The 113,324-nt window shown below is 40.9% G+C and overlaps 2 protein-coding genes across 8 annotated transcripts in view; both read left to right on the forward strand.

Annotated features, from left to right (window-relative positions):
- Window positions 1-1,116: 1,116 nt before the first annotated feature.
- Window positions 1,117-62,645, forward strand: slc4a4a (solute carrier family 4 member 4a). Of its 7 annotated transcripts, XM_026186482.1 has the most exons (27): window positions 1,117-1,310; window positions 1,818-1,906; window positions 7,383-7,456; window positions 15,636-15,809; window positions 26,971-27,106; window positions 29,251-29,411; window positions 31,963-32,142; window positions 34,760-34,855; window positions 35,782-35,858; window positions 41,080-41,237; window positions 42,178-42,265; window positions 43,346-43,500; window positions 44,174-44,281; window positions 44,489-44,663; window positions 44,753-44,886; window positions 45,428-45,702; window positions 46,889-46,959; window positions 47,285-47,470; window positions 47,592-47,705; window positions 48,078-48,239; window positions 49,790-49,968; window positions 51,595-51,667; window positions 53,449-53,517; window positions 54,242-54,415; window positions 55,600-55,761; window positions 57,612-57,691; window positions 61,840-62,645. In XM_026186482.1, exons 2-27 carry the CDS (start codon window positions 1,890-1,892, stop codon window positions 61,946-61,948), a joined length of 3,387 nt encoding a protein of 1,128 aa, XP_026042267.1. In that variant the 5' UTR covers window positions 1,117-1,310; window positions 1,818-1,889; the 3' UTR covers window positions 61,949-62,645. The 7 variants fall into 7 exon arrangements, with proteins under 7 accessions (XP_026042267.1, XP_026042265.1, XP_026042264.1 ...); XM_026186480.1 differs by lacking the exons at window positions 1,117-1,310; window positions 1,818-1,906 and adding an exon at window positions 56,649-56,742 and having other exon boundaries at window positions 6,742-7,456; window positions 61,840-61,900; XM_026186479.1 differs by lacking the exons at window positions 1,117-1,310; window positions 1,818-1,906 and having other exon boundaries at window positions 6,743-7,456.
- A 32,047-nt stretch (window positions 62,646-94,692) lies between these two features.
- Window positions 94,693-113,324, forward strand: part of npffr2a (neuropeptide FF receptor 2a) — a 33,005-nt gene continuing 14,373 nt past the window's right edge. Inside the window, exons 1-3 of the mRNA XM_026188006.1 lie at window positions 94,693-94,924; window positions 102,279-102,613; window positions 110,389-110,488. Of these exons, the coding sequence (XP_026043791.1) occupies window positions 102,286-102,613; window positions 110,389-110,488 (428 nt within the window). The 5' untranslated portion in view covers window positions 94,693-94,924; window positions 102,279-102,285. The remainder of the gene's footprint in view (window positions 94,925-102,278; window positions 102,614-110,388; window positions 110,489-113,324) is intronic.

A 113,324-nucleotide genomic window follows, 5' to 3' on the forward strand; every position in this document is an offset into this window, starting at 1 on the left:
ACAAACAACTATTATTTTTATAACAGGGTAAGCTATAATTAATAATTTCATAGTGTGAGGAAGACTCAGGTAAAAAAGAACCTTCAGCAAAAATAACAAAAACCCTTTTTTTTCAGCCATGGCATGAAACTTACTTTCCATTTAGTCAAAGGAGCTTGCAAAGAAAAGCGTCTGGTGATGATAATGCTGATATTACAGCCAAGTAAGAAGGTCGACTCAGCCAATCTTGCAATATTTCTTCCAACAGATGGCGCTCTATAGCTGCAGAACTAAGCAGCTTCAGCAGGTGTCCTCTTTAGAAGCTGCAGCTATGCTGAACATTACCGGCATCTAATGAAAGCCAGGGCCGTGCAGAGATGTTTGAAGGGGCGGGGGGGTCAAAGCTAAAGTGATTTCATTATCCACAGTTAACAACCTTGCACTTAATCCATAATAAAGTAATGATAGAAATGTTATAAAATATTGCGTTTACAATTGTTTTTATACTTGAGTAATAACTTTAAAAAATCTATACACATAAAACACGCACAGACACATGCACATACAGTGACATTTTATAGTATATACTGTACGTACTATGGTCAAAAGTTTGCATGATGTTGCTGATCCAGAATCCTTCCCATAGGATTTATTCCTAGTGCTATAATAATAAAGTAATAAGGACAAAATAAATAAATAAATATAAAAGAATGCATTTATGAGGATCCAGTTTGTTTGACTATCCACTCTGTGCAAACCCTAAAAAAAACAAACAAACTTGGGGCACCCATCAGGAAAGGGGCAGGTGCTCTGCTACCCCCCTCTGCAAGTGCCTGATGAAAGCATCCACAGATTGTTATGTGAGCCAAAAGTATGTCCAATAGTAATAAGTTAAACGTGATTTCAGAAAGTACAGATTACCAGATTTTGAAGTATTTACTAATTTCGGAGTATCTAATTGAATGATTTAAATCCAATGTCGCTCTTTTTGTGCGTGATTTTAGTTCGGACAGACTTTACTGCGAATATCCGCGTGCGTTCCAACATCGTGCCCGCGCGGTCAAACCGCGCAATGGTTCAGCTGGAGCAAAAACAAAGCTGAGGGAAAAACAGGACGGTGCAGCGGAGGGGCAGTTTGACCTCCCACCGGAGGAGTGGCGTTGAAGGAAGGATGGTCCAGGAGATAGAGGCTGCACGCTGAGCGCAGCTGCTGTCACAATGCCACATTCAAACTTACTCTAAGAAGTGGGAGCAGTACCTCTTATCTGCATGCCAGCGAAGGAGGGACAATAAGAACCAAAGACACAAAGCCAAAGATCAATAACACAGAGGTAAGTCCGCAGCTCCAGTTTCACTTTAGACAGCGGAACGTGTTCCGGCCTCGTGTACATGCGTAAAAAGACGCCTTGGTACGAAATCAGCTTTGTTTTCTTTTCATTTTTCTGCAGGTGTCTTCAGGAGCCGGTAGACTTTTTCTTGCTTTTTGTGACTTTATATGCTCAACTTGGTAAATTATCACAATACTCAAGAGTGGGCTGCGCGTAAAATGCACAGCTGTTGTTTTGGTCAGGCCGTTTGCTCGTTCAACTTGATTTGATGGTGTTTTCTGGGAGCCAAAGGGTCTGCACACAAGTGCAAAGTTAATGAAGTCCGCTTGTTTGATCTTTCGGTGTGAATGTCAGCACCATATGTTGCATTTTTCCTGCGTTGTGATTTTAAGTCTAACCTTTGCTAAACTTTTACAGCGGCAGCAGCACATGTAGCACATTGTTGTGATTCCTGTGTGTAAGACTTGTCCGTGAAAGCAGGGAAATCACCTCTCTGTGTTACTTTGTCAGGTCAAACATCAGCAGCCGCTCGCTCCTCTGATCCGCTCTACTCAGCAGGGAGATTTATCGCACGCTGAAGAGATGAGTGGCACCAAGAAGTAAGTGATCCCGTCAGACGCTTTTTCACAGCATAGTTAAGACATTTTATATATTAAGATTGATTCGAACACACGTGTGTGAAAAAAAGCTGCTGATCCTTGTGAGCAATTACGATGTTTTGATTTAAAAAGTAAAAGCGTAAAAACAGGCGTTTAATTTGTTCTTTTAGTCTCTGCCTTTCAGATTCATTTAAAATAAGAAACCTGTCAGTCAATTTGAGCGTAGCTCCCATAATAAATATCACATGTCGAGGCAGGACAGTCGTCCATTAACAAAGGCCCAGCCCTTTAAGGTCAGTTTAGGTTTAAAGATGTGAAAGTGTAAGCTCTGACACACATGATTCTGTCACCTAACGTGCAATTGTTTGGATGGTGAAGCTACTTTAAACACACCGCCTATATTTCTCTGATAAATATTAATCACAGAATATATTGGATATATTGATCTATCTTTGTATTTTAAAAACATTTGGAAGGTTTTTGAAATAACTGTAGAAACCCAGATCTTGGTGCGGCTTTATGATGGGGTTTTTCAAGGTTGCAATTAGAAACCCAATAAAGAACACAAAGAAGAAAGAAGAACACAGAGACGATAAAAGCAAAGCTTATTACAGTTAATCAATCTGATCAAAAATGAATCACAAAAAGTGTCTGAATATCTTTTGTTTGTTCCATCACAAAGATTGGAGCCATAATTTCAACATCCATCAGCACCTGCGTTTATTTAGACACCACACTTGAATCTTCAGGTGTGATAGCTGCCAAAAAACTATCCTTTTACTGCACAACCACCCTTTTGGCTTTCAGAGTGATGACTTTTACTTCGCCCTAGTTGTTGTTAGTTGTTGTTAGGTGTTGTAGGGAGATTTTCCTTTACAAATCTGACCAGAGGTCAGAGATACTCGATACATGACCTGCATGCATTTTTTCATTTCTCACGTGAGCAGATGCCGTCAGCCACAACACAACGTGGATGCCTTTAGGCTGTTTGATGTTTCCATGGTTTGGAGACACAGACAGAGAGTGCACGCTACATGCAGGTTGTAGTGAAGACAGAGAGACTGATAAGTTATCTGTGAAGGGACAGATTGCACCAATGTAAGTGCAAAGTTACAGCCCTCTAGGTTCTGATTGCTTGTACAGTTTTAATAGGGTTGTTTCAAGGTTTAGTTACTAATCTTTAACATATGCAAAGTGTCAATTATTGATTAATGAAACTTGCATAAGGGTTCATGTGATTTGCATTTTAGGTGCATTTATTCTCCATTTGTTCTAACTGGAGAGCTAGCATAGCATTATTTTAGCAGAACTTCCATTAAAAGCAAAGGTAATGGAAAGCTTTCTATGTTAGCAGCAGACTCGGAGCAGATCAGGTTCAAGGTCAAGTCCTGAACTTTTGTTGTATGAAAGAAGGAACATCTGTTGAAGTGCTGCCCAATAAAAGTTATGTAAAGGTGGACGAAGTGTATCGTCTTCTGCACTTTTTGGTAATATTGTTTTTCCCCCTTTTGGTCTCATAAGCCGCCACACATTCTTTTTACAAAGATGATTTCTTACTATAAACTTGACTGGAATCAGACTCTGCCTGTCACTTTTGGTTTAAATGAGTTCATTATGAACTATAAGTCACTCACTTGTTAAATACAATAAGACTCGTGTTTCTAAATAGCAAAGCATATGACAGAAGATGCAAAGAATGTACCTTTATGAACTCATGAGATCACATGACATGAGACTGGTCTTTAAGTCAACTTGGAAAAGTCTGAAAAGTTAAGACTGTACAGAAAAAAAACAACACATCCTTTCAGCAGAGGAATCAGTGAATGTTTGGATTGCTTGTTTTTCATTATGCACTTTAAATCTGTCAGATTATGTTTAACCCAGTACTAAAAGGTGAGGCTCAAAGGTTTTGGTTTCATATCATGCACACAAAATATGAAGCCAGATATCTATTAAACCTTTACCTCTTAAAACTCTAGAGTTAGGGTAGAAGCAGATACAAGACAGAGTTTTTAGTTTTTTATAACACGAGGTCGTTTCTTCTTCTCTTATGTTAAATTTAGTGCAGGCATGTGTGGGCGGTCAGCCGAGGCCGAATGGAGTTTTGCATGTTATGTCCTTGGTTGTTCCATAGGTGGCAATGAAGGAAGTGGGAACGGCAGCATTAGCAGGAAAACCAGTGAAGTGCAGAGATACAAAACCACAGCTTTAGCTGTGACTGAAACTTAGTGTTATTTTAAAGCTCTTAAGAAGTTGACTCAGGCACATCAAAACTCCAGTTTGTTCTTTAACCGGTAAAACCACAAACCAGGCTGCATGGGCATGGCAAAGGGCACCAATTAAGAAACAGTTTATGCTAAATTAAAGAAATATAGGAAGTTAAATCAACCAGTGTGCATGTGTAGTTAGTGCAGTCAGGAGCAAGCAAACGCTGAAGCAGTGTCTCAGGGAAGAGGGCACCACAGGAACTGAAGTCTGAGGGCTGCTGTGAGGCACAGGTGCACTGCGCCCAGGTGTGCTGGCGTATTGATTGAGAACAAATAACAACTTCTCTGCAATACCTGTGGCGAGACACACAGACAGGCAGAAAAGGATGGCGGGGCGAAGGAGCCCATCACACAGCCTTTATCTGAATATTAGGTAATATCACCAAATCCTGGATAAGAGACTCTGTAACTCAGATCATTTGGTGGATTGTTGCAAACACACACTTCTTCCTGCCCTGGCTTTATAACTTTGCCTAACAAGAGAAAAAGTAAACATGTTATTTTATATGCATGATAATTACACAGCACAACACATTAATGAGTCTCCTGACAGTTCTGTAGCTGACCTTTACCCTCTGAGCCCTCTCATCCCCAAACTGTCAAACCTTCTGTGACCTAAACCCCTCAAAATGTTGAAAACGTCCTTAAAGGTGCTGTTGTTATTTATCTGATATTGCCTAAATACACAGAATAACCAAATGTAGATCATTAATATATTTCCTGTCTTGGGGGCTTCAACGTCCGTTACCTGAGGCTCTGCTGATCATTTTTTAAGATTACTGTTACAGAAAAAGGTGCTTTCATTTCCAATAGCTCAAAATGACGTCTACAGAGCGCCTGTTTTATGTACGCCTGTTTACAACACCTTAAACGTTCGATCTGAAAGTATGCCCCGCTGAAACAATGCTGCTAACTTAAAGAAAATTAGCTTGTTAGTGTTTTCTCATCTTTTAGCGTGTTTGTTCTTTTGGTTGAGTAGAAATAGATTTCTCAAAGAACGCCTCATAATCTTTTCAAATGTCACTCTGACCTTTCGACAACGGAAGACAACATTTCGTTGATGTGCAGAAAAGGCAAGAAATCCTATTTGAAAAGCTGCAAGAAGAGATTTCAGACATTTTCTTTTTTCTTTATAATCAATTAATTAGTGGAAGAAACGGATGTTAAATGAATTCAATATTTTATTGCTTTGCAGGTAACAGTTAGGAGGCTTTTAAATTCTGCAGACAGATTGGAAAAAATTGGACTGTTTCTTTGCAAAACACATGAAACAGTCTGTGTCTGCATTAAAACCTCTAAAACGACTGGTGTTGTTTTCACAGCAGCAGCAGATGTTTTGTTTGAACTTGAAGCTTTTTAAGGGCTTAAAAAGATTCAGAATCTGACTGAACTGATGAGGAAAGATTTGTGTTTAAGGAAAGCATTATGTCATGCTTTTATCATCTGTTTCCATCCTGTTTATCATGCAAAGGCACCAATTCCCAACAATCACAACAAGATGTGTCACACAGCCTGTCCAATGTTAGACAGAAAGCTCCCACAGAGACTTTCCCTTTTGAGCAGCACAAACAACGGCAAAGAAAAGGCCAGTTATAACAGGAAGTGGCCTCCACCTGAAGCAGGTTAAGGGCGGGGCATCCAGAAACTTTTTATTAATTGACAGAATATTTAATTTTTACATGATTTTTACAGTGAACTGACAGTTCTATAGTAGGCAGTGCACTTTCTGGTATTTAATTGTTATCCTACTTTTTTGCTTTGGTATTGGACGGGGAGTCACCATCAAGAAAAACTGTAAAACTTGAAAATACAGGTTTAAAATTCATGTCCTCCTTCATGTTTTCCTAAGCCGCTCAGTGGCCCCAGGTTGGAGTCTTTGGTGGGCCAATTCTGGCCCCTGCACCTGATGTTTGGCACAGGCTTTCTGTCACTTTTCAACTGAAAAAATCATTAAGTGAACCTTGAAGATCTTAGTGATGAAAAGCGAATTTTAATAGACTGTTAAAACGACCGAATTCTGCACCCCTACTTAATTTTATCAGTTCAAAAGTCTTCGATCGGTCGTGTTAACAGACAGAACGACATGCACACAAAAGAATTGTCCTGGAAAAAAAATACTCAGAAATCTTTTGATTAAAACAAACGACATCAAAGTTTTTACCAGGAAGAAAAGCACACTGTAGGACAAACGAGGGTGTGAGGACGCTTGTGAATTATGAGGAAGATCTGGAACTTATAACTGTGAATGTTTTTGTGTGTGTGTAAAAAAACCCCCCCCCAAAAAACAGAGATTTGAGCTTAAAGACAGCAAAGTTTTTATTTCTGCTGTTGCTCGTCTTGCATAACTGGCAGTACATACTGTAAAGATCAGTATAAAATCTAGAAGGCAAAACCTGTTGTTACCTTCAAGGCAAGTCAGCCTGTAGAGACATTTGAATCCTTTTTTATTGTCAATGTTTGTTGGGAAACAGTTCGGCCCATTTGAGGTAACGTTACGTTTGTGAGGTTCTTGGAGAGTGGCGGAGGCGCCGGTACGCCAGCCTCTTACGGGCTTGTGTGAGTGTGATGTCACTTAAGTAAAGCTGGTGTAATCCTGTAAGGGAGGATGAGTATACAGACATGTGATGGCCCACTTGTTTCTTGGGTGGAGGGTGATGGAGGGGGGGCTGGCAGGCATTACCAAACAGATGGAGAGGCTTTGTAATGTGGGGGCGTGTAACTGATTAGACACAACATTTATTGACGCTCCCTTTGATGGTTTTTCACCTTGATTCTGTTTCTAATCAAAGTCAAGTGAAGCCAAAGTCACATCCGGATTTTACCGGGTTTAAGTCTCGGTCAGTCGGACATTTTTTCGCGCATGTCCAGCGCGGACACTCTGGACATCGTACTCAATTAGAGGACTTCCTGTCCTCCCCTCACCCCCCTCTTCTAGATTAAATCCATTACACCACACTTACCGACTGCACACTTTGTCCTCCGGAAGGACGACGCGTGTTCTCTAAGTTAGGATAGTTTGCTTGCTGAAAATTACATCTCAAGGCGCTGTAACTCTGGAGCCTTTGATGGGTGGAGATGAGCGCCACCAGCAGCACCAGACTGAACCCCAGTCCGAACTTACTGCAAGTGAACGAGCCCAAGCGCTATGGCTCCACGCTGTCGCTGGAGGAAAAGTGTGAACAGTCTTTCTTCCTTTTTTACTACTACAGGATGGAGGATGAGGCGGTGCTGGACCGCGGGGCATCCTTACTCAAGCACCTTTGTGATGAAGAGGAAGTAGAAGGTAAGTTTTACCTGTTGCTCTTTAGTTCTTCTATGTAGCTGCCTAAAAAAAAGAGAAATAAAATAGATTTTTCCCAGTTTTTAAAACTTCTGAGAGGTTCCTCAGGTTCTGAAGTAAAAAACAATCCCAATTTGCCTAGAAACAATAGTTAACCAAGAAAACAGAATTTTATATATATATGTATATAATTCTTTTTAAGAAGTCCCAAAACACAGGGAGGTCGTTTAGCCTTTTCAAAACTGCCAGTTTCTACTTCCTGCATGTACAACCTGATGCTCAGCTATTCAGCGAGCTGGCAGGAGAAAGATGTGGACCACAGAGCGCGTGACGCTGTGTTTACCTCACTAATCCTGACCTACAGGACAGCGGACAGGAACAGGAAAACCTTTCAGCATTGCCGTCTTTAACATGCGCCAGTTAACAGCTTTAAAACTTTAGAATGAGCTGCATTCTGCTCTCTGCGCTCATTTAGGATTACAGGCAGCCAAGGCCTTTTGTTTTTGTTACATTTTAGATTGTGTCTGTAACAGACGAACTGAAACATTTTTTATACATGAAAGCTGATTTTAAATTCGAAATGAAGTAAATCTTAAATACTTTAAATCGAGGAACTTCAAAGTATGGCATGCGATCCACCTTGCTATTGTTTTGTGTTGCCCAGGGCCACTAATGAGACATTGGGGTATATTTACGTAATTTAAGTTCATGCCATGAACTAGCTGCACAAAGGAAGACCAATCTTCCCAACACTGACAAATACACCTGGAGTCAAGGAATGTAAGAGCCACCTAACCCGTGGTTAAAAAACTATAAACCTGTTCAATAATGAAAGCTGTCAACATTATAATAATAATAATAATAATAATAATAATAATAATGATGATGCAGGGCTCTAGAGTGCGACCAATTTGGTCGCAAATGAGACCAAATTTTTCAGTGGTGCGACTAAAAAAAATATTTGGTTGCACCAGTGCGACCAACTGTTCGGGTAACAAAAAACAAAAAAAAATCTCTGCAATTCTCCGTGTGGTCAACAACAGACACACATTATGCCCCTATAGTGGACTAAACCAATCAGAGATAGTCAGGGGCGGGACCTCTGTGATTGTCCGTGGTCCAGTTGAAAGTGCAGCGTGGATAGAGGGAGGTGAGTAGTTTGAATAAAGCGATATCGATTCATTAAATCCTGAATCGACTTTTAAATATAACTGTGTTTTGTCAGAAACGCCAGATTCTCAGATTAAAGCTCACAAAACTATTTCAACAACAACCAAACAGTAAATGAGAGCAGGTACACGGACTCCACACAAAGACGTAAACACAGACCCGACGCATCAGAATCAGCTTTGTCTTTCTCGGCTTTCTCACCCGACGGCCCGTAGACGGACACGCCATCGGAGCTCAGCGATTCTGATGCGTCGGGTCCGCTCTGTGTTTACGTCTTTTTGCAGGTTTTGTCTCTCTCCAACCAAAATTCACCGAGCCAGCAGCAAAAGAAGCAGCAAACTGCGCTTCACATGTGATCAATGTCGTCATGAATTCCCTCTGACTTTTGCTGCTTTGCTTCCACCACGATAAAAATCACACTTCATGCACAGCTCTCTCTCTCTCTCTCTCTCTGTACTTCAAGAACAGTTTCTCGTCTCAAATCTCTGTTTTCTGCATTATTCATTCTCTTATTACCCACCAGTCTACTGTTGTTTACAGCGCTGTCGGCCGCTTTTTATTTTATTTTATTTTTTTTCACTTAAATGACCTCGGACAAAAAAAGCCTCATTTCTGTTGTTCAATACTGAAGAAATTTAAACTTAAAATAAAATAGCTTTTATGCAAAATTACAGAATATTGCAGAATATTTTCTGCAATATTCAGAATATTTTTAGCCTGCTCTGACACGGTGCCATCAACCTCTGAATGCTGAAAAAACACCAGTGTATCCAGAAAACACATTATATGCTGCAATAAAGGCCCAAGTGTCCCCTCTCCCCACTGCCTGTCAGCAGCATGCAACAGCAAACAGGCCGTCAGAGGAGCCGAGATGATGATTATGTTTAACATTTTCTACAATATTGACAAAGCACTTTAAGCACAAGTTTGTTAGTTAATAATTTAGAAATGAATATTGTCTGTATGGACTGCAACTTCCTCCCAAAAAATGTGCACATGTAAAACTGCGGTGTTAAGCGATGCTAACAAGTTAGGCGCACCGGTGCGCCCATGGCAAAAAGTTAGTGTAGAGCCCTGTAATGATAATAATAATCTCATGAGTTTTATGTATATTATCAATACACACAGAAGACTTTTCACTTGAAGCTGGAATTGGGAGCAATGTTATTAAAGTGAAGTGAAATTAGGAGTGAAACAAAATAGTGAAAGAAAAATGAAAAACAGCTTCAGCAGTGATTAAATGAAGGAGTGACCGACGGCCTGTCATGGCATCGAAATACATCGAGCGATTGTCCAAACATTTATGGACCTGACTGCATGAACAAGTCATTTTTGAGATCCAAAAGGTCAGTTTCTACATATCCCACTTATTGGACTCTTTGGGGACAGAAGCTCCGCCCACCTGCTATTCAAACCTTCTGTCTGTGAGTGGCATCCAATGAGAAGAAACCTGGCTCATTAAGGTGAGGAGCTCAAACAACCAAGACCCAGAATAAACAACAGAATAATCTACTTTAAAGATGCGTATTTGTTACTGTGAAATCAGTGCTGGAGTTTACACGTCAGTCTCGGATCTGATGGCTACGTTTTGTTTTCCCCCTCTGTGCTGCTCTCTCAGAGGAGCCAAACGGACATACAGCCGGACATATAGTCTCTCCTGCTGCTGAGTCAGCAAAACCAAATCTGTATTCTTTCTGACAAAGAAGCCCAACAATCAACAACACGTTTAAAGGCTGGAGTATTAGTATGCTGTCAGTGCTGTGTGGTGTGCTGCCACTCCCCCCACCACTGGTCTGGCAATGTCCCAGCAGTGCTGTTACTGGGGAAACTGGCTGTAGCCTTGCCTCTCCTCAGAAATCTGGCGAGCTAAACAAACCTCCTGGCAAACACAAGATTTCATTCACTTTGTGCTCATGGGCGACCCCAAAAGAAGTTCTTCTTCCACCCTCCAAAAAAGAACAGGAAGTTGTTTCACAAAGCCGCTCTGGCTCCCTGCAAATCTTCCCTTCCAGCTCCTTGACTTGACTATTTTTTTATTCCTTCGCCTTCATCGCTGTCCTCTCATTCAGCCGCCTCCTTTCTTGTTCTGCTTCGGCCTATGCAAGCGTCTCGTTTTTATCGCTCGTCTCTCAGCTGTAATGGCTCTGTGTTCTTTATTAGCGCCGTCTGTCTCTTTTAGCTACTGTTCAGCCATCTGTGTCTCAGCTTTTCTGTCATGTTGAGTCACAGCAACAGGAAAATCTCCACATTAGTCTCCAAATCCACCATTGATCCAATTGTTTAATTACATAACTGTCATTTATTGACACTTTGAAGTTGCTCATCAAACACAGGTGTTTGAAATGTGTTTTAGTTTCCCTTGTACCTATTGCACTTGATGTATCCAGGTAGGCTGTGTTTCCACTACATTTTAATTTGACACTGAAGATGGAAGCTCACCTGAATTTAAAGCTTGTTTACGACTGCGTCAGGGTTCAAGCTATCTTCTCCTATGCCACCTGTGTTATGTTAAACTGAGCTACCTTGCTCTGCTACACAACTACCAGCATGCCGGCACAGAAATTCACCTAGAAGCAAGTCTTGCCACCCAGCATCATCCCTGCACCCCTGGGCAGTTATTTCATTTTAACAATTTTCAGTGGTCACCAGCCCAAAATACATGCACCGATTAAAAAGAGATTTAAAAAGTTTGATGACTTTGACTCCATCGCAGGGTTTCCCCCACAGCAGGTCTTATCCTGCTACGTTAGGCTGGAGAGACGCAGACTCGGGCAGCTAAGTGAGTTCCTGTTCAGATGCTGGCATCTCCTCTCCTTTCTTTTGTACATGTTCCATAAGAGAAACAAGCATAAAAACATAAATAAATAACAGATCAATAATTAAAAATAGATTTGAACCATTGTTAGCTCTGCCTCGGATTTGCACCCTGTCTAGAGTGTACCCCACCTCTCACCCTGTGGTACCTCTGCGAGGCTCCAGCCCCTGATACTGATAAAGAAGAGAATTGATGGATGGACATGAACTGTAAGGAGGCAGGGGAAGGGCTGATTTTGTGCACAAAGGATGCAAAAGCTGGAAAAAAAATCTCCAGAAGACTGGAAAGAAGTAACAGCTGTTTTTGCCCGTCTGAAACTAAGGAACAGATCAATAATGATCTGCTGCTACAGTAACTTAAACGTGTTAGTGGGAAGATTTCCCACGATGCACTGAATTCTTCTCTACTCCCTCTTTTCACTCCTGATGCATTTATGTGCCATTACTGCAGGGATGCCATTAACCTTTGTCTTCACTCTCCTGTAGTTTGTGTTGGTCCCTGTCTCTCTGTGTCCCTCTTGTCTCAGTTCTCTTTCCTCCGACCAGTCGTAGTCGATGGCTGTCCCTCCTTGAACATGATTCTCTTAAAAGTCTACTAATTTTAAAATGATGGTCTTCCTCCCCACTGCTGCTGTTCAAACAAGATAAACAAGATACAAAGAGGTATCAACCAAACCACCAGTTTAATAGTTACTTTAGTTTAGCAGTAATTAAATCTAACAACTAACTAAATGCATAACACAAGAATCCAAGGAAGTAAAAACTATATTTAAAGTAAATGACACCAGTCGTCCCTCCATCATATAGCAGGCTTTCTCATTTCTCAACCTGTACTTCCTGTATTTAATAGTTCTGCTTTCAAAGACCCCAAGCACCACGCACAAAACCTTAGGGTGGGCAAAACTTTAGGGTGTCACGAGAGTTTACATTTAGCTGAAGGCTCGTTTCTTAGAGTACAAGAATTCTGTTTGGATGTTTCCCCTCCTTGGCACAGGATCCCAGAGTTGTAGATTAATCTTGTGTTTGCATGTTATCATGTAAACATGGGAGTTGTGCCATCTTTGCTGAACCAAAAGCACAGAGGGCAGGAGGTCAGGTGTGGGTGATGGTGGCTCGGTCTCCAGTTTTGTCTTCCTCTGTCTCCGTTTTTATTTCTGTCATGCTTTTTATTCACCACCTCCCACACTGACTTCAGATATGTGGTCTGATTAAGCACATCAAGTTTTTGAGATACCCAGCATTGACGTTTTTAAATATTAATATAACAACACTCCGTGTGGAATTTTAACCAACCATCCATTCTCTTCCACTTATGCTTGTCAGGGTCACGAGGCTGCTGGAGCCTATCCCAGCTGCATTAGGGCGAGAGCCAGGTTCACCCTTGACAGGTTGCCAGTGTGCCGCAGGGCTCGCATAGAGACAGACAACCATTCGCATTCACATTCACACCTGTGGGTAATTTAGTTACCAATTAACCTGTCCCCACCAACTGCATGTTTTGGACTGTGGGAGGAAGCCAGAGTTTAGTTCTGAGAACAAAACAGAAGACCAGAGATGTGTTGAAGCATATTTCTGTCATTTTAGATGAAAAAAAAAAAAAGAGTTTTAAACAAACCACATCCAGCCGACCCGACGGGCCAAGGAAAGAGCTCAAGCTCTCCTAAAAGTGACGGAGGTAAACGTTGGGGGGCAGCTGTAGATCAGCCCCTGGCTCAGTGTAATATTTGCTCTTCACTCTGTTTGGACGTCATCTGAAAAATGTAATAAATGATCACAGACAGAGGAGCACAACGCCCGACCACCTAAAATAGTCCCCTTGGTTTACAGAAGCCTTCACAGTTGTTGACTTTCTCCGTCCCTGCATCAGCTCGGTGTTGTGAACTGTTGGTGTCACTGAATTTAGATGAATCCCTAAAAATAAAACACAAGGCGTTGTGGTACGAGTGAATAATGAACACTGTTGTGCTTCTAAGAGGTCATTGTTTGTTGTGCTGAGGGGTTCAGCCACTTCCTGGTTGGGTCATGTGCAGTGCTTGGCTCAGCTTCGCCCGACCTGCTCCAAAGGAGACATTTGACACCGATCGCACAGAGCTTTTTGTTCCTGGAGCCCGTTTGATGTTTGCTCTGTGATGTTGCTTTTATTGGGTTTATTGGTGAAAATAATAGATTATATAAAACAGATTGTATTAGCTTAAGTTAAAGGTTTGCAGGTATGAGAGAAGATGATGAGAATTATTCTTATTATTCACATTTTTACTAATTTACTACAAAGAATAAACATCTGAAATGAAAAACAAAAAAAAGTTTTTTGTAAAGTTTTGGTAAACTGGCGTTCATGATTATTTGCTAAGTATTAGTGGCGTTAAACACCAACTAATCTGTTGAAACTGCAAGAAATGAAGCGTGCAGAACTAAATTATTACTCTGTTATCACTAAAGTAGCTTCAGGGGCACTTCCGATGTTTGATGCTATGAAAGAAAGTGTGTCAGGATCAGATTCAAAATTAATAAACTAATTTTATGACCATTTAACTCACAATGTAACACTCAGGTACGTGTGGCTTCAATTCTCACATACCCGCATTAGTAATAAGTTAAAGTTCAGTAAGTTATGTAAAAGTTTCTCGCCTTATTCTGCACACGTGTAGATGTACAGTGAAGCCTGCTGGCATGAACCTCACATCCATGCAAATAATATGTTATTAGCATGCAGTATGGTCTGCTTGTCAGCCTGTATACGAGGGATGTAGCCATGCAGTCGGTGGTGGCTTCACTGCAGAGTGTGACTTGATGGCATACTGCTGCCACTGTTACGCTGCTCTGGTGCCATCGCTCTGCTCTGATCCATGTGAGAAAGCTCGAACTGAGGTGAGAAGTGGTTAAGATCAGATCGAGTCCACAGGTTCCTCGTTCCTCGTCGTTCTTATTGTAGTGATTAAAAACCAGGCTTGGGAAAAATGCTAGAATGCTAAAATGCTATGGTGTGTTGTTAGGGATAAGAGAAATATTTTTAATGTTTATCTGCTCATTATATTGTTTTATGTACTTTAATAAAGGCTTGTAGAGCAAGGCCGCTTTTGACTCCCAAACTAAGTGCTCAGCCAGACTGAAAAACAGGAAGTTTTAGTGCACAACCATATTAATAGATAAGACACTGAAATGAGGAACTTGCCATATAAGCAATGTTTGAGACTGTGTGATGTGTAAAGTACCAAAATCACACCTATATGAAGCACAGTTTATGATTCTAATGTTAGAGAGCTCTTGCAACTGGCGTTTGAGCTGTGCAGGGGTCTCTCTCTTCCGGAAGATGATTGAATAAAAGAAATGTCAATATTTTAACACACTATGAGTCGGTTTTCTCCGTTCTGTCATGGGGACAAAAGCATCGGGTTTAATAGTGTTTAGGAAACAGGAAAATATATAAGAAGTTGATCAGAGATGAAGAATTATGGTTAATAAGTTTTCTGTCAGTGATGTTTGATAGTTTAAAATTGTATTATCTAAAGGTCAGAGGCACATCTGCTCCACTGTTAGGCTATGTGTCCTGAACTTCAGCACTTTTGGGTGCCAATATTTGCTTTATTTATCTCAACATTGCATAAAAATTGTATGAACTTCAAAGTCCTACCTTTAAATCTTGTTTGTATTCTAAGATCTACTCTGCACTTCTGAGAAATATGCCCCTGACATATAATATAAATGAAAAAGATGACTATAAATGTCAATATATAAAACTAAAACTGAGCATTGTTAAATAACAGCTGACATGAAGCGAACAAATCCCCTCAGGAAAGCCACCGAACCACACCTGAATTACAAAAATAAAAACCTAAAATTGAATAACTGGTTTTCACTAACCAATAAAAATGGTGGGATGCTTTAACTTTTATCAGCTCCTGAAATGAGGTGTTTGAAAAGCACTGCTTTAACATCTGTGTATGTAGTGCAGACAGTGCATCTGGTTATTTTAATGCTTTATAACAATGTAACTATTTTCCTCATTTAAATGATTATAACGTGTTGAGCTGAGGGCTGTATTCACAGGGTGACTATGAGCGCACAAGCCTTCATAGATATTCTGGCCTTGTTGTCATTTCTGGAAAGCTCGGACGTTTGTCTTTGCGGTATCATGGCGCTGTGAATTTGTCAGGATGTTGCGTGTCAGAGTTCATCTTCCTTTCTGCTTTATTTACAGGTCACCACACCATTTACATCGGCGTGCACGTGCCCAAGAGCTATCGACGTCGGAGGCGTCACCGCCGGAAAACCGGCCACAAGGACAGAAAGGAGAAGTTGATGGAGAATGTCTTTGACAAGTCGGAGACAGAAAACAACGACGAGGCCAGCAACAGCATCCTCAAACCTCTCAGTAAGTTCTGATGGACTCGGTGTCAGGCCTGATTAGAGTTCACGTCTGTCTTTGCTGAAGGCTGCTCTCTTTTCCAGAGAAAAACGCTTCTGTGACTCTGCGTGACCTGAGCAAAGTTGCTGAGTCCACTTAGTGGCCAGAAATAGCTTTGTATGTCCTGCTAAGTGACAAGTCTGCCTCGACAGAGGACAGTGAATTTCTTAGGAAGTCGTGGTTGTGAAGATGCGAATGCAGTAGTGCTGAATCGTCCCGTGGCTTTGTCATAATTTTAGACAGGAATATGTCTGTTTTGGGTATACGGTAGCATGTATGTTGTATGTGCTGGTGTTTGTTTTTTGGTTGCCTTAACCTTCTTAGAAGTGTAAAGTGCAAAACGCCCTCAGGCTGCTGAGATCAGTGGATGCTCAGACAACCAGTTGTGAGGAAACCAATAGAAGAGGCGGGTTATACTGGGTGACATAAGTATAAGCAAAGCTCTTAATGGTATCAGCATTTTTCTCGGTCATTGCCGTGTTCAAGTTAAAGTTTCAGGTCAAGTAAGACTAAAATCCTTCTGGCACCAGAAACCTTTAGTGATGTATTCAGTCACAAAGAGAAAAGCTCACGACTTAGTCAAGTGAACAAACTGAAAGGAAGCTCAGTGTTTTCGTCGAACTGCATGAACAGTTTGGTGAAGATGGGACTCTCCTGGCAGTTTTTGGAGAAACAGAGCATCATAACGCTGATGAGTCCTCGTGAAAACAGCTTAAGATGTTCTTGTGTTCTGCCAAGTCGTATAATGAGGCAGACCGCTGTCATTTCCAGAGAATGATGCAATTTTACACATGCCTGCATGCGCGTGATGTGACAAGAGGACTAAAGTGTGCCAAAACTGGATTTCACAGTGTGCCCACATCACTCCATGAGAGGGATTTTCATAAATCCAATCACAGAATAGATTACAGCCGGCCCATCTGGTTGGTGCTGGTCACTGTCCACATGCATGTTTAGCAAAAACTGTGTTTTTTTGGTTTCTGGGATATTTTTTAAATTACAGTTAGGAGTATTGAACAGCATGGGGCTGAAGTCAACTGTAACTGGCTTTTATAGTGTATGAATTCATTTTTTTGGTATGTTTGTTTAGTAAGAGCTTTGTGTTTTTATTTGTTTATTGCAAGTAGAGAATGTGTCATGTATTAAAGTCTATGATTATTCATCATCAGTGATAGCTCACCAATCAGTAATACATGTTTCATATGGTAAATGGCCTGTATTTGTATAGCGCTTTACTAGTCCCTAAGGACCCCAAAGTGCTTTACACAACCAGTCATCCACCCATTCACACACTGGTGATGGCAGTTACATTGTAGCCACAGCCACCCTGGGGCGCACTGACAGAGGCGAGGCTGCCGGACACTGGCGCCACCGGGCCCTCTGACCACCACCAGTAGGCAACGGGTGAAGTGTCTCGCCCAAGGACACAACGACCGAGACTGTCCAAGCCGGGGCTCGAACCGGCAACCTTCCGATTACAAGGCGAACTCCCAACTCTTGAGCCACGATCGCCCTCGTATAAGTTCTAATTCGTGAAAGGGAAGGCTGTGTTTTTGTTCCTAAAACTCTCTGGTGCTGTCGGCGCCTCGATGGGGGAACAGATGAAACCTTACGCACTCTGATTTGTTGATTTGACCACTAATAAAATGTCCGTTTTATTAGCGGTCAACACTGTTTGCTGTGTGGAACACCACAAACGCAGAGCATACGGTACAGTTGGTGTTGTTGTTGGTGTTGTTGTACAATCGGCTGTTCTTATGTTTTATTGTACGTAAACAGACTTTTGCACATTGTGTTGATGTGCTCCATTTACTACTACACGCGAAAAGTCTCTCTTTTTAAAGTTATGAGCTGATTACTTCATAGATGAGTGCCAATTGTAACGTCAAGCTTAGCTGCATATATGAGTAACTTTCAGATTTCATTGTCGTCATAGTGAAATAACATGAAATATTCTCTGATCGATAGACTACAGGTAGGGGTGGGCGGTATAAATGGTATACGGTCGAAGCGATATGAATTTGGCCAACTGTAGAGATTTTGACTATACCGCTCTACCGCGATAGCGCATGTTGATGATGTCATCAAGCTGCACCTGTTTTGGTTGAAAGCATTGCCACTGTCACTACCCGATCTGTACCGAAAACCCGATCGGTACCACGCATGTGCAAATCTTACCTCACTTCCTCTCTTTGCCAACACTGCGACATTTAATGTATTGGAATGACACGGTCAGCGCCCAGTTAGCTGCTAGCATTTCTCGACAGCTCTGCCTCCTTTTCGACTGCCCGGGACATTTAAATAATGGATACCTCGTATACAAACAAATTCAGGCTTTTCTCCTCAACAGAGAGTGTCCCCCGATTGAACAACGACGCTGTAAAATAAGAAGAATGGCGCCTAATTACAGACTTAATAGTACAGACTTAGTAATGTGCCACGTGAAGATTCATCAGCCAGATTAAGTGTTTACTGATGACTGACAGTGATAGCGGACATCATCATCATTATTCCAATCAATCCTCTCCACACAGAAAAGCTTAAACACACTCGACTATCACTAAATCAAATTTAACACGCACACACAAACACGATTTGTAATGACGCAAATTGATACGATTGATGCATCTACTTAAAATCTTGTACGAGTTCGAATCTTAGTGATCGCAAGGTTAGAGGTCAAAGGTCAAGTTTTCTGAAAATCTTGTGAATGCGATAACTTGAGAGGTTGGAGATGTAGGAATTTGAAATTCATACTGTATCACCGGCCATCGGCAATATTTTTTAATTGATAAAATAACACAAATTACAGGTAATTTTAAACAAAAGGGCAGAGACGGGACAAAAAAAATTAATTACCTTGAGGGTTGATTTCATTCGACATATAGATTAACTACATTCACCGTCAAGCTTATGATCAGTTCTCCTGCAGTCATTTCAGTTTTTTTTATATAATGTCAAATCACAGCAACAGTTGTTTCAAGGTGCTTTATGAAGTAAAGACTCTGCAATAATACAGAGAAAACCCCCAAATCAAACAACATCTTGGAGCAACCACTTGGTGACAACGGGAAGGAAAAACTCCTTTTTAACAGGAAGAAACCTCCGGCAGAACCAGGCTCAGGTGGGAAAACCGCCTGCTGTGACCAGTAGAGGGTGAGGAGAGGGAGACGGGACAAAGACACTATGCTAAAGAGACCCTAATTTTAAAAAAGAAGACTTTATTAAATTCTTTCCATAAATGAATCCCCATCACCTCATGACATCCACAACATGGGTCCTCCCAAGTGTCATCCTCTACAATTGTAAAACTCAAATCTGCAGGCATTCAAAAACTGACAGGCATGCAGTAATGTCATGCTGTTATTCACTCCATGTTTGTCTCTGTGGAAAACATGGCCGCCCCCAGGGGAGGGCCGTGTTCTTTCTGAACTCAAATCCTCTTGTTTGGTCAGATGGACACTGCAGGGACTGCAAGTGCGTCCTCCCGGCTACGTGCATGTCCACTGCACAGCTTTCTGACCCTGCTCATTTTGATGAGTTTTGGTTTTTCCTTTTAAATCCTAACCTTTTACTCATCTTTTTCTGCTCTGGGGTCAAATGCTCTTTCAAAGTGGATTATAGGGATTACTTAGAAACTTAGCTTGCACACAGATAATAGCTTTAGTTTCTCAAAGTCACCGAGAGCAAGCTGTGATTGCTATAATTGTTTTTTGTATACGGATTCCTAAATGGAAAGAATGGAAACCTTTATGAGCTTTTCCTGTTTGATAAATGCAAAGATTTAGAGAGCAAAGTTTTCTTCTTATTCCTGAAAAGCATAAATGTGTGGCATGTATGCTATCCCAAAAACATTTCTAGGTAACAACTTAACAAAAAAACTATGTTTACACCACAGGATGGTCTGTGGTACTTTAGGATTACCTTAATCCTAAACATATTCCAGCTGTTTGCTTACCTGGTCAACACACAAGAATGATTTTTAAAAAGAAACACTATACAGAACACTTCACTGTACTTTTCTGTGTGTTCACTGTAAAGCCTGAATGATTAAAGTGCTGCAAAAGTATGTTGAAAACTATAGATAGAAACATATCACACTATCATTTTATTTACTTTAGTTATTCTTCTACACTTTTTGACACAAACTACTGAGACATGCATGAGGACATGCAGAGGTTTGGTGTGACAGAGGAGGATGCTGGGGATCAGGTGAGAGGGAGGCAAATTCCCTAAAGGGAGCAAAAGTGCCATTAAACTATCGTGACATAGTAATTTTTCAGGGATCAATGCCATAAACGGCCACTGACGAGCTGAATATTCGAGGGCTTATTTGGATGCTTTTGGTATAATTTTGTTAGAGAACTTGTCTAATGAAGTGAGACAGAGCAGCGAGTACCAACTCATTTATTTTACTTGCAAGGAAGCAAAAGCATAATCTATGTAAATGCTCGCCCACACAATCCCACGAGTTTCATTTATACACTTCTTTGAACGTTATCCTGGTAACAGATATGTGTGCGACACTCTTGCAGAGAAACAGTTCAGTTACACAGTGAACTCGGACATCTGGATAACAGATAGCAGAGGAGCCACAACAAGGCCTGAGACAAGGACAGAGAAAGATTCCTTCAGCTTGCAGTAAAGAGTGTTGCATGGCTTTAATAATTTTTCCATCAGATATCTAATATTAATAACAATAACTCATTATTATCTCATTTTAGCTGTCTTAGTCATTATCTCAGCACTTTTTGCCTAGTTCACTTATAGTGATTAGCTTAGCTATAAGTTAGCAAGCTACTGAAGCTAGCTAAAACATGCACACATGGAGTCACTGGACTTTTTTTTAATGATCCACATTTAACGCAAGCTGCAGTGTTTCAAAAATGTTTGTTTGAAGTATCGTAACCTAACAGTGTTACTGATGGGCCTGCAGGTTTTTAACTGTTTTTGCTGATGCTTGCTTCTCATTGCTGGAATCTGGTTTAATAACTTGTAAAATTATTTAAACACATTTTGTTGTAGTGTGCAGCCTACTTTAAATCTTCCTTTAAATGCACAGGCTCTACTTCATTGCATAGCAGATTGATATCAGCTGCTTCTCTGCCACTCATTTCAGTTTCCTCCACTGTGGCAGCTGCAGCTGGAGCTGCAGGCATCGTTCTCCTCTTACAACCACCCAACACCCAGGCACTCCACATTTCACTCTTACAGACCTATTCTGTTTTTCACCCACAAATTTAAAAGTGATGTGAACATCCAAAGTAAAGAGTAGACAGGAAAATGGGGAAGAGAGCAGCAGCAAAGGATCGCAGGTCAGAGTCCAACCCAGGCCGCTGCATTTCAGCCGTAAGGCTGAATCAACCAGTGAGCTAAACTGACAGCCGTATGGTTAAACAGGTCTCTATTTGAAAAAGTAACAAACAATCTGTTTAGTAATGCGTCTCAGCACCGCCTTCTTATATCAGTTAAACATGACAACAAAGTGGAGCGCGCTCCCAGCTGAGCTGTCGTACGCAGGAGTGAAGGTCCTGCACGAAATCGAGCTTTCTAACTAAGTAACAGCACATTTATTTCATGTGAATTAAACATTACTTGGGATGAATGTGGCTTGGAATCAAACTTACATTTGAGCTCAGTGGAGGCACAGAGAAAATGTTTTTTACATCCAGCACACCTGCAGACAGCACAGTGGTTTCATTTCAGGTTATTTCCCGCAGCTGGAATTTGTTATATTGGCCACCTCAGCTATCACAGCAAAATACCAGAGCTAGATGTTCTTGATATAAATACTGTGTTCTCAATGAATCACCCTCAGGGTGTCACTCTGTATTCAAGCCGGTCCCTGCTCGCTGCCTGTGTGCTAGCTCCTCTGCATACTGAATGTCAGACTTGAAAACATGTCCTGCACTTTTTTTTGCTTTGAATGAGGTGAAATGGAGACACAGATATCATTGCATGTGTGGCCAAAGACAATGAGCATGTTACTACATCCCATGTAGCATTTATACTGCACTGAGATTTTCAGAAAGGTCAGAGTAGATGGAAGGTATTTGTGTAGGATGCATGTCAAGAATGGGACTAAACAGGCCTTTAGTGGCAGTCGCACTAAGCTTTCTGCCGGGCAGCATTCTTCCTCCGTACCCTATCCCATGAGCCTTTGCTGCTGGGACAAAGTCCTCTTTGTGTGCCCATGGCTCTTGGCTAGAGCACACAGAGCTTTGAAATTGTGTTTGAACGATGGGATTTTCATTTCTAGCCCTCCTTTTCGTGCTTGCTCTCACCCCTCTTTGCTTTCACTCTGACTCAACCCGCACCCTCCCCACCAAACCCACCTTTCTCTTAGCAACTGGCCGAGTAGGACGGTATTGCTCTGACACTAGCACTATTTGTGTTACCTCTTCATTTTTATATTGGATCACAGCATCTATTTCTCATGAGAAATTTCAAAAATCCTCGGACACATTTTTGTGTAACAGCAGTTTAGGTTGCGCGCTGAATATTTAGCTGTAAAACTTTGGGGAATTCATTTTTAAAGACGCTTCTAATTTACAGCTACATATTTGCATTCTTTGACTCTGTTATAGTAACTTTGGGTGAATCACAACTCAAAATAATCCAGATTTGAGAACTGGTGCAGCTCGTCAGTCTAGCCTCATCATTTAAGCCACTTTTCTTCTGATTGTCTGCCTCTGATAATCAGGAGGGTTGAACTAAGATGATCATATTAAGTGTATCCCCTCTTGTTGACATCATGCAGAGCCAAGAATAGAAAGAATTGTGTGAAACAGCATTTTATACCAGTCTGAATTCCGAGCTTCCAGCTCACAGCATGTCCTCCTCCCCAAAGGGATTTTTTCCTCCCCACTGTCACCAAATGTGAACATCTACTCAGGGCTACATCACCGTTTGATTCTTGATTCTTCCAAACTGCATGTCAAAGGATCCTTGGGAAAGATGCTGAACACTGAGATGCCCCTGGTGCATTCATTAGAGGGCGAGTGTGTGCATGAATGTTAGACAAGGCGTTTGGAGAATAAAAGCGTTGTATGAATGTGTGTGATTGGGTGAATGAAGCTGGTAGTATAAAGCATTTTGAGTGCTCAATTAGAGTAGAAAGGCCCTATGTAAGTACCGATCCACTTACCATTGTACGAGGAAACGTGTGACAGGAAATAGACCCATTCATAAAAGGCCCTTTAAAATGTGTTCCTGGCCTTATTATGAGGATTGTAGATGCCCCCTCACACCCAAACGTGCTTCTTTCGTTTCCCTTGTGTTAATTTCTTTGCTTGTGCAACATAGTTGATGATAAATGTATATGTAGCTCTTATTAGTAAAACCAAAATGTAAAGGCTGTAACTTGAAAATGCGGATAGGCATAGTAGTGGATTACAGCCGTATACAACTGCTTGCATGTTGGAAAAAATTCCTCTGGAAGCAAGTCTCACCACTAGGCGGCCATCTTGAAACTGCTCCGGGAACTTATTTGTATTAAGGTGAGGTTGGCCGTTATGAATGTCTCTCTTCCACAGCATGTCTTTATCCTGTCTTCCTTCTCTCTCCCCAACCGGTCACAGCAGATGGCCCCGCCCCTCCCTGAGCCTGGTCCTGCTGCAGGTTTCTTCCTGTTAAAAGGGAGTTTTTCCTTCCCACTGTCACCAAAGTGCTGCTCATAGGGGGTCATATTATTGTTTGAGTTTTCTCTGTATGTATTATTTTAGGGTCGACCCTACAATAAAAATTGCCTTGAGGTTACTGTTGTTGTGATTTGGCGCTGTATAAATAAAATTAAATTGAATTGTATGTATTTTTTTATTTATTTTATGTAAGTGGCTTTTCCCCCTAGAAATTGCACTTCTAGCACCATCTTAATTTCCGTTCTGGATTATTTGAGAGCCATGCCTCTCTCTCGACATTTCTCTGCTGTTAGCTTGTCCTAACCCATGCTAAAGCTGATTTCTCCTAACATAATGCTTGGCTTCATCTGGAGTGTCTTTACTTTGAATTCACAGGAAAGAAAATAAATACTTACTGTCCACAGTTTGGTTTGTTACACTTAATGCCACTTTAAAATATTTCACGATGATTTTTGATGAAATATTTTGCACATTTGCTGCTCCTCTATTATTTTTTTTGCCGCTTCTTTTTTTAACCAGAAGTACCTGAAAATTACAGCAGTAGATCCTCGGTGTGTGGCCGCATCACTTGGCTCTTTGCACCCACCTGCCTGCCATTGTTTGCATGTAATTTTGTCCATACAGGTATTTAAAGCTTGTTTTAAATGTTTACTATAATCAGCCTAAATCGCTCTGGATGTGAGTGTCAGCTGAATGTGTGAAACACACGTGTGCTTTACTCCCTCTAAGATGTTATTAAACAGGTTGTGGTGTCTTAAGCTAGTTGCAGCTTGTAGAAATGAGTGAGTGTGTGTATGTGTGTGTATGTCTGTGTGTGCGTGCCAGCAGACAGTTTATCCCCTAACTAGTAATCTTACAGCTGCCTGTCTGGCTCATACCTGCTGCTGTTCCTGTGCCACAGAAAACACAATCGGGAAACTGCAGCCCTTCACCCCCTTTACTATTGGGCCATGAATGAATGAATGAGTCAGTGTGGTGGATGATATGATGTTAATTGTGTTTGCCAACATCTAAATTTGTCCTGCAAAGTAAAATCCAGACTCTTATAGTTAACTTGTAATTGGACCATGGTGGTGGCTTCAGAAGCTCCTACAGACTCAGAAGATTAAGAAACAAAAGCAAATTTTTACTAATTACCTGTTGAGAAATAAAGATGCTCCATGGTAAATATATCCATCACTGTAGTAGCTCTCTGGTGCTACAGTATTAGCAAGCTGTTGTGTAATCTGATCAGCTGGCTTTGCTATCACACAGAGACACACACACATGTGTGAGCAGAGTTATAATTCTGTGCTCTTAAGGCGATTCATTCCTGGATCTTTACCGTAAATCCAAGTCTTAACCCTCAAAAAAGCCACTGAAGGAATGGTCACTGAAAAGACCTGGGACTCAAAGTGATGCTAGTAACAACAGGGATGCAAGAACACCTCATTAGTAATGTCACAGAGTAAACTCGCTGTCCATATTTAACTTTAATCACTGCCTCCTAATATTTACTAGTTTTCTAAGTTTTGCACATAGCTGTACATACACAACTTCATTTTCAAAACCTTAATTCAGTCACGCTGTGATCATTGTTTCTGTTATGTTGTGTTTTGTTGTGACTTCGACGCTGTGGGTGATGTGGTTCCAAGAGTTTGTGTGACGGTTTAGCTAGCAACAGCCTGCAGAGATGAATGTTGAGGGTTAATGTTGCTGAATGTTGATAAATGTTCATAGTTTCTTAACAGGTAATAATTGTGTAGAAACACTTAGCTCGCTATGAAAAACAGGAAATTACTGCAACATTTTCCTGAGTTTACACTTGCAAACTAGGGTAGTATAAAATGCATTTACCTTTAAACTTTGAAGCCATTTACTTTGGTAAACCATTAAGTTCATGCGACTTCTTAAGTGCTTCACATTCAAAGTACAAAATTTAGCATAGATATATTAAATTGAGAGTATTTACTGATTTACGCAGCTTATGTTTTGCAGTGTACAGTATTATCTACTAGTTTTGTGAGCAAATGTTTGCTTTTTTGGCTTTTTTGGGGGATCCGGGCTAAAATCTGAAGTCTCACATGTCAGGTCGCAGGAAAGCCTGGAGAGCCATCAGAACAGATCAATAGAAGCTGTAAAATCAAGCCCCCAACACCACATTAATCGGTTATTGAATAACCACGTTATCTGTCTAACTGCGATGCGTGCTGCCAGCTAATTAAAAGCCAGGGCTATTCATTCTGGATTTAAACATTTAAAAGCTGGAGCCCAAGACAAGCACAAAAAATATCAGCAAATTAGAATTACAGCCCCGCACTATTCACGCCACAACAATACTAGAGATGGCACGATACCACTTTTTTATGTCCGATACCGATACGTAATATCGGATCGGTCCATCTCTAGACAATACTGAAGTAAACGTTAAATTTTAAGATCAGCAAAATGTTAAATGAAGACATGATCTTAAATGTAACATGAGCTTCTGCATTGAGCAGTACAGAGTCTGAATTTCAGTGACATTTGCTTTAAAAAAGTTCAAGGTGTAATTTTGACATGTGATACCAGCCAAAGGACAGAGTTACTAAATAATAGTGATTATTAATGGTAGTTGTGCTCTTTTTATGTCTCACTGTTCAGTTTTAGGCACTCGTGGATACTGTGCAGGTTTCTGGTGTCTGTGTCTATAGTGATGTTGTGTGGGTCCAGTAAAAAGTAGGGTTCAGAAGCAATGTTCAGATATTGTCTGTTTCACTCAGTGAAAGACGCTGTTGTCACGTCGACTGTTTGCACCATGTTTAATACTGAGGAGTATTACACCGTTATTGTTCCTGCTGGAACTGTGCTGGGTTCACTTATGTGTCACTCTCTCAATATTCAAATGAGAAGACAAGAGGAAGGAAAGCCAAGCCTGAGCTGAAGAATGGACCAGTTTGTGAACCATTTCCTAATTGTTAATGAGGGGCTTCAGGACAGCTTGCCAAGGCTGGAGGGCCAATGGCGAAGAACTGTTTGAAAAGTGAAGGGGGGGTTGGGGGGGTGGACTGGGGCTAGCTGTTGGGCCACTGTCACTGAGGGGGACCCTAAACCCAATCAGCCCCCTCCTACCTGCTTCACAAAGTGCTGGAGCAGGCAACTGAGAGTTGCTGTCACTTCCACCGAAGATTTTAATGAGGGTCTAGCTGGTGCTTTGGGACTGTGGTGAGCCTGTGACACTTGCAGACTACAGTCTGTTAAGCAAACGCTGTGTCAGCTGACTTGGAGAGCAAAGGGGGGTCAGATTTTAAAGATGTCCAACAACAACAATAATCAAGAAGAGAAGGAGGAAAAAGAAGAGGACGCTGAAGATAAAAGAGAGGAGGTCACAGTGAACACTGCGCTGCTTCCACCTCCTACTGAGGTCAATGTGAAGAGTCCAGCTGAGGACGAAAAGCCAGTGCCCAAGCCCTTGCCCAACGGGCACCACTGCCAGCCTATGAACCTCAGTATCTTTCCTCTCTCCACAGTCTCACCAGCAGCAGAGAGGATTCGCTTCATCCTAGGTGAGGACGACGATGGCCCGGCACCCCCACAGCTCTTCACTGAGTTGGATGAGCTCCTGTCAGTGGACGGACAGGAGATGGAGTGGAAGGAGACGGCCAGGTAAGATCCTCTTTGTGTGTATCTGCTTTGTTAAAATCATATCCTTTCACGGAGTCACTAAAAATGTGAATAAAAATGATGAAAAACCAGCCTCACGTTAAGTTTTTATCTCAAAAGGAATGAATATTTGTTTTTTTATGGAAAAACAGTGAACAGACATTTGAAAACAGCTCCAAGTTTAAAACTGAGCTCAGAGTTTTACTGGTTTCTTCTGAGTGGCTCTCTAGTGGGACACACTGGGACAGAGATGGGATGATTGTTTATACATAATTAGCAGTGGATGAGTGAAGTTCTTTCAGGAGGAAACAGAGTCTCTGGACCGCTGCTCGAGGCACCCAATCAGCGATTCATTATCCTAAACTCAGACATACTGTAGAAGTTTTGATTCACTGTTGTTTAAACAGTTTGCAGAAGTACTGCTGACATTTTTAGTGCACTTTAAAATTGCTTTTAATTAAACTCAGTGAAGCTTTTAATTGCTAAGTTCTGCTTTAAATCTAGTTGACTGTCGTTTTAAATTTGGCCTTTTTGCCAGCGTTTCTAATGACTGACGATAAAATTGTCCAGCCTCCGCCCCCGTGCCTACTGCACACAGGAAGTTATTATATATGACTGAAGGATCAGATGAGGGGCTGATCCTTCAGTCATATTCGGTCAGCTCTGGAGAAACTTCAGCATAATTTAACCTGCACTGGACCACATGTTTGAAACGCACTATGATAGGTAAGTGTGGCCTCGGGAGTAATGATTCCCATCATTTCATGTCAGCCGTCTGAAAAAATCTAATAAAAAGCAATAAAAAAGCTGATCTACTTGATAGAAGAGGATGCAGCATATTTTTTCAGTCTCTAAAAATAAAAATCTTTAGCATACAGAAACTGTATGGAAAAAAAAAAACAGGCTGAGGACAGCAGTGCAAGAGTTGTAGTTCAAAATTTAAGAACTTGTGCAGCATCTCGCCGAGTACACTCAGAGGACTCAAACTGAATAAAAGCTCTGCGACGTGCTGGGCAGTGCTGACTGCCTGCCAAGTGCGGTTTTGGCAGCCAGATTAAAACCGCAGTAGAGAAACAGCCGCTCAGTAACACCTCTGATTCTCAGGTCTCTCACTCTGAGCTGTCGAAATGAAGAATGGCAGAAAAAATATAACAATGCAGACTCAGAATCCAGTTTTTTTCCCAATAATGAAAAATGAAAAATTGATTGATTTAAAAAATAATGGCTGACCCTCGTCAACAGGTCCACCAAGCGTACATTTGATGGCTCATAATTTGGACTAAAGAGCAAAAAGCATGAAATAATTCTTTAAGTTTGTCATATATTTGACAATATTTACTTTTCCTTTTTTTCCCAAGACAAAGTTTAATTAAATTTTATTCATACAGCGCCAAATCAACACAACAGTTGCCTCAAGGCGCTTTATATTGGATGTTAATGACCCTACAATAACACGTACAGAGAAAAACCCAACGGTCATGTCGCACTTTGGCGACAGTAGGAAGGAAAAACTCCCTTTTAACAGGAAGAAACCTCCGGCAGACCGGATGGGGTGAGAGAAGGGCGAGAGTACAAAGACATATTACAAGTATGATTCAGTGCAGAGAGGTCTATTAAAACATAGTGAGTGAGAAAGGTGACTGAAGAAGAAACACCCAGTGCATCATGGGAATCCCGCAGCAGCCTACACCTATTGCAGCATAACTAAGGGAGGATTCAGGGTCACCTGGTCCAGCCCTAACTATATGCTTTATATGCTTTAGCAAAAAGGAAAGTTTGAAGCCTAATCTTCAAAGTAGTAGAAGTGCAATACATACTTGCATAGATATTTTTAGTGGTGGCATTTTTCACCAGGCTCTTGTTCATTGTGACGCTCTACATTCTGACATTATGAGAATAGCTTGGGCTAAAATTAGACTTGTGATGCCTCGAAGCCACCCATACTTACTCTCTAACACTGATATCTCTCCTCTTGCATCCTGACTGTACAGCCTGTTTTTGGTATGCCTGCTTCCCCCCAAGTTAGCAGGTTACTGCTTAGTACATTTCTATAAAATAAAATAATGTAAATGTTTATCCAAGACTATGATAAAAAGATTTTCATGTTAAATTGTGTGCCTGTCTGAGTCTTTTTTCTTTAAATCCAGGTGGATCAAGTTTGAGGAGAAGGTGGAGAAAGGTGGAGAACGCTGGAGTAAACCTCATGTGGCGACGCTGTCCTTACACAGCCTATTTGAACTGAGGACATGTATAGAAAAAGGCACCATCATGCTGGACCTGGAAGCTTCTACGCTACCCCAGGTTGTTGGTAAGCTCATCTCTTCAAAAATAATTTGTTTGTTTTTTTTCTTTTTAATTCCAGCAGCTACAAATTAATTTAACCCATCGAGTGATTATCGCCATGATGTGTAATCACAGCTGTAACAAATTCATATAAAGCTGCAGTTCATCCTGTGATTGTGAGGTTAAAAGTGCAGTAGAACACCTTTTACTTCAATAATAGATGTGTTGTATCTTTAAAAGGTTATGTTCACATAGTTCAACCACAATGGTTGAGAGAAGGTTAAAGTGGAAGGAGCAGCAGGACCAAAGTGTCTTCATCCCACTTCATATGTAAATTCAAGTGGTCTCACTGCAGAGATACATAAGTGGACAATGTTTCAGCTTCATCTCCTGGTTGGGGCTATGATGAGAACCTCAGACTGCATATAAATGATGGCTATAGCCACGGTGATCTCATCCAGCATGTGAAGCCCTCTTTTAAGTTATTTAATTTAAAGTTATTAGCTGATGGTACTTTACCAAGCCATGACATTTGTCAGATAATTTCATGAAAAATTCAACCTCAACTCTGCTTTTAAAAACTGAGATTAGTGATGCGAACTTTTAACTTCGATAACATTTAAACAAATGTGTTATTTAAAAAAAAAACAGACCCTGAAGAGCTGTTGTGAAGGGCAAAATGGGCTATAGTCCGGTGGCCAAAACAGAACAATGCTCAATAAAACCCCCCAAACAACCCCAAAAGCCCCCAAAACAAACACACAAAACACGATGTAAGTGTTTTTGGGGAGACAATAATGTGACGGACACTTCCACAGCTGGTCCGTCATGTTATTGTGTCCCCAGAAACACTTCCATTATGTTTTGTGTCATTTTGCAGTGTAATTGACCTCTCAGGGCCACCGTACTATAGATACTATGAAGGTTTTTTGTAGCAGGGTGTGTCACTACCCGATCGGTACCGGAAACCCGATCGGTACCGTGCGAAAGGCCACTACTCCGGGTAGCGACATGGGAGTAAATGGGGGTTGACTCACCTTTGCAGCAAGCCTCAAGTGGCCATTCATGGAACTGTAATGGAGCGACCTCTATGGAAATATTTTAAAATTTTTTTGAGGGAATAAGTTTTATTTTTTTATTTTTTACCATTCCATGAACTCTAAACTCCTTTGAATTATCTCTATGATTAGAAGTAAAATTATTTTTGCTGAGTCTGAATATGAAGAAATTGAATTTTTGGGAGATACAATATAAAATGTAAATACGTCTGGATCTCTATCCCTAAAAAATCGTATTACTTAACAAAGTCCAGCACAAAAGTGCTTTAGAGTGTGAAAGAACTGAACTGACAGATTTCTTTGATGTAAGAATATTTTTTTCTGCGGTTTGATCGTTTCGTTTTTTCTCCCTTACACATCACTATTTTTTACTGCTGCGTAACGATACTAAAGGTCAGCATCTTCCTGCTCTGAAACAACAGCCCGTCTGCCAGCTTGATTAAATCAGCTGTGTGATGTGCAGCGTGTGCAGAGCAGGTCGGCAGGTTCACGGATTGATGCGCATCAAAACACTCAGGTTTCTTTTCATTCCCGTCTTTTAAGAGCGAGAAAAGAGCTGAGTTGCAGGCCATGCTGTACTTTACATTACAGCACTAGTTGACTATAGTTTGGACTAAATGGCCACACAAAAACTTCCTAATCTGAGGGCAGCTAACCTTCTCCAGTTGCTCTAAGATGATTATATCTCTGTGTCCTCCTATCTCATGCCACCACCCCAACATTTTTGTCTGCATGAGGGAGCAGGAAGAAGAGTTACCACTTGGAGTGATTAATGTGAAGTAATTGTCTGTGCTGCGTGAGCTGCACTGGGCGGAGTGGAGCTGGGCCTCTTGCTCTGAGGCCTGCTGACTTGACTGATAGGCCATTAACAGCACTACCCTTACACAAGAAGAGGAACTGCCCCGGGCTGCTTTCATTCAGCATTCAGGCTTCTGACCTTCTTTTCAAAAATAGACTAGACCTTTTGATTGAGCCATTTCATGATGCCATAAAGAGGAGCATTAGAGTCTGGGAGGCACTAATTGAGTCCTTAAAGTATGAAGAGACTTTTATGGTGACCTGTTTTGGGTGATAGTGTTGCCAAGTCTACCTTTTTGAGTAAAATGCTGCAGGGTGGGGAAAGAAAGAGACCCCAAATTAAAGTGTCATTTGACAGAACAGCACAATATAATTTTACTCTTTGTGCTCATCTTTTAATTTATAAAACTTGAAACAGGTGGCACCTTTGCAATAAACTTAAAACAATATTTTATTTTTGTTCATGTTGCAAAAAAGTGTTTATTCAATCTAACATGTTAAATTTCATGTTTTGTTTATATATATATATATTTTTTTTTCTTTGGATTCTTCTGAATTCTTCTGCTCCTAATTAAACCTAAAGCTCAAGAAATTAAGCAGTAATTAAAAAATGCATCCACAGTGTCTTTGCTTTAATGCAGAGTATTTAAAGCCTGCATTTAAACTTTAACTCAGCTTTTCACCTTCTCTTCCTCACCTCGTCTCTTTCTGCATTTTCAGAGATGATCACTGACAACCAGATAGAGATCGGCCAGCTGAAGGCCGAACTTAAGGACAAGGTGATGTACACGTTGCTGCGGAAACATCGCCACCAGACCAAGAAGTCCAACCTGCGCTCTCTGGCTGACATCGGGAAGACGGTGTCCAGTGCAAGTAGGCTGTTTTCCACCCCGGAAAATGGTAATACTGATGCCAGTTTGGTGCAGTCTTAGCTTAAATAATTAAAGCTCGATTGCTATTTTATAAGAATAAACTAATTGCAGAATGGAGTCGACATTGAATTTTGTTAGGTGAAGAAAAAGATGTAGAGTGGGTTCTGAGGAATACCACAGTGTGTCATAAGGGGCACACTGCTGCCCTCCTCTGCATGAACCCACTAATGGGGCTTTAAACACAGTTCCAGCTGGAACCAGCAGATGAGGGAAAACACTAAAGAACCAACCTGAATAACTCGACCTGCATTAACACCAAAGCTAAAGAATAATTGAGTAAAATTAGTAAAGTTCAGAAATGTCTTTTGCACTTTAACGCTTTAAGTGGACTCACTGCAGGGTACTGTACTAACTACATAAACAGAGGTAGAGGTTTAAAGGGGACCTATTTATTAGTCATCTACAGTCAAGTATAAAGGAAGTGCACCCTCTGTCAATTCTAGGTTTTTTGTATCAGGACATAATAAAAAAATAATCGTATCCTTAACAGGTTTAAACTCATTCAATACAACATCAGATGGACAACCTTAATTAACCTTAATTCTGATGATCATCAGCAAGTGTCAGTAGCTCTATAGCAGGGGTGGGGAACTCCAGGATTTAAGGGTGTCCTGCAGGTTTTAGATCCTGGAGGTAATTTAGCCATTTAAATCGTCTGTGTTGGATCAAGGACACATCTAAAACCTGCAGGACAGCGGCCCTCGAGGCCTGGAGTTCCCCAACCCTGCTCTACAGAGATATGCATGTGATCAAGGGTACTGTAAAAAAACACAAGACCAGACTCTGTAGGCCTCTGTTAGCTTTTTATGGCAAAGTTCATGATGGTACAAAAAAGTAAAGAAGTAGTGTTTGGAAGGGCAGCCAGGAGAAAGGCTCCGCTCTCTAGAAGGAACATGGCAGGACAGATCAGGTTTAAGTTCAGTCTGACCAAGCAAACTTGTGGAACAATATCCTTTGGACTGAAGTGGATGCATTTGGCCATAATGCACAGTGCCATGTTTGGAGAAAACCAAACAGCTGATACCAGCTGTCAGCACTGGTGGAGGGGTGATGAGCTGGGTTATTTTTCTGAGTCACAGGACCCGGACACCTTGCACTCGACCAGTCGATCAGTCGAAGTATCCTACAGTCCGACGTGAGGTCATCTGTCCTATGACCAAAACATGATATAAATTTGTTCATGCAAACTGGTCATTAAAACAGAAAAAGACAAGTCCAGACCTGAACATGACTGAAGAACTGCAGCGGGACCTAAAGAGAGCTGTGCATCAAAAAAATGCTCACTAATCTCTGTGCACTGAAGCAATGCTGTAAAGACGACTGGCCAACATTCCTCCACGATGATGTGAGACTGATAAAGTCATAAAGAAAGATTATTACTTCGAGTTATTACGTTCTTCCACAAGCTGTTGTTAATTTTAGAGCCTGCTCAGATGATTTTTTATGTCCTCATGCATAAAACCTTAGAACTGAAAGAGGGTTTTTTTCAACCATAGCCGTTGCAGTTGTTCTTACATCTGATAAATAAAGTCACATGAACAAGTCATTTCTGTAAACCTTAACTTTAATATGAGAGAGAACAATGGGTCCTCTTTAACTCTGAAGAAGTGAGCTGGGGCAAGACTTCACGACCCACAGGAGTAATCATAAACCTGAAATCATAGGATTCTGGTGTTTGCTACTTTGGTCACAATCTTCTAGATTTATGATTCATGTTAACAGTAACGTTTCAAATCAATTAACTCTTAGTTTTGATTAAATTCATGGAAATGCATGTTTTATTTACAGAGCTGTCACTTTGTTTTGCTGAAAGTTGTCAGAAAATTAACTTTTTTTAAAAATTCTTCTTTAAAAAATAATCATTAGTTCACTCCCGGGATAAATTTCATTTGTCCCGGGATAAATTTCATTTGTCCCGGGATAAGTTTCATTTGTCCCGGGATAAATGAAATTTCACTCTGGCACAAAATCTTCAGAAATATCTTGATGAAGAACTCAAAGTGACAGCCCCACCACACAGCTCTTACTGATGTTAACAACATGTGGATTAGTAGTCTGTCAAATATTGATTTACTAAATGTTTATTGTGTTGACAGTGGAATGAATCTGTTACTAGTCATGGGCCTTTGGAAAGTGAAGTTATTTATTAGCCACTATCAGATTTCAGGAACTTTGACGATCAAAGAAAAGGCTTTCTGTGTTCATGACCCAGCTCTAGCTGTGCTCGTCCTCTTATCACGGCAAAGATAAGGAGCCACTCTGATAAATATTGCTTGATTACCATCTTTTCAAGGATAAAGTTTATTTTCTGACCATATAAAGTGCAGGTCAAACTTCTGTCCAAAGACCCATGATGTCCTCATTTAATGATGCCCCTCCTCTTTCCTCACTGTATCTCTGCACGGCTTGTCAATTGCAGCAATATCATGTCTTCACATATTTTAACAGCCACTTGATCTTTTGTGCATTTAACAAATCTTCTGCTTTGGCTCAGCGGGCTTTTCTGTCAACTCTGCTTTCCATCTCTCTTTCGTCCTCTTTGCTTCCCTGGATTGGCTTTGATAACCTGCTGCTGCCACTAAAAGCCCGCAGTCCTCTCGAGAACTCTGTGACTTGCCTGTCAGGTCGCATCTCAATGGAGGACTTGCAGACCCAAAGGAGTTCCAGTATGGACTGGCTCAGTAAGTTCACTGAAGTCTACATTCACACTGCAGACCCCTGGTGAGCTTCCATTTGGCGACAAAGAAACGAAGACCAGAGAGTTCAAATTTAGTCTCAAACTGAGGCTTTTTTAAAAATACAGACAGCGGATCGTAAAGTTGTGTCTGAGGGCATCTTTGTGCTGATGACCTGCAGCTTGAATGTAGTCACGACTAGCTTGAAATTTCACTAGATGCTAGTTCTTGATGGTGAATAATCCCTGTCAGCTCAGGTTGTTTTTAAAGAATATTTTCTCTCACCTACACTACACCTATAAAAAAAATTATCTGGCTGCATCATACTGACATGCACGTTATTACCAACAGTGCCAAAGGTGCAGATGCATGAAAGGCTGCAGTGGCACCAGATTGTTGCATTCTTTGAGGTTTTTCTTTCCCTCTGATCTCTGGACTGAAGCCTGTTCTGCTGTCACATTTCAGGATCATCTTCTACTTATTTTGTGTCTGCACCCATTAAGTCCATCCACAGAGTAAGGCTTTAAATGTGACAGTAAGAATGATGACACTAGATCTCATTATTATCAAAGCACAACAAGCTGATTGAACCTCAAGAAAGATGCATTAATAATGGTAATTTTACTCTTCGTTTTTGACCTCCTGCCTTCTTTTATTTGAAATTCAAAGTAAAAAGTTGATATTTGATCTGATCACACATTTTATACCCGACGGGTTAGACCTAAATATCGGCCAGTTACTTTATCACAGACAATAGCTTTTGTCCTACAGCTTGCACGAGTATTTCTGTTGGATTTTTTCTTCTTTTGGCAAAGCATGTAAGGAGCTAATTGTCTGGGCCACTTTGGGTTTCTGCCTCTTTTCCTCTTGAGTCTTAGACCACAGTGGGGGTGAAGCTGGTCTAACTAGTCAATGTTGCCCTGTCTGAACAGATAGTCCCACCACAACTCCCAGGAACCTGACATCCACCAGCCTGAATGACGTCTCTGACAAACCGGAGAAAGACCAGGTAAGTCGCCCTCATGCATCTGCTGTACTGTTTCTGGACACCAACCCTCACCAATCCATCAGACTCAGTGGTGAGAGGTTTATATTTCCTGGAAAATGAAGGGGATGGATCTCTGTATTCCCAAGTTCCCAGTTTAAGGTGGTGTAGTTGTAACAATACGCTTGATTATTTTTATTAATCTGTTTTATTCTGAAACATTTATAATGAACCAGCTTGTCTGATTTCTCGAGCTTGAGGCTAAAAACAAGCTAGTGCATTGGCAGAAGAGATGAGAAAAGCCTGACTAGACTCCATGACAGAGCTGCATGGTGTAGGCTGGATGTAACAGAGCTGAGGAGTATTTCGTGGTTGTTGCTTCACAGCAGAGATAACATTGTCTAAAGTGCATTGTTCCAGCTCCTGGTATTATCACCCAGCCTGCTGTAGCTGCTCTGAACCTTCCCCGCCTTTTCCTTTGATGGTTAAAGTGGAAATTTTTGTAGCAACTTTAGACTGCAGTGAGGATCAGGCTGTGGCTGATAAAGGATGATGTCATCAACAGCAAAGAGAGACTGAATTTCCTCTGCAGCCTTACAGTCGACAGCAGCGGTCCCCAAACCCCGGGGCACGGACCGGTACTGGTCCGTGAGTCGTTTGGTACCGGGCCGCGAGAGTTGAGGCTTGGGTGTGAAACTGATGGTTTTCAGGATTTTTAGTGTTATTGTTTTTATCGTTGACTCGGTTTCCCTGGGTCTTTTCCCACGTGTTATCAATAAATCTTCTTTTTTTGGTACTGGTTTTATTTTGTTGTATTTATCTGCGACACCTTAAAGGGCGGTCCATGAAATGCTGTTGGCCATAAACCGGTCTGTGGTGCAAAAAAAGTTGGGGACTGCTGGTCTACAGTGCCATTAAACTGTGTTTGCACCGTTCCTGATTTCTCACTTTTAGTTCAAAAAATTTTTAATATCAGACAAAGATTACTCGAGTAAATACAAAATGCAGTTTTCAAATCATGGTTTAATTTATTAAGAGGACAAAAAAGACTAAAAAACTTTTTCCTACCAGCCCTCGGTGAAGAAGTAACTGCCCCCTAAACCTAATTACTGGCTGTGCCACCCTTGGCAGCAAGAAGTGCAGTCGGGTGTTTGTGATAACTGTCCGTGAGGCTTTCATGTGATTGTGGAGAAACTTTGGCAGAATCTTTTTTGCAGAATAGTTTTCATTCAGCTACAGCTGAGGGGATTTGCCTGTTAAAGGCACACCAGAGCATCTCGGGCTTTGAGGAGTCTTCACCAAACCCTTTATTTGTCTTTTGAGCCATTCTGAGGTGGAGTTGCTGGTGTGCTTCAGATTATTGTCCTGCTGCAAAACCCAAGTGCACTTGAGCAAAACTCATGGCTTGACATCCTCCTTCAGGATTTTCTGGTAGAAAACAGAATTCATGGTTGCATCAATTACAGCAAGTCTTCCAGATCCTGAAGCAGCAAAGCAGCCCCGTGCAGCGAACACATTATCACCACCATGTTTGACTGTTGGTGTGATTTTCTTTTCATGAAATGCTGAAGTAGTTCCACACCAGATATAACAGGTATGAAACCTTTTGTTTCATCGATCCACAGAATATTTTCTTAAAAGTCTTGGGGATCATCAAGATGTTGTTTGGCAAATCTGAGCTATGTCTTTGTATTGTGTTTGGTCTGCGGTGTTTTTCTCTTTACATTTTTACTCTGTGTCTTTCTTATTGTCTTTTGGATGCTGAGTCAGATGAGTCATTGTTGGGCTCTTGGAGTAATTTTTGTAGGCTCACCACTCCTGGAAAGGTTCACAACGGTTTCATTTTTTCCATTTATTTTTTCCATAATGGCTCTTACTGTGTTTCACTGCAGTTCCTTATAAATGGCTTTGCAACCCTTTCTAGACTGATAGAGACAGCTGTAGATCGTGGCATGATGCGTTTCATTTTGAGATTGTTGAGCCTACTTTACTTTGTCTTGTTTAGCAGGAATCAGTGACATTTGTTACTGAGTCTAGAGGAATGATTCTCACTTCGGGTGCGGATGAGCCCCAGTTCATGTTACAACCCGTCTAGGGGCCAGGTCATAGCATGGATGAGGCACTCGCTCCCCCACTTCCTCAACTGTTACGGAGCACTGCACCCGGCGGCTGTCACAGGCGTGGCTGCTCAGGCGTTAGGGGAAGCACAAGAACCTCTCTTGCCGGCGGTGCTCCAGGCTATATTTATAAGACGGGTCCTCCAGCTGGAACCAGTCATTCCGGAGCCATACTTCCACGCACCAATCGCAGCAGGGATTTACCATAACACAGTGAGCTGTTCAGACAGAAACAAACACACATGACAGGTGTCGTAACCCAGGTTTTAAACAATAGGGTTCATCACGAATTACGTGGAGGGGGCAATGACTTTTTCACAAGGGCAGGTGGATAGTTTGGATAGTTTTCTTCCCTTAGTGAATGAAACCATCATTTAAAAACTGCAGTTTGTATTCACTCAGGTTATCTTTGTCTGATATTAAAATTTCTTTGATCTGAAACATTTAAGTGCAAAAAACATACAAAAAATGGAGAAATCGGGAACGAGGCAAATACTTGGCGCTGTTGCTATATTTAGATCATCTAACACGCCCACAGGACATAACACAGTTTTCCTCTGGGTTTTTGTCAGAGGCTTCCACACACTTGAGACACGCTGCTCCTTTGCCCTCACGCTATCTTATCCTTACTACTTGTATGCCAACATGTGTAGTAGCATCTGCAAAGGTTGTTTATTACCAAAGTGTAGCTCCTGGAATATTTCTCATGTAGTCTACCTGTGTGAGTCAGAAATGTGACATGTAAACTCTTCTGACTGGATAAATGCAAAAACATTGTAGCTGTGCTGATTACTAAAACGAACAAATTATTTTATTTTCCAGACTGAGTAGATTTAACAAAGTCAGATTAATCTAAACTAATCAGTGAGTTACTTTCTCATGAAAATATCCAACCCAGTATCACGGCAAGATGGAGAATAGACACACCAGTCGACCATGTCATAGCATGCAGAAATTGCATTACCACCAGGGGGCGCTAATACATTTAAAGCCGTGAGGTGAAGATCTACAGAAGCTCAAAAAAAGTACATTCCAAAGGCCTTAAGCAGTTAATGTGTACATACACATATAAATGTGATAATAATGTCTGTTAAACACTCAAATAAAATCTCCCCCTGCTGTTACTGCAGAGTACTGCAACTTACTGCAAATTCTGCATGCGTGTCATACGATTCATAGAAGCAAAGTGCCAAATGGACACAGTGGACCGGCGTTTCTATTACACGTTTTGTTGTGATGTTGGGTTGAAATGGCAGCTCTTCTCTGGACTGTACTCTATGCATTCTCATTGTATGTATTGTCATATTCCATGTGTCATGTTACCCCAGTTCACAGCAGACAATGTTTTATATGCCCTCATCCCAGACGAGGCCTGTGGGAGAGAGGAATTAGGTCAGCGCGACCCAGTCAGAGGGACCCAGTGAGTCTCCTGTGGGACAGATTAGAGACTCCCAGGCAGGAAACGAATCTCCTAAACCGAAGCTCCTCCACACCCACTCAGCCCATAAATACCATAATGACGTTTCCACATGGAGCGATCGTGACTGATAACTTGTTGCTAATGTAGAGATAAGATAAAGACGGGAGCTGTTCAGATTAACATACAGAGACTGCAGCCACTCGAGGTGCACAGATGAATTACAAACGTATATAATTAATTTTCTCTTCACAGTGTATTACTTTTGCAAGGACTTACAAGTATTAGTTTAAATTTGAACCTGAGTAACAACATCTAAATATTATATTGTATCATATTCAACAAACGCAGTTCTGAAAATGTTGGGATGCTTTTAGTGGGTTTTTGGTGCCTCTAATTTCTTAACACGTCACATCTCAGATCTCACTTTGATCTTTGCACTGGCTCATTTTAAACGTGCTAATAAACATTTCAGGTCCATGCATATTGCGTTTGTGTCTTAGGGCAGTAAACAACAGATTCAGGTGTACGTGGTTTACGAGCGCGGTGTGGATTAGCTGGGATTGGACACAGGCCGTGGTGTGCAGTTACACAGGTTTAACCTCTTGACTTGAATCATTTACAGACAAACTCTTTGCCAAGATGGCCCAACAGCCTGTGATTGGATCTGTTTGGCTGTTAACAGTGGAAGGTCACAAGTTTATGGGATTTCAGTCCTTAGACGCTGAGAAAGCCCAGTATGTCATCTGCATTTGCTTGTCATTTGAATATGTATGTTAGTCTGTGTGTACAGCAGGCTATCTAACGTCTTTTAGCAGCATCAGTCTGACCGCACCAAGCTGGCAGAGCTGCTTTTCAAGTCACTTTTAATAGTATTTGTTACTCAGTTTGGTGCCTCAAAACTTGTCTGGACCGATAATTGTTGGTTGCCAACAAGAACTCTAGTGCAGCGGTCTCCAACCCTTTTTGCGCCACGGACCGGTTTATGCCCGACAATATTTTCACGGACCGGCCTTTAAGGTGTCGCGGATAAATACAACAAAATAAAACTAGTACCGGTACCGAAAAAAAGAAGATTTATTCATAACACACTGAAAAGACCCAGGAAAACCGAGTTAACGATAAAAAACGATAACAAAATAACGCTGAAAACCGATAAAAACCCTGAAAACTATACATTTCACACCTGAGCCTCAACTCTCGCGGCCCGGTACCAAACGACTCACGGACCGGTACCGGTCCGAGGCCCGGGGGTTGGGGACCGCTGCTCTAGTGCACTAAAAAGGATAAAAAAGAAAACATTAAATCCACGACTGCAACAAAAGCATGAAAAAACAAACCTCTGAAAAATGACCGAATCCAAACTGAAGCCGTCTTTAACACCTCACTGGTTTACTGCCGCCCCTCTCTGTCTATGCAAACACATTAATGACATAAGGATGAGCCGTCGTACAGATAAAAGTCCCATGAAAGACACACATGTAGCTGACCTCCTGGCATGTCTGTGTCATTACGTCGAGAAGAAATGCTCATTTTACTGCTTGCTTCTTATTTAGGCACCATGGGGGACGCCTGGTTTGGTATTTAACCTGAATGGGATTGCCTCGTTTGATATAGGTTTTTTAATTTCGAGTGCGTGCTTCTAGACGGCTTGCTGGTGTGAACGGAGCACCTCTCAACTCCTGTTGCTTTTCTCTTTTGTGCTTTTCAGCTGAAGAACAAATTCATGAAGAAGTTGCCAAGAGACGCAGAAGCCTCCAACGTGCTGGTGGGGGAGGTGGACTTCCTGGACGCGCCCTTTGTGGCGTTTGTTCGTCTGCAGCAGGCCGTGATGCTGGGAGCCCTGACGGAGGTTCCTGTTCCCACAAGGTGCCTGAAATTTTGTCCAATCCAGGCTCCTGGTTGTCCGTTTGCAACCTGGATGTGTTGTTTATACATTTTGACAGGAACCTAATACGTTTTCCTTATTTTCTGTCACGTCTTCTGAATGTGAATGAATCAGAGTGGATATCTCAGGCACACAGCTCTGACAATGAGCACAGGAGGCCGATGTTCAAATCTTTCTTTTGAGAGCGGCAGCCAATCAGAATAAACCTAGCTTAAAGGGAAATGATGATAATGTTGAACTGTGAATCATGCAAAGCTGCTGTAGCATCACAGTCCACCAGTAACATAGTAACTGTGGAGCTTGAAATAAGCTCCACTGCAAAATCCAATAAAAAGTGGATTATATGATAATTCCGGATATTTTATTATGATCAACAAACAGTAAAATATGAAAGAGTATTGCATCACAGCTGTAAAACACAGATGTATGACGGTGTTTCACCTGATGTTTGTTCACTGAAACAAGCATCATAAAGTTTGATCACTGACACCTGATGTCTTTTCTCATATTTAAGCAAAGGAGCCATAAAACAATTTAACTTTCAGTACTTTTCAGTGAAAGTATTTAAAGCTAGTTCATGGTATTTATACGACAAGGCCTCAGTTATGGTGTCATATCCATTATATCATCATTTGTTTATTCTTATAGTGAGCAACATCCTTTACTGCTCGTATCTGTATTGGAGAGTAGCTGAATAGATGATTGTCATACAAAGCAGCATCTTTGCAGCCAGAACAAAACAAAAATGTCTCTGAGCTTCGAGTTATGTTTTATAAACTGCACAGGGACCCCAAGTGTGCGCATGGCATCTGAATAAATGCAAACTGCCCCAAAAAGGCTCTAATTAAAATAAGAAAATATATTTTTAACCTGTAATCTTTTTGTTAAATTTGAACTCTGTTTTTTTTAATGTGGCTTCAGATTTTTATTCATCTTGCTTGGACCCAAAGGCAAAGCCAAGTCGTACCACGAGATCGGCAGAGCGATCGCTACACTGATGTCGGATGAGGTAAGATCTTAGATATTAGACATTAAAATGTGATCCTCACGTAAACCTGTTTAGGATAAAGTGCTGGTGCCAAGTGAACTCTTGGACATCGTGTCTGGGGAACGAGCTGAATCAGTAATCTTTGCAGTCGTGCAGCGACATGTCCTAGCTGCAGTAGCAGTTAGCATTATTTTAAGCTCTCCAATGAGGAAAATCGACCTCTTTAACATTTGTATTTGCCAGTATTGAGATAGATATAATCAATAGATACTTTATTGTCCCCACTGATAAACATGGTACACAACCCCAGCTGAAACAAAACAACAGGCATCACACAGAAGTGACCCTGCAGTGTAACCTATGTAGGGTTCATTTATTTCACACTGCTCTGTAAAGTCCTCAGCAGGCTCTTAAACCTACCCGATAGTAGCAGCTCATGCTGAGAACATATATTGTGCTGGATGAATCATAAAGTTTTATTACAAAATGTTTAAAAACCAGTTTATAATAAAACCTGAAACCAGTTTGGAGGCTATAGCGGTCTTTTTAACAATCGCTGCAGTCTGAACTAAGCAAGCTAACTTTGATTTCAGTGACACAGGAGGGTTCCCGTCCCATGCAGTTATCCCACACCTGATTACACTCAATAAAACAAGCCTGATTAAACATGCTCCCCTCCAAACACATGCCAGTGTCTGGAGGAGAACTTAACCAGTGAACCACATTATCCTCCCATGAATATGAAAGGTTAATGTACTGTATCACTGTGGACACTGAGATATTTACAGCACTGTATAATTGAGTGGTTATGAATAACACCTATCGCTTTGTGGGACCAGGTCTTAAATGCAAACTAAATAAAACTAGATGGGACAGGCACCTCTTTAATGTTATATTCATGCTGGGGTACATTATGAGAGTTATTGTTTTGATGAAAACAAACTGCATCTCTGTCCCCCTCCAGAGTTTTGGGATTTACCAGATGGGATTAGTTCACAATCCTTAGATCTGATATTGCAGTTTGCTGCCCCGTGACCCTGGATTCTTTGACAGGTGTCTTTTACACTTGAATGCCCCATCTCTCCCCCTCTGTGTGTTCAGGTCTTTCATGACATTGCATATAAGGCCAAGGACAGACAAGATTTGCTGGCCGGTATTGACGAGTTTCTGGATGAGGTGATTGTGCTTCCTCCTGGAGAATGGGACCCAGCCATCAGGATAGAGCCTCCAAAATCCCTCCCCTCCTCTGACAAAAGGTCAGTGAGCTCAAACTTGTCTGTTTTACATGATTCAGATTTGATGATTGAAGAAAAAGCTGCCTGTCACTAAAGAAGATACGCAGAATGGGTCATATCAGAGTTTGTGGGAAAAAAATATGTTAAAAAATAAGCGTTAGTGGTTCAGAGGGAAGTTGTCACTGTGATCTTATCTGAAACCAAAAGAGTTGATTGATTTAAACACCTGGGGCTGTATATTAGTGTGCTGGTCATTCATTAAACCTGTGTCAGCACAAACACTTCATCTAACTTCATGTGACCCAAAGTCTGCTCTAACTCTGGCAGCTTGTGTCTAAAAGAGCCATTTAATAACCAGCAGCATGAAAATATGTCTGCCTAGATGTTAACACAAATCCACAGAGGACCAGTGCGAGATTAGAAGACGTTTGTAGATAAAAGACGGAAAAATGAGGAAAAATGAGATGTTCCAGGAGAGTAAAATCACTGAGGTGCATCCAGGTGGACAACAGTGTTCAATTATGAAAGAGCTGGTTACATAAAGCTGGCATGTAGTAACTCTAGAATAACTTGACCTTCTATGATTCTTCTATGATCGATCGATCTCCCAGCACATACCAGTATCTGTAGGACCTGGATCAGGTACTCTGACTTCCTGCTGCTGAACAAATCTGTGCCTTCATGTGTATTTCAGGAAAAACATGTATGCAGGAGGCGACTCTCAGATGAACGGAGACATGCCTCACGATGGAGGTCATGGAGGAGGACATGCTGTGGGTGAAGAGCTCAGGAAGACGGGAAAGTATGACACTTTGAACAAAGCGATGTCATCTGCATGCAATAGTTGGGAGCACTGTACTGTTTTTACCTAACATATTGAATATTGAGTGAAACGACACTGTCCAGTGTCGCGTGTGTGAATGTCATGTTCGGTGCATCAAAACGAGTTGCTGGCTTTAGTAGTCCATACCACTGACAGCGACTCACCTTTTGCTTTGTCCTGTTTCAGGTTTTGTGGGGGTCTCAAACTTGACATCAAGAGAAAAGCGCCTTTCTTTGTCAGTGACTTCACCGACGCGTTTCACATTCAGGCCCTGTCGGCTATTATGTTTATTTACCTGGGAACTGTAACGAACGCCATCACCTTTGGTGGTCTGCTGGGAGATGCTACGGAGAACATGCAGGTCAGGCTTTTGCACCATGTGACGGTTTGAAGAGCGTTCACCGTTTACACTGTGAGCGTTTCCCTGACTGCTTTCCAACATGTGTGCAGGGTGTGCTGGAGAGTTTTCTGGGCACAGCCATTGCTGGTGGCGTTTTCTGTCTGCTGGGTGGTCAGCCTCTCATCATCCTCAGCAGCACTGGCCCCGTTTTGGTGTTTGAACGGCTGCTTTTCAACTTCAGCAGGTAGGTCTCCATTCTCTCTGTTTTTTAGATGCCTGGTTACTGCCCTGTGTTTTAGAAAATCTCAGCTGTCACTGTGTCTTTTTGATTCTGTTAAAGGCGATGCGTTTTATTCTTGGACTATGAATGAGTCACAGTTTAAAATGATCCTTATTTATACTTATCACCGTGCTTCAGTGCAATTCTTAGCTGATTCAGAAATAAGGCTTTTAGCTCTGTTTAATCCAGCTCGATTCTCATTTGCTGTCTCTTGAAACGGTTTGAGTAGAGGGCAGGTGGTGCAGAGCTTTCTGCACAGCCACATTAGGTACATCTGCTCTGACCTCATGACAACAGCACTCAACAGAAAATAAGGAAAGTTGTGCTTATGTTGTACTGAGCAATAACTTTTTAAGAAACAATATTCACAGTTCTTTGTGCTGTTTTTGTGCAAATTGTGTTCAGTGTCTATAATTCCAATAATACTATTGTTGTTTTACTCTGAAAGTCACATCCCCGTCCCATCATATGACTCATTGCCCCCCCCCCCCCTTTTTTTTTTTAGAGATAATGAGTTTGACTACTTGGAGTTCCGCCTGTGGATCGGCCTGTGGTCGGCTTTCTTCTGCCTGCTGCTCGTGGCGACTGATGCCAGCTACTTGGTCCAGTACTTCACCCGCTTCACTGAGGAGGGCTTCTCCTGTCTCATCAGCTTCATCTTTATCTATGATGCCTTCAAGAAGATGATCAAATTAGCTCATCATTATCCAATCAACCCTGACTTCAGAATGGAATATGTCACGCAGTACGACTGCCTCTGCATGGCTCCTACTGTCTTGGGTGAGTAGTTACTAAATTAAAGGCATATCTACACACTGTACAGCCTGTTTTGTCCACGCATGCCAATGAGCCGGTCTGCTATTCAATGTTACAGGTTTTGCCAGAATCTTTAAGAACAATGCATGAAATTTATCTTCTTGTGAGAATAAGAACAGAGATCTTTTTTTAAACCAATATGATGCGTTTAATGTCTAATTATCAGTTAGAACAGAGGTTTAATTTAACACAGCTGGTGCTGTTCAGCTCTGTGTTCAGCTTACAGTAATGCTGCTGCATTGTGTAATATAGAAAAGAGGAAACGACAGTTGTGTGGATCGTCCAGTCCACTGGCATAAAGTTAAACCAGCAGTGCATTCATAGCTAAAGGTCTATGGTGCAAAGGCAGCAGTACACATGTGCATTTTCTTTAATCAGATTTGCTACAGCTGTACTTTTTATTTGTGTAACACTTTAAAAAACACAGATTAATAAAGTGTTTCAGTTTGAATATTACATTAAAGCTAAATGCACATGTTCACACAGACATCAACCAAATTATGGCCCAAAACAAAGGTAAAGATTAAGGAAAAGCTAACCTATAAAAACGAGTTTATCCTGCACCTAATCATAGCTGTCAGGTTGTATTGATGCTTTTCCCTCTTATTGTAGCTGCTTCTTCTGTGGCTTGGTCCAGAGTTTCCTAGCAGACATAAATGCATAAAACGTTTGTATCCTTTGTGTCAGATTACAAGAAGTTACAAGCATTGATGTCTCAATGTCAGATTGTCTGAACACTTATTATGTCTGCTTCAAGCTGTTCTGTGTAGATGGGACATTATTGAAATGAAGTAGCTGTTGAGTTCATTGTTAGCAGATTGCTGCTGATTTTCTTTGACATTCGGATGCACTCAGGTAACAAAGGCTGTTCCCAAGGGCACTTTAACATGATAGCTAATACTTATATTGAGATAGTATCACAATGAATGCAAAATAATCACTGTAACAAGTTAAGTCATAGCTGAGCTTTGTACTGTACTGCAAGTATCTTAACCTTGACCAGAGTTTACCAGGCTGATTGTCAGATGTCATAAATGGCCTCTGTAAAATTAATTTTCCATATAAGATTTCAGTCGTGTCACTTTGGAAACCTTTAAACGTATTAAAGCTCTCATGCTGAGAGGAAACATGTTTTGTTGTTTTCTTGCAGAAAACAGCACAGACATCATTGGCGATCCTTTAGAAGGCACTTCAGACTGGTTCTGGAACAATACAGATCTGGTGCGTCTCTCTCCTTTTATTTGATGCTCTTTAAGAAACAAACTAAAATGTATCATTTTCAGGTTAATAGTTTCTTTTGATGAGTCACCTGAGCAACCAAACCTTCTCGACTAAACCCCTCGCTGTGCTTTGCTGTATTAACCTCTGCAGGAGAGTCACCACATTAACACTGATGCTCTCGGTTTTCTCTCCTGTGTTTCTGGGCACTGTTTTATGAATCTCTTACACTGTAAAAGATGGAAATTCTCAAGCAGCTATTTTGGTTTAATTTAATCTGGAAGTTTGATCTCAAACTTTATTTAACCTGTTTGTTTCTCTCACGCAGCCACCGAATGCCACGTGGTCGTCCCTCTCCAGGACCGAGTGTTTGAAGTATAATGGAGAGCTGGTGGGCAAAGGCTGCGACTTTGTCCCAGACATCACCCTCATGTCCTTCATATTGTTCTTTGGCACTTACACCTGCTCCATGTGTCTAAAAAAGTTCAAGACAAGCCCCTTTTTCCCCACCACTGTGAGTCAGTGTGCCGAGCTAATTTAACTGAACAAGCCATGTGTGAAGGAACTAAATGAAATTTCCACCTGTTTGTGGATCAGCAGGTTCCAGAGTCTCTTTGTGTTTTCTTTTCATTCAGGTGCGAAAACTCATCAGTGACTTTGCCATCATCTTGGCCATTCTTATCTTCTGTGGAGTTGATATGCTCGTAGGAGTTGATACGCCTAAACTTCTTGTGCCAAGTGAATTCAAAGTGAGTGCCCTCCTCCACCCAGAGAAATTAAAGTCCATATTAGTTATGCATGGCTTTATGAAACCTGAGGCAACAATAAACTCTTGTTAAATTGTCCTGCAAGTCAACATCATAGACTGTATGTAAAAGATGGCCAGTCGGCATAAGCGGCTACAGACAGTGGTGTAGCACTTTGTACCAGGTTCATCTTTCACTAAAAGCAGCCACTCTAATTGTGCACATAATGAACCTTAACACAGTTTCAGAGACAGGTTAACAAAAAAAAGGTTTTCTGGAGTTTAAATGAACATGTTTGATGGACAGGAAGCCTTTGCAAGGATATGTACAATTTAAATCTCATGGACTGACTCTGTGTGTCTTCTCTCCTTATAGCCAACAAGTCCAAACCGAGGCTGGTTTGTGGCCCCATTTGGAGGAAACCCCTGGTGGGTTTATCTGGCGTCTGCTCTTCCTGCCCTTCTGGTCACCATCCTGCTCTTTATGGACCAACAGATTACTGCTGTGATTGTCAACAGGAAGGAGCACAAGCTAAAGGTAAGTCAGAAATCCTTCTGACAGAATGAGCTTTGTGAAGCGTCTTTACAAAGCTGAACGTTGTTGCTGCGTAAATACTGATAAATCCAACAAAAACAGCTTTTCATAAGGTGCAAACATAAGAGGTTTTTTTCATTTGGTTTCTCTTTTATGATGTATGGAACTTTTAGTGTGTTTCACATAACAAACTACAGTCCCTCTATTATAACAGGGGTGTCAAACATAAGGCTTGGGGGCCAGAATCGGCCTGCCAAAAATTCCAATCTGGTGCACCGGACGGCTTTGGAAAATGTGAAGAAGGGCACAAATTTTCACATTTTCTCTGTATTTTCAAAGGTTTTACAGCTTTTCCTACTGATAAAGACCTCCCCCATGGCCCTTCATACTAGAGATGGCACGATACCACTTTTTTATGTCTGATACCGATATCATAAATTTGGATAGTTTTAATCAATAAAAGTGTTTTTTTAGTATGTTGCTGCATTTTGTATAAGTTCATACTCAAATTAAAAAAGTCGCGACAGCTGATCATTGATCAGTTTCATGATTGAAGTAGCAGCAGGAGAGGGAGGGAGAGAGGCAGTCGCTCCATATATCTGTTGTTATGCTTAACGCTGGAATGCTTTACAAACATTCAGAGATGAACTTACACACTTGCTTTACTTCTGTCTGGGATCACTTTCTCGGAGATGAAATACCAGTTTGGTAACGAGGCTCCAAATGCTCAACCAGACCACCGACAGGTCTCGCACGCCACAGCCGCTCTATCAGGTGACGCACACTGCTCCGACGTGCTACGGTTATGAGCTGAGTTACGCCATGTTGCAAGTTTTTTGAGGTGCTTTCATGATATTTAATGGATCGGATTACATTTTTTATTTCTCTCCGATATCCGATCCAGTAATTTAGGTCAGTATTGGACCGATACCGATACGTAATATCGGATCGGTCCATCCCTACTTCATATAAGAACAAAGTAAAAAAGCATTAGACAAACAGTCAAGAAAGTTCCTGTGTTTTCACTATCTGCTATAGAAATGATGATTTTTACAGTGTTAAAAAAAATGAAAAAATTAACAACACTGTTTTATAATTACAGGATGTATTTAATTACATTTTTTATATTAAATATATCTAAACATCTTCATGTTGACATGAAGACGAGTTTCACTGGTCTGGCCCACCTGAGATCAAAGTGGGCCACGATGTAAAATGAGTTTGGCCTCCCTGCTCTAGAACACTGGATCCTTTCACACTGGAGCTAAACATCATTCTTCTCATAGGGGTGAGAGAGATGTCACGACAGTACTACCTGTTATTTTTAGGCAGTAACTGCTGAAGTAGACCAATAGGATTCTTTCAGCGGGGTAATTTGCCCCTTTAAACAATAAATGATGGAGCATCGCGTTGGTTCTTCTGTCTTATTCTGCAAACAAACCATAAATGAGCAGTTTGCAGGGTTTTAGGTCTGCCTGTATCTGCAGCTGTGCTCTGCTTACTGCCTGAACATACACACACATTACCTCTGACCTTGTTTTTGTCTGTACCAGAAAGGGGCAGGTTACCATCTGGATCTGTTTTGGGTGGCTGTTCTGCTAGCAATTTGCTCCTTCATGGGTCTGCCGTGGTACGTGGCCGCCACCGTCATCTCCATCGCTCACATCGACAGTTTGAAGATGGAGACTGAAACATCGGCTCCCGGAGAGCAGCCAAAGTTCCTGGGTGTGAGGTAAGAGCAATGCTTGTTAGGAAGACGCCCCCTTTCTGGACTGTGGTCACATACAGCCCGATGACAGTTTTAGTTTGACTGTGAGAAATGAATGGCTTTTACATCTGATCTGCAGGTGAGATTCCAGGAAGAAGAAGGCAGAATCACTTGGTTAGATTTGGTCAACATGCATCAAAGAGCAGTAAATGGATAATCTTTCAGATATTTCATGCACTAAATTGAAAATGGAATTAAGTGCTTTCAGATGAAGGGCTGTGGTTAAAACTGGAAGGTCCATGAAGAAGGACTCGTGCTGTGATCTGCTCAAACACCAAGTGCTCTGCAAATGGCCCGAGTGTTGCAGCAGCAATGAGTCATTTTGAGATGTGATGAACACAGAAGCAAAAACCTTCCTCAAAAATAGTTACGCTAAGATGTTGAATTGGCTCATGAGTTAAACTTTTTCTTTTATTTTCTTAGCACATATGTCATGTGCACTGGAAAGAAGGCTGTTCATCCCAGAAATGCTCAAATTAGCCACACTTGTTTCGATTTCTGACTGTTAGATTAGCTGATTAGTCTTAGTTTAAAATTTATTAACTGATTAGCAAATAAGCAGCTAAAGACACCCCTGCCTACTTCTAGTAGATTCATGTTGAAGGACTCGATGACAGATGTTGCAGCTGTGGCCGCTGATCAGGGAGGCAGTTTGAAGCCTCAGATTTCTTTAGCCGATCACTCTGAATATGAAACCATATACTCATTGTTAATGACCTTTAACTGACAAGTATTGCTCCATTGTGAAACATGTTATTACCACGATTTATGAAGCAGACCACGATTTGTTATTCAGTATGACCCCAAACGTGTGACTGAGCCCATAAACTCGTCACAACATGTTCACAGAGGTCATGGCAGAGAGGTGTTTTTCCATAGACTGCTATAGGACCAAAGTCTTTTTTTGCAACCGCATCTATCGCCATCTGGTGGCCTTCAGATAGAACGCAGGCTTAAGGCACGTCAACGCTGGCTTCGTTTTTCTGACCTGGAAGTTACGTCTGTGCTTTTTAACGTGCACACGATCTCTGAACAAAGTGTCTCGATCACTCTTATCATTCAAATCATAATCAATAAACACTTATTGCTGTTGGCTTGTTGATCCTAGCTGGTCAATATTGTTCATTCAGTGTTTGGTCTCAATAAATATTTCAGAAAAAGGCAGCGTGAGACAACTTTAACAAATGTTCTTTTTTTTCTCATCATCTCAGGTTTTTAATGATTATCTGTATTTAAATTAAGCTGTGTTATTGGCAGTATTAACATATTTTATTTTCAGCATCTTGCCTGGTTCTTCCTTTGTGTTCATTTTAGTTTTACGGGGCTTTTGATTGTTTTCATGTCTGACGTCCTCCCCGGCCTCCTGATGTGTCAGCTGTAAGCTGAGCTAACAAACCGTAACACCAGAACATCCACACTAACTCTGAACCCTCTGCAAACACTGGTGCTGTTTTCTTTTTCTTGGCTAAACTAATTTATGAATTGGTAACTGACTGCCAGGCTGCTTCAGATCATGACTTTATAGCAAGCAGACAGCTCAGACGCTGCAGTTTTGTTCTTGTGTAAAATGTATTTTTCTGTCCTTTGCAGAGAGCAGAGGGTCACGGGTGTGTGCGTGTTCATCCTCACAGGGCTGTCTGTGTTTATGGCTCCAGTTTTAAAGGTAATCAATCAGATATTGATTTTATTTCTTGTCTTGTGATTGATTTGTTAACTTGACATGCCAGTTAAACGGTTTATGAGTTTAATCAATGTCCTTCTAGAAGCAGGTCTTACCACGTAGCAACCATGTTGGTAACAGCTCTGGGGAGGAGTTTGAATTTATTTTCAAGCCTCTGACTAGAAATCAACAAACAACAATACATTTTTAATAGATCTAGAGACATACAATGCAAGTACTGCTTAAATGTGATTTACAAAAATGCTAAAAAGCTCTCTTTAGTTATACTGCACAAAGTTAAACAATATAAAGGCAGTGTAACTTGGCTTCATCGCCATCTCTGAGCAAAAGTCATGCTGCTTCACACTATGCTCCTGCAAAAAATGCAAAAACAAAACACAGCTAATGTCTAAGGAGCTTGGAAAGAAAAGCATCTGGATGTCTTTAGGTTTCTTAAAGATGTTTCATCCGAGAAGCTTCTTCAGTTCTAAGAGCAACTGGTGGAGAGCCCCAGATTTTAAGCCCTATGGGAGTGTCCCCAACAGGGTGATGGACCCCTTATTGATCCTCTACCTAATCACATGAGCCAAGGTGTCATCTGGGACCCTCTTTCCAACCTCCTTAGGCTACGATGACCTGGATCACTGAGAGCCCTCACAGACACGATCAGCTAATATGTCCCATTTCAGTTTAATGTGTTTGAATTCCAGTTGCTCTTACGTGACTTTTCAAATCTGCATCAAAATGCAACGACACAATAAAGTGGTAATAGTCTGTCTAATATGGCCGGTGGGTCATATTATTATGAAGAGGATCTGTAGTATTTAACCTGTTCTTCAGTTACCAGGACATATATGAAATCGGACTTCTCTGCTTTTTAACATAGTTTTCATTGGTCAAATTAAATTTAAAAGAATAAAAGGATTTCTTTATCAGGCTGCCCATAAACCTGCATAATAAATACACTCACTGATTACTGATAAGCTGCTATCTTATCAGAATCAGAATCTTTATCGTCCCTGCAGCAACGAGGCGCTGAAAAATGACATTGAGGTCCAGTTATCTCAGTGCAAAAGAAGATCGCTCAATACAATAAAAATTAAGTTAACACACACACACAATAAATACTTATGTGGATGAAGTCAAAGATCAGTGGAATTTTTTTTAAGTCCTTCTAGACGTCAGTTGTCTCTCAATGAGTTTTACAGCAGCGCCATTAACTTTGATCTTCGGCCACCGAGAGGCCAGACTCTCTCACAAACTTTCATAAATGTTCACAAACTTTATAACTCAAAGACTTTTGCATGCCGAACACGTGCCAAGTTCCTTGAGAGAGTTTTATATGCAGCTTTCCCTCGATTTATACAAATCAGCCAATCTATCATTAGATTACAAAGATTAGATATACTTATTCTCACCTCATATTTTAAATTCAACCTCTGAACGCTGGGTTCAAAAAGCTGTCATTGGTTCCCTTTGCAGCACAGTAAGTAATTTCAGACTTTTAAATGATATTCAACTGCTCTTCTTTCCTGCGACTGTCGACAGCTGTGGAGTAATACGACATCTCTTTTTGGAGCTGTGATGCACAACAGTCCACACGCTGTTGTGGGAATCTTTGAGAGCACTACACAACTCATAGGCGACTCCTCGAATTCAGAACAAATCAGACAAGTTTCAGTGGTTTCATTTTGCTCACTAACCTTTACATATTCTGTGTTTCCTAACAAACCAGGATCTAAGTATCATCTGTGATGTGCATTCTTCTTTTCCCCTTTACCTAGTTCATCCCCATGCCTGTGCTGTATGGAGTCTTCTTGTACATGGGGGTCGCTTCTCTCAATGGAGTGCAGGTATCATTTTAATTTTTAAAAAAAACAAGCCACAGAAAAAATTTGACTAAAGAGAAACTGATCTGAAAAAACAAAACAGCAGCAACAAAAAAACAACTACAATTACCATATTTCCACAAATTAGACTAGTCGGGGGGGGGGGGATATAACCCAGTTGTTTAACCATCATTTCCTTTTAAGAAATGGACGGTTAAATGGTAAAAACAGACACAGGAAGTGCTGAGTTGGCAAGGGGAGCGTGGAGGATGGTCCAGCTTTGAAGTAGCACATGTAATGTTATGCTTGTTGCGTCAGAGCTGCTGCATGTTTGTTCTGGTTTCCTTCATGTTAGAGAAGCAAGCCTGTGACACCATAGGTGCAGAGGCTCTTTGGATAGAAGACCATCTGTGCATCAGCGCAGACAGATGTGCTCAGAGTCAGAGAAACTCAAGCTGCCTTGCTGCTTTCTCCCCCCTTTGAGGTAGTCACTCAGCACTTGTGTAGGATAAACTGCATTATGCTGTAAATTTAAGGATACCAGCTGGAAATGATTGGCTGAATCTTCACGCTTAAACATAAAAAATCCAAACATGCTGCAGATGATGCCTGGGTACCTTCGGCAGCCGATATCAGTAAAAGTCTCAGAATAAGGACTTGCATAGTTTCCTTTACTTTAGTTGCAGTGAAAAGCAGTGATGGTTACTGAAGCTCTGTCATATTAATTGGTACCACGGTCTCTCTGTAGTTCATGGATCGTCTTAAGCTGCTTCTAATGCCGGCGAAGCACCAGCCGGACCTGGTTTACCTGCGACACGTTCCTCTCCGGAAGGTCCACCTCTTCACTTTTATGCAAATCCTTTGCTTGGCTCTGCTCTGGATCCTCAAGTCCACCGTGGCTGCCATCGTCTTCCCTGTCATGGTGAGACATCTTTTTATTGAGATGCTGCTAATTAAGTTTGCAGCATCCTAGAATGTATAGTTTTAATTAATATTAGTGAGTAATGTCTTGACGCACGCTCAATCACCCAGGTAAGTGGATCCCAAAAGGTTGATTCTGTTCATCTGGACGTTTTCAGTGTGAGAAACATTTTGTCACAGAAGAGCCACCTCGTCAGGCCAGGACTCTGCAGTCTGTTTACGCCTACAGGCCAGTGGACACTCTTTCAATGATGAGGATGTAACATCCTGGACAGGGAGGAACGCTGGTTTGAGGGCGGAGTCAAGGAGGCCATTTACGTGAAAAGGGAAAGACCATCTCTGAATGGAGGAGGGGGCCTAAGGGTCCATCTGTCACCATCTTACAATACTGTGATTGCAGTCATTCCCCGATTCTTTGATCAATGCTCCGTGGGCTTTGATCAGTGGTCATGACAGTTAACATATTAACGATCAAAGAACTGACCTCACAGAACTTTGTTCATTCAGTGGTGCTGGTTTCAGTCATTGTGCAAATGTGCTGTTTATGAGAAACGTTTCTCCCATTGAAAACGTCCAGATGAACAGAATCAACCTTGTGGGATTAGTGAGTAATACTAACACCTTTTAGTATTATTGTAAGAGTCATATCACAGGCATCAGCAGCAGAAGGACTCTGATCTAGGTACATAGGTATTGGGCAGATTCATAATGGCGTGACGAAAGTTTCATATCAGGACACATTTTTACAGCTTAAATGGAAAGTTCATTAACAGAGAGTTTGTGCTGTTTTAAAGCTAAGCAGGCACTATGTTCAGCATTACACTCACCAAAGCAGAATTAAAGAGGCTGTGACCAGAAATGCATTTTCAGTTCAAGTTCAAACCGTTTCTCGAAAGTTTGTTTTGTGTACGTAGACTTGAGTTTATCTGGGTGATAAATCAGCAGAGATCATCCCAGTACTTCATGTAACAGTTATATTGCAGGATGTTGTTATAAACTTCATTGAACGATAAAGTTTGTTGTACTTTTCAGAATCAAAGTGAAATAATCAGGTTTGACGTGTTAATGTGGGTTAATGTATTATTTTATTTTACAAATTACGTCGATTTCAGCTCATGTTTAAAAAAGAAATATCGATAGAATTAACGCTGACGTCTTTCTGTCAACGAATGATCTCAAAATCAGATCCTCGCTCTGGTCGCTGTCAGAAAGGGGATGGATTACCTGTTCTCTCAGCATGACCTCAGTTTCCTGGATGATGTCATCCCAGAGAAGGACAAGAAGAAGAAAGAGGATGATAAGAAGAAAAAGAAGAAACGTGGCAGCATAGACAGCGACGCTGACGACGTAAGTTTGGGATATGTTCATCTCTTACATTTCTAACTCACTCTTAGGTTTATTTGAGATTCTTCATTCTTAACTCTTTTTGTTTGTTTTCTGTTACAGCAGCTCATCCTAACTCGGAGTTTATGCACATTTCTTTCATTTTTAGGTTGTAGTTCTTCCAGTTAATGAACATGAGAATGTTTAAGAGGCGACATATGCTGAAATCATACCTTCACCGTGTAGACCGGAGAACGCCGTGGGTTTTATTCAAGCACTTTGCATTTTTAGATATTTGCAGCACAGAGAGAGATCTTATTGCAAGAGTTTTGACTAAAGGCTAAACAGTGCACCTCAGCACAGTTATCGTTAACTAACAGTTAACGAGTCTCCTGCAGCCCAGTCTGTATGATTGCATAGTAAATGAGGTGAAAAACAGCCACACCCCTTTCTTTTGAATACATTTAATGAACTATCGCTTTAAAAACAGATGAGTCTGTGACGCATCCGTGTTTTTCCACCCTCAGTGAGTTTGCTGGACATTTACATTATGATTTACAATCACAGTGGGCATTAAAAAGTACAAAACTTCATATACATTGGTTTTAAAAACTAGACAATATTATTTTATGTCTACATGAGTTTAAAAACAAGTTAAAATTTCCACATATTTTTACTCCTGTGTGTTAACGCCATCGTCGTGCTGCATTCAAAATATAATGAATGACTTTGCTCCAATTTCTACACTTTGCAGAGATGTGCAGTGGGCCCAGTTGGACCCTCTGGCAGGCTGCTCTGAATTATTCACTCATGACTGATTTTCTTGTAGCTCTGAACTGGATATGGCTGGAAACAAGCCGGTGAAGAGAAAAAAGAAAGTTTCCAATGATGATGTTTCCTCTCTCCAACAGTCTGACTTTCCTTACAATGAGAATATTCCCAGCATTAAAATCCCCATGGACATGATGGAACAGGAGCCCTTCTTAAGTGATAAGGCTTCTGACAGTGAGTAACTACCTGCAGCACCGGAGAAAACTACTTCTTGCGCCTGCCTAACTTGCTGTACTTAGTGAAGATGTGGTGCCTTTTTGTCTGTAACTGCATGATATTTAAATTTGCTTCACTTCTTTGCCGTTCTTTGTGCTTACTTCCTTTCAAACATGCATGAAAGCTGCTCGCTTTCTACCTCGTCCTGCTCAATTAACTTCTTTCCCCCCATCAGTTTCCATTTTCAGTTACGTGCTGTTAAGTCTGACTTTGTGGATCCTGCCTGTTTAAACATATTTAACAGTAACTTTAGTTTTATGTACAAAAGTCTTCTTGAATTCTAACTTTTGCCTTAATATATAACTAATGTGTGTTTGCTGAAGGACTAGTGTGTAGACTTAATTACATTTATTGGAGGTTGGAACTAACTGATTGGCCCTGCTTTTCAGAGGGTGTTGATTATTATATGTTTTAGGATCACTTCACCTAATAAAATCAAATAGAATACAACACAGCAGACCCTCTCCTGAGCTTTGTCTGGGCTGGTGTAGAAATATACTAGAACAACCTTTAAAGACTCTGTTGAAGCAGATAAAAGTATGATACACGCTGGATGGGGAAAAATAAATGACCCCAGTATCACACACTGGTCCTTTAATGTTAGAACAAATGCCTGTTTACAACATTAAATGAACTGACTGGTTTCTATATGTATTCATTACAGTATCTTTGATCCACACTGTGTTCCTGGTTTTACCCGCTGCTTTGCTCTTACAGATGCTATGACACACACAGGATGTCAAACATTAAAGTGTGTCAGAGGCTATCTAACAAGTTACATGGATATCTGTGAGCTAATGGCTGTTTTCTTTGGGGTTTTTTCGTAGGAGACAAGTCCTCATCATTCCTTGAACGACACACATCGTGCTGAGCAGCTTCGCTTCTACCAGGCCAACTACTTGTCCAGGTGAGATGTGTGTGTGTGGATATCAGAGTGTGTACAGACGGGAAGCTGAGAGCCACAGACTGTCACAGTGCAGCTCACCTGCCAGACTAAACAAAATGGCAACGAAACAAAACAACCTCCACCAATTTCCTTTTGCATTTAATAAAGACAGTGGCATCAGAGATGGCAAAAGGTCAGAAGGCACGCTAACTATCCCCACGCGTAATGCTAGCCTGAACTTTAAAGGTCAGTTAGGCTAATTAGCTTACCTATGGCTAAACTGTATTTTCCTCAAGGGGAAGCAAAGCGCTGGGCGCCATATGCCAGCTCGTCTGTCTGCCCCGTCATGCTGTTTGCATGCTGTATGCTAAAAAGTGAAAGGCTTCTGAATACTAGTTTTTTGCTGTGCTTTTTTTCTGCTATGTTCACAAAAGAGTTTTTTCTCTATTTTATTTCCTTCAGTAAAACAAAGGAGCTGCTTCAGTGAGACTTTTTCTTTTTTAGTGAGCTAATATTTTATTTTGTTTTTGGTTTACTTTTCCACAGCTTTAGAGATAAATAAAGTTTGTCCTAAACACATTTTGTGACTTAGTCTGTGTTTTACTCAAATTAACTGACATCTGTAGATGCTGGCTAACCTAAGCTGCCACATAACTGTTAAGCCTTTTGAAAGACAGCAAACTGAAATCTTCCATGCTCGGCTGCAACTTGCACCCAAAGTGCTTTCTAATGGCCAATGATGCCTCCAGAATCTGCATTATCACAGATAATACTTTATTATTTTCAGCAAATATGCATAGGATTAAAGCTACATAATAATTATGGCCCCAAACTATAGTATTCAGACCCGACGGGTGTACTTGGAAGCAAAATTAGCCCATATTTTCAGTCTCATGGAGACTCATCTGTTTGTATGAGTTTTAGTTAAAGTCATATGTAAGTTTTCCACACTTTCCCGTTTGTGTGATTTAGTTTCTGTGCCGTAGCAATGCAAAAAGTATATAAAACAACAAAGTGTGTTTCACTAATTTTCCCATCTTTATGGGAAAGCGTCAGACATCAAATTTCAAATTTTTTCAAATTCAAATTTTATTTGTCACGTACACAGTCATACACAGTACGATATGTAGTGAAATGCTTGGACAACTGCTCGTGACCTAAAGAGAACAAAAAAGGAAAGGCTATGAATAAGATAGGAAATAAATATGAAAAATTAAAAAGGGTAAATTTAACTAGGAAGGAATAAAATATAAATTAAGGTTAAAAATGAAATAACTGTACAACACAAATTAGAATGAAGGGTAAATTTAACTGGGAAGGAATAAGATAAAATATATAAATTAAAGTTGAAAATAAAATAACTGTACAACAAAATACACAATATAGAACTATATAAGAATGTATGAAGAAATCTAAATATAAATAAATATATACACAATGACAGTAGCTGTACAAGTATTAACCGGAAATGAAGAATATAGTGACCAGTGTTGTGCAAAACCAAAGTCCAGAAAGTCCAGTGTGTGTGTAAGAACCATATGTGTGGGTCAGTACTGTGTGGTGGTGTGATTGAGAGACCGTATCGCCTGCGGGAAGAAGCTCCTCCTCAGTCTCTCTGTGTTGGTCTTCAGGGAGCGGAATCGCTTTCCTGACCTCAGCAGAGAGAACAGTCTGTTGTTGGGATGGCTGAGGTCCTTCACCATCTTCCTGGCCTTGGTCCAGCACCGCCTGCTGTAGATTGAGTGCAGGTCAGGGAGCTCGGAGCGGATGGTGCGCTCAGCTGACCGCACAACCCTCTGTAGAGCTCGTCTGTCCTGCATGGTGCTGTTCCCGAACCAGGTTAAGATGTTTCCCGTCAGGATGCTCTCTATGGTGCACGAGTAAAAGTTCCTGAGCACCTTGGAGGGCAGTTGGAAGTCTCTCAAGCGTCTGAGGTGGTAGAGACGCTGACGGGCCTTTTTCACCACGGTGTTGATGTGACAGGACCATGACAGGTCCTGCGTGATGTGAACTCCGAGGTATTTGAAGCTGTCCACTCTCTCCACTGGGCACTCGTTGATGACGGGGGTCTGGTAGTTCCTCTCCTGCTTAGTGCTGAAGTCCACTATCAGCTCCTTTGTCTTACTGACGTTTAGAAGGAGGTTGTTCCTCTGGCACCAGTTCTCCAGATTCCTAATCTCCTTCAGGTAGGCCGTCTCGTTGTTATCAGAGATCAGGCCCACCACGACGGTGTCGTCAGCAAACTTGATGATGGTGGTGGAGCTGGTAGTGGCCACACAGTCATATGTGTACAAAGAGTACAGCAGGGGGCTCAGAACACACCCCTGTTTATATCCGTTTGTGAGTCCTTGTGTCTTGTTTCGCTCCTTATGTTTCGTTGCATGTTCCCCTGTCTACCATGTTTATCCATGTTCCCCTCGTGTTCCCTCGTGTTCCCTCGCTCCCTCTCATCTGCCTTTTCTCCACTCCAGTGTCAGTCTTGCGTTCGTTTCCTGTTTTATTGTGAAAGTCTTGCGTTCCATGTTCAGTGTGTTTCGTTTTGCTTCCTCGTGTCTAATTTGTCTCCGCTGTGTTCCCCATGTGTTTCCTGTTCCCTCATCATCCTATTGTGTATTTAAGCCCCGTGTTTCCCTCTGTCCAGTGTCGCGTTCTCCCTCATGGTTGTGTGTCATTCTGTTTGCCTCCACATGTGTTTAGTTCTTATCATTTCCCACTGTTGTTTTGTATTTCCATTTACTTAATAACGCTGTGTTATATGTTATCTGCATTTGCGTCCTTTCACAGCCAGTTCACGACAGTTTCTCTCATGCAGACAAAGTTGATAACCACCTTTGTGACATCCATCATCTCTGACTGGGATTTATGGTTTTATCGAGCCAGCTAATGCTAACAAAGTCTGACTATGTTGAACTTCATTGAACGTCTGCAGGAACATAACCTGCAGGATTATCAAAAGCAACCAGCTGAATAACAGCTAAACTGGTTCGTCTTAAATTTGCCTGTGACTTGTAAGAGATTAGTATCTAAAGCTGCATCTTAGGCCATTTTGTAGTGTTTTTGTGTATTTAGGAACACAGATCAATCTGCTGTGTGGATGTTGTAAGTCTATACTGCATGATAAATGCACACTGTGTTCCACTGATAAGAGCTTTAAGGAGACAATCGGTCTTAAAAAGGCATGACAGGAACTGTTTGTGTGCAAATATTTATAGCAAAGATTATGCTGCTTAAGAGAGATTATGTTTTTCCATCATGTCCGCAACTTCTCACAATGACCAGGATCTGCGCATTGTGAGCACATGCAGGGTCAAGCTGCCTTCCCATCACCCCATCTGCCCCACAGTCGTCCCACTAATCCTCTTCCATCAGCACTGTTACCACAATGTGTGAAAAGCAGCTGCGATTACAGGACATCTGCGATGTCAACAAACCACAACCAGTGACATAATTGGTCCGCAGCCACAGCCGCAGTGCTCTTCAGTCACATGTTGTTTTCTTTTAGGGTTAATTAGCTGGGTGCTTTTTGATGTCATTTTACTTTAAAACATTTTAGGCATTTTAATAGTTACATGCTCATTATTATCACTGGCATCGTTCCTGGGTATCTATTGTAGTAATGACGTTACGCTGACCCTGCTGTTAAAGTAATCCTGTCCCACTAAGACTGAAGGCAAATTGTTTTGAGCTCAGACGACCTCAGGAAACATCAGATCTATACTGAGGTATTAGTGAAATACCACAATAAAGTGACCTAGAGGTGAGATGTTAAGTCAGCTAAACATAAACTAGTAACCAAGATAAGCAACAATGCCAAATAATCACCGGGTACAACCTTTGAGATGTGAGCATGATTTTTTTGGTGGGCATCTATCAGATCTTTGTCATATTTACTCTGCTCCCAAAAAATTACAGGAAAACTTTGAAATCCTCCTGGATATCTACTGAATACTGATAAGGACAGGATGATGTGTTAGGAACAGAAGGATGCTGCGTTGTTTCAAAGAAAAGAAAGAGCTGAATTTAAAGACACCCTAAAAACTGAAGTGAAAAGTGATGCAGCAGGCGAGTCTGCTGAAGCTTCATCTAATCGACCCCGAACACCTAGATGATATAGTCGACGCACTACGTCTGCACACATGTACTTAAAATATTTTATTTTTGTGTTTCAGTCCTGAGATGAGTCCGCTGAAGTCTGTGCCTCAGATTAGAATAGACATGGACCCAGACGATGATAACACTTTCTACTGGAAGAGCAGAGGATCCGAAACATCTCTGTAGATCTCCACCAACCTGCAGCACAACTTTTCTTTTTACTGACCTTCGGTGATTCTTTTAACTCCGATCTCCTTCATGACTTCAAGACTTTGTTGTGAAGAGTGGCACGCTTTAGAAGAAGCATTACGCTGCACGCTATATGGTCTTTCCTCACCACGTTTCTCTCACAGCTCCACAGCTAGTCTTTGCTTACAAAGGTAACCCCTGAATATTCTTCTATGCAACTCCTCCTACGCATCACCGACCGAGGCTGCAGCTCACTCTGACCACGCATGGACCTGCTCTTTTTATATAAACATATACAAATATCATCTGTCTGAGTTTTTATATAAACCGAATTATTCTAATAACATTTTCCTGTAGCAGGAAAATCATGTTTTTATAGCTCTACCTCTTGTTTTAGATTCAGTGCTTATCATGAATGATTGCAATGTGTTGACTTTTGATGGGGTTTTGATATTTTCTCTCTGTCCTCTTGTAGAAATGATTCACACAGATTCACTCTATGATCATAGCTTGTGAAGGAAATACAGTAGATATTTAAGTAAATTAATAGCAGATTAACAATGCACATTTGTATGTGCAGATGAGGAAAATATTTTTATTCTCACTTTGTGATGCAGTTTTACTTGCTTCAGTTTCTAGTTTTCTGAATCTTTTACTCTTTTGCTTTTGTTACTCGTTTAATTTAAATCATTTTCTTCTTTTGTTTTGCTTTAAAAAAAAGATTTTATTGTGTGTGTGTTTGTAACATTTCTTATTTTTTTTCTGTTCGAGTAGAAAACAATCCAGCGACATAATCATCCGATTTTCCTCCGCCAAACTTAAACTCTAACTAGAAATGCATATCATAATAATTACTTTTGCTGCACAAAGTACTTTACCTAAGTGGCTTATAAGAGATTGATTCTTAAAGTAACAATGTGAAAAAGAGGAGACGGGAATCAAATCCATGCGAGCTCAGTTCGGTTCACGGCAGGTTTTCTTTGTTTTTCTCAGCTGTTTTTGGAATTATCTGATGATGTGAAGACGTTTTTCATAAGGATGTGTTTGGGCTGTAATACAACGGTCACATGCCATCTGTGCTTACATTCAGAGACTTATTGGTCGGTGTTATGCAATCCTATCTTCTTCAAATCCACACAAAGACCCGTGCGCACGTCAGCTGTCAAACATGTCTTTGAATCTCTGATTGCTGGTCAGTGTTTGACTCAGTTTTCTTCACTTTAACTCAAATTTCTAATTATCAGGCAAAGCATTTTAATTTTGGCCCCCATAATAAACTTGCTGAGCTTGTAGAGTGTGCACAGGGCATGTGAGTGTTATGTTTAACCCACACACATCCTTTAAACAGTTGTTAAAACATCATGTCAGTGAGGCAGAAGATGCACAAACTCCATATTTGCTCCAATGTTTTTACTTCAGACGGTTTCCCACAGAATGACCGCGTGCATCTCTCTGACTGCTCGTCTGTTTTTGGCCAGTTATAAAGGATAATTCAGGTTTATGTGAACTTATATTACATGAATGTGGCTGCTGTGTGGGTCGTGCTAACTTTGAACTCTTCCCTTCTGTTGTAGTAATCAGGCAGGAAACAGAAGTTGTATTTAGAGAAATACAAGCTCCAAAGGTTGTTTGAAAAAACAAAATTGCAGCTGACCCATTATGCATCAGCTGTAGGTTTCTTGGTATATACAAAGAAAAATGTTCTTTTCTTCAGTGCAAAAACATTTTACAATTTCCCCCAAACTGCAGTAAGTATCTCACTGAAACAACTGAAAGCAAAGTGCTCTGCTCCTGGTACAGGTAATTAAGTAAAAAGAGCTGCTGTACACCCACTTTCACCTGACATGCATTTTACTTTAGCAGCTTTGTTATATAATTTCCCATCAAAATAACTGGTGGGAATTATAATAATAACTCCATCAGATAGCAGGACATACAGGTGGATGTAGACCCTGTGCATCTTTAACATACTTATTCCTGGAGATTACAGATTACCTTTGCATGGTAAGATAAATAATCCATATTTATCTTACAGTAGTCATTACTGTTTGAAACAAGTAGTTTTAGCCTCAGTTCTCCACATCTGAAGAAAGTGACTGGATGACTCTCATAAGCAAAGAAAAACAACAACAACAGCACAAAAGAGCCGCTTTAAATGTTGAACGACACACTCTTGCAGTTTGATCTGAACAATAGACACAAAAAGCTTTTACATGCTGTTTTCTGTTTTTGTTTTGTCTCTGTGGTGAAGATGGAGCTCAAAGTTGGCATGACCCACATTGAAAGGTTAAAAATAACCCACGGTTATCTTTTAACTCCAGTACAGTGATCGACACCATCTCCCCACTGAATCTCTAATGGGTGCACTGAAGCACTTTCTCACTTTTTTCATTTTAATTTGAAACCTCCGGGCCTCTGTACGGATCGCCACGGTAGAGATTTCAAAGACGTAGATAAGAGTCACGACATACTTAATATTCCACCTCAGTATTTACAGCTGTCAGCAGCGGCGAGTGGAAACGAATGTGAGTCAGCGCCCGGGACATCTTCTGTGGGGAGTGGTTAGTTTAAAGTGTGATTCTGTGTAAGTGTGTCGGACAAAAACCTACAACACGACGTGAAAATCTTCTGTTAATCCTAGTGTTCGGAATACTGATGCAATTTTTTTTATTATTATTAACATTTTGTGACTTTAGAATAGGTGAAATTGTTTATTTTAGAATTTATATTTTTCAAATGAAATGTATATTGGAAATAAAGAGAATTATCAAACAGCACTCGAGTGCTCGTCAGTCTGATGTTGGGGATAATTAAAGTGTTCCATATTGAAAAGCCAGCATAATTACATTTAATGTCACATTTATGAACTGAAACTATTTGAGGATTATTTATGTTAAAGTAAATTTAAGTCACTATTTTGTGATTTAACAAACAAGTGAAACCTGATCAACTGAGTCACTGCTCTTTAAACCTTCCTTCAGAACAATCATCAGAAACCACTTTTACTCTGGATAAAAAAAGTCTGAGGTGAATGGTTGCTGAGTGATGGACAGTTAATGATTTTGCATTTTTGCCTTTTGAACATTAGTTAAAAAATCTCCTTTAATCTCTTTAAGACACATAAAAAGTTCAAGGACATTCATCAGTTAGACATGTGCTCATGGACTATATCCCCCATAATGCAATGCACCAAGAAGCTGGCAGACCTGAAGCACTCACTAGAAAACACCTTAAAATAATAGTCTGTAAAAAAATATATATATGATGGTGCTGGAAGGGTCCTCTTTGCACAGGTTTTTGATTTTACTCACCATTACTGATTATGTAACTCCCTCTACTGTCAGCTGAACGCTATTAAAGACTATAGTACAGATGTTTCAATAAAAGAGCAGTGTGTGTGTGTGTGTGTGTGTGTGTGTGTGTGTGTGTGTGTGTGCTTTTGAAGGCTCAGTAGTAGTTGTTGGCTATTTAATTTAAAAGTTTCATAATACTGTAAATACTGCACTTGGTGGTACAGTTTTTCTTAGTTATCAAAGTTCAAAACAGTATGTGTGACAAGAGAACAAGACTGAAAAGTGTAAAAAGACCCAAACAGCACAGGAAGATGCAGAAGAAGAGATGCTTCTTCACTCACCTTTTTGCTCACCATGTGTTTACACACCACTCTGCATCTAACCATTAGTTGTTATCAATCTCTGTCTTCTTCCAAAACTGTCTTCTGACCATAAACAACATAATGTCATTGTTCATGTACGATGACAATAGAGGGCTCTTCTATTCTGTCACTTCAGCTACAGTTTAAAATACCTGCAGGTCATTTTCAGAGCAGCTTCAAAGCTCCCGTTGGCTCTGTAACAAAAGGCCAACAGTGCTCTCAGATGTCAGCTAATTATTCTACACAGAGTGTAAGAGGCGCTGCAGCTTATCCACCTCATCAGCATTTAGAAACACCATCAAAACAAAGCACTAATCAGCAATGTGGGATTCCTGCTCTCCCATGTAATCAGGGACTTCCAGTTCATTAGCAGACATGCAGAGATAATTACAGAATTACATGAAAAGCATGATTTCACGTCAACTTTGATACTGTGTCAGAGGTTATAAAAAGGTAACTGCTCAGTGTTTCCACTAGGGGGCTATAAAGAGCTGTGGTAGAGATAAAAAGCACCGGTGAGGATGAAGCTGCATTCAGCTGGAAGCAGGTTGAAGGGAAAATAGGTAAAAAATACAGCTAGACTTATTCTGACAAGACTTGTAGCTGAAGACTATAATTTATGTTAAATTGCTGTGTGAGCAATTGTGGTAGTTTGCTGCCAAGTGAAAGAGACAAGAAAAAGTCCATTAAATGAGCTGAATAGACTTAAATCATAGCTTGACATGAGCCGTCTTTCAGATGAAAGAGGACATTTCTAGAAAGTGCAGCAGACATGGATGTAACAGTAACTTTATCACAAACCTGGTCATGGTGTGACTGCAAAAACTGTGCAGATCAAACAGAAACCAACAGGTCACAGTTTGAAATCTCAGTATCTACTGGGACTGGCACTACATCAGAGTTAGAATTTATTAGTTAGTTTCCTTCACACTTCACACACTACAGGTATTTTCATACTGGAAATACCTGGAAAGAGCAGCAGCATACCATCAACTCAGAGAGTTTTCTTCACATATCTTTGAATTTTGTTTCTGATTTGTTGAGGGGCCAGCACGCCTCATGTATTCACCGTTAGTGAATTCCCTAGAGAATGAGTAGATTGTCCATCGGATCAGTGTTGGGCAAGTTACTTTGAAAAAGTAATTAATTATAGTTGCTAGTTACTTCTTCAAAAAAGTGGCTCCTATCCCCAAAGCCGCCTCCTATCCGCCGCATAAATGTCCTTGCGCTTTTACACCAGTCTTCACGGTAGCGCCTTTTCGCTTTATATCCTGATTGAAAGCCTAGACGCGCACACAAATTATAACTTTGTGTCCTTCTCTGGGACACCTACTGTACCTGTGTGCCAAGTTTCATCCAGATTCACTGTAAAATTCCTCAGAAATTAAAGGACATTTATATACAATTCAATACAGCCAATACACTACAATTATGTAAATTTCGAAAATTCATTAAAAATCATCCTGAGTAGTTGAGGAATCTGTTGAAAGTTGGACCTCAACTATTCTGGAAAAGGCGAAAAGGCGCTACCGTAAAGACTGGTGTAAAAGCGCAAGGACATTTATGCGGCGGATAGGAGGCGGCTGGCTTGACCGCGGCTCACAAATGACGGCTCACTTTACCGCGGTCCCATGTTACTTACATAGACAGCAACCTCCGCGCAGCTGATATAAGATGCGGTAACCTGAAGACAGCTTCAAACGTCTGTTTGTTGAAAAATAGTAATGCGACCGCATTTTCTTGTTAGTAATGGTAACGGCGTTGTAACGATAGAAATAGTAATTAGATTACTCGTTACTGAAAAAAGTAACGCCGTTATTCCCATCACTGCATAGGATGTATACAACAAAAAGGAGGAGGCAGCTGCCATGTCCTGACAGTGAAGGCAAGGGCATGAACCTTGCATTCTTCTTTATGGCCAGCAGGGGGCGACTCCTCTGGCTGCAAAAAGAAGTCCAGTTATGCAGACGTTTGTGCAAATGATGGCTCTCAGCTCTATGACCTCACTAAACATCTTCTTCATGGCATATGGTGTCAGTCACTCCTTTCAAGTCATGTTGAATACAACATGGATCTCATTCAGTAAGTTATGGCGCCCGTTAGAGTCGCCTCGTGATTTAGATGTTGCTAAATGATCATGTAGTGTTCCTCAGTTAAAAAAAACCCTAAATAACTAATAATAATAATAATGGATACTTTATTGATCCCCATGGGGAAATTACTTGTTTTTCTCTGCATTTGACCCATTCACTCAGTGAAGCAGTGGGCAGCCCACTAAGCAGGCGCCTGGGGAGCACCTTGCTCAGGGGTACCTCAGGGTAGCCGTTAAGTGGATTCGAACCGCCGACCTTCCGATCATGGGGCGACCACTTTACCTACTGAGCTATCCCTGCCCCCCCTACTAACCTACTAACTAACTAACTAAAAAAATTGTAAAAGGCTCATTTTAATCCTGGAGTGGCATGTGGACCTTTAGCAGTGTTACTGGTGTGATGGGTGTCTTTTAGCACAGAGTACAGGTTGTAACCGAGCAGATTTCAGTGGCTGAACATGAGCACAGGCTCCACAGGAGAAGAGAGGTGACACTTGAGTTGGGGAGCGAGAGCAGGATCCACCCACACGAATAACACAGTCCTTCTAGCTGTGTGTCTGGGGTAAAATAATATTATTTTACTTTTGTACATGCAGTACTGGTGTGCATTTTGAGCTACAAGCACATTTGTGGACAAATGCAGCGGTCTGATTGGTCAGATTTGCTTATTTGCATTCGACAAAACAAAACAAAAAAAGCATCAACCTTAGTCAGAAAAAATAAATGCTGCAAATTCATCCGAACGTCTGCGGTTCAACTGAATTTTTAACACTAAACATATTCACACAGATCCTGTGTGTGAAAGGCCTTTAAAGCTAGTGATCAGAGACCATAAACACATGAAAAACGTGATGATCGAGGGCACACTTTATAGGGTTTTTTTCCTATAGACTTCTAAACAATCGGACTTATTCCTGCAACCAGAGTCGCTGCCTCCTGCTGGCCATGAGAAAGAATGCAGGTTTAAAGCATTTTTGCACTGATTGAACTTTGCAGACGCTGAAGCTTTGTTGTCCAGTGTCGACGCTCATCATTTTTACTTTCATGATGAGAACTGACACAGCCTCATAAAAAACCAGCTCATTCTCTTTAATGTGTTAAAATTGGAAGCTCATTGTGTGGCAGGTTGGGAGTAACAAAAACAAGGTATACCCGCAGAGAGGATGAGTATAAGCTCTATAAACATAAACTGTATTATTAAGACGTTGTGTCCCTTCACCGGAGGAAACCGGGTGATTAATCGCAGTGCACGAGTGATCTGTCACATCTTAATCAGTATGTGTTTGCCTGCTGACGTCAGGATATTTCACTGTTGTGTGAACACAGACCAACACTGACAGGGAAGCATTCAAGAAGAGGAACATTTTGTGACCGATTTAACAATAAATTCATGGTTGTTCTTACAGCACAGCTATTTCAAGGTTCAATGTTCTGTAACTACAAAGGACAAACAACAACAGAGTGCAAGGTTTAGGACCTGAATGATTTGCAGGACGAGCTTCAGTTTGCACGTTTCTTTTAGAAATGTGCATTTGAGCCTCGGTTTGATTCTCCATTTACAGTAGTGACATAACTAAGTGTGCAGTTTTTATACAGTGGCTTGAAGCACAAAGGAACTACCTTCTGACAATAGTGCAGGTTCGCCCTTTGTCTGTATGTGGAATTGTTATATTGATGTCTTTGACCCTGAAACAACCGAGCTGTTTCAATAAAAGGACTGAACTGAACTTTTAAAGTATTTTGTACAAAAGCACTGAAAATCAAGCCTGCTGCAGCAGGACGTCTTTCTACTATATTTATATTAATTAATTCAGGAAATTACAATGTAGTGATTATAGGTGCAAAATCACAATAAAATCAAACCCAACCGTGATAGAAAGAACAAAAATTAATGGGCTGTAAATGACGTCACACAACTTTACAATACTCTCACCACACAGTGGGCCACTTCCTCCAAACATGAAAACATGTTTTTATGTTTGGAGGAAGTGGCCCACTGTTCGTTGCAACGAAAGGTTGTAGGACTAGTTATAGGGTGACAAATCTATGGGACTAGACACTTTTAAGACTGAAAATCCTTTTTTTAAATTAAAAAAAAAAACATTTTATTACACTGATCTTCAATTTTTTTTTTTCAGTCCTTTATGCTGTTTTTGCCACACACCTACTGGAGAGGAAATGTTTACAGGAAGTTTCCTTCATTATGATTCAGCTGTTGTTTTGTTGTCTGCTTAGCTTCCTTAATCTTCCTCCTCAGCTCTTCATTTGCTCTGCTCTGTCACTCACAATATGAAGGCTCAATTATAACCTAACTGCAGTCAACAATTAGTTTATTGACAGGTTAAATTCAGATGAAATTAGTTTGGACATTTTGGGCTTCACAGCATCCTCAGTTTCCATCTCTCCTGTCTGTCTTTCTGTTACCAATAAGGGCTCTATGAACCCTTCCAGTATGGCTTCCATACACACTGCAGTGCTCAGACTTTAGCAAAATAACTAAAAGCTTCTCATTCCTGCTGACTCTGGCCACATCAGCATCCCCATCCTCCTGGACCTTTGGAGCCTTTATCAACCTTTCTCTCACCATCCTTCTGTCACATCTATCCAACTGTCTTGGCTTCACTGGTACTGTATTCTCCTAGTTTCAGTCCCGTCTCTCTTGTCACCAGTGGGAGGCTCCTGATCCACTCCTGCCCCAGGAAATCATGGTGTGCCACAAGGTTCTGTGTTTGGACCCCTTCTCTTCACATCTATTCTTCTTTTACTCCCTGTTGGTCAGATGGGAGAACATGTAGATGTGTAAAATCTCCCCTCTTACTCATCACAACAAAAGCAAAGGAGGCACCATCCTGTGACGCTATGTAGCAACTGTGTTTTAGGAGTTGCCAACACCAATAAAACAACAGGCCCGGGACTCTGGGACCACTGAGAAATGTGTCATGACCTCTGGGATGCAAAGTTTACATTTTTAGTCTGATGAAGTCCGTCTGCGTGATGTGGGACTTATGTGGAGAGATTATTGTACAGTTAAGTAACATCTTTGCTCCAGATCCATGAAACCCCCACTTTGTCACCACAACAACTCTTGAGCCTGACACAAGCCTTTGTCCTGTTTATGCCGCTTATATCTGTGACAGTGGGGGGAATGTTATCACTAAATTTAAGCCTGCCTCGCTGCGCAGATATTCACCTCGTCCAGTGAACCCAGATGGGGCCCCGAGGACGAGGGAGAGAGGACCAACAAAAACACAACGTCTACAACCCTGATGCTCTGATAAACTCTGAGGCTGCTATTTTAGGTCAGTGTCAACATGGAAAAGTATTGAGCATCATCCAAACATGAGTCATCCTCCTCAGTCCACAGTTTACTTCTTATTTGGATGCATTTCATCATTTCGCAGCATTAAGTGTGTGGCTGCAAAACACGTCAACGAGCTGAAGAAGAATTAAATTTTATAGCTCTGTAATTAAGTAGGACAAAAAGCAAATGAGATAAACAGAATAAACCGAGAGACTCATTATGAAATATGTTTACAGCTTCAGGATATATATATCGGCACTGATTTACATAACTATTGATCAAAGGAAGCCACGCCATTGGATCTGAAATTCACCCTGATGTGCCAACCTCACAGCAGGACTAGAGGAAACATACAGGAGGCAACAGTTAGTAGGATTCATCCTTTGGGAATCCCGAGTGTTTCTCAACATTAAACGTAGCTGTCAGTCTGAGGGCCGAACCACAGATCCGCTGCTCCCAATAATATAATGTATTTCCAGAAGTTTTCAAAACCAGAACAAACAAATCACAGCCTTCATTCATTTTATTTTATTCACAACCCTACTTCCAAAAAAGTTTGGACACTATGTATAACTTAAAAAAGAAATCAGTATTTCAGTATTTTGAAAATTTGGTGACAGAAACAGCTTAAAAACAGTTGGCAAACATCTGGGGACTGAGGAGAGCAGCTGCTGGACCTTTGGAGGAGGAATGTGTCCTGTTCTTGTCTGATTGGCCGTCCGACTGCGGTCTGGAGTGTGGAGCCTTCCTGCTGCTGTGGAGTCGGGGCGGTCTGCCTCCCCCCACCGCAGGGAAAAGGGAAACACCACCTGGGTCTGGGTGCAGTTCCCCCCTCCAGGGGCGGGGGCACCTAGACCCGGTTTGTAGAGTACGCTTGGGGAGTGTGATCGTGTGTACAGCGTCTCTTTATGTCTGTCTCCACGTTGGTTGAGTGTGGAGTAAGTGCATATGAGAGCATGAGGGTGGGAATGGATGTTTGTATCTGTGTGTGCCTGTATGTCTGTGTCTATATGTCAGGTTGGGTGTCAGGCGCCACCTCTCTGGGGACATCTCAGGCCCTCCAAGGTTTGGAGGCCTATCTCCCCCTACCACCACTTCCCCTGCCAGTGGCGGACCCCCTCAGACATTGGTGCGTTGGTGGTTCTTTGTGTCCGGGGATGGGCGTCCAGGTACACACCGGCTCACTCCTTGGCGGCCGCTTATCGGGGCCTGGAGCCTGGGGCTCGCTCGGGCCACTTCGGAGGTGGGGTGCCCCCGGCCTCTCGGCCTGGGGCTCGGTCACTCAGGCGCAGCTGGCTGCCGGCGGAGCTCATGGGCGCGTCACTGCAACTCCCCCTGACTTCTGCTCCGCGGCTGCTGAGTGAGCCCTCATCTGGGACTCTCCTCAGCTCTTTCTGGGACAGTGGCGCGGCTGCCCCTCTGTGGGTCTTCCTTGGTCTCTTGTGTTCTGGGGGCCTCTGGATGTCTGGAGTTTTGATCTCCTCCACACCTGCTTCACGCCCTGGAGGACGGGGCTGTGGCCCCCCCCACACCCTCTAGCAGATCATTACATGAAGGAACCTTTTAAAAAAAACAAGCGCGTCCATGCTCACAGGTGTACACACGGGTGATCACACCCACAAACTACACCCTTTTTGGCTCCTACCTCAAAGCACACTGTGTTCTGTTGATCTTATGTGCTGCACAATAATGTTTAACATTTAGTATTTACTGTCATATTCCCATATATCATTGTGATGTTGTTTATTCTATTACTCTTGTTCTCTTCTGCTTGTTTTCTTTTTTCTTTCTCAGCAGGTGACCCAGGTGATTGATATATGCATTTTTTTTCTCTGCCCGTTCTGTTGGTTTTTGTCTTTTGCCCTTCTCCCCCGTCCCTCTTCTCAGCTGTTTCCCTTTCCCTCTTTCTTTCCCCCAGTCAAGTCTGTCCCGTATTCAGTAAGTGAAAATAAAATAAACAATAAAAGGTGAATCAAATGGACCATTATGGCAAGGCTGGGATGGTCAGTTTGGTAAAGTAAATCCGTTGGGCATCTTTCTTTGCCTTTAGACAACAATTCTGATGCAAAAGAGCCAAACGGGACAGGCCAAAAAAAAAAAAAAAAAAAAAAAAAAAAAAAAAGCAATGTTTCAAGTTGCATCTTTAGTGATTCTCCTACTGTTAAGTCATCATGTTTTGTCCAAAGGGGTGTACTTGCAGTTTTTCTTTGAAAAAATGTAAAAAGATCACAAAAAGATATTGCCAGCTTTTTCTGCAAAAAATAAAAATAAAAATAACACATTTACTTAAGTTAAAAAAAAAAAAAAAAAAAAAAAAAAAAGAAATCAGTATTTCAGTATTTTGAAAATTTGGTGACAGAAACGGCTTAAAAACAGTTGGCAAACATCTGGGGACTGAGGAGAGCAGCTGCTGGACCTTTGGAGGAGGAATGTGTCCTGTTCTTGTCTGATAGACGATTGTAGCTTTTTGGTTTTATGATGAGCCGAACGTTGTTGGTTGGTGAAAGGTCTGTTCAGGCCAGTTCAGCACCTGGACCCTTCTGCTATGAAGAGTCCAGGTCATTTATGAATTTGAAATGAGCTTTGCCCCAGAGAAGACAGCGGTGTTTCTGCATCATGTTCACACATGGCTGCTTCTTTGTATGACTCAGCTTTAACCTGCATTTGCAAACATTTCCTGAGCCCATGATGAGCTGATGTCCAGGATTCACGGGCATCCAGGACTGATTTTCTGATCAACTCTCACACTGCTGATGATGAGATATTCAGTCTTTGCAATTTTAACATTATTTAACATCATATTGAAATTGTTCCACAGTTTATAGATGCAGTTCTTTTTGCAGATGGGTGATGCTCTCTAAGATGTTCTTTTTCTATTCCCAGTAGGGTTTCTGACTTGATGCCATTTAAGCTGATTAGGTGCAAAATGTTCCTAAAACTGTTTCTTTTTATTACCGTTTTCCCAAATATCAAAAGGAGCAAATATTCTTCAGGAAACAGTGAAATGTTTACACATTTTATACTTTTTCTTTGTTCTATCTTGAATAAAATCCGGGTTTATGAGATTTGCAAATCATTGTCTTTAATGTACATTTTACATGGGATCAGACTTTTGGGATATGGGACTGGAATTTGTTGGCAGGAGATTTGATCTCTGGTGACTTGTGTAAAACAGCATACTTCATTACCAAGTGTGTCAACTTTATTACACTGATTAACAGAAAAGGCACCAGAGAAGAAGAAGTTGAAGACATTTTGGTAGTTAACACAGCTGTAAAATAATTGAAACCTCAAAGCATCCAAGAAAAATTTCTGATGCACCAAAGAAACTGAAAACGTGCTTTAAAAGGATGGATTACAGTCACCACAGGTAAGGACACGTTTTTAAAGAGGAAATGACATTGAGGGCAGACCTAGATGTCACATTAGTGCTGTCGGACAGTTTGCTCTTGAAAAATAATTGAATCAGGCTGCGCAGATGTTACATTTATTCAGTTAAAATGATGGATTATTGCCTTGGGGCAGCAGAAATTTCTCTGAAGTTCTGAAAGTACATCATTAGCGTGTGTTAGTGTTTTTATAATTACACTGTTTTAATGGGACAGAAACTTTAGTACTCGTGGTTAAAACATCACACTGTATATTATCATCTTAATTTTAATCTTGAGAGCACCCGTGTGCGCACACCCTGCAGAACTGGCTGGAGGTAATACAGAAATACAGAAGCACAGCGTGGTTGTTTTTTCCTCGCCAGTTATCCTGCTCAGGTTTTCAGTGCTCTCAAATTTAGATGAACATGTGGTTACCAGTATTTATAGATTTTCTAATCTTTCCCTATTTCACATTAGAACAGCCACAGACTGCTTTCGCTTCTAGCTTCTGTACGGTGGCCCCAAGAGGTCAAATGCACTGCAACTCAAGAAAACACCAGCAATTAGAAGAATGCTCCACAATGAGCGGAGCCAGTTGAGGTGGCTTGAGGATCTGAATACGACGTCTCCTGAGCACCTCCTAAGTGAGTTGTTCTAGACACGTCCTGGGAGCAGGGCTCGGGGTAGACTCTGGACAGGGAGAAAAAGATGCAAGGTAATGTGTATTTTGACTGCATTATTTACAATCAGCCATTCCTAAAGTAAAGAGAGCTGTTACCACTTGTTGGCTAGAAACTAGGAATTTCTACCCAGTCATAGTCAAAGGTTTCAGTCCAATGTGTGACCCAGCTGCTACTGGGGCACAAACTTTAAAATCAACAGTAAATTTATGTCAGACTAATGAGTAATATCACAGACTAACCACCTGCTATTACACGTTTTAATTCACTTTTTATATAAATAAAATCATTTATAGAAATATGTAACTGTACATACCTTTAAGCTGTATTTCTGTTCTGAAGCCCACCTGCAGTACCGTCACTGCCCACCAGGTGGCCCACACTTTACAAATCACTACTGTCGATAACAGTTTGCCATTTGCTGGTTACTGTTAACTCGTCACTTCTGTCACCTTATAAAAACACATCTGTCATGTTTTGAGCTTTTGCAGCATTTTTCTACTTTCTGGTCTTTCATTAAGTGTGTTGACCTCTCTGGGTCACTGTAGAGAAGCACTCGATTTATTGCATAAACCATTTTTGCTTCTCTGTAGTTTGTATCTGAAAAATAATAAATAACTTGAAGGACATTTTTAAACTTTAGTTTAAATGCCTCTCTGCTGTGCTGAGACGGTTCTGCTTACACTGAAGGAAAGAAAAGCAAAACACAAACATGTGGATCCATGCTGGGTTGCACTTATTCGTGCTTCCACCCAAAACCTAGAATTACTAAAATAACACCCCCACATTAAGCTTGTTACCAAAGGTTTCTCAGAGACCGCGGCAGCACTGCAGCTTCACTTCATACTAACTGAAACTCCAAAACCCAGGTGGTTTATCAGGGGTCCACAACCGACCGGTTTAATGTCCAACAGTATTTTCACGGACCGGCCTTTAATGTGTCCCGGATGAATACAACAAAATAAAATGACACGACCAAGACAAAAACTGTGGTATTTTGTAAATATAATAACAATCGCGAATTCAGTTTAATTGTGTAACTTTATTAGCAGCGTCCTCCTCCCCTTAATGCTCTCTGGTCGCTATGGTAACAGGTAAATATTTCTTTCAACATAAGACACACAACTACAGCACGGTAAAGGCCCAGTGAAACCGAGTTAATGACAAAAACCCAGAAAACCATAAATTTCACACCCGAGCTTCAACTCTCACAGACCGGTCCATGGCCCGGGGCACCGCGGGACGATCTTAGACGATCTTTTCTCCCGTACGAGCATCCCAAAATGAAAACAAGTCACACAATGAAATTAAGACCAGGCAGTGATCCAAAAGCTTTTCAAAAATATATATATATTTTTTACAATCTTGGCCCAGGAGAACATTTCAAAAATGTATTTCTTTACGGTAAACACAGTGAAAACTTTGGAGTGGTGTTTTCACGCAGCTCTTTCACTGCTCTGGCTCGTTTTAGATCGATGTGGGCAGCATGTGGCGTATTAACTACAATGAGTCTGACACCTCCGCTCTGAATGCAAAAAGTTGTCTTCTGATAAAAGCCAATATTCCTCCTCAAAAAAGGCTTTCAACGATGCTTCAAGTGTTGAATGTGCCATTTGGAGGACGCTCGCCAGACAATAACATATTGGCTTTGGAAAAATCTGTCTTCACTCAAATATGAGATGAAATACGCTCCGAACTCCAGCTCCTCCAATTCTGCTAGAATTAAGCTTTTATTTCTGGGTGCTATTTACCAGCAAAACCCCTCCTGACATGCATTCCTGCCATTTTCATCAATTGTGTCAAATTTAGGGTAAAGTCTTTTGTTTAAGGCAAGCATCAGTCCATTCCATGGTTTCATCATCGTTTCCAGGGAGAGATATTGAAACCGTTGCTGCTTGGACACGTCGTCCTGTTCTAAAAAAAGAAAAAGAAACATGACTGCTTGGCTTCAAAGCAAAGCCCCAGAGTGGGCACAGGAGTAGATTTGTTTCTGGAATACTTTTGCAAATAAAATTTGTGTTAACTTGCAAACTTTTGTGCTATTCTACAATGTACAGCAGCAGTTAATGTGCTGTTCCAGTCCAGATTTGATGACGTGTCACATTCAGAGAAAGCCTTCTAGGAAGAGAGCAGAGATAACACAACACTTGAGCTCTGTGATATGGAGCAAAAATCTTGCACTCATCTTAAGACACTGATTGACATAAAATGTGATGATGTTCATTTTCATTCAGAAAACCGTTTCCACTTAGTTCATTTTCTTTAGAATAAGCTGGTATTTTCCCTCAGACACAGGACATAATGACAGACATGAAGCCAGAGTGAAAGAAAGAACATGCACAGTAGAACAGATGAATAAATTAGAGAAGCTGGATGGAGAGAGAGCCTGACGGCACACGTTTCTATTAATATGACAAACTCAAGACAAGTGAAAATTAAAAAGACCTCAGCAAGCTTGCATCTGCAGAAGTGCCCGCGCTGTCATTTTTGTCACATCCTTGCTTCACCATGAGAGCTCACCACGGCTACATCACAGGTATGATGGAAAAGAACTCACACAGTGAAGCACAGTGACATTAGGTGGAGGATTTGATTTGATATACCTTTATTAGTCCCACAACAACAATCAATCAACAGATCCATGCAGGAGCTTCAAAGGAAAGGACCCCCAACTGTGCAACCAAACATCAGTCTAAGGCCTCAGCACAGCAACCCTGATGTTTCACTGACACAAACTCAGACCTCGGGCACTTGACTGAATATCTTGAACATGAACTCATCCTTTGATCTGTCACATGAAACGCTGAACTCCCGACACAACAAAAAAGGAAGAGAACACAACCCTTTGGCTTTACTCATAACCAAACCTTATGAGTTGTGACTCAATTGTTCACAGAGAAAAATCAGTCGGCAAATAGATGTAGACGTGCTCCTATTCATTTAACCGTAATGTGTTATGGGACAATAAAAGCCTGAGCATGCTTCTCTTGTTGAAAAGTAAAATACGTTCAGCTTGATTTGCCTGTGTCAGCTTGTTTGTGTGTCACTTACCGTTCTCCTGTTTTCAGGACGTCCTCATTCAATAATGAATAAAACAGAGATCAAGAAATTTATTTCATTAAATGAAAGATAGAAGTTTGGACACACCTCATTTAATGGGTTTTCTATGTTTTTAAAGCCTGTTTACATTGTAGATTCTCACTGAAGGCATCAAAACTATGAATGAACACATGTGAATTATGTAAACAAAAAAAAGTGTGAAATGTCTCAAAACACGTTTTATTTTTTAGATTTTTTCAAACAGCCACCGTTTGCTTTGATTACTGCTTTCACACTCTTGGCATTCCCTCAATGAGCTTCATGAGGTCGTCACCTGAAAGGGTTTTGCAGCAGTCTTGGAGGAGTTCACAGAGGTGCTGAGCACTTGTTGCACTTTTGCCTCACACAGCCTGGAGGTGTGTTTGGGGTCATTGTCCTGTTGAAAAATAAATGATGGTCCAACTAAACACGAACCTGATGGGATGGCATGTCGCTGCAGGATGCTGTGGTAGCCATGCTGGTTCAGTGTGCCTTCAACTTTGAATAAATCCCCAACAGTGTCACCAGCAAAGCACCACCACACCACCACACCTCCTCCTCCATGCTCCACAGTGGGAAACATGCATGTAGAGACCATCTGTTCACCTTTTCTGAGTCACACAAAGACACGGCGAGTGGAACCAAAGATCTCAAATTTTGGCAGTCAACTTCGTCGCAGTGCTTGATGGTTTTTGCAGCTGCACTTGTGGACACGTTCAACATTTTAGCAACGTTTTACTCCATCATTACTTTAAGAACTGACCCTCAGTTCTTATAGTTTCGTTTCTCTTTACTTCGCAGATTGGCTCTTGCAATAATATGAATTCTAACAGTTCTCAAGTAGGGCTGTCAGCTGTGCACCAACCTGACTGCTGCACAACACAACTGATGGTCCCAACCCCATTAAGAAGGCAAGAAGCTCCACAAATGAAGCCTGACAGGCACAGCTGTGACGTGAAACCATTCCAGGTGAATACGTCATGAAGCTCATTGAGAGAAGGCCGAGGGTTTGCAGCGCTGTCAACAAAGCAAAGCGTGGCTACTCTGGAGAATATAAACTATGAGACACATTTAGAGTTATTTATTGATTGTTTCTTTGCTCCATTTATCTTGCTCTGATGTTTTCAGTTTGTAGCTACAGTGTAGAAAGTAGTAAAAATAAAGAAAAAACATTAAATGAGAAGGTGCGTCCAAACTGGATTTGAAAACCTTTAAATGCAGCCAACATGCATTCAGTGATAAATTGTAATGCAGCTGACTGGAGGGAGTGCTATGCACCAACCTCTGATATTTGGAGGACAGCAGATAATGGAAATGCACCTTAAAAACAAAAACAAGACACAAATACTACAAATCAGAGCTCTAAATATGTCTAAAAACCATTCATGCAGCGAATGGTTGCCTCCTGCTGTTCTTGTGAATGTTCACCTTGAACTATGTCTCTGCTTGTTTTTAATGTCATAAAGACATTTAAATAAAAAAACAATGCAAGAGCCAATTTGTCAGGAGCCAGTGCATCATCAGCTTTGGACAAGGTGATTATCAGTCCTCTGCCAGCAGTGTGTACATCATCACTTAGCTTAAAATGACTACATCAGTCATCAGCCATTGCAGCTACAAACCACTTTATTAGGCTATAATGAGATTAGACTGGGTTGGATGATGCTTTCACCTGACACACACACATCACAGTGGATAAGAATGTAGTTTTCTACAACAGGAATGTCCTGCAATCTGCACATTAGCTTCACTTGTATCAGTCATGCAAACTTGCTTCAGAAATGTAATGTAACAAAATCCCTCCTGACTTCTGAATGCAGCTCATTAATACAAAAAAGATGATCAAGATGACCAAAGAATCGATCGGTCATTAAAGCATTTTACTGAAAGCATAAACAGAAGCAGGACTGTTCATCAAATTCAACTCCTACACTCCCCAAACTGTGAAATAGGTAAAAACAATGTTGGTGCAGTAGCACTGAAAACTGATACACAGGATGATACAGAAAACTTCACTTTCAGTGCAATCCTTTAACCAGCAGTCTTTGGTCTTACAAAAGGTTTCACACAACCAGCAGCTCTGCAGACACGGTGACTTCTTCGATTGAGATCAAAGATCGATGCTGTTATTGAGGTCGTTCATTGACAGTCTGGCCAGGAGGCAGATTTAACAGCTGTGTTTTAATCAAACTATAATAACTCATTAAGAGTCTGCACTTCTCACTCTGCAGCTGGAATATTACTCAGGGTGAGACAGAGGGGAGAGAACCAAGGAGCAGGAAGGACGGCTCGGTCTTTATCATCTATCAATAGCGAGCAGCTTTCCGCGGCGTGAAAGCGACTCTACGACGTGGGTAATTTTTACTGTAGATTGCTGGAGCCGCTGAACGACAAGGAGACAAAGCTCACGCCGAAAGGAAGCAAGAGGAAGTAAATTAACAGTTTATGACCTTTGTGATGCTTGTAGCCCTTTTATAGGAGCGTTCATGGTGCTGCTTCTAGTGGAGGCTAATGTGGAAAAAATGACTGTCTGCCACTAGTGCTACGAATCAGTGATCTGACCTTCAGGCCAAAGTCACTGGGATTTGAACTCATCTGAGATTTTCAGTAGACACAACTATAGTACAGCTACCACAGGGCGAGAAGCAGGATGCACCCTGGACAGGTTTCCAATCTGACACAGAGAGACAGACAGCTACACCTCTGGGAAATTTAGAATCGCCAGTTAACTCAACTCCACTAACCGAGTGTCTTTGAACTGTGGCAGGAAGCTGGAGTATCCATTTTATTATACTTGACATACCTGACAGGTGATAAAAGGCAGATCAGGGGTCAGAGGTCAAATGTGGAATGATATTTGGATACAAAGCATAATGTGATATTTAGAATCCTCTTGTAGCAGTATCATTTCCTAACTGTCAGCGATACAACCAAAGGAATTTTAAGTTTTAAAGATCAAACACATTTTAAGAAAATTTGATCTTATTTGACCTTGAAAAAGAGGTCAGAGGTCCAAGGTCATGTGATATTTTGAATCTCCATATATCATTCCCTGTATGCCTCTGTAATGCCAATGCAGACAATGACAGTAAGAAATATAGTTTTAAATAGCTTCATAGGATTATTATCATTTTGACCAGATCAGATTCAGATCAATCTACTGAGAGGTCAGAGGTCAAATGGGACATATTTTAATTAGTTATACAATACTTTCCAAATGTTGCTAACATACACCACACTTATAAGAAGCATAGTTTTTGTCTGTTTTCAACCAACAAATTGTGAAGTTGACCTTTACAAACTTGGTAGTTTAACACGTTAACCGTTAACACGTCCTCCTGCTACACCACCACAAAGTCTCATCAGAATTTGCTGAAAACTTTTCGAGCTATCGTGTTTACAGAGCGAACGACATGCACGCATGCACACAAAAAAACGTAACTTCCTTGGAAGAAGTAATCAAATCGATTCCTTGCAGGTCTAATCAGTTGTTTGTTTTCAGCAAAGCTTCAGCATCCTCAGATGTTCATTATGTGTTTTTCTCATTGTCACAGCTGTTAAAGTTTATTAACTAAAATCAGTATTTTTGGAAGAAATGTTGTCATCACACACAACAAGGCCCAGGAGAACAACAAAGGCAGGAACACAGACAGCATACTAATTTTACTTCTTCTTCTACTCTTTTTGCAAACAGTCAGTGTATTTTCTGCCAGCTTTATCTGAAAGGATAAGATGAATGCCTGTAGGAAAAAAAGCCCTAAGCTAATTTGTTGTAGTAAGGTGATCAAAGCTGGGATGAAATTAAATTTGAGTCTGTAAAGGTTGAAATGATGACTCTAGAACAGCTTAAAGTGTTTTCCATGTTACAGCTTTTATCCTTTTCTTTTGGTAGTTTTGGTCGACATTGAACCGCTGCGCTCCGCATCACAGTCTGCCTTTTTGCAACTTCTTGTCCCTGGATTTGTCTCATCTAAATGCACACATCCTGAGGTAACTGCTTACTGCCCAAGAACATGCATAACAAACAAACAGAGACTCTTAAATCCTCAGGCAAGGACGGCTGTCCCAAAAGTCTAGACCGGAGATCAAAACACGACAGTGCTTTTCATCCTACTTGAAATGTGTGTTTTAAGTGGCACCACCTTAAGTCATTAAATGTATTTCTGACTTTTGTTTTCAAAATTGACACGGTGCTGCATCATTCTGTTTTTGCCTGTTATTATGTAACCAGCTTTATTCTGACTGACAGCGTTCTTATTTTATAAACAGGGTTTGTATTAGCAGAAATACGCCTGTCTTGTTATGTTCTGCACATGAGCTTGTCTAATCCCGGGGGAGGCAATTGGCTTCCTGCGAGACTGAGGTGCCTCTTGTGAAATTATTAATTAGTCTCTTGGATGTTTTTTGATATTTCCATTTCAAAAGATACCCTGCAGTGGATTCCTGCCACATAAGCTGTAATATCACCTGGGCAGGAAGCTGGGCAGCTGTGAGATCCAAATATCACCATCACGAGTGAGCCGGATGTTTCTTATTATGTTCCAAGATGCCTGGCAGCTCACTATTTCACTTATTTTGTCCAGTATATTCACTATCTGCCCTCTGCACATGTCCAAAACATCTAAACCTCACCTCTCTAACTTTGTCTGCCTGCTCTCTTCTTCACCTCTCCTGTGCCCAGGTATTTAAACTTTCTCTCTTATTCAAACTCATGTATTGGAGGTGTGCTTTCTTTTCATACCTCCACCTCTAATGCGTCTCTACCACCTGCTCCCTACTCTCACTACAGGTCACAATGTCATCGTCTGCAGACACTCCTGCCGGTCAGCCTGTCCATCACTGCTGCAAACAAAGAATGAGCTCAGAGCTGATCTCTGATGTGAGCCAACCTCCATCTGTCACTCCTACTGTACACCTCACCACTGTCTTCCTGTCCTCATCCATGTCCACCACACTCACATACTTCTCTGCCACTCGTGTCTACCTCAGTTCTTCTCCCTGTTATGTCCTTTTTTCACAAAGACAGAGTGAAGTGCTGTCTGACCTTCTCAATACTTGTTTTCTTCCAGGACTCTTTTCTGGATCTTCGCGGTGTGGCTGATCAGCTTTGTGCAGTTACCACAGCTCTCTTATTCCTGAAACTCAGTATCAACACACTTCTTCTCCATTCCTCAGAAATCCTGTCATTCTTCAATATTGCGTTAAACAACCACTCTCCTAGACATCCTCACACCTGTGGAAGTACAGAGATTCAGCTGGACCAGCTACCGTTCTTCATCCTCTTCAAAGCTTCCCTCGCTTCCTTTTTACTAATTCACTTTCCTCCATCTGTCCTCTTCTCTCATTTTCCTCATTCATGAAGTCCTAAAAGTACTCCTTCCATCTTTTTTTTGTCTTTGTTTGTATTTTTGTCTTTTTAATCTGTTATATCTTGTAAAGCACTTTGTGATCTCTATCTAGAAATGTGCTATATAAATAAAATTTTACTTACTTACTTACTTACTTACTTTTCATCTCACTCATCGCTCTCCTTTCCAGCTCAATGTCTGTCAATGTCTCTGTCAAGCCAAAAATCTCTTTCTTGTTTCTTAGTTCCTAACAATCTGTAAACATCACAGTACTTCAGCTTTCAGATTTCTGCTATAAATATATCCACAAAAACATCAAGTTGGAAAAATGTTCAATCCGTAGACAGCACTGCTTTGATCTTTCTGCACTTTGTTAAAAATATAGACATATAAAGCACTTTCTACTATGTGCTATATATATAGATATAGGCTCCAACCCTGAGATATGTATGAGTTAATATATACAGTATGCAGAAAGTGTAATTCTCTCTTGGTTTGTGTGGGTGTGTGTTTAAAAAAGAACGAGCTCTGCCTCGCAGGAAAACCCCTTCTGGCAGATGGCAGCGTGTCTGAGAGGACAGACTCCCCAATGATTTCCAAGCTTGTTAAAAGAAAAAAAGGACAGTACTGTGGAAATATCTTTTGTTCCGATCTTTGTTAAAGTTATCAAAAACTGCTTCGAGAAAACTGAAATTTCTCATTTGGGTTCATCACTCCCTGCCATTGACTGTCAGTCCAGTTCTGTGTAATTTGGTATACCTCAGTCTTTTCTCCCTGATCCTCCCTGATCCTGTCTTCCTGACAGCCACTCGGCTGAAGGATGAACTGAAGGCTCTGATGCATCTCTCAGGCTCCGTATCAGGTCTTTGCTGGATTTTCTTTTCGTATTTGTTAAGCACGTGACTTTCACATGCTGTTCATCTGCTGTAGATAGTTTTTATGCCTGCCGTTTCTTTGTTTGCCCTCCACTTCCTCAGATTTTTAAGGGAACGCTGCACAGCATGCAGAGATGTGCCACATTTTCAGCTAACAGCTCTTTTGGAATCGCCTTGTTGATGCTAAAATCTTATTTCATGTCTGTGAAACGGTTACCTTTAACATTTTTATTAGATTCAACTAAAGAAAGCCTCGCGAGTGATGGATGTCTGTGGAGGGACGTCAAAGTGCTGAAAATTGGCACATTGTTCGTTGTGATCTGTCAGGTGGACTTTAGTGACAAAAGAAACAAAAGAAAATGTGCTGGTGACAAATTCAATGAAAAACTGTGAACCGGCAGAACAGCCGACAAGTTTCCAGACTTTTTTTCCAGACTGTTGGTTTTTTTTGGGTTTTTATCATATAGTTTATTCCAATAAAGAAAAAAAGGGAAATCGATCACCAACTTCCTTATTTAGTGAAAACTGAAAGGGCACTGAGCTACATTCAAGATGTATATTACAGGCTGTGGTTGGAGCTAGTTTGCATGTTTCAAATTCATGAGCCGATAGAAAGAAAATTTGTGATGCTGATGAACCTGTTGCCCTGAGGCCTGTCAGGTGTGCAGAGGTAGACGTTCCAGCTGTATCAACCCTCCTGTCTGTAATAATCAGGATCTAAGGGTCGTCCCTGGGGTGCACTTTTATAACCCTGCAGTGCATCTCACCCTCAGCTGCTCTACACTTTTCTGTCTTAGCACTCTTTTCCCCCAGATTCACGTCACCTGACACCACAGTTTAGTCAAACCAACTGTGGGTGGATGCAGGGAATTTGAAAGAGGAAAGACTGTAACACACATGCGCAAGACATATAAGTGCAGGACAAGACGTCATTTGATTATCATCCTCAGAGACTTAGCAGCTACTAGTGTCTTTAACAACCAAGCGCATTTTAAGAAACTATATATTAAAGTCGTAACCAGGACTCTTATCTAATCTTGAGTCTGATAGTTTTTCAGTTCTTTAAAGGGCTATTACCATGGTGACTGATCATATTAATGATGAAAGAGAGCATGACCAATCCTTAATTAACTAATTAAATAACTCATTTATAATGTTAATGTTTTTAAATATGCCAGAATTACTTTGTATTTTCTGTATACATGTCAGAAAATATAATTTGTAGCAGAAAGAGTATAGAGAAATCTCCCCGGTTTATCTGCTTTTAGCCTTTATGAATAGTGGTGGCAACACAGAAGTGCTGAAAAATGTTTGAACACAGTGCGGCTGCTGGTTGATCGTAGACGGGCTGATAGGTTTGTTTAAGGATGTAAAATAAGCAAAAGGAAAAAAGTGAATGAACAAGAAAAGTTGCAAATGATTTTATGCTGCAAAAAGCGTATAAAGGAAAGTCAGACTGATACAACATCAAAGCTGACAAATTAAGCGGTTCAGGAACGTGGTGATAACTGGGCACCAGGAAAGACTTGACTGTTGGGATGTGTGTCTTCAAACATATTCGTAACTAGGGATGGGTATCGTTTAGGTTTTATCACTGCCGGTGCTTAAAGAATGGAGAACACAAACTTTGTCCAAAAACCTCATGTTCAGCTGTTTTTTTGTAAAAAGATAACAATGTTAGCCTTTTCTGCAGCTATGGGGCATATATGGTATCACTCTTGGCTGGAAGCAGTGCTTAAACAATGGAAAAAACACAAACTTTGTCCAAAAACCTCTCATGTTTAACTGTTTTCCACTTTTTCTTTGGTCATTTTAAGCTTTTTGGCCAGGGTGAAGGGAGTATCTGCCATCAAACAAGAAGACAGCTGCATGTAGCTATGATGGTGTTTGCTAGTTCACCTTACATGCATTAATATAATAAAGTGGTTAGAGTACTCAACGTAAATTACACACGAACAACATTAAGCTACTCACGCAGAGAAGAACGGCTGCTGCTGCATCATCATCCTCATCATTTCTGCTACACTGGCAGGGCTAGGGGCCAGGACTCTATTCTTCGGGTTTTTGGGGGATGTTGCTAACTCCGGGTCCGATAACAGGCACCACACCGCAGTAGATGTGCTCGGTGTGAGGTCTCGCAGCAAGCTATCAAATACAGCACATTTCTCGGCTTTTAACAGAACACTATGCGTCGCCAGGTGTTGTTGCAGGCTGCTGAGTTTGCATCTTTTGCTGTGAAGTACAGCCAGACTTTTGACCGCTTTTTAAATCTGTAGCTCTGCTCTAAAAGAACGTATGTACCTGGCCCCGCCTACTATCCTCGGAAACGTAAAATGATTGGCTAGAGTCTAAAGCGTATCACATCTCAGGGGGAAAAAAGCACCGAAATGTGCTCTGCTTTTCGGTCTGGTTACTACCGTTTATGTCAGAACCGGTGCCATCATGGCATCAGATACCGGTACCCATCCCTATTCGTAACAGTTTATAACCTGATCATTTAAGCTAAAATGCAAAAAACAAAAAATAAAACAACACACACACACACACACACACACACACAGCAGTTAAATCCATGTTGGACCAGGAGTTCTTCCTCTTTCCTCTGTGTGTACTTTTGTTCCTCGGTGTTTGGGGAATCCATTCTGACAGTAACACATTTTTCATTCACTCCCCAACCAGTGCCAAAAAACCTGTATAAATGTCTGAAGTGGGCCAGAGGTAAAGCAGTCGCTCTGATTAGCATCCTGCCTTCACCGTCACTGGAGACAAACAGCCTGCTGCATGTACAATACTTCAGAAGAAAAAACGGCTGACAGATGCTTCCCACGACCACTCCAGGGGGGAAAAAAGAGATGTTTCCCTGAATTCCCTCATTGTTGCTGTGAGATAAGACAGAATTTAAACAAAGAATAACACGTGTTCTGCATTTTAAACATATCAGACTTCAGAGAGTTAACCCATGACTTCACCTTCTTTTCACTTGTTGGGTAAAAACTGTTGCAATAAAGTGAATGTGAAATCACTCCTGTGTGTCCAAATATGAACTGTGAACGTTCACATAGATTTATATAAAAAGGAAAATGCATGCCGTTTTCACATTCCTCTGGATACTTCAGTCTGCTTAGCTCTAAACATGCAAAGAGAAGGTCTCATTTTTCTCTTCTGCAGGGATCCACAGATGCATGATTAATTTTATTCATAGCTTTAGCCTCAGTCGACTTAGTCTACTGTGGACTTGTTGTCTGCAGGTATACACACATTAAGTCTGTAACTTTGTGACCTTTTTAATGGCATATTAAATTATATTTGGGACCAAACGTCAATGGAAAAAAACCTCATTAACATCCAGTCGTCCCAAGTTTGAAACACCTTCAACACAGCCGTGTTTGCTTCTGCATTTTCAGGCCTTTAATATTTGTCATTAAAGGTTTGTGGGTTTGACAGAAGACTGGATGGAAAGATCTTCTGACATCTACAGAGTTCATGCTGTCTGATATTTCTAAAGCTTTACGATGTTCTCTGGAACACATTGCTCTACAGTCATTTTGTAAACTACGAGTTTGGACTGGCTGAAGCTGCTCAGGCATCCCCAGAAGCCTGTCTGCCTCATCCACAACAAAGGGATGCCGTGCAGAGTGATTCACAGTGCACGTGAGACAGAGGAGTGAGACAATCCATTTAGATTGTTCTGGTTAATGACCGGATCATGAAGTCTACTGCCAGCAGTAAGAGGGATCCAGTGGACACTTTGTGGATGACCTTGAGCTCCTGTAATTATACCTACTCAACACCAGCAACAAAGAACCTGTTTGGCTTGATGCTGCGCAGCTTTCATGTGCCTTAGCAGCACGATGGATAAGAAGGTGGGACAAATGATGATGTGAAGAGCAGAAAAGTCCAGCACCTTTGTTCGGATAAGCTCCGAAGCTCCAAGGAGATCAGCCAACACACCAAGCTGCATTCTATCAGCCTTACTCTGAAAACAGCATCTGAGCAAACAGAACAAGAAGATATTCTCGTGTAGTAAAATATTTATCTGGAACACATGAGGAAAAGGATGGAAAGTTTGAAGCAAAGTCCTGCATGTTAAACATGTTTTAAAATCAGAGTGTAGGAAAAGTCTCCAGGCAACAACATTTCTGAGTCATGAGATGAAAAGTAAGATAAAAATCAGCTCCTTGTTCAGTCTGAAAGCACCTGCCTGACACTAGATGTCATTTACTGATGATGCAGGTGAGTACAAGGTGAGATGAGACACTTCCTGCCAGAGGCACCTTTAAATCAACAGCATTATGGTCACGTAAGACACAGACATTACATGTCATGACTCACTGAAAAGTCGGATTTTTATCTTCAAATGCACTGCTTAGAAACTTGAGATAGGTCATTTGACATTTCTTTCCCCCCTTTTTTATCATTTGAAAGAAAAACAGCATGAAAAGATTATTTTCTGAAGCTGATACTTCTTTCAGTCTGACCAAGAAGAAATCATCGTCCGTAGAAAGGCCAGCTACATAAAGTAGTTCCCGCTGTTCTTCTTTATTCACACTTGTCTTAGCCAAATTATGCATAGATCATAAGCTGAATAAAACTAACTGAATAAAGATCTGGCCTCGCACTAAAGCCAAATGTCCAGTGACTCTTAGATCCAGCATGCACATTCATTCCTGCGGGGTTTGGTTATGGCTTGGAGCTGCAGGTAGGTGGTGCTTATCCTTTTTTATTTGTCGTCTGTGTAGATCAGGGTAAACAAATGTATGAATCTCATATTTATTTATCAACTTGAGAATCCAAATAATAATCTTTTATTTTATTTTCAGTAGTAAAACGGGCGAACATACCGAGACAGAAAACAAAGAAGAGCCCTACAGTTTGGCTAAGCAGCTGGAGAATGATGTATGCACTTATTTGCAATTGATCAAACAGCTTTGCTGCAAGTAAGCGCATATGTATGTAATATACAATGACAGAGCTGCAGTAACATTTCTTTATCAAAGCCTTTATGAAAATGTTTCAAATTACCATGGAAACAATATAAATCATTTCAAAGACCAGGCACTAAGCCATCTATGCAGCCTTTCTTCTGGAGGCAGAGTTTATTTTTGTACAGGTTTTCATATTGTAAAGCAGAATGAACTGATGATTTTATTTTTATATGTGTACCAATATACAATATATACATACTTACAATAAAAATGTTAAATGTTATACAATCTTTAGCATTAAGTGACCCAGTCTAGGCCGACTGGAGGCTGTGATCAGCTCCAAACGTCGTGCTGTGTTCCTGGAGTTAACCTTGCTAAAGGCAGGCTTTCCATGTAGACTTCCTGTTCTGTTTGCCAGTTTTTATCAAAGTGGTTCTGAGACTGAACTTCACCAAATGCACAGTCCAACCGCATGAAGCCAAAGCTGGTTTAACCAGGAAAAAAAACAGAAAGCATTTTGCTTCCAGATGTCTTGTCCTTTGTCTAAAGATAATGCACAAATGTACATGGAGTAAAATAACATTTAAATACGCTGCCAGATGTGTAGCTATATAGCTCTAACAAAGCTTAAAAATGCTGTGGTTTAGACAGAGACATGCGTAAAACTGTAAATTTGCCTCAGTTTTAATATACGGCGCAATCTTACTTTCTGTTTTCGATTTTGTTCAATTTAAATTATTACGGCTTTAGTAAAGAGCCAAACAGATTTGGACAGACATTTGACAAACATTGGATTGATGATTTGGATTTTAGGTCTCTATGTAAAGTTCTGATAATGATGAGGAAACTGAAAAGAATGAATACTTTATTCATCCCGAGGGAAATTAGAGGTTACAGCAGGCAGCACGCTAATGGCGCATGCGCACTCACAAAGGAACCTTCTGACCAACTTTACACAAACATCACATTGGGGAGACATGTCAGTAAACACTCCACTGCAGGCAAGTTCAGTAAACAAAGCACAGGGTCAGGGAGCTGCAGTGTTTGTAAAGTTTGAAAAAATAATGCAATCCTATCTATCCTTCCACATGAGGCCAGCTCTCTGCACTCTCTACAGCTGCTGTGCATATAAAACAATGTTATTCTCAAGGCTCGACCTGCATATACTGCAGGATGCCTGTCGTCCACAAACTGCCTTCTTGTTACCATGGTGACTTTCATCAGCGCGCGCACACACACACACACACACACACACACACACACACACACACACACACACACACACACACACACACACACACACACACACACACACACACACACACACAGGATTCCCAGAGAGTAATCCAATTGTTTGAGGTGTCCTGAGGGATGACCCAAAAGTTGCAGCAAGTTCAAGTTTTAAACTGGTGTCATTTTTGGATTTTATTAGTGCAAAAAGTGTTTGGCATCACTTTATTTCAAATGACAAAACCCCCTTGCTAAAACAGCTGTGTTGCCATACTGCAACTCCCACAGGGGGGGTGCAGTTACTACTGCACGATTTCTTACCACAAAAAACCGAAGTACAATGCACAACATTGCTTCTTTAATAGAAGGGCAGCCTATTTGAAGCACCCACTAATCTGATATGTTCGACCCTGTGCCACTCGCTCCACCGGTCACCCACAATTTAAGTTTAATTATAGATTAACATGGTTCAGTGACACATTCATTACTTGGTATGAAGTTGGACCATCAAATCAAAGCTCGGTCCTAAAAGTCTGTAAAAAAAGAAAAAGATTTAAAATGAAGAGCAAATGTGGCAAAATTTAAGAATGAAAATAAAACATCACAGTGAATAAATTAATTAAGAAGAAGCCAAGTGTAAAACTGGGAACGCCAGTCATACCTAAATCAGCTCTTTGTGGGAATGACCCATCTTAATACTGGGAGACAAAAGGAGCAGGGAAGCAAATACATGCACATGCATGCCCTTCAATAGGTGGAGAAGGTTTAAAAGGCTACTTTAAACATGTCTGCCAGCAAGATCTGCATCGCTTCATCTCTGGTTCTAAAAAACCTAAATGTGGATCATGTTACTACAATTAAATCATTGGGTGGGTAAACCAAATTGGAGTTAACCAAACATGTAAGTGCTTTTCTCCAAAAATAGTGTTTCATTGCATATCTGCGCAAACAAAAAGAAAAAGTGAGATGTTTTCAAAATAACACAAACTGAAGGCAGCAATGAGCAAATATATATAACAAAATATATAATGGGAGGAATTCAGTTAATAACTGAAGGGGATAAGAGAGCAAGAAATCCATATAAGCATCTGCATAATGCCTCAAGCCTTCTGCAACACTAACATACACTTTCACTACTGGTAGCTCCTGCAGCACAAGTGTAAAGCATAACCACGTCTCTCAGCCCACACGGGTTTCCCAGCCTTGCAGTCCTCTAAAGCACGCACATGTAGCAGCTCACAGCACCCCAGGAGTCAGCCTTTCCTCTATTGAGAACCACTGCACTTCTTTCCAGCTCACACAGGAAAGAAATACAGCAAGTCATGCTTTCTTCTGAGTCCTGTCTGCAATGAGACAATTTGCTCCTGGCGTGCTGAGAACTGAACTCAGAGTCTATGTTCCTGTGATTTGTGTGTGTAAGTGCACTTGGCTGCACTGTTCACCACCAGTTGTTCACATTTGAGAGTGAGAAAAAACATTCTTCATGTGCAGCTGAGGTGAATCTAAAATCTCACAACTTTTGTGCAATGTGCTCAGAGGCAAGGTCAGAATATCAGCACTCGTCTGCACAGAAATAAAAAGATAAAGAGTTTTATTTACATTACAGGTTAAGATTTTTAAAAATATCTTCTGCTTTTCTATTTTTTTCTACAGTTTTAAACTCGCCGAGGTCTCACATTTATTCTGAGAAATAGAGAAGATGTTCAGCAGGTTATCCCGTTAATACACACCAGCCTGAGAGCCTGAAGCCAAATAATCCAGCAGACTGACTGGTAAACTAAGACTTCAGGCTGCAATCACTACAAGCAGAGAAACTGTCTCAAGAGAGAGTCGGCACACTTTTAGATTCAGGGTTGGTAACTAAAGTTTATTTAAAGACAAAAAAGAAAAGACATTTCTTTTAGAAAGAGAAAAGCGTGACTGTCAAATCTAAAGGTTTTTTTTGTTGCTCAGCAGGTAACATGGAAAAATGAAAACACCACAAGATGGCAATCACAGTCCTCCACAAACGCCGCACAAGCCTAAATCAATTTTAAAAGAAATACTATGATATTAAGATGAGGCAACATCTGCTAATACTTTCGTGAGAAAAAAGTGGAAAAAAAAAAAAACAGCTGACAAGTAGATTTGAGATCAAGACAAAACAGGAAAAGGAAAGAGTCCAGAAAATACAAGCAGCATAAAAGCAAAAGTTTTAGAAAGTACAGCAAAGTTGTAGCAAAGCAGCAGGAAGAAAAATCACAAGGGGCAAAACAGAGACACGAGGAGACTGACAGGGAGGTGCAGAACTATGATTGGCTAACAAGTCACAGGCGAGTTTACAGGAAGCAGAACCAACTGAGACACACGAGCACGTAGCAAACAAAATAAACAGTAAATAAGAACAACGAGCGACACAAAGCTCATACAGACAACAGGGAGGGAAACACAGGAGATATGGTTTAAAAACAAACGTGTTTCATGATGAATCCTCACATATCAATAAAAGACGCAGCAATAACTGTGACTGACTACGACAATCGTCACAAAATCATGATAACGTTTATCTCACTTAATTGGTCGCTTTAGGCTTCAAAGATAAAGCATCTAAGGGTAAGGCAGCCAGGAAGGCCGCCATTAACGATGCTTCTGCAGGTTAGATCTTGTTGCTCAATAACTTTTTCTCAATGATTCAGACTCGAGCCGAATCAAACATGCCAGAGCCTGGGGAAGAAAGTTTGGGCTTTTAACTGCAACGCTTTCTCAGTGTGTACGCAGCAAAACAGCACTCTCTTCCATCTGCCATCTACAGGGGAGCATACTGTGTGCTGCACACACGTTTCATCATCAGAGTCCAAAGAACAAAAAAGAAATAAAATACAAAGTGGGAATTTGCATTAATAGAAGCTGATTTAGAGACAGATTAATACTTTCTTAACATATTAGCGCAATGAAAGGAACACATGCAGGAAAGGTCCACAGCAAGATTCAAACCAGTAACTTCATAGTTCAATTATTTGCCCAACACATTAAACCCACAAACCACAAAGAAACCCAGATAAGAGAAGTGACCCTGTTAGACCAATCCCTTGATGAGGCAACAGTCAAGCTGTGGGAGCTGAAGCAGCGCAAGCAGGCGGGTGGTGGTGGTTTTAATGCAGCACAGCAGCTACCAAAGCAGAAATACAGGTTTTTAATGTTGGGCTATCAAGCCGACCGCATTTGGTCCAATTTGATCTCAAGTGAGCCACATCAGTAAATTATAAATAAATCCATCTATAGATATACAAAAGCAATAAATGCTACTTTTCATCGTTACACACTTAATCTTCTCTCATTACATTTGCATTCAATTATATGGTTCACAAATAGACCTTTAAAAAAAGCATAACAACACATAAAAATCATAATTTGTTAGTTCTTAATAATCCAAAACAACAAATGAAATGCTGTATGTACATGGATTTCCACTGGAAAGGCATTTTATTGATAAAATCTGAGGTTATTATTCATTTCTCTGCAGGGAAGTTCGGCCTCAGTCACACAGGTCTAAAGATTAGATGACAACAAAAAATTGGGTGGCAAGTTTCACCTTTCAAAACACGTTGGCTGCAGCATTGAGGCACTTTTACTTTGAAACAAGTGTGCGTCACACTTTTTCTAGTTTCACTATTGCTCGTTGATTAGTTGGTGGGGGCAGACAAGTTTCTGTCTTCAGTGCAAACTATGGGCAACCAAGCAAACTGCTGGCACCCAAAGCAATTGCAAGGTTTTGTTGTGCAGCACCCTGATTTAAGGACTGATTTTAGCTAGCACCATTCAGCAACAGACAGCAACCGCTCTCCAACTGGTTGGGGAATAGCCAATTTTCCTAGCGACCAGTGGTTGCCAGGGGAGTGCAGACTTAATAAATTCTGGCATCTCAGGGCTTCCATAAATTTGTTGACCGTGGCTTTGAACATTTTTAGAAAACATCCACATGACTATATGGGGTGTTGTGTGACGGTTCCTGAGGCTATGTTTTACTGCGCAGACCATCTGTGTTCTGCCCCCCCACACTTCCACCATCACAGACAATGACATTTAAGAGTCAGCAGCTGGGCGAGATCGTGGCGATATCACTCAACCATTAGCCCGTTCATCCTCATCCTCTAATCCCACCCCTGCGCCCCCGACGTCACAGCATCAAACACGGCTGGATCTGCACAAATCCCACAATTGCGCTCTGAGCGGCCGGCAGAGCGCACCATGTGCCACGAGAAGCGCGCTTTCAGGCGACGCGCTTGAACGTGGATTGGTACGGAGCTGAGTGAGAGAGAGAGACTGGCTTCTTTCTGTTTTTTCTTCGGTTTCATATAAATATGTCTCATTCGGAGAAAAGTAGAAATTTGGACATTTTCTTTAAATGAACGCTGCCCGTTGAGGTGAAAGCAAACAAGGTAGGACAACATCATAAATAAGGCAATGGTGAACATTTCAGTGTTTGGCAGGGCGACGTGAATCTGTAGAATTAATTTTCAGTAACTTTTACTTATCTTCAAGCTGAATAGTTAAAACTGGACAGCGTTTAAAGCTCGTTGGGGCGTGTAGAGGCAGGGAACAAGTGCGCATCCATCCAAACCATTATCACCGCGTTTTTGTCCACTGCCTGACAGGACGCTCTTTGTCCAGGAGCGCTCAGTCATTCAGCTCCTGAAGTCTGCATCCAATTCCTCTCCTGTGAGATTTACTGGGAATCTGAAGAAGCGATATTATGTCCTGATTAACTTTAATGTTTCATTAAGTGATGTGCGCATAATGGTTGCACAGTGTGTTCATGGAGCTGTCTGCTCGCCTCGATGCATCAGGCAGAATGCTGCTGGATGGACGCGAACTTAACGAGCTCCTGTGTACGTGTTATCATTATCATTAGTGGGAAAGAGGATCATGCACAGTCATCACTGGGGACTTTTGGAGCTCCATTAGAATTACATTTGAATTGTTTGATTAGTTAATAAAAAAACGTAACTTCTTTTCACCTTTTTCATTAAAATATAAAATTTAACTGGGTTTGACTCTAATTAATTAACTTCTAAACACGTAATGAGCTCCTCTTGTCTCATGCAGACGAAGGTGGAGCATTAAAATCTGAATACAAACGTGCACAATGCAGCTCTATTAATGCCATTACAATGGCTGCTTTTAATACATGCTTAAAGAATGATGAGAAATGCAAAATCTGGGGTTGGTGAAAGATGATGAAGGACTGGATCTGACATTTAAGTTTATTTTAAGCTGCATGTTTGACAAACATTAGAGAAGGCAAAAGGATCTTATTCGTTTTTGAGCTACATTTCCAGTTACACCCTGGATAAATGCACTGTGATCGCAAGTTCACCAAAAAATGATCAGTGGCATATTAGGGACATGAACACAGTCTGGAATTCCCTTGCGGCTCCCAGCTCATATGCAGTATCATGTGAAGAGCATGTTTAATGACAGCAGAACCTCCACTGTTTATTGTAATAACTTTATTGTTTAGTGAACATGAGTGAGAGGAGGAAGCTGCTCTGAACGTGGTCTTCTGCCTGCTAAAGGAGAAGCAGTTATGGTTGGATAGTGAGATTAGTGTTTAATTAAGAGGTCACGATCAGTCGATTGAATTTTAGAGGGTTTTTTAACATTAAGATGTAAATTTGTTTTTTCACAAAATGTAAATGTTTTAACATGATAACATGTATTGTTGGGCTGCTGTGGACCACTTAACACAGTACCTCCCCAGTGCAGTAATGTAATTAGTAAAAAACCTTATTTTATAAAGCCTTATTTTAACGCAGATCTTAGTCAGATGACTGAGACGAGGCTCGTTTTGCTGGTCAGCTCTTCCCCTTTCATACTTGTGCTGTTGAAATACAGAGAATTACCCAGATAGAAGGATTGATACACTTTTATGTTGAAGTTCAAAAGCTTTTAGCACAAACCAGAACACAAACTGAGAAGTTATCATGTGATTCCTGAGGTCCACCTAATGTGCTAATGTTGTAAACCCGCTCAACATTTGGCAATAAAACCCTTTCTGATTCTGATTCTAAAACCATGTTTAGATATTTCCAGCTTACAAATGATTTCCTTTGAAATCCAACAATGTTTCTGACTGAAATTTCATATAGTGGTGCTTTCTTTTACCTGCAGTATATCTGCTGTGGAAGTAATTCACTGAAGGAGGAAGACACTTCAGTTGCACTTTATTTTACAGTTCCCTAGTGAAGTGTCACACAGTGTACCAGCGGCATCAAACACAGAAAAACACTCATACACTAACAGATTCAGACACTCTGATTAGAAACCGATCTCCAAAATGGACTTGATTTTGTTGGAGGGTGGGCTGCTTGGAGTGGCTGATATATCTGTGTCCACAGCACATGACTGTCCTGCAGAATTCAGTCGTTTTCGCACTTTTCTCATCGTTATAGGTAATGTGGTGGTTGACAATGTGAACATAGTGTGAAAAGATGGCTTCATAGCTGCACAATGAAGCTTTAAAGTGTAGTGCGCATTAGTATGTCCCCACCAATTATACTGAAGGCTCAGCTGCTGTGGGTTAGCACATTAGGACAGTGACACTGAAGTCCTTGAGTGTTTCTGGGTCAAATTTTGCTTCTCATATGGAAATTAGCATCCAAGTCTACCATAGCTTGGAGCCTGTAACAAGCATTGTTGCCTCCTCCTCACAAACACTAGCCGGCTGAGTGGGGAAAAGCTCTTTTGCCCTTTTCGGCGACTTTCTTCCCAAAGGTTCCTTAGAGCAAGTGATGTCCTTGTAATATCAGTCCTGGGGTAACTGTGGTGCTTGGAGCCAGTATGTGAGAGATTTAGGAGATTTGTGCAGACCAGTGCACAAGTCCACAGTGTGTAACATGCACAAGGCAACCAAAGGTGCTACCTTTTCTAAGGGTTTACAGGTGATAGACCAGCCCTGATTACGCTGGAGCTTAGTGGTGCTGTTGATACCGTGGATCATAACATTCTTGCCTGAAACACTGGGTTAGCCCTAAGCAGCGAGTTCTTCTCGGTTCAGTTTCCATCTTAAGGATAGAACGTTCTCTGTTTGTCAGATTTTCTCATCCTCTGCTCTCGTCCGGGTTTGTATCTGTTTCCATTTGGTAATATTATTAGGAGGCACAGCATCTCCTTTCTTTTCTATGCTGATGACCTCCAGTTTTATCTTCTACTAGAACCTCAGGATTCCCTACAGCTTCTTATGAACTATTATGAAGATATTAAAGCCTGGATGATTAATAACTTAAAGTTATAACTGAGATCATCATCTTCAGTTCGGCCAAATCTAGAAGTGCTTTTGCAGGCTGTTTAAGTCATTTCACCTCATATTTAAAGCCTAATGCAAAAGACCTCGATGCAATTTTTTAAACCCATTTGTTCTCTTGTTAAAAATCATCTTTAAACGCAAATCTTTTTTTGGCTTTTCGTGATCTGGAAGTTCATCCATTCCTTTATTACTTTATGTCTGCTTTTTTGGAGATTCCTGTACCTTGGTGTCACCTGTGTCTTTAAACACGTTAACAGAGTTCAGCAGCTAGATTTTATTGCTGATTTCTTACATTTCCAATATCACATTTGGAGTAACAAGGTAACCATCTTTGCAGTCACTGCTCCACAGCTATGGAATCACTTAATGCTTGAGATAAAAGGAGAGTCTAGGCTCAAAACCACCTTTACTCTCTGGCCTTTCCAACCCACTAACCTCTCATTTGTTGTTATATCTGTAACCCTGCTGTCTTCTGGTTGATGTAGTAGTAGTTATGTACCTGCTGCTGAAGGCCACTTAATTCTGTATTCTGCATCTCCACTGTTTACTTTACATTGCACAGTGGAACCCCGACTTACGAAATTAATTTGTTCCTGAGGGTCTTTCGTAAGTTGAAAATTTTCGTAAGTCGAAGCACCCGTCGCGCCTTTTGAGTGAGGCGATGCTGAACGATAGGCTATAGGCTAATTGCTAACTAGAACAACAACACGTTGTTCAAGTGGAACAGCGAAGCGCAATTACGAAAGCCAAGGGGTTGTCACATGATTCGGAAGGCATTGTGGGCTCAGCCAATCAGAGCCAGCGGATTTCGTAACTCGGGCAGAAATATTGCCGTTCAGCGCCTTCGTAACTTGAATTTTTTTTTTAACGGGGTATTCGTAAGTCGGGGTTCCACTGTATTTGTATGTATTTTTAATGTAATTACATTTAATGCAACTGTATTCTTTGCACAGCAATTCAAAAGCTCAATTTTAATTGTGCTGTGTAAATCTGATTTTGTTATACCTGTGAGAGGAAGTAAGAGACGGCCCCTTTTTTAACTTTCTTGGCTGATTACATTTTGCTTTTTAAAAGTTACATCTGCTTATTACAATTTTTTGAGGTTTTTGATTTTCTGAGAACTATAATTCACAGCATACCTAAGAATTTTTATAACAATCTGCAGCAGCTATTAGAACCTGGAATCAAACCTCAGAAAAACCTCAGGTTACTGGACTTAGGTTAACTTTTGTTGATTGATCTAACTGAAAGTGTAGCCAGCTTGCATGAGTCTGTAACTATGTTGCAGTTTAGTTTGCACTGGGCTTTCTATGCGGAGCTGGGCTTTTTTGTGCATTTCAAACAATGGCAGCTAACACTGAGGTGATCCACCTGCTGTTGGACTGATTAAATGTTGAATAAGACTTAACATAAAAAAAGGGTTAGAATCGACAGAGTATATACATGCATTGGAACTGTGAGAAACAGAAATCAGGATGTGGCTACACTGGCAGATTAATGACTATTACATTAGAATTATAATTTATTTGGAGGCTATTAAATCCTACACTTTTTTGAAAATAATATCTTATATCAAATCACAGAAATGCAGAGACGGATGAAGAAGAGCTCGATACTTCTATCAAAAAGGTGTTACAGAAACCATCTGTCAACAACACCATGTGATACACTTAACTGAAGGGGAATTGTTGATCTTGGGTTCAATGATGAAATTGTAAAAACTGTGATGCATCATAAAGGAGACTCAGAAAATGTGATGGGAGGATGACGGTGATTGAAGGAATCAATTTAAGACATCAGCAAAGCACAGGAAGTCAGCTCCAAAGTAATATTGTGTTTTCTTCCATCTAGACTTTCATATTACTCCATGTAAGTAACATCCAATCATGACCAGACAGTTCAAATCAGACTTAATGATTCTCAGCAGCTACCCTTATCTGATCCAAATCTCTTCTATATAATTGCTTGAGTAGACGCTATCACAGCTGTTAATTTGCTGTCTGCTTGAAGGCACACGAGTGTGACACTCAGACAGCTGAGAGGAGGCTGACTTTTTCATTGGCCCATTTTGTTGTTCACATATAATCAATAGTTATTTTACTTTTCTTCACGTGTGTCAAATTCAGGTGGACCTACTCTTAGAAAACAGATTAAGTTCTGTACGAGCAGAGAGTAAAAAATGAAAGTGTTAAATTCATAGCTTTTCATTCTAACATCAAACATGATATGAAACACCAGTACAAGGGAGGGAGGCTGTCAAAAGGTTTAAGAGACTGAATAAGCCTGTCAGAGAGAGAAAAAAAATAAAAAAAAGCTGAAAGACTGCAGAAAGCGCCTCGAGGAGACTGTTGTTGTGATTAAATAAAACTGAATTAAATAGAGGCCAACTAGAGTGGATGACATCTAACCAAGGCAAGACCCTTTTTGAGGGGGTAAGCGTGTCACTGTCAACATTTACAAACCAAAGTTGGCTTAATGAATAGAAACACATTCAGGGTTTATTACAAAGCATAAACCACTGGTTTCACTGAAAAAGAGGAAGATTGCTTGAAACGCTCTAAAAGAGCCTTCACAGTTCTGAATGCAGAAGGATGTCAGAGTAGAAATGATTAGCCTGTACTTACAACACGTTCACCTTTGAAATGTTTTCGACAGCATACGAACATAAATTCACAATTGCGAGTTTGTTGACTTGGTGGGTAATTTTTTCTTTGGCATTTTCTTTTTCCCTCAACAACCATCTCATCTCGTTTTATAAAACACAATTAGACAGCGACAGCAGGATCCCACAACAAGAGCTGCTCCAGTGTGGCAATGCTCGGGTTGAAAAAGTGAAGGGGGAAGAAGTGCTCTTTTCAAGTAGCAACACAGATGGAAAATAGGACAGTGAAGTAGCGCGCTGCTGCTGGCACGGGGCCGGTTTGACATGTAATCCATCAGCTTTTCCAATAACGAGTTTGAGTTGCAAGTTTCAAAGTCTTATTGGACACTTTAATATTTTCATTTTGTACTTCATAATGTACGGATGTACTGAATGCTGACTATACTAAACTACGTTTGAATAATGGCCAATAAACGCCCAGTAGGTAAAAGTTGGACAAGAGTTGGCAGTTTGTCTTGTAATGGGAAGGTTGCCGGTTCGAGCCCCGGCTCCGACAGTTTCGGTCGTTGTGTCCTTGGGCAAGACACTTCACCTGTTGCCTACTGGTGGTGGTCAGAGGGCCCGGTGGCGCCAGTGTCCGGCAGCCTCGCCTCTGTCAGTGCGCCCCAGGATGGCTGTGGCTACAATGTAGCTGCCATCACCAGTGTGTGGATGTGTGGATGACTGGATGTAGTGTAAAGTGCTTTGGGGTCCTTAGGGACTGAGTAAAGCGTTATACAAATGCATTTATATTTTAAAATCAGACTTACTCCAGCCTGGAAAACCTCAGGGGATAAAGTACAAGCAGTTACAACAACGCTGCTCAAAATGGAGCTTTTAAAAAATAATTTATCATCACCTCCATTAAAATAACAGACAAATAAAACACAGCGGGTGATCAGATAACCATCAGATACATCAGCCGACTCGAGCTTTTTTGATAAGAAATGATCAAAATCAAAATGTATCTGCCCACACTCAACATCTGGTATCATGCAAAAATCGCAGCATTGTTGTAACACAATAAAAACCCAACACGCTGCACTGATGTGAGAGTGAAAGGAACAAGGTTTCATCACAGATTTCTCTGAACTTTATCATTCAGCTACAAAGGCAGAAAACTTCTCTTTGAAGAGGTGAGGGTATTTCTTTTACTTTTAGAGGAGCATTATCTTTCTTCATTTTGATTTCTTCCCGTTCTTGTGTAACATTACACATTATAATCTGACAGGATGATATGTTTTTAAGGTATTTTTGTACTCCTTAATGGGTGCTTTTTTAAAAGATTGGGATTAAAACTTTTTGATTAAGCTTATAGTTAAGGCTGGATCAGGTGACCTGAATCCTCCCTTAGTGATGCTGCAGTAGGTCTAGTCTGCTGGGGGATTCTTCTTCACTCACATCTTTTTTGTTTGTTTGTTTTTTTAAATACTATTAATCTCTGGCTCACTTCCACAGTGCGTCTTTTTCCTTTCTTCCTCCCTAACCCCCAAGCAGATGGCTGTCCCTCTCTGAGCCTGGTTCTTCTTGTTTTTCCTTCCCACTGTCACCAAGTGCTTCCTCATAGGGTCATCTAATTGTTGGGGTTTTCTTTCCAGTATTGTAGGCTCTTACAGTATGATGCACATTCAGGTGACTGTGATTTGGTGCCATGTGAATAAAACTGAAATGATTTACAACACTAGAGAGGGATTCAGCCGTGGTCAACAAACATGTTTTCACCAAAAATCCTTTGACAAACCTTCGATTGCAGGATTTTACTTAATACAAAACTAATCTTAAAATAAATAAATAAATACTCCAGTACCTTCTCATTGCACTTTTCTAACGACTTTTCATATTACAGGGTTAAAATGAACGAAGGATTTGAAAACAACTTGACTCAACTGAATGACAACTGGACGTTGTACAACTCCTCCCTGGAGTCTGTCATACCCAGGAGCAACATCACTTATGTTGGATTTTACCTGCATCAGCCATCCACGGCAGCCATCTTCATCGTGTCCTACCTGCTGATTTTCCTCGTGTGCATGGTGGGAAATGGAGTGGTGTGCTTCATCGTGCTGAGGAGCAAAAATATGCGGACTGTTACCAATTTGTTCATCCTAAACCTTGCCGTGAGTGACCTGCTGGTGGGGATTTTCTGCATGCCAACAACGCTTCTTGACAACATAATTACAGGTGAGCAGACAGTAATAGAGGTGTGTTGCTCTTTTGTGCTATCAGTGGCAACACTACCCAAAAACTACCTGGTGAAATTGCATCAAATTTGAGAGGTTGAGCATGGAGTAGGGAAGAAACTATTACCTTTTAGCACAGAGGAATTTCTGCATGTGGATTCTTATAAATTAGATGATTTATTGCTTCTTGCTTCCTGATAACCCAGATAGAGGACAAACTTCTATTGTGATTAACATCCCGAAAGGCGTATTTAAGCTTCAGTGTGTAGACCGAACAGCAATAATGGACAACAAAATAAAAGGTTGCCAACATGAAAGTTAAAATCTAATTTCCTTGATGAAAGTTTTGCAGATTATCTGCAGAACTCAGCAAATACTAATGAACAGAATCATAACCAGCTACTTACCAGGTTCTGAAGCAGAAAATAACCACTTTTTGGTAGCGATAGAACATCTTAGAAAGATTTGGTATACCCACTGCACACATAAACCTAAATTACAAATGAATGTTAAGGCAGCCGGAGTATGGTAAAATCCAGCCTGACCAGCAACAGCTGAGTCACTGCAGTGGAACCAGATCTGATTCCTGGTATCCTGAAACGGCCACCGAGCAGAAGGGTTAAGGTTTTTCTGTCGTCTTCACTTTTGCCCTGTTTTACCAAGACTTGCTTCACATTTCAGTGATCGCAAAGAAAATGCTGTATGAAAAAAAGTGTTCTCACCATCTTTTCCAGAGTTCAACCAGCCATTTAGCTTTCTACTGTGAAATCACAGCGTCAGAGCTGCTGGCTTTGAGTTGTATTAATGTGGACTACCCAAGTTTTCTGTAGAGCCATCCCTTGCTAAATGAACCTTGTGAGCACTGAGACATGACCCACCGCTTTCTTATCGCCTGTGGTGGTGAGAAACAGAAGAGGCTCGGCAGAGTTGAAATTGTGAGCTGAGATGGAGAAACCGGGGCTTTTTCCACATTGTGCTCCAATTCCGTTTGACAGTTGGTTGCTGATGACTAAATCACACATGAGCAATTTTTAAGGCAAGTGATAGTAGCTGGGGGTTCAGATACTGTCTACAGTTACACATTGAAATTAAATGACTAAAATTTTCCTGACAATGATTTTATGATAATTTACTCTTGGAAAGTGTTTTCAAATTCCTTTGATTCTGATATGAAATGACAGTTTCAAACTAAAGCCCACGAGCTTCTGTATTTTGCTAACAATAAGAATGTCAACTGAGTGACAACGAAATTGCTTTACTCATTTAGAGCAACAATTTTGGATGTATAACGAGAGCGGAATCTGCAATTAGTGATTACAGTTACAGACCAATTATCCACATCTTTCCTCTTTGTAAGAGCAGATATTTGGTATGAAAAAACCCCATTATAGTCTGAATCAAGAGCCAAACCAGACATGTGAACGTACAGCTGGCTGGAATTCTTTGTGTGATTAAATTCCTGCTGCGATGACATAACAATGAATTTAATCCAGAAATGTAAGGGACGGCTTGCACCCAGCAGCAGGAAGCATATTCCAGATTAGCTTTCCAGTAGATTATCGCATTAAAAATTATGCAGAGTTTTAGAAAAATCTCTTTCAGTGCGAACCTCTAACCTCAACAGTTCAAGAATACACCAGTGGGTAAGCATTTGCTGCACTATGAACTGGAACAGCTAAAAATAACAAAAGCATTTAATAAAATAAAGCGTGTATGCAATCCCAGTGTCATCCATTAATAAAAGAAACCTAGAGGAGAGACATGTCAACGGAGTAGGAATTGAGCTCTGGAATCAACACCTGCCGAGCACAAAATAATAGAAATAACAGGATAATAGTAATAATAGAAAAAACATCAGTAAAAATTATTTTGTGATGTAGCTTATTGGAGAGAATGATGATTACATTTGGCTAATAATAGCAAGATTTTTGCACTTGTGCAACTTGGATATATCCATATCTGCAGGGGAACAAACGTCTTGCACAGAAGAAGCCTAATGTGTAAACACTGAACCCAGGAGATACAAGTATACCGACCCCTGCTCGCCACCTCTCACTGAGGACGACTTTACAGACCGTCTTTAGCACATAGGCTTCAAAACCCGAGCTGTGCGTTGAAGAAAGCATGACTATATACAACTGGCATCTCTCAGCCTGGTGCAATAGCTCCAGCTGCTGCTGTTCGAAGTGCCAAGAACCAGTTTGGATCTGACTGCCCAGACCTCCCCCCCGACTGCTTCCCCATTCATATTGCATCAGACACCAGTGGACCCCCCAGCCAGTAGGAAGGGTGATTGGCAGGGCTGGCCTATGGGGCTGTCTCTGGTTGAGGTCAAGTATTGACCAAACTCAGGTCATCTGCAGAGCACGTCTCCATACAGAAATCTAAAATATTTGATTAGGCTTCATCAGATATGGATTTTAAAAGGATTACACTTTGGTGGGAGGTGCATGCTTATAGGTCATAATTAAGCGGGGATCCTGATTGCTTTCCAGAATGCATTAGCCTTTGCAAAGGATGTACCACCCGAGAGCTTTACATTACCTGACTCTCTTATCAGCAAGATTATAGAAAAAATGAAATGTGGATATACCATCTTATTATGTGACGCCACCTGCAGCCATAACTGTTTTTGATCGCTCCAGAAGGTGATTATGTGAAGATTCTGTCAACATTAAGGTGTCATGGCCACACAATTTCATGCAATCATGAAATGATAAAGCGGGATAGGAGACATCAAAATGAAGGCCTGGTTCAATAAAGGGAGGAACAAGTGGCTGATGACCCCGACCACTAGATGCCTGTTGCAACACTTTTATTTTTTGGGTCTGTTCTGAGAATTCATGAGTCAGCTTGTCACATTTCATGTTACACAAGATAGGATAACACAAGATGTTTTAGAAGAATATACTCCAGTAAATTCTCTGCAGTTTCTTTAGTGTGTTATGTTGCATGACCTAGTGGAGAGGCCGTGTTAACAGGGCAAGAAAGATTACCGTCGGCGTCTCCAGCAGATTTTTCATGCCACTGAAGATCCAAACATTTGAGCAAGAAGGGAGCCCAAAGTGATGATCAGGCGAAAAAAGATGGCCCTCTATGTTTGCTGATCGACTGTTGAGATTTGAGTAAAATATCAGTGGACATAATGGTAAATGTGATGCAGCAGACAAAAAAAAAGGTTCAAGGTGAGTCAAGCTGCAGTTTGTATGAGGACAAAATGAAAGATTCATTCAGACGCCAGCAGGCCAAAGAGCTTTTGGCACAGAGATGAAAATTGAGCTCACTCAGCTGGAACGTAAAGGGCTGTGTCAATCATAAAGTGGGCAGAGCTCATCACCAGTCTGCCTGCACTCCATCTTTCAGTTCTTTCAGTGTTAGGAGTAGGATACAGAGAAATTCAGTGGCATTTGGCCAATAAATCACTCCGACATCTCAATTCAGCTCTGCTTTCCATTATTGCATCAGAACAGATTAGATGCCATTGTAATCTGTCTGTCTGCAGTTTGCATGTTACTCAGGCTGCATGTATGAAAACATGACCTTATGCATAATTTTTTCTCCTTGTAGCGTAATAGTCATGTGTTTACAGTGATCGTGCACCGAGCTTCGAGTGCAGCCAAGCATGGGCGACCTACAGCTGAGTGATAATGCACGATGCATTCAGGCACAGACAGAGTATGGGAGCCGCTGCTGCTGATACTGCGCTCGTGTGCTGCTCACACCTGTAAAGGCTCAGGGATGTGATGCATATCCTTTTTTGTATGTTAGTTTCGGTTGTCAATGAAAACTCTGGGTGTTTGATTTATATTTAAAATTTCACAGATACCAAAAAGATATATTTCTGTGAAAAAATGTGTTGATGAGAGATTGTGGACAAAAGGAGAAAAGCACAACTTAATTTTGTAGGCAATAATTAAAAGTTAGGACAGGGGCGACAAAAACATGAAAAGTGATAATAATACATTTAAAAAAACACACAGTGGAACATCTGATAACTAAGATGTTAATTAGTAGCATTATTTGGAATAAACAGACATTTCCTGAGAGGTTGCAAATTTAATAGAGACTAGAAGAGGATCACCACTCTGAAGGACTGCGTGTGCAAACGTCTGGCACCAATTATGAAAATTTGACATAGAATGGGGATATTATTTGGCTACATAAACAAGTCATCATTCACCACCATCTTCTCTTCTTCCTACGCACTAAAACCACCAAAGTCCTCTTCCAGGTCGGATACAAACGGCTCAGGATGGCTTCGCATCCAACTCTTCTTTCTCCCTTCGTTGTCACTTTCAAAACCAAAGAAATCCTCATTGTCAGTGTCAGAGTCGAACACCCTCAGAAGGCGTGGCGGTGTCCTCCTCTCCATCATGCAGCAGTCCAGCCCTTCAAAATCGTGGTGATCGTGGATGTTTCACATTTTCCACGCTGTCAGAATCCACCGGTGGAGTTGGGGCATAAACTTGCTTTTTGGGCATAACTGCAAGTTTATCGCCGCTCATCATCCACGACTCCCCGTGAACGCGTAGCGCTACTTTGAAGTTTTGTTTTTCGCGCTACTTCGTACGCACTACGTTGCCTGGCGGAGGACATGTGACTAACATACCAAATGTGAGGTTTGGCCTCTCAGGAGCACTCTCTCTGCGATCAGGAAAACAAGTAAAAACTCTAAAATGCAAACAAACAGATGCATAATGCACATTTTCGAAATGCTGATATCTCCTGGGTGCTCAGCACTCAAATCTATGTGAGCTATGAAACTACAGCTAAGCCCTCAGTGGCTGAAAACACCTAGAAATGTTGTTAAAAGGAGAGGTGATGCAACCAGAGGTAACTTGCCCCTCATCTCACCTTTCTGAGACATGTTGCTGGCATGAATTTAAAAATGAACATACTAAAATGTGTTTCTGCATTTTTAATTCACATTTTTTCAGCTTTTTTGGAAACGAGACTGGACTCAATGTTAATGGAGGTCAGGGGTCAGGGCTTTAACACAATGAAGTGAAGCAATAAATAAAATGTACAGCTCTCCATTTGACAATGAGACTGTGAAGCTTCCCAACACCAACGAAAAGCAGTGCGATGACGGTTACAGTCATCTTCTTTCAGCTATAGTGATAAGAGGCTCTTGTTTAGCCCATGAGTGCTCTGAAAAGACTGGACTACTCGCAATCTGCCGCAGTTTCTAAGAAAGCTTTCATCTACAGCCCATGTGATGATGCTCTAGTTCACCGTGATTGATGGTATTGAATCTGCATCAGTGCTTACTGGCAATTCAAATTATATGAAAGAGGCATCGCAAGAAGATTAAAGACGCCCAAAATCTGCCTGCTCGTATGCTCAGCACTGTGAGCAGATTTGGCAGATGCTGTGTAATTTTGGTTAATAACATATTGTGTGTAACAGAAGTGCACTATCGCACTGTATAATATAATTTTGTGAATAGAAATTATTGTAAAAAACAGTAACTGCAGACCTCCAGCAAGAAGGAATTGGTGTTTGAGGATATTTTTTATTATGGAAACCGTAATTAATAATGACACTAGACCGTGTCTGCTGGTTCTAAATCCAGTATGCGGATGGATGGCAGCTCAGGATATCAGCATATTGTCTGCCTACACAGAAGAAATTTGATGAAAGTGGGTCTGTCTCTGCCTTATTTAGAGTTTTCTGTTCTGAAAGGGATTAAGAAGCTGAGCATATTATGTAGACAGCTTGTTAATCTGTTTATTCCTTAAAAAATGAAAGAAAGGAAGACAAGGAGGTAAACATATACACAGTGAAATAAAAATACGCTTTCAGTCCAGTTATTTCTGCCATTATATTTATCTGACATCATCCATGTAAGAGAGCAAACTTCCAGATCGTTGTGCTCCCAGCTGTGCGAGGCTTAATCCTCAAATAATTTACATAGTTCAAAAACAAGACTATCCCCTCCTCTTTCAAATCCCTTATTCTGTTTCCTAGATATACATTTTTATATCTTAAACCAGTAATTAATTCATTATGGCAGTCCTGGCGTTCCATAGTAACAGAGATATGCCTTATGTTATTATTAGAAACTGAAAAGAAAAATTATTTCATTAATTTTTTTGTATTTCATTTTGATCAATTAATTTTAATTTCAGCAGGTGGTATCACACTCGAACAGATTGAACACGGACTGAACAGTGGGAAATACATGATTTAAACCTCCCTATACCACAAAATATTTTTTTTCATTGTAAATAGCTGTGTTATACTTGGTGAGACTCTAGAACTTAAAGAAATATACATATTTTTTTAATTATTAGTAATTGTTTGTATGTACTGTTAACATATACTGTTTTATCAAACAGCCTGAGCTTATTAATATTAAAAACATTTCACCGTAATTTTGACAATAATTCTAACAATGTTTTGACATTTTGTTAAAATTAAAAGTACGGTATGTTTTAGGTAATATACAGTTGTAAATCGTAAATTCAAATGAAAAAAGCAGGAAAGATTGTCATTCATACAGAGTTATTATGTAAATTGTAGGGTGATTCATTGTAAATAATGTTACAGATTTTTCCTGTTGTTTTCAAAGACAATGTGCCATATTACAGTACATTAATTTATTTTCAACATATTAGCAGTGTAAAAATAAAAGCAAATCACCATTTTTCAATTTACAGAAATGTAATGTCCATATTACAATAAATTACTCTTTTTGATTTAATGGTAATTTACCATTTTACAGTTATTAACTGTCATTTTTATGTACATTTCTTACAGTGAGGTTCATTTTCAAACTCAAAGAGCCCTCATCAGATCCCCCAAAACGTAGTAATACTGCTGGTGGGTGGAGATAGAAACACTATTATAAAGTTCCCTGAAAATCTCGTCCTATAAATGTTTTTCTCGTCACTGTTCAATGCCAATATTTTAAACCTCAGATTTCAACTTCACTAATAAGAACAACACGCTCTGCCAGGAATCCCGTGAGGTTTGTTAGTCTCATTCAACCTTCATCTGGTATAACAATTAATTGCAAGTGCAGATAAATGGCTCATATCAACATCCTTCTAGCCTGCTGGCCTCTCGGGCGCTTGTTTGTGCAGTGAAGCTCCTATATGAATGAACTGGAGAGGGATTCACACGTTTTACTGAATGCTTAAAAGCATTTTCTGCAGATTTTACTAAACTATTCTTGCACAAAGGGCTGATTGAGGATTCCTTGAGTACCGTGTTTCTTCTTCCTGTTCACTCTGTACTGATGATTGTCTGCAGGCATATTAAACATCAACACTGTAGGTGTTACTGTTACCAGCATCACTGATTACGTATTGTTCCCAATCAAAACACTTGCTTATGGCATTAAGACAAATCCCCTCAGCTTCAGCGTACACTGGTGAGTTTGTGGGTGTAATCTTTGTTTTCTCGTTTCTTATTCTTCTCCAGAATTTACATAGGTACTGGAAAACTATCATATAGAGCAGTCGTGCCTCTCAGGCCTTTGCATACATGTGGGTCGCATAATTACGTTAGTCCTTCCAGACTAACCGGCAGTGTTTAACACTATGGTCTGGATTATTAAAAGGTTGTTTTGAAAAGTGTTTCCTAAATGGCCTTCTGGCTTTTTCAGAACTCACTGGTTAAATATTTCTTAGAGGAACTGATGGTTTCTTCTGTGTCCCAGAAGTATGCCATTACATGAGAGTCACAGCCTGGGGCTACAGTCATCATGCCAACTGTCACAGTTTGTTGTCTCAGTAGTAAATCAGCTGAGTGCATCTCTCTTGTCAACAGGATGGCCTTTCGGAAGCTTGGTCTGCAAAATGAGCGGCATGGTTCAAGGCATCTCTGTGTCAGCTTCTGTCTTCACGCTCGTCGCTATTGCTGTTGACAGGTAACGTAGATGTATTTTATCTTTTAAGCTGCTTTTGAAAAATATAAAGGTCGCAGCGTCTTTTATGCAATTTGTTCAATATGTGCTTTCCATGAATTTGTGTAATTAAGTACTTTGAAGTCCTGTCATGATCCTGGGTTTTTTGTGAGCTTGTGATTCCTTTTAGTTGTAAGAGTCTCTCGTTTGGAATCTGTTTGTACTATTTTTATATTCTCGTCCTCCTTTGTCATCCCTCTGTCTCCTCAGTCATGTCCCCCCATCTGTTTGGATTTCTTTTTCTATGTCAGTTCGGTGTTTCTTGTTTCGTGTCAAGTTTGTATATATCAGTCAGTCACCTGTTCACTTAGTTCCTGTTTAATTTGCCAGTCCCTTGTCTCATGTGCTTTGCGTGTAGCTTTGTTTCACTCTGTCATGCTTCCCCTGATTTAGCTCAGCTGTGTTTCCCCGGTGCGTCACATCTCCCAGATTACCTCTTGTGTATTTGAGCCTTCAGTTCTCCTGCAGTTCCACCCCCAGCTTTATTTAAAACAGTCTTTTAGAGTGAATGATATCATTAAGCTTATGACAAAGCTCAGATGGGTAATAATAATAATAATAATAATAATAATAATAATAATAATAATAATAATAATGGGGTGCCGAGAGAAGAACTGTGGTACTGCATGAGGAAGTCAGAGGTATGTGAGGGGGCATAGGAAAGACAGTGGTACAGTGTGAGGAGTGACAGATGAGTTTAAGTTGAGTGTGGGATCGTTTGTAGTAGGGATGGACAGGTTGACAAGTGAGGCTATGCAGGAGTTTCTGTGGACTATGATGTTTGCAGACAACTTTGAGATCTGCAGTGAGAGTTGGAAGCAGATGGAGGAGAATCTGTAGCGGGGAGGTATGCTCTGGAGAGAAGGGGAAGGAAGGTCTGCAGAAGCAAAACAGAATACATGTGTGTGAATGACAGGGACGCAGAAGCAAAGGTGAACATGTAAGGAGTAGAGATATTGAAGGTGGATGAAATGAAATACCTGGGGTCAAGCATCCAAAGCGATGGGCAGTAAACAAGAGAGGTGAAGAAGAGTGCACAGGCAGGGTGGAGCAGGTGGAGATGAGTGTCCTTCTATCACAAGAGTGAAAGGGAAGGTTTATAAAATGGTAGGAAGACCTGCTGTGGTGATGGCACTGATAAAAAGACAAGAGGTCGAGCTGAAGATAGTAAAACTTAATTTGGACAGACCAGGAAGGACAGGATTAGAGGGACAGAGGGCTAGCTCAGGTTAAAAAGTATGGAGACAAAGGTAGAGAGGCACGGGTAAGATGGTTTAGGGATGCTGGAGATACTGGACAAAAGATTTTGAATATGAAGCTGCCAGGCAGGAGGAAAAGAGTGAGACTCTAAAAGCAGCAGCCCAAACAAGAAGACGTTGATGACAGTAGGCAAGTAAATGGTAGTGCTCTGATGCAAAGAAACAGGAAACTGCAGCTTCAGAGTTCTGAGATAATTTTATGGGGATTATCAAAATTCCCATAAAATCCCCTTGTTTCTATACTTTCTGCGGCCCATCTGGCCTGAGTTGGGCACCCTGCTGGCCCCAAACACCACAGATAGCTGACATACATCTATTTGTGTCCTCTAATCGAGGATTACACGCATGTCAGTGACGGAAACAGTGGATCCTGTCTCCTCTTTTGTTATCTCGTGTGTGCAGAAATGCACCTAAGCCATCACAGTTAGTTACGTCCTCTTGGTGAGTGTTACAGGAGATTTGTACCATTACAGTAACAGAGTGCATGGGCTGAACAACTACTGAGCAAACAGAGAACCTTTGTCTTCATCCGGTCGTCCTTCTCTCACCAGTCAGGGCAGATGGCCCCGCCCCTCCCTGAGCCTGGTTCTGCCGGAGGTTTCTTCCTGTTAAAAGGGAGTTTTTCCTTCCCACTGTCGCCGAAGTGCTTGCTCATAGGGGTCATATGATTGTTGGGTTTTTCTCTGTATCTATTATTGTACGATCTATCTTACAATATATATAAAGCGCCTTGAGGCGACTGTTGTTGGGATTTGGCGCTGTATAAATAAAACTGAATTAAAAATTGAATCGAACCAGAGAATCGCCTTAATCTAACTTCTCTCAGCCTTTGGGTATTTAATAGCTGAGCTATTATACCAATAATTTTTTTTTCATTCTCAGACTGTTGCTGTTTTTGCCTCAGCAGGAAATGGAAATGCTACGGCAGTGTTTCCCAACCTTTTGGAGCCGCGGCACATATTTCACATTAGAAAAATCACACGGCACACCACCAAACAAAAGTGTCACAAGAAGCATATTGATAATTTTTCACCAGGCACAGTGGAATTGGCTCGGTTTGTCCCCAGTATACCTTTTTTGCTTTCTTCTGACCACTACTCCTGCCTTCATCTGGGTGAGAATTTTCTCCGGGACCAGGTCGGATTGACCACTTTTCCTTTTCAAATATGTATCTATTGCTATTACACGCTGGTTATCTCACTCACAGCATGACATTATGTAATTTCTTCTTTGTCTTCTGTTTTACTGGCGGTTGGCAACCCATTTACAGTTTTTTACAGACGCTAGGACACATGTCTCAATACTTAGGTCACTTTTGCAAAACTCCTCACACAGTGAGCACAACAGAAGTCTATGTGGGCTAAACTGAGGACCAGTTATCATTGTTTTGGCACAAAATGCATTCAATGACTACATCTCTCAAATTTCATGAATTATCTTCTCACTCAGACACAACAACTGCCAAAAATCTTTGTACGTACAGGACATTTTGCATGTGCTTACATACTGTTTTCAAAACTGTTAAACTTATGGCCAAAACA

Source organism: Astatotilapia calliptera, chromosome 12 (genome assembly GCF_900246225.1).
Source record: "Astatotilapia calliptera chromosome 12, fAstCal1.2, whole genome shotgun sequence".
Taxonomy (NCBI): domain Eukaryota; kingdom Metazoa; phylum Chordata; class Actinopteri; order Cichliformes; family Cichlidae; genus Astatotilapia; species Astatotilapia calliptera.

Coding starts and splice junctions, on each gene's coding strand:
- slc4a4a (XM_026186479.1), top strand. CDS start 7,249: ATGAGCGCCACCAGCAGCACCAGACTGAACCCCAGTCCGAACTTACTG. Junction 44,664..44,752: donor ATGCTACGGAGAACATGCAG/GTCAGGCTTTTG, acceptor ACATGTGTGCAG/GGTGTGCTGGAGAGTTTTCT. Junction 51,668..53,448: donor TTATGGCTCCAGTTTTAAAG/GTAATCAATCAG, acceptor CCCTTTACCTAG/TTCATCCCCATGCCTGTGCT.